The 144,179-nt window shown below is 35.9% G+C and overlaps 7 protein-coding genes across 20 annotated transcripts; 5 read left to right on the top strand and 2 right to left on the bottom strand.

Moving 5' to 3' along the window:
- Window positions 1-21,568: 21,568 nt before the first annotated feature.
- Window positions 21,569-40,695, top strand: LOC131144478 (NAD-dependent protein deacetylase SRT1). 5 transcript variants are annotated; one of them, XM_058093164.1, is made up of 15 exons: window positions 21,579-21,932; window positions 23,175-23,204; window positions 23,311-23,403; window positions 24,508-24,627; window positions 25,558-25,658; window positions 25,892-26,000; window positions 26,805-26,884; window positions 35,214-35,292; window positions 36,155-36,208; window positions 37,061-37,157; window positions 37,226-37,270; window positions 37,912-37,994; window positions 38,682-38,749; window positions 39,692-39,794; window positions 40,038-40,695. In XM_058093164.1, the coding sequence occupies exons 1-15, from the start codon at window positions 21,834-21,836 to the stop codon at window positions 40,338-40,340; spliced, it is 1,464 nt and encodes a 487-aa protein (XP_057949147.1). In that variant the 5' UTR covers window positions 21,579-21,833; the 3' UTR covers window positions 40,341-40,695. The 5 variants fall into 5 exon arrangements, with proteins under 5 accessions (XP_057949154.1, XP_057949147.1, XP_057949163.1 ...); XM_058093197.1 differs by having other exon boundaries at window positions 21,860-21,932; window positions 23,336-23,403; XM_058093171.1 differs by lacking the exon at window positions 37,226-37,270 and having other exon boundaries at window positions 21,569-21,932.
- An 8,475-nt stretch (window positions 40,696-49,170) lies between these two features.
- On the top strand, window positions 49,171-52,622 carry LOC131147652 (nuclear transcription factor Y subunit B-1-like). 2 transcript variants are annotated; one of them, XM_058097168.1, is made up of 2 exons: window positions 49,171-49,550; window positions 51,838-52,622. In XM_058097168.1, the coding sequence occupies exons 1-2, from the start codon at window positions 49,499-49,501 to the stop codon at window positions 52,548-52,550; spliced, it is 765 nt and encodes a 254-aa protein (XP_057953151.1). In that variant the 5' UTR covers window positions 49,171-49,498; the 3' UTR covers window positions 52,551-52,622. The 2 variants fall into 2 exon arrangements, with proteins under 2 accessions (XP_057953151.1, XP_057953159.1); XM_058097176.1 differs by having other exon boundaries at window positions 49,380-49,550; window positions 51,934-52,622.
- Window positions 52,623-52,829: 207 nt separating this feature from the next.
- Window positions 52,830-81,017, bottom strand: LOC131147666 (nicotinamide/nicotinic acid mononucleotide adenylyltransferase). Of its 2 annotated transcripts, XM_058097184.1 has the most exons (10): window positions 80,674-81,017; window positions 73,481-73,562; window positions 72,993-73,066; window positions 65,407-65,492; window positions 58,169-58,252; window positions 57,417-57,501; window positions 54,581-54,660; window positions 54,166-54,267; window positions 53,664-53,722; window positions 52,830-53,266 (listed from the first exon to the last, which is right to left on the bottom strand). In XM_058097184.1, exons 2-10 carry the CDS (start codon window positions 73,555-73,557, stop codon window positions 53,164-53,166), a joined length of 750 nt encoding a protein of 249 aa, XP_057953167.1. In that variant the 5' UTR covers window positions 73,558-73,562; window positions 80,674-81,017; the 3' UTR covers window positions 52,830-53,163. The 2 variants fall into 2 exon arrangements, with proteins under 2 accessions (XP_057953167.1, XP_057953173.1); XM_058097190.1 differs by lacking the exon at window positions 73,481-73,562 and having other exon boundaries at window positions 80,674-80,980.
- An 11,925-nt stretch (window positions 81,018-92,942) lies between these two features.
- On the top strand, window positions 92,943-104,038 carry LOC131166030 (uncharacterized). Of its 5 annotated transcripts, XM_058124284.1 has the most exons (10): window positions 93,003-93,293; window positions 94,210-95,415; window positions 95,503-97,100; window positions 98,211-99,519; window positions 101,245-101,576; window positions 101,663-101,848; window positions 102,448-102,605; window positions 102,796-102,887; window positions 102,991-103,096; window positions 103,456-104,038. In XM_058124284.1, the coding sequence occupies exons 1-9, from the start codon at window positions 93,110-93,112 to the stop codon at window positions 103,017-103,019; spliced, it is 5,094 nt and encodes a 1,697-aa protein (XP_057980267.1). In that variant the 5' UTR covers window positions 93,003-93,109; the 3' UTR covers window positions 103,020-103,096; window positions 103,456-104,038. The 5 variants fall into 5 exon arrangements, with proteins under 5 accessions (XP_057980236.1, XP_057980267.1, XP_057980258.1 ...); XM_058124253.1 differs by having other exon boundaries at window positions 92,943-93,293; window positions 94,210-97,100; XM_058124275.1 differs by having other exon boundaries at window positions 93,015-93,293; window positions 94,210-97,100; window positions 103,566-104,038.
- Window positions 104,039-116,199: 12,161 nt separating this feature from the next.
- Window positions 116,200-121,087, top strand: LOC131162774 (probable L-type lectin-domain containing receptor kinase S.7). Of its 4 annotated transcripts, none has more exons than XM_058119383.1 (2): window positions 116,200-118,418; window positions 118,689-118,907. In XM_058119383.1, exon 1 carries the CDS (start codon window positions 116,369-116,371, stop codon window positions 118,415-118,417), a length of 2,049 nt encoding a protein of 682 aa, XP_057975366.1. In that variant the 5' UTR covers window positions 116,200-116,368; the 3' UTR covers window position 118,418; window positions 118,689-118,907. The 4 variants fall into 4 exon arrangements, with proteins under 4 accessions (XP_057975366.1, XP_057975370.1, XP_057975361.1 ...); XM_058119387.1 differs by lacking the exon at window positions 118,689-118,907 and adding an exon at window positions 120,767-121,087 and having other exon boundaries at window positions 116,206-118,418; XM_058119378.1 differs by having other exon boundaries at window positions 116,206-118,418; window positions 118,699-118,907.
- Window positions 121,088-122,811: 1,724 nt separating this feature from the next.
- On the top strand, window positions 122,812-123,774 carry LOC131162801 (early nodulin-like protein 6). The gene is made up of 2 exons (XM_058119402.1): window positions 122,812-123,117; window positions 123,213-123,774. The coding sequence occupies exons 1-2, from the start codon at window positions 122,895-122,897 to the stop codon at window positions 123,617-123,619; spliced, it is 630 nt and encodes a 209-aa protein (XP_057975385.1). The 5' UTR covers window positions 122,812-122,894; the 3' UTR covers window positions 123,620-123,774.
- Window positions 123,775-123,922: 148 nt separating this feature from the next.
- LOC131162766 (poly(A)-specific ribonuclease PARN) lies at window positions 123,923-135,593 on the bottom strand. The gene is made up of 7 exons (XM_058119369.1): window positions 135,139-135,593; window positions 133,610-133,740; window positions 133,157-133,485; window positions 132,113-132,226; window positions 131,732-131,858; window positions 131,382-131,652; window positions 123,923-124,923 (listed from the first exon to the last, which is right to left on the bottom strand). Exons 1-7 carry the CDS (start codon window positions 135,501-135,503, stop codon window positions 124,104-124,106), a joined length of 2,157 nt encoding a protein of 718 aa, XP_057975352.1. The 5' UTR covers window positions 135,504-135,593; the 3' UTR covers window positions 123,923-124,103.
- Window positions 135,594-144,179: the final 8,586 nt, after the last annotated feature.

The following is a 144,179-nucleotide window of genomic DNA, read 5'->3' as shown; positions in this document are numbered from 1 at the left end:
CAACCCTACACAATGGCATAGTCGATTGTCACGCCACATGCTCCAAGAGTCCGTGTCGTTGCACTAACATCACTAGCAACGGTACCGTGCTCAATATCATAACCATCCAACTGGGTTTACCACCACATACCCGCAATCATTATGCGATATTGACATTTTATCATTCATATTTCACGTATTTCCACATTTCTCATTTTCATATTATAGAATTAACATTACAATATTTTCATTTCACATATTCACATTTCAATATCAGCATTCTCAACACATTTTATCATTTAAATGATATTTTCTCAGTTCATAATTCATCTCATCTCATACTATCATATACATATCTTATTTCACAATTACTCAGTATTTCTTAAAATACATTTCCATATTTCACCTTTCTTCATTTTCTCAGAGAATACATTTTTTGCACATTTCACTTTCATCATTTTCTTACATTTCAATTCTCATATTAAAACACATTTCAGTATCACATATTTCACAGGGTAAATCATCTAACTCAATTTAAACATTTCTCAATATAAATCATATGCCACGCAAATTTCATATGATATTTATATCATAATAAATTTCAGGTAAAATAACATACACCATTTTCACATATTTTTCAACCCTTAATTTTCATAAAAAAGACTGTTATAATTTATTCCCCTTACCTGGCTTACTAAGAGTTTCGCTAGGATCCCAAATCCTACGCCCTTGGCGCCTGAAATTTTACTCCTACAATTTGCATTTTTTCAAGATTAATTAATCTATTTCTCCAAAATAATACTCATTTAGCCTTCTCTTGACTCCATATACCTCAAATTAATATTTAAACTATTATTTAACACCCCCACTTAATTTTTTTGAATTTTGCCTGCGGGTCCCAAAATTACACCTACGGCGCTCACTCGGACCCTAAATTTCAGAAATCCTACTTTAGCCCCAGATGCTCAATATTTTAACTTTTCTAAATTAATGCTAATTAATTAAAAATAATCCCCTTAATAACTCCCATACCCCAAATTTGGGGTTTTGGCCCGACACCCCCACGAGAATTCCGTCCCGCTAGACTTGTAGAGAATTATCCCTAGATTCTCGTGGTGGTGTTCGTTCGTCACTTGAGCTTATATTTTACAAGAAATTAAAGAAAAATGGGAAAATGACTTACCCCAGGAGATACATCTATGCCGCTCCTACCACCGATCCGCTCCAGTAGAAATGACGGCAGCGGAGAATGGAGCCCAACAGTATCTTTGGATTTTCGATCGGGCGAAAATCAGTCACAAAATCGAGGAGAGAGGGAGAGAGAATGAGGGGAGAGAAAGAGAGAGAGAGTTCAGAGGTTGGCACAGAAAGCAGAAAAGAAAAGAAAAGAAAGAAGAAAAAGAAGAAGATAAAGGTGGGGGGCAGCCTGTCTACGCTGGAGTTCTCCTAAAGGCACCTGAAGCTTCTTTGCTTCAGGTGCTTCAACATATAATAATAATAATAATAATAATAATAATAATAATAAATTTAATTAATATTAATAATAATATATTTTATTAATAAAAATAAAAATAAATTTTAATTATTATTTTTATTAAATTCGATTAATTAATTAATTAATTAATTTTTTTTTGGGAATCACTCTACTAATCTTCTATAACCCTTTTTGGGGTTATTACAATATTTCTCTTACCTGGTTTCTAAAAAGCCCATATAAAATCTAGCCTTGCACCCGCAGGATTTTACGTTCAATATCCTGAAAACAACATGTCCCTGAACAAAACTTCAGTATTTCTTTAACTACTACATTTTCTACAACTATGGGAAAGGCATAAACTAAATAAAAAGCCTTACCCTGAATTTGGGATAGAGTTTAAGTCAGCCCCACCAACGATCCACTCCAGAAGACTTGAAGAGAACTTTCCCAGGAGTGTCGTGGTGGCCTCAGATCGTCAAACTGACGAGAAACGAAGCTGAAATCGAAGAGAGAAGGGGAGAGAGAGTTGGTTTTTAGAGAGAGAGAGTGTGTGTGTGTGTGTTCCTGCGAAAATTTTTTGTGAAAAATTCGATTTTTGGCTTACTTATAGACCCGAATTCGTCGACGAGACACATCATCTCGTCGACGAGTTCATGAAGGAAGTTCGTTGCCGAACATGAACCCCTCTTCAACAAATTCAAACTACCAAAACCGCCCTCTCGGTATTTTCTCGTCGACGAGACACGTGTCTATGTCGATGATCCTCAGTAGAATACTCGTTGACGAAGTCCTGCATTCATTGACGAGACCCCTTTTAGCCCTTTTGAAATTTTCCTTTCCTCCTTCTTTTATTATTTAATTCCAATAATTTTCTGGGTTATTACACATCTAGAACCACAGAAGGTGTAAAATGAGATAGCTTTAGAAATTTAGCAGCATACTGCAGAACAGCAAGGCGCCTTTGAGTCAAGTTGAAAAATTCCTCCACCTTTGCGTTCCTAGTGGTGGCGGGAAAATATCGGTTGTAGAAGACTTGTTTGAACCGACCCCAGGTCATCTCTATAGGTACCGCTCGCTGTTCCTCCAATAGCTTCATTGCGTGCCACCATCGTTAAGCTTCTCCAGCTAGTTTGAAAGTGGCGAAAGAACCTTCTGCTCCTCGGTGCAGTTCAATACCGCCAGTATCTTTTCCATTTCTTACATCCATATCTCAGCCTTAATCGGATTGGTGCCACCCTCAAAAGATGAAGGTTTCAGGCGAGTAAATTGGTCAATGGTGCAACCCTGGTGCATTGGTGGATAGCTTGTTCTCCCGAAATCCCGTCTCATTTCTTCCCTAACCTGATGAGCTATTCCTTGTAACAGTCGAGAGGTGTCAATATCATCTCCGCTGGAAGCTCCCATTTCGCTTCCTCCTCCTTCATCCACGCCTTTGCCCCTTGGATCCATCCCTGAATATAAATGTACAATAGAGGCAATTTATAATCTCCACATCTTTATATATTTGACGTAATCACAAAACATGAAACCAATTTAATATCCAAATCCACAATTAAATATTCAACATCCATTTATCCACAATCATCTTAACTTTCAAATTCAAATTCCAAATCTCAGTTTCACAACTCGGAAACATCACCGTCTATGGATTTACCGTGGTTTTCTGAAATCGTCGACTGATTTAGAAAATCACAGAAGTCCGTCAAGGGATTTCTGCCTCCAAGCTATGAAATAAACTCAACTCCTATCAACACCCTAATTTACCCATTCTTACCCTCATTCAACTCAAACCTATACTCTGATATTAATCCTCCTAAATTTCGTAAGACCGTTATGCTCTGATACCAACTATAATGCCCCGGACCCGCCATGTGGGGCCCAGAGTTTTAGGAGACTGACACGCGTCTCTGATACCATTCACACAGCGGAAAATAAAAATATGACCTCAACAAATTATACCAAAGTTCTATATATACACATGCAAATCCATAATAATTGCAACCATTTAATTATCAAAGATGGTTTCAACCACACGATTTTTCCCAATATAATATATCTATCTAAAAGCAACATTTTCAATACCAACATGGTTTAGAAAAATTATACCTGAATATGTAGAAATTATACCCAAAATTAGTCGTTTAAAATTATTAAAAAGCTATCATAAAAATTTCCCCTTACCTGCTCCTTGGGATTCCTGCTCAAAATCCAAACAAAACGAGACCCTGTATTCCAAAAATTCCAACTTCCTCGAATCTAAAAAAAAAATACTCGTATAATACTTCCTACGCTCCAAATACCTCAAAATAATAATAAAACCTTAAGTTATTTCACTTACCCTAGTTTTGGGATATTTCCCAAACTTCTCAAATTGAAGATCCGCTCTGCCTATACTGCAGAAAATCTTCCCAGGAGTCTCATGGTAGCTTCTGATCGTCAAACCGAGGTAAATCCGGCCCAGAATTGAAAAGAGAATGTAGTAGGGCCAAAATTCTAGAGAGAGAGAGAGGATACTTGTAGAAAAATTCAAGCTGAAATGAAAGAACTTGCTATTTATAGGCAGGGGTTCGTCGACGAGACATGTGGACTTGTCAACGAGTCCTGGTACACAGTTTAGTGACGAACCAACAAACTTGTTGACGAATTTCAGTCATGTGAAAACCTTTTTTGGTAATTCCTCATCGATGAGACATGTGCCCTCGTTGACGAGCCAAGACAGAATACTTATCGATGAGACTAGTTGGGTCGTCAACGATTGCTCACTGTCACCTTTTAAAAATTTCTTTTTTCTTCCCTTCTATCCTTCTTATTATTTTAAATAGTTAAAATTTTCTAGGTCGTTACAACCAAGGTCTTTCATCTCAAACAGCTGACACAAAAATTGCTTAAACTTATGAATACCACAAGTATCATCACCAGTAATGATCATATCATCAACATAAAGTAGTAGAATAGTGATGCCAATAGCAGTGTGACGAGTAAAAAGGGCTAAATCATAGGGGCTAGAAGCAAACCCTAGTTGTGCAATAATGGAGCTGAACTTGGCAAACCAAGCACGGGGAGTTGCTTAAGCCCATATAAAGCACAATGGAGACGACAGACCTTACTAGGAGGATGAGGATACCCTAGAGGGGGCTGCATATATACCTCTTCAGCCAAATCACCATGTAAGAAGGCATTCTTGACATCCATATAAAATAAAGGTCATTGTCAGGCAGAGGCAATAGCCAAAAGGGAGCGAACGGAAGTAATACGAGCAATAAGGGCAAATGTCTCCTCATAATCAATGTCATATTCCTAAGTAAAGCCCTTTGCCACTAAACGAGCTTTATATCTTACTTCAGAACCGTCGGAGTTCATTTTCTGTTCATACACCCATTTGTTTCTAACCACAATCTTTCCAAAAGGTAGGTCAACCAGGTCCCAAGTATGAGTTTTGTGAAGTGCATCAAGTTCTTCAGACATAGCTTGCTACCAAATAGGAATAGAACAAGTTTCGCGATAATTGTGAGGCTCATAAAGAGAGTCAATAGTAGAAAAACAGTGATAATCACTAAGATAGGTAGGAGGTGCCCTTACCTGATTCGAATGATGGACATCCAAATCAGAGGATTCAGGCGGAGTGGATGCAATGGCATAATCATTAGATGGTCCAGGTTCAGGAGAGGCAGACACAGAGTGATCACCTGATGAGCTGTCATGACCTGCATTAGAGAAAAAATCGGGAGAGGGATCTATGGCAGGGTTAGTGAAAATGGGAGAGTATGAGGGACAATCAGAAGAAAATGGAGAGATACTAGTGAACATTTTGTCTTCCCAAAACTGAACATGTCGAGAGACTTGAAGACGCTTGGCTATGGGGTCATAGCACCGATAACCCTTGTGTTTAATGCCACAACCAAGAAAGCAACAGAGGCGAGAGTGAGGTTCAAGTTTTGTATTTTCATTAGGTGGGTGTAAAATAAAGCAGGCACAACCAAATACATTGAGAAGAGAATATTCAGGTACCTTTCCATAGAGAGCCTCATATGGAGATTTATTGGAAACAGTAGGAGTTGGAACCCGATTAATAGTGTAAACAGTGGTAAGAGTAGCTTCACCCCAAAAGTATTCTGGGAGGGATGCAGAGAAGAGTTGAGAGGGAACCGTGTCAAGAACGTGACGATGCTTACGTTCTGCACGGCCATTCTATTGGGAGGTGGATGGAAAGGATCGATGGGATAAGGTGTCGGCCTTTTGAAGTTCTTCAATGAAAGGGGTAGAAGTTTATTATAGGGCATTATTGGACCAAAATGGTGAGATCAAATTGAGTTTAATCATCTGCTAAAGTCATGAAAAACATTAAGTAACCCAATGCGATCATGTAAAAGATAAATCCATGTATACCGAGAGTAATCATTGATAAAAATGACAAAGTAACGAGACCTACCCTTAGTAAGGACAGGAGTAGGTCCCCAAATATCATAATGAATCGAATCAAAAGGTGCAGAAGACAAAGAATTACTTTCATTAAAAGGTAAAGCTTTCTGTTTCCCAAGTTGACAAGGCATACAATCAAAAGGTTCAAACTTAACATTTCCTAAGAAACCACTAGAAGCTAAAGACTGAACACAAAGAGGTATAACCGAGACAAGAATGCCAAACACTGGAAGACACTACAACAGAAAGAGATAAAGGAGCACACAAACGAGGCAAATGCATAGATGTGAGCTCAAAAAGGCGATCAACTTTATGCCTGGTCCCAACAAGCTGGGCCCGTCTTCGAATCCTACACATAACAACCTTTGTGAGAAAATGTTAAGATCAAACCACTTTCAATAAGTTGACCAACAGAAAGGAGATTGAGAGACAAGTTAGGCACAACATATATGTCAGGTACAGAAAAAGTAGGAGTAGAAACATGACCAAGATGACTAACATGCATATGTAAACTATCGGCAGTATAAATTAAGAAAACAGGATTTAAAGACTGCTCCTGTGTCACTAAAGAGGAATCAGAGGTCATATGATTGCAACAGGCATAATCAATAAACCAAGGTGTAGAGGTACTTGTGGAGACTGATAAGGCTGTAGAAGTGCGAGATAGAAACTGGGTGATAATTGCCTCAAGGTCAGCTACAGAAAGAGATGACAAAGGAGGTGCAGAAGATTGAGCAAAAACTGAGGAGCTGGTGGAGGCAGCAGCAACAATCTTGGAAGAGTAAGATGCCTTAGCCTTGAGAGCATCCCTAGCATCCTTGTCCTTCTTCTTAGGATAATCAGAAATACGGTGACCGTCTTCCTTACAATAGTGGAACTAGCCATTGAAATGGCGCAGTTTATAAGAAGCAACAATTGCAGCAAGAGTAACCGAAGTAAAGGAGCTAGACGAAGCAGTAGCCAAGACCATATCGATAGAATGAACCCGACCAGTCTGTTGTCGTGTCTCCTCATAAATGAGCTTCGCAAGAGCAACCTCAAGTGTAAGAAGAGGAGATCAATGTAACAAAGAAGCTCGAGTATTCTCAAATTCATCCCGAATATGCATCATAAAGTATATAAACTGACGATGATCCTGATATGCAACAAAAAGCTTAATCGACTGCTCATAAGAAAAAAGCAGGGTTAGCTTGAGAAAGCTGATCCCAAATGCCACTAACCTGAACATGAAACTCGACAATAGACAGTCCAGGTTCCTAGTGCATCTGGGAAAGCCTAGTTTCCAACTGAAACTCAAGAGCAATATCACTACCACAGTTGTATCATTTTACCAAAAAATCCCAAGCAAGTTTGGCATTACGAAACTTAGGAAGTAAACTCTAAATAGTAGGAACTGAGTATCTCTTATCCAATGGTACCTTACATCAATGTGTTTCGATCTCGAATGAAATGAAGATTTTTTAGTAAGGTGAATAGTGCTCTCATTATCACAAAACAACACATATTGTTGTAGCGTGAAACCAAGCTCCTGTAAAAACTTTTTCATCCATAGTAACTCTTTACAAGCTTCAGTTGTTACAATCAACTCTACTTCAATTGTAGAAAGTGCAATACATTTTTGTAACCTAGACTGCCAATGTAATGACCCAAAATATATACATACAAGGTTAGTGGAATGATACTAAAATAAATAAATAATTAAATAATATATTATATTATATTAATACATTAATGTAATATAATATTATAATATATATATATATATAAAGTAACATTGTAGAAGCATCCTGTAGAAGCATCCTAATTTCAGAATTGAACCCCCCTGCTCTGCTCTCTCTCGTCTCTTGTCTTTCGTCTCTCTCAATTTATCTTCCATTTTTTAGCTGAATTGAAAAATGAACATCATTTTCGGGTCCTAACTCCGCTCATCGACGTTTTAACCGGAGAGATTTCATCGTTTAGACGTCATAGGCACCACTCCAAGGTTAAGGTAAGGGGAATAGATTATGTTAGTTTATTTTTAAATTGAACCGATTAAAATTGAGTATTTGGATACAAAAATATTATATATATTAGATTTTTTGGATGAATCAAGCGTATGAAATTTATGATTTTGGGTTTATTATATACGTATTTGGGAAAAATAAAAGTGTGTAGGGTGATCATCTCCTTTTTCTTGTAAAATCTATATATTTCTGAGTCAAATTAAAACTGTAGAGGTGATCATACCCTTGTTTTTAGTAAAATATACTGAGTGTATTACGACATACTGTAGTAACCCGAACTCAAAAAATAAAAGAAAAATAAATAAAAGAAAAGAAAAAGAAAAATAAATAAAAGAAAAGGAAAATAAATAAAGGAAAGGGAAAATAAGAAAAAGTATGGAAATGGTTTACTTTAGCACCAAACCATCGACGGTTTAAACTACCGAGGGTTTTTAAAAAAGGGAAAATAGGGCAAATCGTCAACGGTTATAGGAAACTGTCGACGGTTTAGCGTGGGGACAGCCTGTTTATAAATAGATTTTAGGTCATTTTTATTAAAAAATCCACTTCTCTCTCTCTCTCTCTCTCTACGTTTCGAACTTCTCTCTCTCTCTCATCCCTCACGTGATTTTCTCTCACTTCTATGCTCACCCAAAGCCACTCTCACTCGTCGATCATCTTTCTCGGGGTTGCCAGATCAGTTTCGGCGGCAGTTCCGTAAAGTTAAGGTTTTTATCTCCTATTCATTTTAGGTAAAACTTTGGGAAACATGTAAGGGGAATAGATTAAGTCAGTTGTTTTATAAATTCTACTGGTTAAAATAGAAATTATATGTGTATGTATATGATTATCATACAAGTTTCGAAGGCCAACCGTTTAAACTGAGGGTTTTGAGCCTAAGGTTATGTTAATAGCTATTATTTTCGAAAATGAACCGATTAAAGTAAAGAAAAATGCTACACGATTTAAATAATGGATTCTCTGGATAATTTGACTAATTGAAATGATTGATTGGAATTATTTTACATTTTCTAAAATTGGTCAAGGTGGGTAGGGTTAATAATCTCCGTTTTTCTTACTAACGCTTATTTTGAGTATTAGATAAATTGTGGAGATAATTTAACCTATATTTTTTTTTTCAGTAAAGCAGATAATGAACATGGATTGGCTTATTATTTTAGTAGTTATATAGATATGTGTATTATTCAAATCGTGAAGCATGAAGAAAAATGAAAATATTGTGTTGAGTTATGAAATATGTATAATATGTTGAAATACTGAAATACGTTAGAATTATATTGTATCTAGAATTGTTTAATTAGAGTAGAATTTTAATGTTAAATTGCAATGTACGGTTTGCGAAATCCAATGGACCATAGTACGCATGGTACTGTTGCGAGAGTTATAGAGAGCTTAGTGCAACCACACGTCTTAGAAAGAGTGTTGGTATTGAATAGTCGATTGAGCTGTGAATGGTAGTGTTCCCCTTATAGTCTAGACTAACATGGGAAAGCCAATCGGACTAGCAGACTGAAGAGTTAGGAATTGATTTAACTCTGGTGGGTCGATTAGGGTTAAGTCTAGCCTACGGGCTGCACTGTGACAACTTGAATAAAAATGGTATTTAAAATAATAAAGAGGAAGAGAAATTATCAGAGGACTCATCGACGAGGAAATACCGAGAGAGGTTTTTGAGCTGACTGAATTTCGTCGACGAGGAGTGGGTTTCGTTGACGAAATTACTGAAGGACTCATCAAGGAGATGACATGGCTCATCAATGAATCCAGTCATATAAATACTAAAAATCCGGATTTTAACTTCACAATTAAGCAAACACTCACCCTCTCTCTCTCCCTTCAGCTCCCTCTCCATCTTTCTTTGATTTCAGGCCAAATTCACGCCGAATCGACAATCTGAAGTCACCAAGACGCTCCTGGGGAAGTTCTCTCCAATTCTGCCGGAGCGGATCGTTGGTGAAAGCAAGTTAGAAATCATCCCTGAGTTGAGGTAAGACTTATTAAGTCAAATTTGGTCTTGTGATAGTTATAAGAAATGATATACACATGAAAATACTGAACTTTAATACTGGGAGTTTTCAGTTTCAGGGTATTGATTAGGAAATCCTACGGGGATTAGACCAGAATATTTTAAGGGCTTTCTTAGTAGCCAAGTAAGGGAATAAATTAAAGCAGTTATATTTCACGCAAATTACTATTATTTATGAGCAAATTGATTTCCTAAAAATATGTATGATATTTGAATATTATGGAATAAATGCACGATTGGGAAAAACACTGCTATTATGTTGAAACGTGTATATATGTATGAGATGTCAGAAATCATGATTTTTAGAAAATAATGTATGGTTTTATACAGCAAATGTGTAGCATGAATATTATTTTACATGGAGAAATATTATGATATGAATGCTACGGTTTGAAAAATTATGAAAGTATACAGTACATTATGATTCTGACAAGTACATGATAAAATGATTATTTTCAGAATGACATATTTATGTATGATTTTGGCGCGAGGCTGTATTTATGTATGATTTCGACGCGAGACCATATTTATGTATGATTTTAGCGCAAGGCCGTATTTATGTATGATTTTGGCGCGAGACTGTATTTATGAAATTATGAAAGATGCTATGTTATCATGTACTATATGTTATCAGAACCCGGATGTTAGTTTAGTTCAGTTCAGGAGCACGGTACCGTTGCTATATATGTATAGATCAGATATCTATGTTCAGACTTGTGCTAACCACCCCACGAGGGGGTGGGAGATGGATAGTCGATGTGACTTTCAATGTAGAGTTGTAGACGTCCACTTGGAAGTCCGTACTAGGGTGTGGCGGGCCCATCGTACTTACAAATATTTTTGACTCAGCAGTGGTCAACCAGCCATTGTTGGGTCCCGCTTTTGGGTTACACAACCCGTCATGGGGGGTAATACATGACATCAGCTAACTATTCATCCTGGGTATGTTTTTAGTATTATGAGTTATAACAAATGTTTTATGAACTATATGAATTATTAGTAAATATGAAAGCGTATGATGATTCAGTATATTATGATGAATGTTTACAGATATATGAAAAGTATTATATATCTATATTATCATTAAATATTCATGTTGCCACACAGATATTTTTAGTTTATTTTCCCTTACTCAGAAGTGTCTTACCCCCGAATATTAAATGATTTTTCAGGAAACCCTGAGAGACTGGCTGGTTGTGGCCGCCGTTGAACTTAGTGAGATACCCCACTAGGAAGGTAAGATTTTGATCTAGGATCAGGAGATTTTTTTTGGAGCTTTCCCATAAGAACTCCATGGTTAAGTGTGCTTGGCTTGGAGCAATATTGGGATGGGTGACCTCTTGGGAAGTTTTCTCAGGAAGTGCGAGAGTAAGGAAAAAACACACTGAAAAGGACACGTGTTGATCTGTGGGGCCAGTCATTAGTCCGATAAGGCCCACCCCCTATTGTCTGGTCTAGGTGGAGGAGGAGAGATGCAGTGCTCCCTGACAGACCCAGGTTGAGGTGTTACAATTTGAAAGTCAGGTAAGGGGGAAACTTATATATTAAATCAGGTTTTTCATGAATTAAAATGAATTATGCGTTATTTTTGTATATATGTTTATATGTGGGTTTAAAATGTCAGCCATGAAATTTATGTTTTCAGAGCCTAGGAATGTTTATATAGTTATGTATATGTGAAAATGAATGAATGGAAGTGGAAAGGAATTTTTCTAAGAAATTAATTAAGAAATGAAATGTATTTTCAATATATCAATGTTAACTATGGGTTGGCTTATTTTGTGGGAAATGCATATGAATTTTACTGCTAAAACTGTGTGGCATCAAATTCTGTGCAAATATATGTTAGATATATGTGATGCAAGATAAGTAAGTAAAACTTATGAATAAAATATGATATGGACAATGTTGTTTGTGTATGTTAAATGCAACCATGTAAATGTAAGACAGCTGAAAGATAGCCATGTTAGCAGATCTAGCACACTTTTGTGTAGACTAACTGATGACAGCTAAAAGGAGCTGTGTTAGCAGATCTAACACGTTTCTACGTAGACTAACTGATGATGGCTAAAGACCAGCTATAGTACGAAGGAAGGAAATGAAAATGTTATGCAACGAAATGACAAATGAATGACAATGCAATGAAATGAAATGTGAAACATGAACGATACGAATGGAAAAGAGTCACTTAAAGTGAAACGAAATGCGAAGTTAAGTTATGAACAGGAATGAATGTGCATGAATGTATAATGAAAGAAAAGAATGATGTATTACGATATTAGAAGTATGTATGTACGTAGAACATGTTATGATTGGGCAAGGCGAACTCTTCGCCTGAGGGCTTGCTGAGAAAGGCGAGTGCACTATTAACTTTAGATGTGGCAATAGTTGCATAACGTACTAAGGCAGAGGGAACCTATTTGTATGGACGGGTAGATTTCCTTATCCTTAGGGCCTTTGCCGGTAAACTATTGTTGAATGTGTGAGTACGATATTAATCTAATGCTTGAGGGCTTATTGAGTAAGGTAAGTGCCTTGGTATGCTTTAATTGTGACCATAGGGCTACCTATGTATCAGAGCAGAAGGGTGCTACTTGTATGGGCGGGTAATCAACCCTATCCTTAAGTAATTTCGTTGGTTAAAAATTTGCATGTGCTTGTTTAGGTTCAGAAAACGATTTCAAAGTTATGTTAATGATTTGCAAAAGTTATTAAAATGATATCTATATACCTCATGTTAGCCACACGCTGTTTTAATATGTATATTTCTTCCCTTACTGAGATGTGTCTCACCTGAATATAAATGTTTCTTTTTCAGAACATCCTCGAAATCGGGCTTAAGGAGCTCAAGGGTATTATTGCGTTTTTTAGGACTATAGAAATAAGGTATATGTTGATAATATTTTGGGAATGGAAATGTTTATGTTTTATGTTATTACGTTTTTAGGTTTATTGAGAACGGAATGGTTGTGAACATACTGAATGTTTTGGAGATGTATGAATATATAGAGATTATGATGGTTGGTTTTTATGGATTTTTAGTTAGGATATAGTAAACTCTGGTATATTACGGTATTATGGAATGTTGGTATTATGGTCTATGTTGCATGGAGATTTTGTTTATGATTTTAGCTGCGTATTGTCACGAACCGACTATTTTCACACCGTTGTGAAGGGTCGTGCAGCGCTAGCTAAAGCACTTTTGCTTAACTAGCCAACCTATCATTTACCAACATTCATCCACGAAGCATTTTCATTAACATTCATTCAGATAGCAGCGGAAACAATAATCAATTCATGAAAGCCGTGGCAAGCAAGTAGTAAACATTGAAGCAAACGTAATTCATTAACAAATCCTCCATTGACATGTTGTACTTAGCGAGGGAGGCAAGTAGGCTAAGCACGTTGACAATTGCTAGTGACTTTTACAATGACTGATGAATACTCACCCTCCCCTAAAGAGGTTTTTATGTAATTACTAGCCTAGCACTAGGAAACATCAAAGTGACTGAGGTGTCATATTGCCTTATTTGGCTTACAAAGACTTTACTAGCAGAACATAACCCTACACTAGTATTTACATGATGGAAACCCATTCCAAGCACATAAGATAAGCGGTCATAGGCAAGCATAATGCCTTAAACAAGCTTAGCTCGTGACATTCTCCCCCACTTATGCGGTTGACGTCCTCATAGACTTTTGGCAGTAGGTACACTTCAACTTTGTCCACGAATAGCTTCAAAACTTCCGCAGAAATCCATCTGATTTCTTTGTCATCAAGACACTTCCACTTCACTAGGAACTTCTGCTGCTTCTTTCTTGAGGATATGAACTTTCTATCTACAAGGATTTCTTCAACTTCATGTCTGTCAAGTTGTACTGTCTTCAACTCTGCGCTATTTGACTGACTTCTACTCAGGTCGTTGGTGTTGGTGTTGAATGGCTTGAGGCAGCTGACATGAAACTACGGTCTTCTCCCCTTATCTGCCCACTTCTTCATCTGCTTAGAAGCTTTCTCCAGATAGGCTTGGGCAAACTCTGCATTCTGTCTCCCTTCACTGGTGAAGATGTACGCCTTGGGACTCGCCCACTGTGTGAGGTAACAGCGGCAGCTGGCCTGTAACAAGCTTAAAAGGGCTCTTGTTGGTTGTTGAGCACCTTTAAGTGTTGCCACAGAACGAAGCCACATCAAGTAGTTGCACGCCATTCTTCTGGTTGTCATTAACAAAATGGCACAAGTACTCATCTAGCAGCTCTCTGAATCTTTTCATCTATCCGTCTGTCTGTCAGTGATAACTCAAAGAGATGTCAAGATGTAACCTGAATATCCTGAAAAACTCTGTCAAGAAGTTGTCAGTGAACATTAAATCTTAGTCACAAATAATAACTTGGGGAACACCCCAATGTTTCACAATAGTCACAAGGAACAATTGTGTCGTCTCCTCTATCGAACAGTGGTATGGCCATGAAAGTATCATACTTCTTCCGCTCCCCCTTGTCTTGTTGGCAAGTGAGACAATTTTTGGTATAATCAACCACATCATCCCGCGTGTGCGGCCAATAATACCTCCCCAGTAGTTCTGTCATTGGAGTCATTCTCCGCAAATACCCCTCAACAAACTTTCTGCAGTATCTAGTAAGGCCAAGAAAGGAATGCAACTCCTTCACTGTCGTGGGGATCTTCCATTCTTGAATCATCCTTACCTCCTCCATACCCCTCCGGATACAACCTTGTTCAACCACTTGTCCAAGGAATTTGTTGCTCCGCCGAGCGAAAGAGAAATTCTCCTTCTTCACTTTCAGACTGTTTCCCCTTAGCCTGTCGAACACCTTCCATAGATGCCCTTCATGTTTCCTCTGAAACAACACCGATGCTCCCAACGGTGTTTTGGAAGGGCGAACACATCCCGCTTCCACTTCATTATGTTGTTTCCCCAACTCTACTATCTCTCGAGGCGCAATCCGACATGGCCTTTTAGAAGGTGGTTTCACTCCTGATAACAACTCGATTTCATTCTCCACAGTCCGTTGTGAAGGCAAATTGTGAGGTAGCTTATCCGGCAACACCTCCTTATACTCATCCAACACTGCTTAGATGGTCGTAGGCTCCAGCTCTGGGCCTACTTTTTTGTCTACCACCACCATGGCTAGACGTGTCTACTCACCCTGACCCAATCCCTTATTGAGTTGTATGGCTGAAAGGGACTTTCCGTCGTCTCCTTTCGTTGCAACGACATGCACCATGCATGAGTGATCTCCCATCAGACACATGGAACCAGCTGAAGGCATCAGCACTGCCCTCATCCCCCTTAAGAACTCCATTCCTAGAATGACTGGAAAGTCATCCAATGGCACCATTATGAAATTTGCATGACCTTCCCACTGTCCAAGCTTTACAGCCACTTGCTTGGCTACTTCCAGAGTAGGTTGGGCTATAGAGTTAACTGCTTTCATGCGTCTTGTATCCTTCTCTAAGGATAAGTTGAGTCTCCATGCTTCCAACTTGGAAACAAAATTATGAGTAGCCCCCGTATCCACCATAGTGCAAGTACTCTTCCCATTTATCCTCAAGTCCACAAACATTAACCCTTTTGCTCGTGTAACTTTCAGTGTTTTTGCCTACTTTTCCAGTGCGTTCACCCGCCGCACTGAACCCACCCTCAGGGCATCATCCTCTTCCCCATCGTCTTCCACTACCTGCTCTACAATGGAAGCCTGTAAGGCATTTAGTGATGCTTTGTGAGGGCACTCAAAAACTCTATGAGGCCCACTACACAAGTGGCACGAAATTTTACTCTTCCCCTTTCCATTGGGTGTGTTGAACCCTTGAGATGATGAAGCTTCCTTTGAGGTTGATGATTTAGAGTCGACTCCCCCACTATTGGGTTTTCCATTCTTGAAAGACTTTCCACCATTTCCCTCTTCACCAAACCGTTTGGACGAAGCGTTATCATCACCAATGTAGTCAGTCAAGCGTTCTGTAGCTGCTTGTGCAGTTGACAAGTCTTGAACCCTTTGCCTATGAAGTTCAGTTCTTGCCCACAGTTTCATCCCCTCAAGAAAATAGAACAACTTGTCCTTCTCCGACATATCCCGAATATCCAACATTAAAGCAGAAAATTGTTTCACATATTCGCTGATCGACCTCGTATGCTCGAGATTTCTCAGTTTTCTCCTTGCATTATACTCAACATTCTCAGGAGAGAATTGGGCCTTGAGTCTCTCTTCAAGTCTACCCAACTATCAATTACACAACTTCCATTTTCAATTTCTTTGTACTTGGTTCGCCACCACAGTTTGGCATCACCAACCAAGTACATGGCCGCAGTATCCACCTTTGCCTGTTTTGAGGCCATCCTCACAATGCGAAAGTACTGCTCCATATCAAACAAGAAGTTTTCTAACTCCTTGGCATCTTGGGCACCCCCATACGTCCTGGGTTCTGGCACCCTAGTCTTGCTAACTCTCAAAGTGTTGGAGTTCCCCATAGCAAGAACCATTACATTCATCTTTGCATCCAGATCTGCCATCGGGGCCTACAAAGTTTCAACTGTATGGCGAAAGTCCTCTGACAAGTCACCTATCAAACCTGTTTGATGTTTTTGTGATCCCATCACCTCATCAACAAATTCTCTCATCTGGGCCACCTCTGCAGCCATAGTGTTGGTTGTTGTCTCAACCTGTGCTTCCAGCACGCTGATCCTCTCAGCAGTGTTTGGTGCCATGGTCACTTATTAAAGCTTCCCAATTCCAACAACGAAGGCAATCAAATTCACGTAGCAACTCAACCTTGGGCTCTCACCAAGTGTCACCGACTTGGCTCTGATACCAAATGTCACGGACCGACTATTTTCACACCGTTGTGAAGGGTCGTATGGCGCTAGCTAAAGCACTCTTGCATAACTAGCCAGCATATCGTTTACTAACATTCATCCATGAAGCACTTTCATTAACATTCATTTAGATAGCAGCGGAAACAATAATCAATTCATGAAAGTCGTGGCAAACAAGTAGTAAACATTGAAGCAAACGTAATTCATTAAAAAATCCTCCGTTAACATGTTGTACTTAGCGAGGGAGGCAAGTAGGCTAAGCACGTTGACAATTGCTAGTGAGTTTTACAATGACTGATGAACACTCACCCTCCCCTAAAGAGGTTTTTATGTAATTATCATCCTAGCACTAGGAAACATCAAAGTGACCAAGGAGTCATACTGCCTTATTTGGCTTACAAAGACTTTACTAGCCGAAAATAACTCTACATTAGTATTTACATGATGGAAACCCATCCTAAGCACACGAGATAAGCGGTCATAGGCAAGCATAATGCCCTGAACAAGCTTAGCTCGTGACATGTATGTATGTTAATGATTTATGATTTAATAGGATAATATCAAGTATAATGCACTGGACCCAGGTTGCGGGGTTCGGGGTGTTACATATTTAACCAGAGTATAATAGAACAATGTATGTGAATACAGAATATATGAAGACAGAGGATATGAAATGTGATAACAAAGTATGTGATAGGAGAACAGAGCATGTGAAAATAGAGATTATGAAGAGTTGAGTTTTATAGAGATAACAACATACAAAGTAAAGTAACATAGTATTAATTGTGTGTATAGTATAATTATATGTATTTGGGGCGACGTAAACTATAGAGACCTAGATAATATTCATAATTTAAAATAACAGGAGAGAAGAGAAGAAGAAAAATTAAATAGGGTCTCGTCGACGAGCACACATGAGGGCCTCATCGACCGGGCGTGTTTTGTCGATGAGAAGATACTAAGAGGTTGTTTTCCCAAGTTTTGAATTTCGTCGACGAGGAATAGGCATTTGTCGATGAACTTCCTTCTCGACCTCATTGACGAAGTGACGTGGCTCGTCGACAAAGGCCAGTGTATAAATAGCTTAAACTCGAATTTTTAAGCAGAAAATTACACACGAAACCCTCTCTCTCTCTCTCTCTCTCTTTCTTCCCCTTCTCTCTAAGTTTTTGGCCGGGATTCTCGCCGGTTCGACGATCAGAGGCCACCACGACGCTCCTGGGAAAGTTCTCTTCAAGTCTTCTGAAGCGGATCGTTGGTGGGACTAGTTTGAATTTCATCCCAATTTTAGGGTAAAACATTTTATTTAGTATTTGTCTTTCCCACAGTTATAAGAAATATAATATACAAAGAAATATTGATGTTTTGTTTTAGGAGATGTTGTTTTTAGGGTATTGAGCGAGGAACCCTGCGGGTGTACGACCATATATAGAAGAGGTTTTTCAAAAATTAGGTAAGGAAAATATGCTATGCTAGGACATTTTTAGAATGTTTAACAGCAGATTATGTATGTACATTTACAAGCATGATGATTAGTTTATTTTTCCAGAATATCATGAGTATTATTATTTCAGTGAAACTACAAAAATGAAGCATGAGATTTCTATTATACAGTTGTGTGGCTTGAGTTTATTATAGTTTAATATGTTGATTATGAAATTTTACAAATACCCAGTGATACTATTTACTAGCAGAAAGTAATATTTATAGTATTTTTCAGAGTAACATGATTTCTAAACCATAACACTCAGACATATATTATAGATATCCCAGACAGATATTACAGATATTTCATACAGATATTACAGATATCCCAGACAGATACTATAGATATTATAGACATATATTACAGATATTTCAGACAAATATTATATATACATTTCAGTCAGATATTTCAGATAGTACAACTTAGATTATAATGTTATGGTTATTTTGAAGTCATGTTAAAAGCAGCAAGATATATATATGTATATAGTATTACACAGTATCAGATCTTTATGGAAATTACAGACAAATATATATAGCAGAGCATGGTACCGTTGCTATTACAGATAAAGTGCAACCACATAACTCAGATAGTATGTGGATTTCATGATAGGAGAGATTGCAGTCTCCCTAGCGAGCTGGGTTGAGGTGATCGGTTAGACGATGATAAATATGGAGATTGCCCGGAGAGATTGCGGTGGGCTAGATTGGCGGATGATAGAGATAGATTGACTTACCTGGTAGGCCAATTAGAGTAAGTTCAGCCTACGGGCTGCACAACCCTATCATGAGGGGTTAAATCATGACATACAGATCCCAAGGTATAGCAGAAGTTCCTATGTACAGATATATCACACAGCAGCAGTTTATATTATCATATTAGCAGTATATACAGATAGCAAGCTCAAGTATATAGTTGTATTTTAAACTACATTACATGTGTTTTATACAGTATATTATTTTACTCATTTTACAGTATCAAAATTATTTCAGTATATTAAATGTGTAACTCAGCTGCCACACACTAGTGATAGCATATTTTCTCTTATTGAACGTTGTCTCATCCCAGTGACTTACTATTTTTTAGGAGTTCCAATTAGGCGAGCATATCAAGCTCGCGGGTAGAGATTATCTTGCACTGCCCATACTGGAAGGGTATGTGTTTTTACGATACCAGTAGTCTGGGGTAGATTCCAAGTTTTGGTGATGTCACTAAATATTTTGTAATATTTATATACATTATGAGATTTATAGTTTTTTGGTATTGTGTATAACAGATCACAGTTTCGTGTATACCGCTGCTTAGATATGTATGATGTACAGAGTTTCCTCAATGCTCCTTTGAGCCTGGAATGTTATCAGTAGTATCTCAGACAGATGGTAATTATGTTATATATGTATAGATGGAAAAAAAAAGTTATATAAGTAGTAGGTCGTTACATAAACTCTCCGCCCGAGGGCTTGCTAAGAAAGGCGAGTACCCTGATAGGTATTAGTTGTAGTCATACCAGGTCGCATAACGTATTAGAGTAGAGGGAAGCTATATGTATGGGCATGTAATCTCCCCTATCCTCGAGAACTTTTGCTTATAAATAATTATGTGTGAGTGGGTATGGTCTGAGAATGGTTTTATAACTGTGGTTAATTAACAATTGATGATATTTTGTATACACTAAACTCATGATAGCCGCACACTGACATTAATCTATTCAGTTTTACTGAAATGTGTCTCACCCGTTATACAATTCATCTTTTTCAGGACCTCTGCATGATCGAACTTAGCGAACTCGGGGCTGGGGTTGTTAACATAGCATTTTTATGAGAGGATATAGATCTTGGATATATTTTTGAATTTATGTTTTTAATTTTTTGAGATGTATTTATGGATACTGGATGTTGGGAAATTTTTGAGATGTTTATATAGAAACTCTGGTATATTATGAATTTTTTGTTAGGTCCTACAAACTCTAGGATGGATTAATACTAGAGTATAAAATCGAGTTAGGAATTGGTAGATTAAGATACTATTAGGAATTTTGAATTGTTTTTCGTAGCTTGGAAGCAGAAATCCCTTGACGGACTTCTGTGATTTTTTGATACTTGGAAGCAGAAATCCCTTGACGGACTTCTGTGATTTTTTGATTCATTCGTGAGTTTTAGAAAACCACGGTAAATCCATCGATGGTGATGTTTCTAAGCACTGACTCCAGTTTTCGATTTTTATTAATTTTTCAGTTTAATATTTGTATCGAGTAGGCTATGACGATGGGATTCTAAAAGTCTTTTCTATCTTATCTTTAGGATGGATCCCAAAGATAAGGGTGTTGATGATAGGGGAAGCAGCAACTTGGGGGCTTCCAGCGAGGATGATCTTGATACCTCTACCGTGTTGCGAGGTATAGCTTGTCAGGTCAGGAGAGAGATGAGGCAGGAGTCTAGAGAGCATAACTGTCCACCTGCAGACCAGGGCTACAGTATTAAGGAATTTACTCGTCTGAACTCTCCTACTTTTGCGGGAGGACCTGACTGGATAGCTATTGAGAATTAGGTTCAGGAGATCGAGGAGATGATGACAGTACTCTACTACACTGACGAGTATAAGGTTCTTTACGCCTCATTTAAAATGACGGGTGAGGCGAAACACTGGTGGCTTTTTGTGAAGCTGCTTAAGGGATAGAGACTGGTATTAGTGCCACTGACATGGGTTAAATTTAAGGAGCTATTCTTTGACCGGTACTTTCAAACACAAGTTGTTCAGACAAAATAGATTTTTAGTAAGGTGAAAATAAAAAACTCATAAATCCAGTATCTCCCAAGTAAAAAAAATTTGAATAACTTTTTATGTAAATTTTCGAAAGACTCTCCAACAATTTATCTTATCAACATCATTAGTGAGCGAACACTAAACTCGTCATTTCAATGAGTATTTTTGAGCATGTAATGATATTTTAGCTTTAAAACTAAATAAATTCAAGAGTGTTTCTAAAAATAAAAATCAAGGTAGAGGTAAGAAATTTACTTTTTAATAACATAAAAACTTAATGACGATGAATTATTACTATCCATTATCAAACCAAGAATGATATAACATTGTATGATTTGTTGATATTGATTAATTTTTTTTTTCGTATTCGATATTTTATCTTGATAATTGTATGGTGATCAATAAAATTTTCCTTATGTAGAAGAGAGGAATTATGATAATAAAATAATTAGAAGTCATTTTACAAAATTGGGCATGGCTCAAGCCCGAAGAAAAGCAGGGGAAGGTGAGGGCAGAATGGGGATATGTAATGCAGCTAGCGGCATCCATGACCCATGTAGGGAGGGAGGAATGGGCATTAAAGAAAACTAAGGACCCATGAAAAATTCTTTCCTGTTCTGCGGGGGAAAGAACCCATTTTGGCTATTTGGTTTTTGTGTCCTCCACTGTGAAGAACCAAAAGCTCTCATCCTCAGAGCACAGCAACAGAGAGAGAAAGAGGGAGAGAGGGAGACAGAGAGGGTGGAAGAGAGAGGGCACCCTGTGAACATCTTTTTGATTAGCTTTTAGGGGGAGGGAGAGAGAGAGAGAGAGATTGATTGATTGATTATCCAGAAGAATCAGAATGTCTCTGGGTTATGCGGAGAAGCTCTCGTACATTGAGGATGTGGGTAAAGTTGGAATGACTGAGATTTTCGACCCACCTCTCATCTTGCAACAGAAGGTGGGTTTCTTTCTCGTTCGTATCCTCTTCTTTACGCGCATTATGTTTTTCGCGCATTCTCTTGCTCTTCTTCTTATTGATTACTTGTCCTATTGGTCCATGTTTGTGATGATCATCTGAAAGTGCAATGGCATCGAAGGTTTTTTTTAGGTTTTCTGCTTAAATTTTGAGAAAGTGTGGTTCAATAGCTTGCTGTGCTAATTTGTTTGATGTGTTGAACCATCTTGTGTTGATGGGATCTGAGTTTTGGGTTTTTGCAATAGAATCAATTCTATTTTGTGCTAAAATAATGTAATGTTCGAATGCAGTTGGGTTTTAAGTCGAAAGTTGGGATCCATTAGCGAGTTTATGGTATAACTGAGCTGTTTCGGAGGCAATTGTGATGAGATTGTGCATTTAACTAAGGTTTGATCAACATGGTAAACATACCAAGGGAAAAAATTGAAGGACTCTGAGGAAGTACACAAAACTTTGGACATTCAAATGCCAAACTAAAATGCTTAGTGTTTACACGTGACATTGTTATACAGTGCAGATTAGGTGTAATTTCCAAATCCAACATGGAAAATATCTAGACAGTTGATGAACTCCACATTGATATGGTTTAAAACAATAGGGTAATTAAAGTTTTTTATCATAGAAAAACAGATATTTTATTATTTTTTTGTTATTAGTGTGTAATTAATATTAAATCCTAATAGGGAAATTATAGCTGTCAATTTATTCCTAAAAGCTAGTTTTAGTACTGATTTCCCACAAAAGCAATCGAACCTAAATTTGTCCTATGTTCTTGAATGAGTCCCTTTTGCTCCCAAATTTATAAATATATTAATACTTCCCCAAAAATTGAAAATAGTTATGGAGTTAATCTGTATCATTCTTGAATTTTATCCTATGCAATCCTTAAAATTTATGGACAGTGGACGAGCACCCAATTGAATTGCTTTGATGCTGAGATAATACTCTTGCGTCTCTTATTTCTTGTAATGGAAAAAGTATTAGGGGACAGTTGAGCTTTTTGTTAATATTTGGAAGCATTTTTTTTTTTTTTTTAAGAAAATAAGTAATCGGGGGTCAAAATCATTTGCTTGCGTGTATGCACTTGTATTAGTATTCTTCATATCGGTAGGAGCATTCAGTGGTTTTTTACTTTTTTTTCATCTGATATACTTTTGGCATAAGTGGTTTCTATGTGTGCAATGCAATGCTAACCCTGTATTGGTTTTTATTTTGCAATGGCAGATTGAACGACTTGCCTTAATGATAAGAAAGGTCTTTACTTAACTACTTATTATATATCACCCATTGGCTATTGATAGATTTTGTCTTTGATTCCATGTTAATCATTCTTTTGAAGCTTATTTGTTTGTACCTGCAGAGTAAGCATCTAGTTGCATTTACAGGTGCAGGAATATCAACTTCTTCTGGTATACCTGATTTTCGAGGTCCTAATGGTATATGGACACTTCAGGTGAAAATTTGAATTTTGCTTGCTTGAAGTTTGAGCTCTATATGCATTCTTGTGGAAACTTCCAAATACAATCTGAAGTAATTCATGTAGTATTTAGGAGTAAGTCCTTTTGATGTTGCTTACAAATAAGTGATGGGGACGCAAATTTGATGCTCAATATGTTGAGCTGGACATAATTGTTGGTTTTCCACACCATATGAGATATTTTGGCTACTCAAATTAAATAACACAAGGGATCATTATAGTGATGATTGAAAGTCAGCACTTGAAAACTTGTTAATATTTGTTGGTATTTCATATGAATAAAGGGACATAAAAATTGCTGTGCTCTGTGTTTTGAACTTGTTTATTGCATTAGCAAGCTTGTTAAAAACTCATAGAATCACCTGTTTTGGTTGCAAAATCTTACATTTTAATATTTTAAATGATTTTTGTCAAATTTTGAATCAAATTATGCACAAGATATGCTAAACAAGTTGAATGTTAATCCATAGCATAATCTCATAATGCACAAATAGTTAATCAAAAGGATAAGCAACATGGATTAACAAGTGGAGTGTACTTGCCTTCAAAATTAAAAGTTAAGTTTTAAAAGCTTGATGTTTTTAAAGAAGTACAAAAATAGTGTAGAGAAACAGTTCTAAAAACAATTCACAGCAAGTCTGGCTGCATAATGGTCTGTAGCTGACTGTAATGGCCTTTAACAGATTGCAACAACCATTATGTTACCATAGTGGGCAATATGGATGTGAATTGGGACACTTTGGGATATTGTTTTGCGCTGATATTGTTATGTAACACTGTAATGGCTGATTTTTAGAACCATAGATTCCAGCTCTAGAAAATCTGTAATATGATATTAATATGAAAATGGGTCATTTTAGACGGCTTGTCCACCCTTTTCAGTTCAACTACATGCAATTGATGAAATGTAGTTTTATGAATTTCTCTTATTTTATAATTGTTCAATTTAAAAGCCCATTGTGTGGAATCAGTTATTTTGGTAGTACATATCCTAACAGTATGCAGATTAATTATACTTTTACAAACATATGGAGATTGTTCTTTTGGTAACTGTGTGTATACTTTTGCATTGAGTTGCAGCGGGAAGGAAAAGCCACACCTGAAGCATCACTGCCATTCCATCGTGCTATGCCAAGCATTACCCATATGGCTTTGGTTGAACTAGAGAAGGCAGGTATCCTGAAGTTTGTTATTAGTCAGGTAAGCTGCATTTTTCAATGCTTTATGGGTTATTGTAGCTGGATAACCAATATGTGGGAATCTGCTTTGAGTATGATGAGAATCAGTTGGGCAGTGGCAGGCTCTATTTTGGGGTAGTTGTGGGCTTGGAGGGGCATCTACATAGGGAGAGGAAAAAATTATTGAATTAATTGCCATTATTATTTTTTGGTTAGTATGGACTGTGGAGGGAGAGAAACTGCAAGGTTTTTGAAGGTGTTGATACTTCTCCAAATACTGTAAAGGCTTAAAACACTTTTTTCCCCTCCCCTTTCTTTCTTGGTTTAGTGGGCAGCATGCATTTTGTAAATTGTCAAGCTGCCATTGATTTTGTAGATGTAGTATCTTTGGAGGTTCTTCTTGTGTCTTTGGGTTGCATGGGCTTGCATGCCCTTGTAACCTCTATTATGGATTTCTTTTGCTTATCAAAAAAAGAAAAAAAAAAAAAAAAGGTTTAGTGAGTTCTTTTACTAGTTTTCACCTTTGTTTATAATTGAGGAGTTCTATTTTTGATTTAGCATGACTGATCATCTTGAGATGAAGTATTACTCTTGTGCTATTGCTCCATGTGCGTGGAGGAAGAGATTATCAGTTCATATCATTCTTTGAAGCCCCATCGTCTCTGTTAGGTCATTCTTTACTTTAGGACAGTTGTGAAATTTCAGAAATGCTGCTGACCCTAATTTTTAATTGATCTTACTTTATCTCAGGTTTTTAATTCATTGGGGTGCCATCTGTATTTTCTTACTTTGCTCATGCTCTGTGTGAGACAATTCCAGAGAATGGCATGGGCATTTGTGTAGCTTTCTGCTATTCAGCCTTGAATTTCCTCCAAATGGGTTATTATATGTAACCATATCTGTTTGATTTTTTGATTCTTTTTCTTATTACCCTTTATTTTTTAAATGCTAGAATATTGATGGGCTTCATCTACGGTCTGGTATACCAAGGGAGAAACTGGCTGAATTACATGGAAACTCCTTCATGGAAATTTGTCGTTCTTGTGGAGTCGAGTAAGACTTAATCTTTATTTGCAGCATGCATTGTATCATAGCATGTGAATCATATTTAGATTTTCTCGACCTCCTTCTTTTGGGTGGTGGGGGAGGGGGAGGGGGAGGGGGAGGGGGTGAATCATATTTGTCAAATTAAGGTGTGTTTATTTGTTCATTACTTAATATTTTTTCTGGAGGAATGCTAATTTTTTTTCTATTGTGAAATTAATATATGTATAAAACTTGCCAAGGTATTTGCGTGATTTTGAGGTGGAAACTATTGGATTGAAGGAGACATCACGGCGTTGCTCTAATGCTGATTGTGGAGCAAAACTTAGAGACACAGTTCTTGACTGGGAGGTACTAATTTCTTCCTTTGCTTGGCTTCATATGTTTGAGCATCATGAAATGGAAATTTTTCTTTGTGGTTAGATGATGATATAACTCCATTGATATTGACATAGCATTTCAAATCAGTTTGTTTTGTTCTAAATAACATTTGAAACAGATCTATTCAGTTTTACGTATAAAGATTGGGGGCCCCCCCCCCCCCCCTATTTTGGACATGCATTGTGTCTTATAATGCTTTCTCCATTTGAATTGGAATTCCATAATTTTCAAGTTTGTGAACTTTTGATTCATTTTTAAATTATGAAAGTAATTTATGAAACCAACATTTGATGTTATTTATCTGGTAAAGGCATCACATACCCCACAATTGCTTCCATTATTGCTAGTGCTAGTCACTGACGCCAGCACTATCGCTCTATGTTGAACTTGTTAGAAAAGGATGTCCATTGTACAACATTAGGTGCAATAAAAATGGTACAGCACTAAGCTCTTCAACGATACTCTCATTGGGGGCTGGGGCACCAGAAGTTGTCCACATCTAGAAGACTTCCATGCTTCCTCCCTCCCCCAAAAAAGTTGACCATTAAAATAATAGTTGATCTTTTGCTAGGAAAATTGAGGAGGGAATCCACCGTCTGGTGGATTAGTCAAGCCCCAAAAGCGACCTGGATACCATTGACTATGGGAAAAAAGGGGAGGGGCGAGGTTGGAAGAACACTTATATGAATAAGTGAAACAAAAATAGTTGACCATATCATTCAATTTGTAAATTTTGGTTGTTGATGCACTCTGTGTGTGTGTGTGCACGTGCAGGATGCATTGCCCCCAAAGGAGATGAATCCAGCGGAGAAGCACTGCAGAATGGCAGATGTTGTGTTATGTTTAGGGACCAGGTAGTTTCAGGGTTTTAGACTTGATTGCAGTCTGTTTTGTTTTGCTTAAAATAAGTTAATGGATGTTAATCTAGCCTAAAATCAGGGGGTATCAAGAAGATATTTCATCAATTTACCCAACCGTTATGATAATATTTACACAATCTTTATTCAACATCATGAATCATGCTGCTCCTTGTGTTCATTTTCATATGAAAAAACAAAAGCTTGAGCATATAATTCAGAATTTTAGCAAAAAGCCTTGCATGCGCCAAAATTAGGAAAAGTTCATTTGTTAGACATATTTCTTTAATCCATATCCTTTTAGATTGATCACCTGAACTACTGTTTTGATGCTATAAATGACATTATTGATCTGGCCTGCTGTTTGTGTCTTTGATTGGTTCCCCTTTGCCTCCATAGCTCCAGAACACATGCAAAGCTTAAGCGCAACAATGAGACTTGAGAAATTGCGTCAAGGCATTGTTTTACAGGGCCAAATCCAAAAGCTATTGCCTTGGTGTGTAAGCCATATGTGAGGCTAGTAAAGGTGCAATGGAGTGGGTCGGACTGAAAAAGATACATCTTTTCAAAAGTTTAAGCTAAATAAAAGTTCAGCCCAAAAAATTTGAGGAAATCACACTTCTTTATTTAAGTACTAAAAAGACTTGGGCTGATGATGGGACTTTGAGATGGCGGCAAGTGGGAAAGATGTGGTTGTTATCTCTTGGTTACAAACATTCCTATCTCCTGATTCAAGACCATTTGTCCATTTACTAATATTGTTTTGTGTCTACTAGTGATTTAAGAATAATTATTGTCATGCATCCATTGAATTAGACATTGCATGGTGTGAACAGTATACTTGGTTAGCATATCCAGTCGGTGGGATCTAGCAACGTTCTAGTGGGTTTCACCAAGTTCACAAGTTCCCAGTCTGATTATATTTACTAGCTAGTTTATTGCATTATTAAAAATTGTGTTAGCCCACTACTTTATTTAAAAGCTTAAGCTATTAGGTTGTGAGCCAACAGTGCATATCGAGCATCAACACCCCACGTGCAACCCGATTGCAAGTGGTGATAGGAGAATGTTGAATAGCACCATTGCAGGAAATAAGATAATTTTTAACTGCACAATAAACATAGGCAACAAGAATAGAACTCTAAAGCTTTGCTTTGATAACATGTTAGATCATAATTTGACCTAAAGCTCAATCTGTTAGGTTGCGGGCTGACAATGCATATCAAGCCTTAACAAATTGTAATTAATGTGCAAAATATGGTCAGGCTCTTCTGCTTATACATTTTGAGTGAAAAATCAAAATTTGAATGTCTACAAGGATTCACATGGGATGTATTTTTATGGACTGACATTAAAAATATGGTAAGGCTTGATCTTAAAAGCGATGCTACCACAATATTGCTTGACTCATGCTCTAAAATATCTGGGGCATTTGTCTTGGTGGTTGATTCCTTATGTAGAACGAATGATAGGGCTACAGACGGGCTTTGTGCAAAATCTTTCAGCGGGTAGGGTTGATGTGATTGTCTCTCATTTTCTGTTTGTTGATGATACTATTTGATAATGCATTGGCTTTTGAAACTTCTACAGATTTTTTAAAGTATTTCAGAGTTAAGGATTAATACGTGTGAGAGTGATTTAAGCACCATTAATTTTGAGATTTGTTTTTGAGATCTTGTGGTTGTGAGGGTTTTTAAGCACCTCTCAATAGTTGGAAGGGAGTTTTTTTCTTTTTGGGTGGCTAGACAACTTTGGTCTAGACATTTGTGTCCTCAATCTTCCTTTACTTTCTATCTCTTTTGAAGATTCTAGTTGGGGTAGCTACTAGCTTTTAGTATGTGACGAGCAACAACAACTGCAAACCAAGTGTTAAGTTTCACTAGGTGGGGTCGGTTACATGAATCCCTTTTCTACCAATTTATGCAATCATGGGCAATTTCTTTCGATAAATTAAGGGCTATTAAATCTTTACTCACTATCTCATTCCAAGTTATTTTAGTTCTATCCCTATACCTTCTATTGCCCCTTATAGTAATTAATTCACTTTTCGTCACTAACACACTATTTGGCCTACGTTATAGGTGCCCAAACCACCTGAGCCATCTCTTCCTTATCTTATCTTCTATAATAGTTACGCCTAACTTACTGTAACTTACAGTGAATATATTCATTCCTTAATTTATCTTTTAATGTTATACTACTGATCCATCTTAGCATTCTCATCTCGACAAATTTTACCTTTTGGATATATTGTTTCTTAGCTGCCCAACATTTTGATTAATATAGCATAGTTGGTCTTACAACTGTCCTATAGAACTTCTCTTTTAATTTTAAGGGAATTCTACGACCACACAGCATACTCGAGGCACTTCTCCATTTTATCCAGCCTACTTTAATTCTATGCATTGCATCTTCTTCAATTTCTCTTTCAACTTGCATAATAGATCCAATGTATCAAAATCTACTTGTGCTATTGATTTATTCATCATCAAGTTTAACCTTGTCTCCAATATTCCTCCTACTATGACTGAAATTACATTTCACATATTGATTTTTATTTCTCTTTATCCTAAAACTTCTAGATTCTAAAGTTTCTCTTCATTATTCTAACTTAGATTCTACTCCGCGGTTTTCACCTCTAGTTTCATCAATCAAGACAATATCATTTGCAAACAACATATGCCATGGTACCTTATTTTGGATACTCCTAGTAAGTTCATCCATCACTAAAGTAAAAAAGATAAGAGCTTAAAGTAGATCCTTGATACACCTATTATGATTGGAAATTCCCTAGTCTCTCCACCTGTAATCCAAATGCTAGTCGTTACTCTATTGTATATGCCCTTATGACATCAATATAGCTACTGCGTACACCATTTTTTTCTTTCTAAAACGATCATATAGAATTTCCTTGGGTACCCTATCATATGCTTTTTCTGAGTCAATAAAAACTAGATGCAAATTTCTCTTCTTTTTTGCTAAACTTTTCCATTAATCTTCTTAAAAGATATAGCTTTTGTAGTAGATCTCCCAAGCATAAAACCAAATTTGATTTTCTAAGACCTTCGTTTATGACCTTAATCTTTGTTCAACTACTGTTTCTCGTAGTTTTCTTTATATAAATCATAAGTTTGATTCCATGATAGTTATGACAATTTTAAATATATATATATTTTTGTATATAGATATTGTAGTGCTTTTCCTTCATTCCTTTGGCATTTTCTTAGTTTTCATAATTGCGTTTAATAAATTATGTAACCATGTAATTCCATTGTCACTTGGGCATTTTCAAACTTCAATTGGCATGTATTTCAGTCCTATAGCTTTTCCTTTTTTTTATACTTTTTCATGCAAATTTAACTTCATTAACTCTAATTTTGCAAATAAATTTCATATTTTTAGCCTTTTATTCATTTTTCAATTTTAAGCTTAAGTCTTTTACTTAAAATTCATTAAATAACTTACTAAGATAACTTTGCCATCTTCCTTTTATATCCTTTTCCTTAACCTAGACAATGTCATCACTTTTTATACATTTTACAGTACCTAAGTCCTTACTCTTTCTTTCTCTAGCTCTAGCAAGTTTAAATATATATCTCTTTTCCCTTCTTTTGTTTCTAATCTAGCATATAAATTATTAAATGATCTATGTTTAGGATCACTAACAGCCTTCTTTGCATCTTTTATAGCCTCTTTATACTTTTCAAAGTTTTCCCTGTTTCTTCGTTTTTGCAATGTTTTATACCAAATTCTTTTTCTCTTTACAATTTTTTGGACATCTTGATTCCTCCACCAACTTTCTTTGCTATCTGAGAATCTTCCTCTTGATTCACTTAAAATCTCTTTTGCTATTTTTTAATAGAGCTAGCTACCCTACTCCAAAGGGTGTCCATGTGAACACCTTCCTCTATTGTCCAATCACCATCTTTGATCATTTTATCTTTAAATTTTATTATATTTATTTCCTTGAGGTTTCACCACCTAGTTTTCTTACACTATTTATTTTATCTTTTCTTTTCTATTTTTTAATACATATATTTGACACTAAAACTCTATGTTGTGTAGTTAAGCTTTTATTTGGGATAACTTTACAATTCTTACATGATAAATGATCTACCCTCGTAATTTAGGAAAAAATTATTTGACTTTTATTTTTATCCACTTTTGAAGGTTATTGAGCATTCTTTTCTCTTATCAAAGCAAATATTCATTGTTATACAATTATATGACACAGTGAAGTGTAAGATCATATCCCTAGACTCATTTTTATCTCCATATCCATATCCTCCATGTATCCTCTCATAACTTTTATTATCCCTTCCATTGTGTTTATTGTCCATTCAAATTTGCTGCCATGAATATTTTCTCAGTCCTTGATATCCCTTGTATATTACTATCAATATCTTCTCAAAATTGTCTCTTAAGGTTTCTGCTAAACCTATTTAAGGAGCATAAGCACTAACGACATTTATTGCTCTTGGCCTAAGACCATCTTGATTTTTATAATTTTATCCCTTACTCATTTGACATCGACAACACTCTCTTTTAAGTCTTTGTTTACACAAATTCCTACCCCATTCTTATGTGTTTTTTTTCCCTAGTTTACCAAAGTTTGAATTCTGATTTTTCAATTTCTCTAGCTTTTTCCCCTACCTACATAAAAAGTGAAAGAATGCAAAAAGGGGACTCAAAAACCTATATTTGTCACTTGCGGCTATTTTGATAATAGTGGCGTTTAAAGGTCTGCAGTGGCCTTTTTGATGCCATAATGGACCATGTTGACTGCTATGGTTGTGAATATGGGGTCCTCTGAGATATCACCTTGTAACAGCCTTGATAGCCACCAGAAATGTTATGTGATGGCTGATGTGATTGGTACACTGTTTTTTAAAACTACGGTGACTAGAGATTTCCTTTAGTTGGGGGTTGGTGGGAGGAGGGATCATTTATTGAGTTGAGAAGTGGTGTGTAGGTCTGAGGCTGAAGTGGTTGTAGTTGTTGGTAACTTGATGTTTTAGAACATTGGTCTGATGGGAAAGTGACTATGACATTTCCTCATAGAAGTTAACTAGTGGGCTAGGGTGAGTAAAAGTAAATGCAGTTTGAGAGAGAATGGCTGGGATGCTAATATTAGTGTTAAAGCTATCAGCGGAAGCCCTTGGTAATTCATTTCATGGATTTCACCCTTTTGCTTTTCATTTGTCAAATACAAAATGGGGGATGGTTCTTGATTCATTCTTCGAAGGATATTTGGGTAAAGGAGCAACAGTTTTTTGTTGGTTTCTCGTCCCTTTTCTCCTTAATGTTAATGATGCTTTTGTTTCCTCTTTTTTGTTCTTGATGGGGATTGTGTCTTTTGAAACTTTTATTTTCGGAGAAACCTTAATGATAGGCTAAGGAACTTAGAAGTAGTGCATTGTTCAAGGATTTGAATCGAGGATGCTACTGGTTCCTCTGCCGTGAAACCTTTTTTCTCTCAGTTGTTGTAAACCTCCAACTCTTTTTCTTCCCCTTGAATAATTGTATCCTGAGGGCTAAGGTTCCTTTTAAGATGAGTAGAGGGTGGTTTTTATTGTAACAGTTTCTGTTTATTTTTATGAGGAACTTTACTTTAGTTTCTTTTCAGCTTTCTTGCAGAAGGGGCTACAAGATCTGGGCTGTTGATGGTTCTGTAATGTTTTGTCGTAAATTCTTTATTCAAATTTGATTTGTTCCTGACTTTGTTTTCCTCTTGTTAATTGTGTTTGGAAAGGTCGAATTACCTTCAAAGGTCAAGTTGTGTGTTTGGTTGGTCACACTTAATAGAGTTAACACCGACGCTAAGAGGAGGAGGCTGTATAAGGCTTTATCTCCCAATGCGCGTACGATGTGTTATAGTAGCAATGAAATCTCATTCTCATCTGTTCTTGCATTGTTAGGCAGCTTGGAGTTTATGGCAACTTATTAGGATTGTTTGGTGAGTGGTGGGTGTGTTTGAGTTCTTTGGAGGCCTTCTTATTGATTTCTTTCAGAGGCTTTGGAATGCATAAGAAACAATGGATGCTAGCAGATTGTTCTGGAGTATTTGGTTTCAGAGGAATGCGTGTGTTTTCAGTGATCTATCTATGCCTCCTCCATTTTCTTTGGAACAAAACTGTCTTCTTTACTTCTATGTGGGCTTTTCTTGTTTTCCTCATTTTGGTGGGATTTCTCAAATTTCCTTCCGCAGACCCCACATACGCGGGCTCTTTGTGCACCAGACTGCCTTTTTTATTTATTTATTTTTATTGGCTGGATTTTGAGTTCTATACTTTTTTGCTTCTCTTTTTTTTTTTTTTCCCTTTATTTATATTTTTTGTATTCTTGAGGAATGTCATATCCTTGATGTACTCTTATTTTGTCTATCTTAATACACTTTCTTTTCTATTCAAAAAAGAAAAAATGAAAGAAGGGTGGGCTTTTGATCTGTAATAGCATCTGAAGCCATTCCTTTTTTGGAAAAGAAGTTTCATTAAAGGGCATTAAGGGGATGCCACCGGAGTATGAACAACATGGGATAACCTGCCCTGCAGGTTGTAAAAAAAAGCTGAAGAACTATGAGTCAACTAAAAACAAACCACTATGCCATCTAATAGTAGTGGACCCATAGCCTTCAATAACTTGTAAGGGTGTGATCAATCCTTCAAGCTCTCTTATGTTTTCCCTCTTCACAGGCCTTGAAGATGGCAAGGGGGATGAGGAACAATGCTTTCTTCCTCTCCTTGCTAGGGTGTATACCTTGCCAAGCCCATATCTCCTTCAACTGTTCTGGCAGAAACCTCCTGCTGCCTGACCAAAGTAGTGGTCCTTGGTCTCAATTATGGAAGACAGCCACCCTAAATAAGGTTGCTTTTTTACCTGGGAAGCAGCTTATGTCAAGACTTTGACTCTGGACAACTTGCAGAGAAGGGAGTTTTCCATTGCCAACAGATGTGCCCTTTGCATGGCTGAGGCTGAATCAGTAGACCATACCCTTCTCCATTGCCCTTGGACTAGAAATCTTTGGAATGTGGCTTTGACCCTTATCAGACAAAGGTGGGTTATGGCTAGATCTGTGGAAGGGGGGCTCTGGCCTGGAGAGGGATTCGGGCAACAAAGAAAAAGAGGAAGACTCTGTCTCTCATTCCTCTCGCAATTTTTTGGTGTGCATGGAGAGAGAGGAACAGAAGGGTTTTCAAAAATTCAATCTCAACACTTCAGTTCAGAGCAGTGGTTTACTGCGCCTACTAGTTCACATAGTGGGCTTGTAGCAAATGAGTTTAATGTAATTTTTTATTTTTGTAACACCCTACAGGGTGCTTGATTTCTTGTACTACAGTTTGGCATCCCCTTGATGCCCTTTTAATATATACTTTTTGTACTGATAAAAAAAGGATTTTGTATGAATAATCATAAAAATCAGTAAGGTGGTAAAGTTCCTGATCCAAAGCATTTCTAATCAAGGGAATGCTTTAGAAAACCCCTTCGTTAGAAATTTGAAGATGATTACTGAAAAGGGCATCCTTGTCATGGGCCAAATTGAAGATGGAAGGAATTTTGTGCTAAAGGGAGACTGATTGCACCTGTAATGCTAGAAGAAAATATTATCCCATTCCTCACTCTGATAAAGGAGAAAAAATCATCCCAACCTTTTGTAATGAATTTCCAAATCCTGACTCCATACGCTCCTCATGCTCCTCTTCCTACTTTAGTGGTCCATCTTATGCTTCTCGGGCTCCTCTCCCAACTTTAGTGGTCCATCCATTATGCGGGAGACCATATTTTGAAGCAATGACTCCTCTCAGATTATCCTTCTCCTTCATGAACCAAAGCCATTTGTCCAAGGAGGGTTTTGTTGGATGTAGAGAGGGATTCAAACCCTGAATCTCCATATCTTGGTTTTTTTAACAACCTCTACCCCAAAATGGAGACTTTTTGAGCCTTTATCATCATGATCATGACCATCGTATTAGGATAGAATGGGGATTAAGCAGTAGAACTAAAAATTTGAATCAAATTTCATGCTCGAGGTTTTGAAATTAATGTTAGAAAAACTAATCACACTTGCTATGTCATGTTATGACTAGTATTAATTCCCATAGAAAAGCAAAAATCATTTGGCTGTGAAGTACCTCCCCATTGGCAAAAATGGGTTGATCAACCTGCCTCTTGTATATATACTATAAAACTTGAACCCTTGAGCTGTTCTTTTCTTGTCTTGATAATTTTTTTGCCAATTGGATAAGAGATTCCTTAGTTGTGTTAATATGAGCCGCCTTCTTTCTTGCATGTTTCATTTGTTGATTTTGAGCATCACTACTCTATGCAGTTTGCAGATTACTCCTGCATGCAACCTGCCTCTGAAATCTCTCCGTGGTGGGGGAAAGATTGTAATTGTGAATCTTCAGGTATTATTTTTTATTTTTTATTTTTCTAGCCTGTTTTTGTAGCTTGCTAGCCAGTAGAGGGGAAAAGATGGGGCAAAAAAGGATGTACACTTCGATCTATGCAATGCAATGTTTGATTGTATTAAACTTTTTGTTTTTTGGTGTTTGTGATCACCATCCTGTTTCTAATTCCAGCTTTTTCTTGAAAAATTTTCAATTATTGAAATGTTGTTGGTGCTGAATATCTCATTTCCTATAACATCCAGATAATAGTTGTTGTCGAGAATTATCTCATTCTAGCTTGATAGTTTGACTGCTAGGTCGCTTTAACAGCCAACTTGAGATAACAATCAGGACTGATGAAAGAGATTCAGCTTGTCGGCTCATCCTTGCTGACAAAAGTTGTCTAATATAAGAATCCCTCAAAGCTGCACAGCGCAGTTTGCGGCTAGGTATATATAAAAATATTAACCTTGACATTGGAAATTGGCCAATTTATATAGATATCCCAAACCATAAAATGCTTGCTTATAACAAGCAATGGACATCTTTGGTCTAACATGTAACACAAAGAATCTAAGAAGGATATAAGAGTAAAGCCAGACAGAATGGAATACCAGTCTAACGAATGGATTTCTTGGTTATCTTATGGTAGATTTTGTGGCAAAATTCTCTAAATTGTTTGTTTATGCATGATTGTACATAAAATGCTGCAATGATTTTCTGAGGATTTAATATGGCATTGAATGTGTTCTCTAATCATCTTGCCTTCAAAATTTCCGTTACACTCTTTTCTGTTGGCGAACTGTTGTTATATAGAAAATTTATACTGTTGATTGCCCAGCTATTTGATTTAATCAAAAACCTTTGCTCAATTTTGCAGAAAACTCCAAAGGACAAGAAAGCAAGTTTGGTGATTCATGGGCTTGTGGACAGGGTATTGTATTCTTAGAGCTCACTAAGAACTTTCTCTTCCTGGATGTTTTTGTGATACTGTTAAAAACATATGACGAGCCAGAATAATTTGACCTACAATGAGTTCCCCCCCCCCCCCCCCAACTTTGTGTGGTATTATTGGTAATAATTTTTATATCCAGGCCAAGATAATCAATAATAACAATTGTTCTCTATGGAAGAGGCCATTGTTTGATGCAATGTGTAACGGTCCTGGACCCAACTCCAGTGAAGTATTGTCTGCTTTGATCCACTGGTCTCACGGATTTGTCCTATAAAAGGCGTCTCACATAGTTGGAGTCCAAACCATCCTTATAACCCCAAGATCTCACTAGTACACATTCGATGTGGGACTGTAACTGGCTCTCTTGTCCGATCTCTTACCTTTGTGTAAGATCCACTCACATGACAGTACCCCTTGGGTAGCTCTGATACCAAATGTAACAGTCCTAGACCCAAGTCCAGTGAGGTATTGCCCACTTTGGCCCACTGGTCTCACAGATTTGTCCTATAAAAGGCGCCTCACATAGTTGGAGTTTAAACCATCCTTATAAGCCCAAGATCTCCCTAGTACACATCCGATGTTAAGTGCAAATCTACATTGTGGGAGTTGTTTCACTGTGCTAAAATGGCAAAGGCTGAGAGTTGAATTGACTATTTTCAGCTCATCCCTCTAGGCCTCATTAGCAAGACCTACAATAACTAAATTTATTTTTATCTGGATTTCATTTTCATACTTTGTACATGATTCGAACTTGGATATTAGTTGCGAATAGCATGCTAAATTGACTTGGCCCAATTGCTAGATATTATTTGTTGATATGAACAAAAACAGGTAATTGCAGGTGCCATGGAATTACTTAATCTGCAGATTTCTCCATTTGTTAGAATTGATCTTCTCCAAGTCTCTCTGGCTCAAGCCCTGAGTGCAGGTAAACTTCTTTGTATTTTTAGCATTATTATTTTCAATTATTTATGCCTTTTCTATTATTCTTGTCAGAATACTCAATATGGAAATACATGAATATGCATGTACAAATTTCAAGTAAGTGCCATTATTATACTAATTGGCCCATCTTTTCGGCTACCGAGTTGTTGTTGCAAGTATGATTATTTCATTGGTTCCCATATTCTTCCCTATATTTATATTCATTTTTCCAGAGATTGTGGCAAAATCTGTATTTGGATTCCCTTTTGCTTATCACACTTATTCTATTGGATTTCTTGTTCAACGGTCATGTTCTGTAAACAACATATTCCCCCTCCAAAAAGAAAATGCAATTAGCGATACAAATAACTGCATGCTGAAATTTATTGCAGAAAACTTTCACTCTGTTTTTTGTTTGGGCAGGAGTGATTGATAATTTATTAATGAACATTCATTTAATTTCCCAAAATGAATAAAATGACTTAATTAACTATTTTTGGGAATTTGTGTCCAGAATGGTGTCTAGCCATTACCAACTCATCCCAATAGTAATAGAATACCATATCTTTCATCATAGCTATGCCTGCCTTCTTTGAATGTCTAGTAAGTAATAACTGTGTGATGTTTTGGGTTGGCCGCCCCCCTTTGTGCCCTTTAATTCCATGCTTATTCATTTCTTGTTAGAAAATTTAAAAAATAAAACCATGTGATGCTTTCATACATGGATGCCTGACAAAACCTGTTCACTTTCTTTACAGATAAAAGATATGTGAACTGGACACTTAGGGTTGCAAGTGTACATGGACAGAAAGATCCTTTGCCATTCATCCAATCCATTGAGGTGAACTCACTATTGGAGTTATATTCTGCCAATTTCTTTTAAACAACCATGTCCAAAATCACATTTCTTGTCATTGATGCACTATCTTCTTCCAAAGTGACTCTAAGGTCACATAGGCAACAAGTTTTTGCAGTTTATTTGGATCCCTACAGGTGTCAAAAAAGCTTGTGCATTTTTAGCAATTTGCCTTTTTAACAAATTTACACCACGATACTGTCTTGTGGTGCACATGAACTGTGAATTGGATATTTGGGTGAACTGTACAAGTTGAAGGTGGAGGTTAACTCTTCTCCCCTTTGTAACAGAGTACAGTGCAAAACATTTCTGTTTGTAACTTGTGTATTAAGAGTGGACCGTCACATGACATTCTTCCTGCATTGTTTGCCCTTTAAAGACATTATACTTAAAAAATAAAGATTATATTCAACTGCACAAACAATCTTTTAAGCTCTAGTTTCAACAAAGTGAGACATGTCATATGACCAAATATCTGTCTTTTAGGGAGGGAGCCACCTTCAGGGTGTTGTGTGGCCCTATGCCTGCCTCCCATTGGCAAGGGAGAGTGGGAATTTGATCTGATTTGTGGAGTACTGGTTTAGTTTTACATGTACCATCCTTTTTCTATTTTTGATGTCCTTGGCTCCTTAAGTTGACTTGGCTATCTGTCTTCTGCCTTTTGCATTTCAGGTGTCCTTTTCAGACATGCAAAATCTAAAAACAGCTCTTCTGCATAAGCAACCATTTTTCCTGAAAAGGTAGCTCATTCTATGCAATGCTACAATTGATTTTAATTATCGTGCTCAAATGGCCTAGTAAAATCATACTATTATGGCTATGCTAGCTTGGGTGGTAGTACTCAATTTTCAGTCGTACGACAACTGCATAATGTGTTCCACCTTTTGTTTGCTTACTTTGGGAGCCTAAATGTTTAATAATACGGATAATGAGCCAGACTTGAAGCCATTATAGGCTTTGTATGTATCAAATGAAAACTGTAAGTGACAAAAAATATATGATTTTCAGTTTATGGTCACAACCTTCTGTTCTCCATATAAAGAAATATGGATCCCCTGAGATTCTGCTTGTTGTCTTGTCCCAATTTCACAGAAAAGGGAAAGATGAGTTGATGTCTTTGTTGGTTCCTCCTTGAGCAAGCAGTGCTCTTACTATATATATAGACTGTCAGCAATCTTTTGGAATGCGAGGCCAGGTCATATGACCAATGAAGTAAATATTGAAACACAGAATAAAACCATTTAGTACATTTAGTGCACATAAGTTTATCAAGCTTATCCATGCTTATGATTTTATCCATTTCATTTAGTTCAAATTTTATAGAAATTGTTGGCGTCTCGACTTTTATTGACCAGGCCTTGTTCCTGTTGACCTGTGGTCCAAGAACTAGAATTTTATGGGGGGATGAGAGATACCCTTGCATGGAATCTTGATAAAGCATTTACTTGAGTGATCAATGGCCAAGAACTAGATGTGTATCTTCGAAGATAGAGGATGAGATATACCCTTGACATAGCACATCTTGAGAGGGTGAACTTCAAATTTTAGACAGGAAAATGAGGAATTATTGCAAAAAAAAAAAAATTTATTTATTTATTTCTTGGCAATCTATGCAATTTTTTAATTCATGACTCCCACTTGGGCTATGTATCTTTTTCTATTTCAATTCTGTTAATTTACAGGAGAACAGTGAAGACAAAACCACTGGAAATGGTGTTGAGACTCAATTTTAGCGATGGATGTGCGTGCAAATGCACCCAAATTAGGATACCAGTTAATTTTAAGGTGAGGAATCAAAATATTAATTTTTTTCCTTTTGCATTTTCTTGTTAAGCAGTTTATTTGTTTTAACATCTTCACATTTCGCTGCTATATGGATTGTTTTGCTTAGCAACATGTAGCGTTGAATGGAAATTTTATTGATTACATGATAAATTTTTATTCGAAAGGATATGTACATACTCGAAAAATGTCACCAACAATAATGGTATAGATATTCCTAGGAAACCCTGACAGAACAATGTGCAGGTTTTTACAAGTTCTTTAAACCATGATAAAGATGCCATCTTCCAAGAATTAAGAGATGCAGCAATCCAAGATCCATGCTGTGGACAGAATGCAGTTGTCGAGAGAAAGGCTATTTTAGCCCCAAGAAGCGAAGTTACTGTGTATGCCACTGTAACCAACATTGTGTGGTACAGCAAACCGCCCAAAGCTTTTGAAGCTGTGTCCTTAACTAATGGCGACGTGCTAAAAAGGCGACAAGATGTTCTGAGTGGTATCGAAAAATCTCTGAAGCGACAAAAACGGTCTAAGCGTAGAACCCGGTAATAGATAATGAAGCTATGTGATTTGGGTTGGTGTATATAGCTGTTATTATTAATCAGAATTTATGGGTAGTTTTAAATATGTAGGGACTGAGTGGATTTTGTTAGATGCTACACTCAGATATCCCCGACCATGGGTAGGAAAAGTAGGGGAAGTTGGTTGACAGGAGCCAATTTTGTAAGTTCAACAGGTAGATAACCATTTGTTTTCTATAGTGGGCATTTTTCAAGAGCTTACTTCGACATTTTCTTTTCATTTTTCTTTCAAACAATATGTGCCCCATGTGGGAGTATCTGGATAATCTGTGCATACATATCAGTTTTTACCCCAGAAATCCAGGAATCCTATTTGAATCTGCTTAGTTTTTATCTCAACCCCCAAAATGCACCATAAGAAGGAAACGATCAATCATGGATTGAGATAATATCGTCGTGTCATGTGGTCAAATAACTTATATTAGTTTGTCTAGATCGAAACTCCTAGTTTGTTTGCTTGACAATATCTAGTTGTAATGAAAACATCACACACTGACTGAATAAAAAATGACAATGAGATTGATGATGAAGGGCTTCGGTACCTGTTCAGCAATCTGGTGTTCTTGGAAAAGGATGTAATTCATTATTCAAGCCTTGATTAGGAATTCTTGATTTTGCAAAGGCTGTCAGCTGCTGAAGGTTGCAAGGAGTGATCAAAGTTTTCTGAATGGGGATTAACAAGGCGGGGCTGAGTCACTACATTTGCCTTTGGGAGAGTTGTTGAGTCTAACGCATTTATGTGAAAGCACAAGGTTCTTATTTCTTACTTCCATGCAATTTCTGTTCTACTGTGAATTAACTTGAGATGAAATGCTTTTGAACTGTTCCAGTTCAGGCAAACAAACTTGGCCTTGGCGAATAAATATTAATCACAGCTAGTAAGCAATGCAGATTCTTCATTGAACTCTTCACTTTCTCTTCTGAGCCATGGCTGTCTGCTCTCGATGAAAGGTGTATATTGGTAAACACAACATAAATGATTCTCGGTAGCAAACCCTATCCACAGCCTGCCAACACAGGAACCAAAACCAACCCAAGCTCATAGCACCAAACCCTTAGGTTATGTTTGGTTTGCGAAATGCCTATTCCCTGGAATAAATTACTTTTAGTAGGTTAATCACAATTAGATGTTATTGTAAAGAAAATAATAATGTGAAACATTTTATGAGTTCAAAAAAAGTAATAGATATGGAATAACTATTCTTAAATTTCACTATGAGGATGTCTATTTCTTTCTTATTACATGTTAAATGAAATAATTAAGAATGCATGAGGAATAACTATACCTTTGATTCTCGAAATTTAATTTATACTTCATCTTATTCCAATGAATAACTATTCTGCCAAATCAAATGCGCCCTTAGAGATCAAATTGCAAAGTGCACTCATACAATACTAAAGAAATCCAGACATAAAGAAAATAATGTAAAATTTCTTTTTAACATTGGGATGTTAAATAAAAGGATAAATGTAAAATCAATGACAGTTTCTTTTCCACGTACCATTAACCTTTGAGTTTGATTAGTTTAGTCATGTTAAACAAAAAATTGTCAATTATATTTGAGGTAAACAAAATATTATGAAAATATTATTTTTAATTATTTTTTCTTCCTCTTATTCTTACATAAATTCCTCAATCCAAATAGAGAATTATTTAGTTAAAGTAAAACACATTTTATTTCAGAATTCCCAAGTAGTCTCCTAAGATCGTAGTGCTTAAAACTCTAGATTTTTATGTTAGAGGTTTACAATTCAAATTATGAGAGGTGTGGAAAGAGGTACAAGATGGGAGATAGGTTGTTTTCTATTGTGTAGCTAAATCCTATTTTTACCCTCCAATTAACAATAAGAGAGAGAGAGAGAGAGAGAGAGAGAGAGAGAGAGAGAGAGAGAGAGAGAGAGAGAGAGAGTCCTAAATAAATAAATAAAAAATTTGCTAAATAAAGATGCTTGCCAAATCGATACATAGCCTAAGTCGCATCATCCAAGAACATAGGACAGTTTGATTCTTCCAATCATCACTACTCGTTACAATTCCCACTAGTCATCATTTACAATTGATGTTGACAAATTAATGAAAAATTAGTAAAGTAACTTATAATTGTCGTATTGATAAATATAAATTTATTTATATATCGATTGGACCTAGTTAATTCACTGTGACAACACCATAAAATACATAACACACTTTTAAAAAGGGTGATATGATACTTTGTGATTGTTTGAACATGCTAATATTTAGTAAACTCCAATTAATCAAGCCCTGAAAACTAAATTGCGTTACACTCGTCTAAATTATTTCCACCAACATTCAAACACATATATTGCTTGTGTAATATATTTCCATTTAATTTTTTCATAAAATATATTAAATTTTATTTTATTTTTATCCTTTTTATAATTGATAGAAATATTTTTATCCCTTTTCAATAATTTTTTTAATATGCTACAAAATAATCACCAAAAAAGGTTATAAAATATTTAAAATCTCAGTGTACTGACCATTTGGTTGGCCATGGGTTTTGAAATCATCATTGCTCCTTGCAATTCTCACTAGTCATCATTTACTATTAATATTGATAAAGTTATGAAAACTTAGTAAAGTGACTTATAATTATCGTTTCAATAAATATAAGCTTAATTATGCACCTGTTTGACCTAGTTAATTTACTGTGAGAAGCAATGATCAATCGTAATAATTTTGGCATGACTTATTTGTTACCAAAAACATATTGCACTATTTTCTAAAAGGACGATACGACATTTTGTGATTGATTGAAGATGCCAATATTTAGTAAACTCTAATTAATCTACCAATACAACATCATCGATTGAGAAAACTGAATTGCACTATATTCCTCTAAGTTATTGCTTGCATAATATATTTAATTTGTTCATAAAATATATTAAATTTTATTTCATTTTTATCCTTTTTATAATTGATAGAAATATTTTTTTCTTTTTCAATAAAAAAATTTTAATATGCTGCGAAATAATGTCTTGACGGGCCATTTGGTGGGCCATGGGTTTTGAAATCATCATTGCAACCTGCATTTCTCGCTAGTCATCGCTTACTATTTTTGTCGATAAATTAATGAAAACTTAGTAAAGTGACTTATAATTGTCGTGTCGATAAACATAAACTTAATTATGCACCTATTTGACCTAGTTAATTCACTGTGATAAATAATTATCAATCGTAATCATTTTGGCATGTTCGTCACAAGAAACATATTGCACTTTTTTAAAAACGGTAACATGGCATTTTGTGATTGGTTGAAAATTTTGATATTTAGTCAACTCCGATTAATCAAGTGGTGTAACATCACCCCTTGGGAGCACTAGATTGCACTCGTCTAAGGTAAATACACCTACAGTCAAACACAGATATTGCTTGTATAATATATTTCCATTTAATTTGTTCAAAAAATATTAAATTTTATTTTAGTTTTTATCCTCTTTATGATTGATAAAACATATTCTTTTTCAGTAAAAAAATTTACTATGCTATAAAATAAACATCAAAAAAGGTTTATTGGTAGTTATTTATATATTAGACATAAGTAATAGACTTGACAAAGCAGATCAGGTCGAATAATTTGTGGCAGATTATTGGGTGAGAATATTGTAATCCATATCCTACTCGTTTAAGTTGTGGTCTTACGGCAGTTCGAATTAGATAATCTGTGGCAGATAGTGGATAATCCGTCATTCTCATCCTTAATATAATTTTTTTTACCATCCAATGAACAATTTATTTTATAACACAATAATTAAAGCTATTTTTAAAATTATAATTTGGTAATATATTAAAATGCATATATTATTTTCCCGTGTTGTCATTTTTTTTTTTCTATTTCACTAGTAGCCTTATAATAATTATTTTAAAAAAAAAAAATGAGCACTACTATAAGGAAATACCCTTTTATAAATACATAAACAATTTAATAAAAATATGAGAAAAATTAATTTCCTCCAAAATCTCTAAATTTGGGTGGTGTAATTAATAAATATGACAAGGCACATTTTGCAATACTAAAAGGTACATACCCAATGTAGATTTGGTCAACTTCATAATCAATATAAGCACTCTTTATCCAATTAACGAGAACAATTTTAGATTTATAGATTCGGAAATTGGAATTAAGAAAGTTCAAAGAAGTCAAAATGAAGTCTCCTCGTGCTGAATTAATTAGTTTCTAATTATGGTAAACCCTTTGGAAATCATGTCTAACAAGGGTCTCTTAATTAACGAGCTTGAATTAATTAAAAGTCCTCTTTGTCAAACAAGCACCTAATTATTATTATTTTTAAAGTAATTAATTATATCACTTTAGACACAAATTTTACAAAATTAAGTTCGTCGTGTGGTTTACCATTATTTTCAAAATACGATCACATTTCCAAGCTCATTCATTTTTTTTTTCCCTTCAATTAGAAAATGAATAGACAAATAATAACAAATGAAAAAGTAGACAGAGAGCACGCAAGAACTTCCAAATTCAATTATTAACTTATTTTTCAAAATATAGGATATATATGTCTTCGTATTTTTTTACGAAGGTAAAAATAGGGACAAAAGACATTCACCTCTGGGAATATTTCAAAAATTTTAGAGATTTTTTCGAGATTTCAAAAAATGTTATAAACCTCCCATGAAATTTGTCAAAAAGATATAAACCTCTATTCAAAAGACTTGTTTTTTTGTAAAATATAAGAAGAGATTTGTGTCTTTTTCGAAAATCTTAGAAGAGGTATATGACATTATTAAAATTTCACAAGAAGTCAACAAAATATTTGAAATCTTAGGAAAAGTCAGTGTCTTTTTATCAAAACTTATATTTTTAAAATTGAAGAATAAAGTAATGAAGTGATAGAGAATGGAAAAATATGAATAGGGTGCATACATATTGGATCCTCATGTTTTTTCGAAGGGAAAAAGTTAAGAGAGAGAGAGAGAGAGAGAGAGAGAGAGAGAGAGAGAGAGAGAGAGAGAGAGAGAGAGAGATCCTTTATGAGAGAAAATCTTAATGGATCAACTTAAAATGAATCAATATAAAAATGGTAAGGAAAAAGTAGGTGATAGTGATAGATGAGTTTAGATAGTTTGTCAAAATCATCGGATGCTCTTGCCAGGTTCACCATTAGTTACATGCCATGTTAGATGAAAATATCTCAATTTGCGATCCAACATCATATATATATATATGTTGTTCAATTCTCTTTTTGTTGGGAAAGAAAAAAAAAAAAAGGCTGATAGAAGAAATTAAAGAGAAAGCAAATGATCAGTTTCTTCTCATTGATCTTTACCCTTCACACGTAATGGAGAGGAGGATTTTTTTTTTTTTTTAAAGAAGGTAGAAAGGAAATGACTAAAACACCCTTTAAAAAAATTTTAAAGTTAGACTTTTTATTAAGGTAGTGTTTGGAAGCGTGGATCTTGAGGTTTGGATTTGGCTTTTTATTTATTTGAAAAAAACAACTCAATACAATTTTATATTGCATTTTGTTCAAAGTTGTGTGAATTTAAATCCAATTCTTAAAATTCATGCTCTCAAATGTAAGGTAATCTTGCGTTTGAGAGTTTGGATTTCAAGTTTTGATTTTAAAGTTACGTGAGTTTGGACAAAATTTAGTAGAAAATAGCAATGAATTTTATTTATGCTGCGCCTAGAAGTATATATTACGGACCTTGAATTTGGATTTGGGTGGATTTGGATAAATTTCACTACAATTTTATATTACATCTTTTCCAAATCCAATGTTAAATTCACACATATTAAAAAATTCAAAACCTAAAATCCAAACTTCAAATCTATGCTACTATTGATCTTTACCCTTCACACAAAATGGAGAAGAGAGAAAAATAAAAATCGCAAAAAAAAAAAAGAGGTAGAAGGGAAATGACTAAAAGTTGCACGCTTTTTATTAAGGTTGTAACGACCTACTTATTTTACATTTTTTTTTCTCTTTTTTCATACTATATAATAATCCTGACAAATCATAATCCACCTAAACCCAAGGGTACTAGGGGTATACCTGAAATACAATATTGATACCTAAGTAGCTGGAAACGTAATAACATATACGTATCAAATTACCATTCAACACAATACCAGAGTTTACTACATCTCTCATATGATTACACACAACTCAAAATATCCAAAAACAAGTCCTAGGGTCGTTACCCAAAAATCTATCTGACCCTAACAAAAGACTTACCCCTCAAATAGGGTAGAACAACTAAATCCTAATGCTGCAGAGCTCTATCCGCTCTTCTATCTAGGGCTCCCAAAATGTTTATCTAATTTGAGGTGAGACACCTCTCAGTAAGGGAAATAAACTAATATTAGTGTGTGACAACATGAATATTTTTGTGTTATACATATAACAGTACAAAAATTATACTTGAGAAAACTATCTATATCATATCTGGAAAAACATATTTTATTATAACATGATATAACACACTGAATTTCTTTACATGTAAATCATCTCATATAACTATACGATAGCTAGCTGGTGTCATGTCTTACCCTCATATGACTAGGTTGTGCAGCCCAAAGGCAGGACCTGCAATGGCTGGCCGATCACACTAGATCAACATAAGTCTGTAAGTACAATAGGTCTGCCCCTCCTGGTCCGGACACTAGAGGGACACCTGTGCTATAATAAACCACATCGACTATCGATCTCCCACCGCCCCGTACGGAAAGCGATAGTACTAACATAAATATGATCGTGATCTTATAGTTACGATACTGTGCTTCGTGTGAGCTTAAACCAATCCAATCAGGTTCTGATAATATATAACATATTTCCAAATAATGATACATAACTATTTCATAATCATATATGTCATGTTAATATTTTCATACATCTCTGCATAATATATCATATAGAATTTACGGCCCTTACGCCGGTATTTTGTATTTTGTAAATCACGGCTCGTACTCCGGTATTGCATATCATAAAATCTTCACCCCTTATGCCGGTATTTCACATAAAACCTTGACCCTTATGTTGGTATTTCACATAAAACCTCGGCCCTTACGCCGGTATATCATATAAAATCCTCAGCCCTTACGCCAACATATCATATAAATTTCTTAGTTTGAAGATCCTTGTATCATTTTAACATTTTCATGAAAGCAGTAATAACAACATACTTATTTTATAAACATAATATTTCGTCATCATAATTTTCATGGTAAATATTACTCATGGCACACAAAAGAGATAACAATCTTATTTCTGATATTATACATAAAATCCATATTTTTGATCAACAACATCATTTCCAACATAATTCTGCAATATAAGTATTTTTCTGAAATTAAATGTTGTAAAATAATAAATACATTTTCATAACATTATGATTTAGTTTATCCCCTTACCTGATTTCTGAAAAGTTCTTACAATGTCTAGTCTTACACCCGCAGAGTTCCTCGTTCAATATCCTGAAAACAACATCTCCCTGAACAAAACTTCAGTATTTCTTCGAGTATTACATTTTCTACAATTGTAGGAAAACCAAAAATTAAATAAAAAGTCTTACCTTGAATTTGGGATGAAATCCAAGTTAACCCCACCAACGATTCACTCCAACAGACTTGAAGAGAAACTTCTCAAGGAGTGTCGTGACGGCCTCGAATCGTCGATCCGGTGAAAAATGGACCTAAAATCTTAGAGAGAAGGGAGATTGAACAAACGGGAGAGAGAGAGGGTTCTTCGCGTGGTTTCTGAGTAAAAAATCGGGTTTAGGTTATTTATACACCTGCACTTGTCGACAAACCACGTCAATTTGTCGACGAAGTTAAGAAGGTAGTTCATCGACGAATGCTTATTTCTCGTCGACGAAATTCAGAGTTGAAAATAGTCGCTCGGTAACTTCTCATCGATGAGACACGTGTCCTTGTCGATGATCCCAATGAGCCATTTTGTCGACGAACGCGAAGCGTTCGTCGGTGAGGACCTACTGTGACCCTCTTTACAAATTCTTTTTTCCCCTCTTTATTATTTAAATACTATAATTCTTCGGATTTCTACAAAGGTATCGTTTGGAAGCACGAATTTTAAGGTTTAAATTTGACTTCATGTAGATTTGGGTGAAACTCAACACAATTTTATATTACATTTTGTTTAAAAAATATGCATAAATCTAAATCCAATCCTTGAAACTAATAGTCTCGAATGTAAAGTAATCTTACATTTGAGAGCTTGGATTTCAAGCTTTGGTTCTAAATTTGTGTGAATTTAGACAAAACGTGTATGAAATTATATTGAATTTCGTTTAACTTTGCACAAATCCAAATTCAAAACTTTAAATCCATGCTACCAAACATTGCTTAACTCTATGTTTGGGAAACATCTTAAATTTGGATTTCTATGGATTAGAAAAACATGTTATACAAAATTGTATTAAATTTTATTCAAATCTGTAGAAAATCAAATTAGCTCTCACACACCGCGTAAAAGTAATCTTATCAATAAAAATTGACTTTTTATGTTTTCTTCTTGCATTCTCTCTTATCGAAATATTAGTATATTTCGTGTATTTTTTTTTCAATTATTATTATAATTAATCTCTTCATTGTTTTCAACCAAAATTTTTATTTAGGGGGTAAAAACATGAAATCTCATCACATATAAACCCTAAAAATAAAATTAAAAATAAATAAACGACCAATAGGCTGCATTAAAGACCCTGTACGTCATCACTGCCCTAAGAATCCAGACAATAAATTAATCCAAGTTATTTGAAATGGCAAATTAGGAACCAACTTAAGTGTCCGGGGGAAGGGGGAGAGAATATTGAGATGGAGATGGTGGAGATGGAGGGATAATACACGCATACCACATGGCCACCGACTACAGCCGGTGAAGGCAACGCCGGGGGCCAATGGGAGGAGCTGGTGGCACCGGCAGTTCTGGGTTCCTCGATGACAACGCCGGTTGCCGCGTGGACTGTCCCGTTGGGCCACTATAAATGTGGGGCTTAGCACTGCTTTAATTTCGCAGCACCCCTTCTCTCCTCCCTCTAAGAACAGACAGAGTAGCTTTAGAGAGCGAAAGCTCGTCTGCAGCAAATTAAGAAAAAGAAAGAGAGAGAAAGAGAGAAGAGAGATGGAACGTGGAGGCTCCCATGGCTATCACAAGCTCCAGAAATCCACCTCTGGTAATCCACTACCTGTCCATACTTATATAATGCACCTTCTAAATATATTTTTACATCCATCCATCCACATCTCCACACAGACACACACGCACACACACACACACACATATATATATATATGATATGGCAAATTTGTGGCTTGGGCATTGCGATTCATGATCTTACTCTTGCATGCATGGGTTGATGGGAGATATTTTTGAGTTTTTGATCGGGCTCTTTCGGACCCTTGCCTAGCTCCTTTTCTAAATTCGGGATAGACTAATCATTCTCGTCATAAACTAGAAGCGACTCAGTGAGAAATCAAACTTAAAGACCTCTTTCAGTCTCTTGTGTGTTCTAATCACGGGAGCCACACCCGAGGGACGCTGCTAACTGTGTCTCTCTTGCTTTGTTTTGGGTGGATTTGGTGATGAATTTTCTGTGGATGGTTTGATCAGTTGCATGCAAACGTAGGTTCTGATTGTGTTGAGGTCTCTTCTATATATACCTATTTGCCTAATTAATTTGCAGAGAACATTCAGAATGTTTGGATGAAACAGTACATATATATATATATATATATATATTTATATATATAGGATGGATTTGAACTTTCAACATCTTTTGGGTTAACTTCTCCTTTATGATCATAAATATCAACATTGACAGGATCGGTCGGGTTCTTCCCCATATCAATTTTTTTTTTTAAATAAACCTCTGTAGACCACTTTTTTTTATCTCTCTTCCTCATCTCCTTGGACCCTTCTGCAATAAAGTATCTCTCTCTCTCTCTCTCTCTCTCTCTCTCCATCTGTGATCTGTGAATGGGTACCTCATACATTTTCAGATAGAGCAATGACGTGTCCTGCATGCATGAAGTTCCAAATCCTTTCCTTCAAAGGAAAATAACCCATAAATTTTCCACCCTTGGATGATCATCCAGCCTTCATCTGGGCCGTTCGATTATTCGGCAAGCATTGTTAATGAGCTCTCGAATCTGTCCATCTGGGGTTGAAGCCCTCAAGGCCAATGAACGGCCATGGAAAAGATAAAAGAGAAGAAACTAAAGTTTTGACCTGTGATGATTAATTAAAAGCTTAGCTAGTTTCCAAGAAGGCATGCAGAGTGTTGCGTGCACCTGTTAGCTAGAATCTCGCCGGCAGCCGTCGGCGCGTGGCTGTGCGAGCGCGTGGGCATTGTGACGTATATGTTTCTTTCTCTTAGGTGGTTGGGCGTGCGTGGGATTTTTTTTAGTGGAAGTAGGAAAAGGACAAAATGGAAATTAGAAAATAAGAAAAAAGAGGTTTCCCCTCCTCAAAAGACTTGACCGTTTTTGGACACTTTTACTTCTGCCAGAGCACTTACTGGGCCCACTTGTGGCCAGTGGCGCGTGGACCCTTCCCTCCATAATCTTCTACTCTTTGAAATTCATACTCTCAAACATAAATTTTATGTTTAGAAATCTTCTTTCTCTTTTCTTTTCCAACGTGTTTAGAAATTTTATATAAACATTAATTTTTAAAGTAGAATCTATAATTATGTACCAATTTACCTAAAATGTGAATTCTACTTGCACTAAAAAATGAACCCTTGCAAATTTATCAGAACAAAAAAAAAAAATACAAACAAGAAAATGAGATTATCATGTTATATATATATACACGTCTTCATATATGCAATTTTTTCTCTATAGAAAAAAAATTGAAGGAATTCATACATTTGATTCCACTAGTGAAACTTAAATCGGTTTATTGTTGTTTGTTGTTGAATAAAATATATTACCAATGCATAACTTTTTTAAAAGATAAAATAATTTTATTGTAATTTACAATTAAGGGTTAATTATAATAAGGTTAAACTTTATTTACCTTGCATATTTTGTTATATTTAAAATGCATTATATATATATATATATTGCCCTACTTTCATTGAGATTGCCCTACTTTCATGTTTAGTCATTAAATGCAATTAAACTGCCCCTTCCTTTCCTCCCACTTGCTCAAACTGCCCACTGATTTTCTTCTTTCCCTGTTGGATTTTCTCAGAGGAATTTAATGAGTAGAAAACATGAGTTTTGGACTGAGCTGGTAGTGGGCCCAAGTTTGTTCCAGCTCAACTATTTGTCTGGGCCCTGAACCAAGCCCTTTTCTAAGTTTTGCCATCTTATGGGTCCATCAAAGTTCTAATAACCACAACTTTTTATAGTTTGAAAAAAAAATTGGTAGCATGGGATTGATGCTTATGTATATATAAATGAGCTTATATACGGTACATTAATTTTTTATTTTATTTTTTATTTTTATTTCAGCCCTAAAGTTACTACAGGCTACCTATTCTATAACCAATCGCTCAAATAGTAGCAGCAGTAGCAATAACAGCAACGGCAATATCAATATCGATGCAGGTGCCGGGGAGCAGCCCCTGCAGCCATGCCCTGTGCGGGAGCAAGACCAGTACATGCCAATTGCAAACGTGATTAGGATCATGCGACGCATCCTCCCGCCGCATGCGAAGATCTCTGATGATGCCAAGGAGACGATCCAGGAGTGTGTGTCGGAGTACATCAGCTTCATCACGGGTGAGGCCAACGACAGGTGCCAGCGGGAGCAGCGCAAGACCATCACGGCCGAGGACGTGCTTTGGGCCATGGGGAAGCTAGGGTTTGACGACTACATTGAGCCCCTCACCGCCTACCTCAATAGGTACCGAGAGGTGGAGACTGACCGCACCTCGCTTCGTGGCGAACCGTATTTGAAGCGCAGCGGTGCGGAGTACGGTGGTGGGATGGTGGGGGTGGCGCCAAACCCCTACGGGCTGGGCGGTGGTGTTGGCGCCGGTCTTGGGGTTGGAGGTGGTGGCTATCCAATGGGGTATCACCACCATAATAATCACCATGGGGGGTTTTATGATGGGGGGGCGATGGGTGGTGGAGGGTACTACAGGGATGCTAGTGGAGGAGCTGGACCCTCTTCTTCTCCCGCAGCTCTGCCCAACTTCGATCCTTATGCTCAATACAAATGACAATGATGCATGCATTATTATAATTATGGTGATGATTATTATTAATAATATAGCAATATTATTGATAATAAATAATGGTTAGTAGCAGTAATTAACTAATTCTACAAGTGGCAATGGTTCACACAGACAGGCGGTATAATGCCACAAGAAATGGGGCTAATTGGGTGGCATGTTTGAAGAGTACATAAAGGAAAGAAAATCAAGGCGAGGGATTGTTATGCCCTGGTCTCCAAGAGGGAGTTCATAATACCAAAAAAGAGTCCATTGAAACTAACAATGTGTTTTAACTGTGAAACAATTTTCATTTACAAGATTACAAAAATGTCTCGTAGTTATTTGTTTTCTGAAGGAAACTTGAAAAACACGAAAAGATTATTGATACACTTAAAGAAGGGTTTTGAATCAAAAGAATTCTGATCTCGTTAGCTACAACCAGTACAAGTTTGTCCTTGAAACCCTCTTGCCATTGAAATGGTCGATTTTTATTGCCCGCAAATTGAACCATTTCAGGTCGCTTGCAGAATAAGAATTGCTTTGGATTTTGAGCAACCATCATTAGATGAGTTAATGAAAACGATGTACACAGACAGCATTTGTACATGAATCGAGTTCGTCAGTGGTCTGCTGATTTAGAGTACAAATTTTGTTCTGTTATATAATCTATCACTTCATCTGGGGTAAGGTACTTCACAGACAGCCCTCTTGAAATGCATTCCCTGTACAAATAAATTACGAAGGTAATCATGTCTTCCTAAATCTTCCAGTTAGTTTGATGAAAAAATGAGTAGAGAGGAGAGGAGAAACTAGTTTCCCAACATATTATTTAGCTCAATAAGAGTGAAGATAAAAGTCTACAATTATCAGTGGTTAATTGTTTTCATTTTTTTTTTCTCAATCTCTCTTATTAGGGGGAGAAAGAAAAGTCTGTTTTCACCTCTTTTTTTTTTTTTCCTATCCACTTCTTTTCTCATCTCTATTTTGTGTAAACCAAAAAAATGAAATTGAGAGAAACTCATTTCTTTTCTCTTCTCTTGTCTCCAACCAAACGGTTTAAAGTAAAATCATCATATCAATACTTCTATTTTATCACTGAAAAAGTAGAGAACCATTTACCTTACTCTTGAAGAACTAATTTGATTCGGTACAAGTTCATCTACTATTTTGATGTTACTCTGCAAAAACACAAATGCACAAAATAAATTCTCATCGAAAGGTAATGACATCCAGAATAAAGGCACTTGGAAAAACTCTTTTCCTTTGGGTCAACTGTTTATATTTGAATGCTTGCATATGCTTCCAAAGCTATTACGAAGAGGTCACTCTGGAGCTTTTTCAAGAAATTCCAATGCAATTTAAGATTTTTTTAGAACAATTTCAGTTTCCGAACATAATAAAGTATCACCAAAGGTGAAGTTGGATATTTGAAATTTATCAACATTTTTTGTGTTTGGGGGGGGGGGGGGGGGGGGAGAGGGGAGAGAGAGAGAGACCAGGGGAGCACTTGTATGTAGTTCAAACTACAGAGTATATTTAAATGACTTGCGTAAAACTGGGGCAAATTTTCAAACTCAAAATATGGAAAAACCAAAGATGTATTTAAAAGAACTGTAGTAACCTTGCATTCATTTAAAATGTCGTCATCAGCGATGATTTTCTCTACATCTTGCCCTTCTCTGCGAATGCAAACCACACCGTAGTCTCTGCATATAGTCCTGACCTGGAAAAAAATGACAAGCAGCTGGGTCAAATATATATCTCAACTGCAAACAAATCTATAACAGAAAAGTGTTTGAAAACTTCATCATGGATATTAACAGAAAATAGAAAGAAAAAAATTGTAAAAATTCCTGTTTTCTATTGTTGGGAATGCTGTTTATAGGCTCACCATTTTCCATTCTCATTTATCACACAATTGAAAATTATTCAAAAATTATGATTTTGTGATGAATATTATGTCACTGCAAACTGAAATTTTTTGTCTTTTGAGAGCCTATCATAATAAATTGATAAAAAAGTTACAAAGTATTTACCTGGTCACGAAACCAAGCCCCAGGAACACCAAAAGATTTGAGAAGATCAGAGCCACACAGAAGCATGACTTTAAGAGATTCTACAGGGGGCAAGAGAAACACACATTTTGATATTGCCTCAGAATTAAAGTAATTCATGGTTTCAGAAAGGGATGACTCTCAGTAAACAGTTATGTGACATTATCAGGGCCCCGACCTCTCAAGGCCATGTTAGAGATGTACTGATTCAAAAACATAACACACTTACGGGCCATCATGATCTATTATGCTCTCAGAATAGCAGTGAATTGCACAAAAGTGTCCAAGTCTATTTTTTGCATTCTTTCTTGAAAATTTCAATGCATTTCTAATACAAGTGATATTTTCTGCCAAAATTTTCATCAATCTTCAATCAACTTTAATTTGGGGTTGAATAATCTCTTCATTACCCCTCTTCATCACTTCACAAAATTTTTACATGTTAATGTAATAATAATACAAACTGATTCCTGTTCATGTTTCTTTAAGTGCATGATCTCAGAGTCTGTATTACATCTATGCTCAATAAAATAGATAAAAATAATAAAAAGTACATTTTTATTGCCAATAAAAACACCAATATAACATTCAATTATTGTATGCTTTACATCAATTTTTTTTTTCTATGAATATTGCCATAGAAAGTGCTTAAAAAGGGCAGCCCAGTGCCAAAGCCCCTGTGCAAGAGAGGTCTGGGGAAGAGGCGGACCATGATGAGTCTGTAATATGCAGCCCTACCTTGCATTTTTGTAAGAGACTGTTTCCACACCTCAAATCCATGATCTCCAGGTCACACAGCCACAACTCTACCACTGCACCAAGGATCCCCTTCCTAGAAAGTGCTTAATGGTAGAAAATGATTCATACAGCCAACACATTTTGAGTGATTTAAGGCTTATTATTGCAGCATATGTCATATGTAGATTGATTAGAATTTTGGAAATAAATTTAAACATTAGCATGTGAAATTTTGAGATCAAACCATGTGAATCTAATGTTTTTTTCCCGCCTTTTTACAACTTGGCTACCACAAAAGACAAATTGATGAATATGGAGATCAAAATCTCCTTTTCAACTGGGATTGGTGGAGGGTCCATTAAATCAAAATTGTGAAATTGAAAGATTTTACAATGACAAATAACTATTATTTATAGTCTTAAATGAGGTTTATATTGATGTTGACAACAAAATTCAAACAATACCATCTTGAAAAGTAGCATTACCGTCAGTAACATAAGTAATGGGGAAAAAAAGAACTTTACAAGAGTTAAATAAATAACACACTAAAGGCCAATAATTTGATTTGTTCTAAAATTTCCTATTTTAAAGTTCAGAAACGCCAACCCAAACAAAACTAACACACCAAGCTAGCAGCATGATCAACACATGAAAAAACACAAATGCAAAGTAAAGGTTTCCATGTCTAGAAGTCTCCACTAATTGAAACAGATCATCCCATATCAGATAGTGTAATTGGATTCATTCACTGAACAAAAGAGCATAGGATGTTGCTAAAATTTTTATCAAAAACATGAAATGACATTAAACTAAAATATATGAGACAGCTCATAAATGCAAGCCGATCTGGGGGGAAAACAGAGAGGTGTGAATTGATCAGAAAAAGAATGGAAAATAAAACACCAGGGATAATCAGAATTACAGCATTACAATGCATTAAAAAGAGAGCTAAACAATGAAATTAAAGAGCTAAAAAAATGTAAAAAAAACTATAAATCAAGTGGGGAGAGAGAGAGAGAGAGAGAGAGAGGAGTATAAACTCAGTAATGCCAACCCAAACTTGCAATTTCACCTAGTACAGAGTAAACTTGTGATCCCATCCTCTAGTGATTCCATCTCAATTCCGCATGCACTGTGTTTTGAAGCAAGTTGACAGATTTCAAGTGTTTGGAGCTGTACAATCCAACTCATTTTTGACAACCATGGATACTGTTTCCACTATACTTAATGTCAATGAAATGTGTCTGTTACATCACAGACATTGCTGCAATGTGCACTGTGGCAACCACCAATGTTTTTAAAGCCATGTAACAAATCTAAACAAGCAATCCAAGTGAAATAAACATTTTACGATAAAACTATACAAATGCAAAATTCTTATATAAAAAGACTATATTATAAGATGTTGTTATGCAAACTATACGTGAGAAGCTTGCTCTTAACTGTGTTTAGACTTCCATATGCCCTCAATAATATATTATATAAGGTGACAATATCTGACCCTGCACCTCGAAGCTCAAAATTTAGACCCAAGATTTGGCTTTGTGTGGATTCAGACGAACAATGAAATTCAATACAATATTGTGTTGGGTTTCATCCAAATCTATGCAAATCCAAATCCCAAGCTTGAAATCCATGCCTCAAATGCAGTGTGAAGGGTAAGGCAAACAATGACAAAGAAAAAGTCATGGAGATAAGGAAATGCTTATCATTACGGACCCCCGTTGTGAGAGGAGAGAAGAGGATCTAGCAAGAGCCACACCTGTACCCTCCTATCTCCTCTTGCCATGTGGGCCCACAGTGTTCACAGGCCTGTGACGTATAGCATCACTCTACAGACATGACAAGCAATAACAGGGAGGCAAATTCTCACATGGACAATTTTTTTGAGACAGGATATTAAAAAACCAAACTGCTTGATTGAAATCCAAAATTCCATGAGGAAAACAATAAACCATTCATCTTAATAACAGTTTCCAAAATAATCGACAAAATTTAAAAGATGATGTAGTTCTAGTAAGAAGCTTAACTGCTTCAATGCCCAACAAAAAAGAAAGAATAGTTATTCAGCAAATCATACCTCTGGAAATCAGCCCACTCTCACACAAAGAACTCTCGATTCTGGTGAGAACAGTCAGTGTGCGTTGGTACGCGCTCTGATTTGCCTGAAACCTCCAAATACAATTTCAATGAATGCTAAGATGATGAGATTATAATCAAAGGATACTTGAAAATCAATGAGTTTAGATAACAGGTAACAAACATAACATGGAAGTACCGTCATCCTCTTTCCTTATGCATTTGGAATAATTTATTTGCTATTTTTGGGTAATAATGAGTGCCACCTTATTCTTTGGGGACCTGTTTCCTCTTCAGAAACCTATTTTTCGAGGGAAAAAAGGGGGTACAGTACTGTGGTACTGCACTATTTTGAATTGTTTTGCATATATGGTTGGAACAAAGGTGCTAAAAAGAGGAGAGGTTATGTCTTCAAATTTATTCTGGTGCTGATAGTTTTCTTAGCATCAGTACAGAACCTGGAGTTTTAGAAAATCCATATGTGAAGAGACTGAATAAAAATAGATTTATAAGAGGAAAAAAAAAAATGTAATGCTGATATCAAGCTCCATAGGAAAAGAGATTGAATTAGCATGGACCATATTTTGCAGGAACTTGATATCTTTATACTTGGTGGATATTTATAATTTAGATTTAGAATAAGAATAAATAAACAAGAAAAAAGTGCATAACAAAATGCTAGAAACTACATAACTTTTGCAAAATTGCAAAGACAAAACCATCATTAACCAAGGGCCAAATATAGTAAATTACCTCCCAAGGGTCCACCATTATGAATCCAGAACTTCTGCAAGCAAGACGGCACAATTGAATACGATGTTCAGCACATATAAGGCCCTACAAATAACGTTGATATGTGGTCAAAGGAAGGAAAATAAGCTTGTGAACTACTTTATTTAAACAAAGTGATGGTTAAGTGCAGGTTTACCCAACTAAGAGGAAATATGATTTTTAAAGCTTGATCATTGGCCCAGAACCTGGCAGCTCAAGCTTTTAAGTGAAGTGGTACTCTAACATGGTATTAGAGAATTGTCCCAAGACCTAAACCTAAGTGCCACATAGCCACCGTCAAACTGAGCCCTAGAACCTAAATCCTCCGAACATCTACCACCATAAGAAAACTGCTAGCACCACCATGGGCCTGAAAACAGCCAGTATCTTCCGGGAGACACAGTAACAACAAGAAGCCTTAGGCCCCACTAGCTAGGGTCGGCTAAATGAATTCTTTTCTGCCAATTTACCCAATCGAGAGCATCCTCCTCTACTTGATTAAGAGCTATTAAATCCTTCTTCACTAGCTATCAAATCCTTCTTTACTATCTCATTCCAAGTCATTTTAGGCCTACCTATATGCCTTTTCAGGCTAGAAATAATAATTAACTCACTCCTCCTCATAGGTGCGCTGCTACGTATATGCTTCAAATACCCAAACCATCTAAGATGGCCTCCCTTATCTTGTCTTTGACTGGTGCTATGTGTAGCTTATTGCGTATATGCTCATTTCCTAATCTATCTTTACACCAGTCATTCACCTTAACATTTGCTTTTGAAAACTTTTACTTTTTGTACATGTTATTTCTTAGTTGCCTAGCATTCTAAACAACAAAGCACAGCTGGCCTTATAGCCGTCTAATAAAACTTTCCTTCTAATTTTAAGGGTACTCTGTGATCACATAACACGCCTAATGCACTCCTACATTTCACCCAACCTGCTTTAATTCAATGTGTTACACCCTCTTTAATTTCCCCTTCCGCTTGGATAATAGATCCAAGTTATCGAAATCTATAAGTGCTATTAATTTCATATCAAGTTTAAATTACATTTCATATATTTTGTCTTATTCCTATTTATTCTAAAACCTTCAGACTTTAAAGCGGTTCTCCAAAGTTCTAACTTAGATTCCACTCCACTCCTACTTTAATCAATCAAGATAATATCATCTATAAACAACATACACCAAGGGATCTCATTTTGGATATTCAAAGTGACTTCATCAATCATTATAGTAAAAAGATAAGAACTTAAAAGTAAAACACTGAGGTATACCTAGTGTGATTGGAAAATCTCTAAATTCCCTTCCTATAGCCTTAAGTCATTACTCTATCATACATATCCCTAATGATCTCAATATATATACTACATACCTCCTTTTCTAAGACCCACCAAAGAATTCCCTAGGTACTCAATCATATGTTTTCTCTAGGTCAATAAAAATCATATGTAGTTCCTCTTCTTTTCCCTAAATTTTTCGATTATTCTTCTTAAAAGATAAATAACTTCTACTGTAGATCCCACGCGTAAAACCAAAATGATTCTCTGAAACCCTCGTTTTTAGTCTTATTCTTTGTTCAATTACCCTTTCCCTTAGTCTCATCACAAGACTCATAATCTTAATTCCACGACAGCTATTACAATTTTAAATATCACTTTTGTTTTTGTGTAAAGGTATTAACGTGTTTCTCCTCCATTCCTCCAACATTTTCTTGATGTTCAGAATAATGTTTAATAGATTACTTAACTATATACTTCCTTTACCCCCTGAACATTTCCAAACTTTAATTGGTATGTTTTGTGGTTCTATAGATTTCCCACTTTTAATCTTTTTTAAAATCCAACTTAAATTCAAGGATTCTAATTTTGCGAATAAATCTCCTAATTTTAGTCTTCTCCTCATTCATCGCTTCCATGTTCAATCTTTCATTTTATTTTCACTAAACTTCTTATCAAAGCATTCTGCCACCTCTCTTTTCTTCTCTAGTTAAGACATTATCATTCTCGTCCTTTATACATTTTACATTACCTAAATCTTTGCAATTTTTTCTCTAACTCTAGCAAGCTTATAAATATCTCTTTCTCCTTCTTTTGTATCTAGTCTATTATATAAGTATCATAAGTTTTATGTTTAGCTTCACTAATAATATTTTTTGCTTTTTTTTTTTTTTTTTTTGCCTTTTTTATACTTTTCAAAGTTTTCTATATTCTACAACTTTGCTATATTTATACAAACTTCTTTTTGTCTTAACGACTTTTTGGACTTCGTGATTCCACCACCAACTTTATTTACTATGGGAGTATCTTCCTTTGAGCTCAACTAAAATCTCTTTTGCTATCTTTATGATAGAATTAGCCATCTTATTTCAAATAGTATTCGCATCTACCTTTTGCAGTGCAAGCCACAACTCTATGCTCAAACTCAGCACTTAATCTAGCCATCAGAGTTTGTTTCTTACTCTTTCAAGAAACCAAATTACCACCAATCAAGATATGGTACCCCGTTGTGGAACTTCAATCGGAAGGCGACCCGGCCCAATCTACATCTATATATCCTTGAATATAAGTGTGACCTTAACCTCAATATAAAACACCTCTCATAGGCGCAACCTTGAGGTATCTGAAGAAGTGAATTACTGCATCCCAATGACTTATCCTTGGAGAATCCAAAAATTGAATCACAATACTTGTTGCAAAAGATTTGTCCGACCAAGTGACTATGAGATAATTTAACTTTCCAACAAGTCTCCGGTATCGTCCAAGATTTAGGCAAATCACCCAAATATTACACTAACTTGCCATTAGGATCCATGGGTGTATCAACTAGTTTGGATCCTAACAACCCTGTATCATCCAACAAATCAAGAACATACTACTTACTTCCTCTATGTCAAAACAAATCCCATAAGAGATCTGGATACTTCTATATCCAAGAAATATTTCAACAGCTCCAAATCTTTGCTTTGAAAGTTAGTCTATAGAAAATGTTTAAGGCTTTGAATACCTTGATCAACATCACCTGTAATTACAATAACATCCACATTCACAATAAGAAGGATCCTACCCGACAAAGTACGATGATAAAACATAGTGTGATCCATTACACATCGTCAAAAGTCAAACTCAAATACTAAAGCACTAAATCAACCAAACCATGCTCTAGGAGACTGTTTTAAACCATATAGTGCCTTCTTGAGCCAACCACTAAGTCTGACTCCCCCTGAGCAACAAGCCCAAGTGGTTGCTCCATATAGAACTCCTCCTCAAGATCACCATGCAAGAAGGCATTTCTCACATCTAACTGAAGGAGATGCCGGTGAAAAATGGTAGCCAAGAAGATGAACAAACATACGAATGTCAGTTTAGCAACTTGGGAAAAAAATGTCGAAATAATGCAAACCATACTCCTAGGTATACCCCTTAGCAACAAGACGTGCCTTCAAACGAGCCATAGAACCATCAGGGTCGACTTTCATAGTGTATACCCAGCAAAAACCAATCATAGATTTGTCAGGAGGAAGAGATACCAAGCCTCAGGTACCATTTGCCTATAAAACATTCGTCTCTTCAACCATGGCATTCCTCCAGCCAGAGTGGGCTAAGGCTGTAAGAATTACGATGTAGTAAAAATAATAACTTCAATTAATTTAGTGAGACAATTAGAGGAAGAAAAAAAGAAGCTAAGGCATGGTAGGATCATTGTCCTTAAAATCAATTTTACGCCTACAGATAAAATCTCTTGGTGCAAATAGTCACATCGCGCACAGTCTCCAGGATTACTCAGCTAGGCTCGAGTTTGTATGCACTCACAAATTCCAGAGCTTTAGGAGCTATAGTATACAATTACCCAATGTAGAGGAAGGAAAAGAAACAAGAATAAGATGATAATAATAACAAGATATCTACTAGAGACTACTACTAAATAATGGAGAGAAAAAAGTACGTAAGAAAGAAAAGAGATATGTTTCTTTGGTTGTGTTTTGGAAAGGAATGGAGATAGCCTTTTTATAGGCTGCATAGTAACTTCCAGTCGGTTATTGCAGCAGATTATTGGTATTTAACTGTACAAATACCACCATTAATGTCTAGCTATTGGAAGACATTAAACAAAAAAAAAGTTAAAAATTAACACCAAGAAAAAAAGCTGCTATCATTAATCCACAAAATAAAGAACCAAAAACTGCTGGAATTTTGAAACATCTCCAATAATCCCCCACATGTTTCAAGTTATAGTTATAAAACAAAACAAAACAGAAAAGAAAAAAAAAAAAAAAAGGGGGGGGGGGGGTGGTGGGGGTTGAGTAACCATGAAAAGTCATGCAAATGGTGACAATACCTTTGAGTTTGAATTGCACTTCGAGAATGTGTGCTATGAGCTATAAGAACATGGTGAATTTTATAATCTTGAATCAACCTCTCTTAGTGCAACTTTATAACACACAACTTACATGACATTTCTAAATACAAGGCTCTTGCGGGTTGGTACAAATAAGCAATGCACCATACCTGGTTTTTAATGAATGCTCTAGAAAAGTTTTAGCCCACTAAACTTTCATAGGAAGCGACCCCACTTCCACACTCATATAGGTGAATCCATCAAGTGTGTAACTACTACTAAACACACCACCTAACAAAGGCTATGGATTCATTAAGAGATAAACTCATCCCCACAAACGTTGTAGTTGCACTATTCCAACACCATAGGGATGAGCAAAACAAAAAAATAGTGCTCAGTAAACTACTCAATGACTTGTTATTACCCATTGAACCTAATTCATGGGATCTCCAATCACATCATTAGTAGCTTATGTTAGGGGCTTAAGATCCACCCCCCTCGATGTTTCTTCTACTAGCTTTCTAGCTAGCCCCTTTGTCAAAGGATCTACTAAATTTCTCTCTGATCTCACATAACTAAAAGTGATCACTCCAAGTGAGATTGATTCTCTTACCATCTTATATCTTAGGCGTATATGCATTCTTTTGCCATTATAGGCCTTATTATTTGCTTGAGCTATTGCTGCTAACCAATCACAATGTATGGACAAAGGTGGTACCGGTTTAACCCACAAAGGAATATCTGCCAACATATTCCTTAACCAATAAGCCTCATTAGTTGTTTTCTCCAAAGCTACAAACTCTGTCTCCATAGTGGACTTTGCTATGCATGTCTGTTTCTAGGATTTCCAAGAAATAGTAGCACCGGCTAAAGTAAAAACATAGCCACTTGTAGACTTGATATCAATTGTATCTAATATCCAATTAGCATCAGAAAATGCTTCTACAACTGTAAGGAATCCATAATAAAATAATCCATAATTTATAGTACCCTTACAATATTTTAACACCCTTGTTAGTGCTATCTAGTGGTCATGCCTAGGATTATGATTGTATCTACTAAGTCTACATACTACAAAATGCAAAATCTGGGCGTGTATAATTCATTAAATGCATTAAAAAATCCACTATTTGAGGATACTCAACCATAGCAACAAGATCGCCTTTATTGTTCTTTAATTGCAAACTAGCATCATATGGAGTTTTAGCATGTGTGCAATCAATATGATAAAAAAATTTCAAAATTTTTTCCACATCATGTGACTGGGATAAACAAATACCATTGTGCTCACGTATAACTCTTATACCTAAAATTACGTCTGCTTGTCCCAAGTCTTTCATTTCAAATTTTGTGGCAAGAAACAATTTGGTTGAGTTGACAATTTCTATATTGGTGCCAAATATTAACATATCATCAACATATAAACATATTATTACACCACTATTACCATCAAATTTGTTGTCCAAACATTTATCTGACTTATTAATTTTATGTTCATCACTTATAAAAATGTTATCGAACTTATCATGCCATTGTAAAGGTACTTGTTTAAGTCCATACAAAGATCTAACTAATTTACAAATTTTATGCTTAGCACCATCTACTTTATAACCTTCAAGTTGTTCCATATAAATTTCTTCTTCTAGATCACCATTCAAAAATGCAATTTTTACATCCATCTGGTGTATATATAGAAGCAAAAGCTATTAAAACTCCAATAGTTGTGACCTTTGTAATTGGCGAATAAGTATCAAAAACATCTTCTCCTTTTTTTGGTTATACCCTTTGGCTACTAATCTAGCTTTAAACTTATCGATACTACCATCTGGTTTAAACTTCTTTTCAAATACCCATTTACACCCTATCATTTTATGTTCAGGTGGTAAATCTACAAGATCCCGTGTGTTGTTTATTTTTAATGATTCTAATTCATCTTCAATTGCTTCTTTCAAAAACATAGCATCTAGTGAAGTTATAGCTTGTTGATATGTAAGTTGATCATCTTCAACTAGAAAATTTGTCACCAATTTAGAATCAAAAGTTGATTCCTTTCTACACATTTTACTTTTCCTAGGTTCAAGATTTTTTACATTGTTGTCAACAATTTCTTTTCCACAAGATGTTATATCTATTATTTCTTCTTTATGTTTAAAGGAAAAATGTTTTCAAAAAATTCTGAATCTCATGCTTCTATTATTGTATTCGTTTGTAACACATTATTATCAGATCTAACAATTAAGTATCTATATGTGGCACTATTTTGAGCAACATCATAATAATCAAACTTCAACTCCCTATCCCATGATAAATTCCCCCTTTCCCACCAACAAAAGAAAATAAATGTAAATATATATATATTTTAAAAATATTTTTTTTAGATGACATATGCGTTGAGACCCCAACGTCTAATATTTTTCTTAGACAAGGCTTATCATTTATCCACAAACAGTGATTCTTTTGCAAACACCAGGCATTCTCAAGAGAATCACAGCCTTTAATCTATAACTTAGCAATATATTCAATCCCTACATTACAAATGCTTGGAAGGTGATCTTATAGTTCTTTTAAAAACACACGCCATCCTACTTGATGATAAAACCAAAATTTCCTTCATTCTTATAACTAAAGAAGTTCATTGCAAAGAGAAATCTGAGAGTACAAAAATCCATCACAACAAGTGTTTGAGGTAGATGAGGATTGCAAACGACATCTCATATTCTCTGCTTTTTTCCTTTTTTAAGAACAATAAATTAATTAATAACACTGTAATGGGAAAACTAGCTGATGAAGCCTCTTGATGAACTGATAGAAGACCAGTTAATTAGAATGTGCATCATTATCCTCATGCTAAAATTTTCTGCTAGTGTTTTCATAGTAACATACCTTTTTCTTGTATGCATCATTCACAGGTGACATGTAACCCCCAATGACAGAATAGCCTTCTGAGTTCAATGCATCTCTTGCCAGCTCTAAACATAAAAGTGCAAATTGATCACTTACTCAAAATGTACATGTTCAAAGGAAAGTTAAATAAATCTTAATGTCATAACCAGTAATTTAAAAAAATGATCAGATCATTGACTCAAGAATTTAGGCCTAAATACATAATATTTCATGCCAACAAACAATGGGGGTGAAGAAATTAGCACATAAGTTCACAGGAAATTAGAACAATATGTATAGGCTTATATTTTACTCTTAAGGTAACCTAAATAAATGAATCCTAACCCTTAAATCAAATTAACCCCAATCACAGACTAAAATCTAAATAAACCTTGTTAGAATAGTATCACACCACCGTAACATGAACAGAAAATTGATATAATAGCACCCAATGCAAATAATACCCAAACAAAGTCTGCATTTCCTTTCTTGTCAACAAGAAGAAAGGAAGAGTCACTAGTAAGGGTGTATACCCAAACCTGAAGGTTACAGATTCATGTCACAAAAACAATCTCTCCAAATGTCGAGGTATGGCTGCATACATCATGTCCTCCCTACACCTTATATGATGCGGCAGCCTAGAGCATTGTTGTTACAAGTTTCATGTTGGAAGACTCACTGGGGACAGCTGAGACACTTTATCAAAAATGATAAATCCAAGGGCAAAACACTCTAACCTCCCTGTTTGCCAAAAAGATAAGACCTCACTTGATGTTTCAAAATTTTCACATTTTATTTTATGGACACATATAACCTCTCCATCATTTCCCTGCCAAGTATCCAAGCAGGAAAAGAAACACTAAGAGCCAGTTTAACTGTGGAAAACAGTTCTTGTTTTCCATTTCTAGTTTTCCAAAGAAAGACAAATTCCAGCTTATTTTCCAGTTTTCAAAGATTCACATTAAAAACATAGATAATAAAGACTTTGTTTAGTCGTGCAAAACAATTTTCATTTTTTCATTTCTAGATTCCAAGACAATACAAAAAAGACACATTGGTTTTCAATTTTCCAAAAAGTATATAAGAAAATAAGAATCTAAAAACAATAAAAAGATGTTTCCAACTTTCCTATACAAATTTGGAAAATTGTAAAATAAGGTAGCATTTTTGTAATTATTTGAAAATTTGAAAATGAAAAATAAATTTATTTTTTTTTACAAGTGAATAATGTCAAAGCTTTTTTACTATTTTCCATTTTTATCATACAAATGTTGCAAATTTGAAAAATAAGCTAATTGATTTTTGTAATTCTTGGAAAACTAAAAAAGGAAACTGAAAACTTTTTTTCACAAATAAATGGGCCCGGACCTTTCCTGAGATTCACCCAAGTAACACAAATGAGATTTTGTTTTAGGGATGCTTACTCCATTCACTCATAATCAAGTAGCCGAACAAAGTTTGAATTATGCATCAGGAAAAAAAACACTGGTTTGCACTGTTGTACTCTTTACACAGTTATGTCTAAGAAGAATGCACCTAATCAGATTTTCTTGAAGGTTCTTCCTCCCTCCCTCTATATCAGTGTCTTTTCACCCTAAATTCAACACAGGCAACCTCAACTGTAGGCATGTCGTCAAGTATAACTCTAGCAGCTTTGTTTCCAAGGATTGTTGATCTTCAGGGATTCTTCCTTCGGCTTTTTCTCAAACTCACCTTGTTGCCACACTCACTCAACATCTCCTTTAGCTTTTCTTCTTTTTATCTTAACATCATCAATAATTTTTTTTCTTCTAAGCCCTTCAGATTGTGTTGGTAATGCTAAAAAAGGAATCTCTTACCTTTCTTGTTTTTCAGCAGGTTTTAGCACAATGTGTGAACCAGTGTCTCTAAATTTGTAATGAATTTCTTTCCCAACACCCAGTTCTATCCAAGGGTAATTTTTAGATCTTAATAGAAAGAAGGTTACACCAATTATATGGCAAATTTCTAACCTTATCTATAAACCATATCTCCACACCTTAAATATGTACAAAAGCTAACAATTTGCTCTCAAGCATCACACTTTCTTGGGTTGGAGTTAAAACGCTGCACAATGTCGAGGTGATTACACTTTCAGAAGTACCCAATCGCTGCTAACCCACATTCAATTAAGCATAGTAGTCAAAAGGGGCCTCTAGGCACGAGGCACACATGGACGATGAGGCTAGCACCTCATTCCTGTTAGGCGAGGCAGCCTTTAAGAGGCGCAGGCAGGCGCACTGAGGTGCACTGATGCGTTAGGCGCAGTGAGCCGCGCCTTGAAATTTTTGAAGCTGTTGATAAAGAAATGTAGCCAGAACGAGCCCTAGCCCTCTTCAATCAATCCAGCCTTCGACTCGAACCAGCCCTACTTCCCTAGCCCTTCGACTTCGAGCCTTCGACTCGAACCAGCAGGATTCATCTTCAACCCTTCGAACCAGCATGAAACCAGCTGGAACCCTTCTTCTTCAAACCTTCAAAGCAGGAGCCCTTCATCAGTTCGTATTTGAGCCTTCGAACCAGCAGGAGCTTTGTGAGTTCATCTTCGAGCCTTTGAACCAGCAGGAATCCTTTGTCTTTGAGGTTCAAGCCTTCGTGAGTCATCAGTTCATCTGCTTCGAAGTTCAAACTAGTAAGTCTTCTTCTTCTTCTTCTTCAGTTCATCTTCTCCTTCGGTTCTTCTGCTTCTTATTTTTCAATTCTTCTTCTTCTTCAGTTCTGCTTCTTTTTCATTTCTTCTTCTTCTTCAGTTCTTCTTCTGCTTCTTCTTCTTTTTCAGTTCTTCTGCTGCCTGCTGCCTACTGCTTCTTATAATATTATATGTAATTAATTATGTAGTTTAATGCAAGTTTACAACTAATATATAATATTTTTTTACTGAATTTAGCTGCTGTTTTGTAATTTGTTTGAAATCTTTTATTGTACTCTTTCTTTTGATGTTGAACTATGTTGATGCTTTTGGGCCTGCGGCCTGGCAATTTCATTAAATTTTCAATTTTGGTACTGAATATTTTGGCATTTTATATTCTAATATTACTATTGATGTGTTCATATATCAATCACCCACCAAATAGGCATTGTACACAATTTTAATAATTGTCCGCCTCATAAATAAAAGAAGTGGAGAAAACCAAATCCTCTAAAAGCTCCAGCAGCAGAAGCCTACAAAAAAAAAACTATTTTATCTAAACGCAAAGTCAAGGGAAAGTATTGACCATTGAATATATGAGCCTTTTGTCCAACCAAAGACACCAAATAGAAGCAAATACAGTACAGCTCCACGAAATTCTGGTCCTGTTATCCAAACGCAAAGTCAAGGGAAAGTATTGACCCTTGAATATATGAGTCTTTTGTCCAACCAAAGACACCAAATAGAAGCAAATACTGTACAGCTCTACAAAATTCTCCCAAACCTGTCAAAGAAGTAAAAAACCATCTAAAGAATCTGGGAACACGCACTGCTCTCCAAACAAACCAAAAAGTCTATTCCACATCATCTAAAGTTACGAAAGAGGTACAGATGATATACAGAGGTTTGCTGCTGATGAGGGGAACAATTCTTCTGGTAAAGGAAGGAAATTCAAGAAAATTTATATTCAGGTGAAAGTTGCCAATCCCCCTTCCCCCAACCTCCAAGATTTTTTAACATTATTATATTTTTATTTTTAAAAAATTAAATATAATACCACTGTCTCCTTGTTACTGTCTTTGGGTCCATTTACATGCCTGTTGAAATTGAGCAGAGCAATAGGAGAAGCTGATCCTCTTTACAAATTCAATTTTGAATCTAAAGCCTCTTACAATTAATCTATGTGGTGTTTTCTAAGCCCAAAGGAGCCAAATTATCTTGTAATAAGTTCTAAGATAAATATATATATATATATATATATAAGAATATAACTAAAATATCTTTAAAAATATGTTTAAAATATTCTTCTGCTAATGCAACACAATGACATTGTGAAAAATTACAATGAAATAGATGAAAAATCCACACTAAATAAAAATAATTTTAACAACATATTTACCTTTCTTTTCCCCCCACAGTAATTGGGTTTTACAAATTGACTCTAATATTAATAAAGGTATATTCTAGCAATATGTTTGTTACACAGGTCTATAAAATTTCTTCTTTAACGAATCTACTTTTTATTTTTTGTGTGCATGTGCAACTATATAGTACATATGTTCATTTCTTTATTGAGATACAATGGCTTAAGAATAAATATTTGCATTATGAATATATTTAAGACCACTCATTATCCATAATCAAATTTATATTTTTAATAAATAAAATTTAAGACTAGTAATTTTTAATGCAATCAGTAACCTATCTCATCAAATTGCAAATAAAATGTCAGAAATGTATAACTCATGGATGTCACAAATTTTTTGCTAAGTCTGATCTCCTTTAATGAATCTAATTTTTATTTTGTGTGTGTGTGTATGCATTTTTGTGTATATACTAGAGTATGTACAGTCATTTCTTTTTGAGATACAATGGATTAAATATAAAAATCAAGAAAAAGAAAACAAAACAAAACGTGAATGAAATTCACAACTATTCAGACACGTCACAAACAACTATAGGGGATAATGGCCTGTAAGGCCTTCTAACTCACAACAAATTGATGGCATTAGCTCTATTGAGGACTCCCAACTAAAGAAAGAGCCCCCAGCTTAGAAGGAACCTGAGCTTCCCAAATATGATTCACCAAGGGACAAAAGGTAGGAGACTAAATAATATGAGAATAGAAAGAAGAAACCTTAGTGGTCGTTTGGTATCACTGTCAAAAATTAGAAAAACGAAAACCAAAAACTAAAAACAGAAACTAAAAACTAGAAACCAACCTGTTTGGTTAACATTTATAAATTAATACAAATCAAAAACTTCATTAAAAAAAATGCTCACTTTCATCTTTAAATCAAATAATATTATAAAAATATGATTAAAATAATAAAATTAAAAATAATGCACATTGAAAAATTACTATAACAAAAATAAAATTTATTATAATCATTTTATTTAATTTTTCCATTTTCAAAATTTTACTTTACGTAAAAATTTTATTGGACATGACAATTTAAAAATAGTAAAAAATTATTTTGCAATCGGCTTTATTATTATTTTTAAAAATTTATATATATTTTAATTTTAATTATACTTAAATTCATATCATTTAATTTTGACTTTAATTTAAAAGTTTATAAAATGAATAATTTAGTTCCAAAAAACTATTTTTGGATTTTAAAAGTTCTGGCAATAAGTTGTCAAAAAACCTGAAAGCCATAAAATCTGGTTTTTAGTTTTTTGGCAAACAACTGAAAACTGGAAACAGAAACAGAAAACTGACAACATAAACAAACACGTTTTTATAATCTATTTCTTCATTGTGAGTGATAGAAGCAGAAAACAGAAAACAGCAATAATACCAAACAGGCCTGTCAGGCCCTTAGAGTTTCCAGCTAGGTTCAATGCTGTTAAGAACTTGCAATTGTTGATCCCATGGTATGAACGCTTTCTTGGTTTTTCTTCTTCATCTTAAGTAACAAAATTCCATAAAATTATAGAAGCTGCTAATTTAGAGCCTAATAAAAATACTAATAAAATTTAATTATAAATTAATATTCTAGAATTGAGCCAATAATAACAAATGCTAATCTTGCTCATGCAGAACCTCTTTACATTGCCATGACACCTATTTATCAAATGATGATAAGATTTAAGCAGGTAACACAATAACACTTAAGATAGCACTCTGTTAGGCCTCCAACAATAGGTTGCACTATTATTAATTGCTTTCTAATTATTGAATACAACAAAAATATAAGGAACTGACTTTGATGTTGTGTCAAGGATACACAACTCCTATCTGTACCACATACATTGTTTCATTTTGTAATTTGAAGCGTTGCACACATTTAACTACTAAAGATTTAAAAGCAAATAAACCCCAGCTGATATGATAAATATTTTCATGCAACATTTGGCAGTTGATAGCTAAAGTTTTTCATGTCCTCAAAACAAAGAATTGAAAAATAAATAAATAGATCAGACTTCACGAGCAACCTAAGGCAATATTTAGATGAAAAAAGAAACTCGGAGCTTCCCAAGGACCAACTATAGCTTCATCAACATATTGACACTAGCGTAAACAAATTTATATTGAATCCAATTTCAAGTTATATGGCTAACTAGAAATGGATGAGAGAGAAATTCCGGATCAATTTAAAAAATGCAAATTCTATCACAATTATGAAGCCAAGCTTTAGCAATCCAGCACTCATTTTATGGGCAAAGTTGGTTCTTCAAGAATAGATATGAAATTTACAAAAGATTAATTACAAGATGAAATTAAAAAACATAAAACTAAAGAAGGGAAATAAGAAACTTCTTGAGTGGATAGTTTAGCATGTGACTTGGGAGATATCACTGCCAAACCAAGATGGTAATTCATTGAAAGACGTGAGATATTGTAAGAAAATTGAGCATACAAAATACAATGGAAAATAAAAAATTTATCATGCACACAAACCCTAGATTTAACCACATTTAAATACAAAATTCAAAGGAGATACTTAAAGGATGCAGAGCACAGAAGCAAATTATTATTTTGTAATTTTTATTGCACTTTCGTTTTTCCTTTCAAGGGTATCTTTGTCAGGAAACTAATGTTTTAGTTTGTTTAGTTTACTTAAATTGTTTTCCTTATATGTTCATTTCATAATACAGTAAATTTTGACATTTCACATTGATTTAATCCATAATTAGCAACACTAATCCATTTCATCACCCTGTTCCTCCCAGGCTTATCCTGCAAGCATAGAGATCACACCAACTTTTGGTAGGATGAAACTTGGGCTCTCCATGCCCATATCCACACCAACATCCTCCTCTCAGAGTATCCATACAAAGCTAGCATCAGTTCCTTGCACTAGTAGCACGCAACTACGTAGGAGGGTGAGTATGAAGGGAGAGGGATGGCTAGGACATGCGAGTATCCTAGGCCACCCTCCATCCTCTTTGTAGAGGGGGGCGAGAGAGAGAGAGAGAGACCAAATGGCAGACCCTTAAGGTGACCATCCCTATCATGGTACAATTAGATTTTGCAATTATATTCATGACATTTGCAATTAGACCAATCTATTATACATCTCATGCATCAAGCTTTTCTTTCTTCATTCCCTCCCCCTTTGTTCATTGGATACAGGCCAATGCTATAGCATCATAAGCAACTTAAAGAAGTGCATAAATCAGAAGAGTCATAACCTTTCACTTCTTTTTCATCAAGGTATTAATAAAATCCATTTTCTAGTAAAAGACGAGAACAAACTATTTTAAGGTTTAGACCTCAATTCATCAAACACTTTGCAACCCTGGCTTCAAATTTGGGATCTTGATTTCTTACCAACTTTCAAAAAACAATAGTATAACGACATTGATAAAGCATTTAACATTAAATAATAATAACAGAAAAGAAAAGAAGTCTCTTCTTGTGAGGTTTTAAGAATTTCAGGAGGCCTTGACAACAATTCTAATGAAAAGAAACAGCCACAAGACAACTTACCAAACATACGCAAGTGCATATAAGTTGGAGGATTGAAACTTCCTGTTGCTACAAGAACTACATAAATCTCCTCCCTGTTGTGTGTTAGGGAAAGAGAGAGTCAGGCATGTTTTCATGAAATAGGCAAATATCAATAGAAAGAACAGAACCATACAGTAAATAAAAGCAAGATTCATTTCCTAAAGTGCATCAAATCCAATGCATGTGCATTTCAATATATCTAAAATACTAATGAGTCAAGACTCCATGTTATTGATGTCCACTAAAATATCATGCATTTCTTCAATTAAAAACCACACACTACTTCTCCAAATGCAAAACAATCAAAACAAAATGCTGCCATAGCAGGAGCTATGCCAATATTTTGTTAGGAGTCATGCCAAGGTGCAAGTTATTAGAACAAATTGTAAACCAAGCAAACCAATTTGAGGCGACAATGACTTACACTTCAAAAATTAACAAGGAAAAAAAAGTGCAAGAAAACTAACCTGATTATGGTCTTAGATAAGCAACCAGAGTCGCTTGATCCTAAACATAATTTATCACGTGGCAATAATATATCCATTGTACCTTAAGAGAGAAATTTAGCATTAATAACAGCAACATAACTACTACTAATAATAATAATTCTGCCACTAACAGCTGTGCAGCTAATTATTATAGTTCATAAATGAAACATTACAACCCTCTCTAATGGGTTGATAAAGTGTAGTTGAAAATTTATCTAATGCAGTCAATAGTTTAAATTGTCAAAGGATCATTGTAATTTATATCATTACTATCTTGCCCTGAAATGCAAAATCACTTGCGAAAGCAGTCAATTGCATATGGTCCTATTTTTTATAATTAAAAGAGAAAAAAATAGATAAATGTGACCCCTACTTAAATATATAATATTTGAAATACTAAAAATTTAGTCATCTCTGGATCTATTAAAAAATCAAATAACAACATATAAATAGTAATTACACAACAGCAATGTTACTCATGCAAGACCTGCTTTTTGTCCACTTCTTTTTGTTTTGCAAAATAACTAACTGTAAAGATAGCATTTATTATGAATTTGTTAACCATCATGAATTACAAAATAGTAAATTTAAAGAGAGAGAGAGAAAGAGGAAATTTGTTCAACATTTCAAAGCACCAGTCCCACTTGAAAACATTTTAAACTAGTTTTTGCAGTTGTTAATTCAAAGTGATGGGTGAACAATCTGCATGCCACTATGGACAAGCAAATCTCTACATTTTGTGTTGGAAACTTTCATGCTGAAATGCAAATTTTGTTACATAGCTTTTGCATGATCTTCCTTTCTTACAAAGAGACTGGAAGTTGGTAACTAAATGGTAAGTATCCACATTGTGGAGATCTAACAAAGTTTTATCCCATCAGTTACCAAAGTTAACTAACACAAGCACAAATAGTGGGAGATCCAGAAGAGAAGAGCTTCCCCAAAGCAATTATGGTCACTCTCTCTCTCACTATTGTACTCTGCTTCCACTCCTCCCCTCCCCCCCCCCCCCAAACAATGATTTGGGAATTATTTTGTGAATGGTAAAATCTGCTCCCCATAGAGGTAACGGCTCCCAATGAATCTACTCATTTGAGGTGTTGGCCAACTCAACAATAAAACCTAAATGAATGAAGAAAAATTAGAATATATACAACTTAAAAAGAAGCCTTCAATGTTGTATAGTCACTTTTTGAATTTACAATAAAATGTTTCAATTTTGAAATACTGTTGGGAGTCAGGAATTCAAACCTTAAATTTAGGTTCATGTGAATTTGGAATTAGCATTTAGGTGAAATTGGACAAAAATGCAATATAAAATTGTATTGGGTTCTACCAATCAATGTAAATCCAGATTGAAGGTTTGAAATTCATGCTCCCAACTAGAACTTCACTTCTCTTTGTTTATTTATTTATTTTAGATAACAAAAGTAGATTCATTGAGAAAAGAATAAAGAATAATAACTAGTGTAAGGAGGGCAAGGCATCGTAAAAAAAGTTTAAAAAATTTACATCCAAGCTGCCTTCAAATCCCTATGAATATCAGACAACAAAAGACCCCAAAAACCTCAAAAGAATAAGCCCAAAAGAAGCAAGAAAATTAACCTTCTCCAAAGCCAATTTAGATAAGTCCTCTAGTCTTTCAGGCTTCTAGCACTCCCCTCAAGCCAAAGTATCCATGACACAGTAAATACTGCACAATCCCAAAAAACCATCCTTCTTCTATTCTTTCCGAAACCCCAAAAATTCACCACTAAAAATGCTGGATCTTAAAAGGGAACTTTCGCTTTCCATTCAGCCTTACGCAAATGAGAAGGGGTAGGATTGGGGATTTTGTGAGATGAGCGAAAAAGAACTTTGAAGAGGAGGACCCCAAAAAGTCCCCAATCCAACCAAACTTCACCAAAGCAAGAAAACAAATTGTTCAACAAACACCTCACCACCCAACAATGAGGAAAAAGATGACCATTAGACATTAGTCTCATTTCCTCACAACACATAACACACACATCTGGTCTAAGAGCCTTATGAGGTCTCCTTGTCTGAAACAAGTCATTCATATTTGTTAAGAATACCACTTTACCTAAAAGTTTAAGCTATTTGGTTTTGGGCCAACAATGTATTAAGCTTTTAAGACTCCCTCACAAGTACAGCCTAACAGCACGTGGAGAGATACACACACAATAGAGTATAATAATTTTTTACACACCGCACAATAAACATAGGCAATGAGACTAGAACCTAGGACCTCTTGGTAACCAGCTCTGATACCATGTCAAAATACCAATTTATCTAAAAGCTTAAACTATTAAGTCGTGAGCCAAGTTTTAACAATAATCACAACCAGTCCAAATGAAGCCCAATTCTTAAAAAGGAACTCTTGCTATCCACAAAGCTTGGTGCAAATGGAAAGGGTTATGATTTGGGGATTTTGTGAGGTGAGTGAGGGACTTTGAAGAGTCCCAATCCAAAGCCTAGCATAGAGGTCTCCACCCAACACCGATGAAGTATGGTCAGCTTTGGCCCACCAAAGACCTCATAGTTTTATCCAAAAAAAGGCACCTCACAAAGTTGAAGTCTAAACCACCTTAAATGGCCAAGATTGCCCTACTACAAGTCCAATGTGGGATCATTGCTAGTTATCCCTCTTTGCCCTCATTAGAGTGGGGCCCACACCCTTGCATGGGTACTACCTCTATGTAAGATCCACCCAAAAAACAATATCGCATGATAGCTAATACAAAATGTAACAATCTTGGCCCAACTTCGGCAAGGTATTATCCGCTTTGTATTATCCGCTTTGGCCCACTAGGCCTCACACAATTGTTCCATACAAGGCACCTCACTTTGTTGAAGTATGAACCATCCTTAAATGGCCAAGAACTCCCTAGTACACGCCCAATGTCGGATCATAACACCCAGAATCCCTCTTGTAATAGGAATGTAAGAATTCAAAACATCCGGTAAGAAAGTGAGCTCGTCAACCTCTTTTAACTTAGACTCCTAAAGAGTTGGAAATCTTAAGAATCAAAGCCCCCTTCTAAAAAAAGAAAAAAACTGAAATAGTCACATTATGAACAGAGAAAAAATCTTAACAAACGCAGCACTAATATTTCCAATGAAATCTCACCCACCCAAATATTCTCCTAGAATCAACCTTTAGCATCGGTACCCACTTTAAGACAAATGAGAGGCGAGAATAGACAAGCAACCTAGAAACAAACTTCCAATGAATCCATACTTGCTCTTAATAACCTAATGCCATAAGAAGTGGCAAGGGGAACCTCCATAATGATTTACCTATTTAAAAGATGACCTTAGAAACCACATCTCCAAGCCCCAATTCGCCCATTAGATTTAGGTCCCCTAACCACCTCCCAACTAATAAGGTGATCCCTCTTATCCTCCTCAAACCTAGACACAAAAAATCTCTCATTAATTTCTCAAAATTCCTTGCTCTTAGGGTTTTAAAAAAAGAAAAAACTAAATAGGAATATTAGAGAGGGTTGCACTAATGAGAGTGATCCTACCCCACAATGAAAGGTAAGCCTTTTTCCACCCCTCTTATCTTTTCCCAACCCTCTCTAACACTAGCTTCTAGAAAGCATTTGATAAAAGGATTACTCCCAAGAGGAGGATCAAGATACGAAATACGCCAAGCCAGAGTCTCGAGCCCATTAGAAATTCAAAATCCTACAACTCCCCACCACTCAAATTAATACCACTAAACCACTCTTGGACAGATTTAACTTCAGCCCCAAAATCTTCTGAAAATGCTTAACAAAGTAAGGACCTAGTGAAATCTCTCAATACTATTCTCCGAGGAAAAAGTGCCATCCACAATCTACAGATGAGACACCTACACCCCCTCTCTCCCAACCAAAAAATCACCCTACATCCTAGGTGTGAAGAATGCTCAAATCAACCACCACCAATGTAAACAAGAAAGGGGTAACAGATTCTGCAATCTTAACCCCCTAGAAACTCTTAACCGATCCCTAGCTTCACCATTAACAATCACCAACATGTTAGTTGAGTTAAGGCAACCGCTAATCCAACCACGCCAAAAAGACCCGAAACCCTTTTTAATTATCACCTTATCAAGGAAACCCCAATTAACCATGTCAAGTTTTGTCAAAATCTAATTTAAAAACCATGCTCTTTTTACCCCTCCTCTCAGCTACCTCATTGGCTACCAAAACATCTAAGATTTGTCAATCTTTGGCAAAAGCAAACTAGGCCATATATCATATCCCCCAACGTGTCCTTGAGCCTCCTCAACAAAACCTTAGTGAGTATCTTATAAACATTGGTCACAAGACCAATTGGCCTAAAATCCATCACCGAACCCCTTGCTTTTTTGGAATGAGGGCCATGAAAGTAGAGTTAGTACTCTTATGCACTACCCCATTCCTATGGAATTTGCCAAAAAATCTCATGATATCATCTTCCAACATTTCCCAACTATCCTAAAGCCAATGGTGAAACAAGTCTCGGGGCTTTATCCCTATCCATGTCAAGTCAAAGACAACCCTTCTAATTTCCTCTATATCAAAAGGCCTCTCTAACCAATTGCAGCCTCCTCATCAATGAGTTTCCAATCAAGCTCCTCACCATCACCCTGTTCTTGCACTCATCAATATAAAGCACTATAGAGAAATTAGTGATCTCCTCCCCAATCTGCAAATAGTCCCTACCACCCTTCCTATTCCTGAATCTAACTCCAACTCTTTGACAAGATTCTTCCTCCTCTTACCATTAACCACCCTATGAAGCAATCTACAATTACAACCCCCCGCATTTAACCCAAATAACCCTCAATTTCTCATGCCAACTCCTCTTTTCTCTCAACAACAACAACTCCAAAGCATTACAAATGTGAACTGTCCTAGTTCTATCTTCCTGCCCAACAAACTGCACTCCTTTAATCTATCCAAATAAGTCATATCATTCAAAATATAGTTTTTCTTCTTAATATTCCCAAACTCCTCTTCCTTCTAATCCTTAGCCTTACTTTTGACAAATTTCAATTTTCTCGTCACCTTAAAACATTCCCATCCCTGAGCATGACATTTCTTCCACCGATCTCAAATTTTATCGCAATAAGGGTGCAAAAGTAACATGTTCTCAAGCTTAATAGGGGTAGGACCCCACTGAATGGGGTTGGAATCCAAGAAAAATGGGCAATGATTGAAAATGGGCCTACCAACACCTCTTGCACAATATTGGGGAATAAATCTTCCCAAGCATTTGTATAAAGAAATTTGTGAGGCCCCTAAAGAAAAGTGAACCACCAAACCCAACATCCCTAACCTCTAGCCAGATTAATAAAGAAAAATAATCTAAGATACAATTCTAACAAGCCTAGTATCATAAGCCACTAACTACCCTCCCCAAGGCCCCTAAAGAAGGGAATGACGCCCATTCTTAGAACCTAGGGTCCCAAATACTCCTAAAGAAATAAGCATCAATCTCTCCTAACTTGGTCTCCTACAGAAGCAAAATATCTAGGCCCACTCTATTGACCATTAGGTCAACTCAATCACAATCTTTCTCTTTCCACTAACACCCCCCCCCCCTCGGGGGCCTGGGCTCTAATAATATTCCATGATAAAAGCTTCATTTAGATTCACCAATGACCCTCAAAAAGCTGCCTCCTTTTCTCATAATCAACTGAAGAAGCCAATCTAACCAATTCACTAATCAACTTGTTAGTTTTTCTTCTCTCCCCAACACCCTCTTTTTGTATTCTAACCTTATCCCCATAAGGAAATGCCATATTAAGTCCCAAAACATTCAGGAGTTCCTGGGCTAGCTGCTGGTTTTCTCTCTCACCCCCAGGAAGGTCAACAGTTAAGAATCCTCTCAAGTTATAACTCCTTATGGCACTTTGGTAATTCAAAGGTAGCATACTAGCATGAAAAGACACGAGGATGGGAGAGGTACCTTCAAGATTTGCAATGTTCCCCTTTTTGGCTTTCAAATATCATTTCGAGGGTCTCTAGTCACTGTGGAAGGGCTAAAAAAAGACTTGGCCAAGAAAGGAGAAGAATTAGTTGTTGTGGGAAGACCATTTCCCATTGAAATCATGGCATCATCTGGGATATCAGTTGAGATAGGGGTCATCTGATCCTAGCCAAGAGAATCTCCGAATATTACCTCTGTCAGCCCCCTCAACTTCCTTCACCAGTTCACCTTCAGGCCTTCTTCATCGCCATTTCCTCCCTCTCCTTCCCTCAAAATTTCCAATAAACAACTCTTCAACCTCAAGATCATAGGAAGATAATGACTCTTCCACATTGTCTTCATAATCCAAAAGCACTTCATCTTGTCTTCCCAATTGTATATTTGCCTCACTTCCTTCCTTTTTCTCTTGCCATGAGTTTGTTTTTTAAATTCTAATGAAACAAAATGCTAGGAAATTCAAGAAACACGGATGAGCAGAAGTCAAGAACAAAACTGTAAATTTTGTTAATGCTTACATGCTTGGAAAAAACACATGCATCATATCTGGCTAATGACCAGTAAAAAATAGAGATCTCAAGCATCAATCACAATCAAACCCTTCGACCCACTTCAGAATCCAATTAGAGTAACAAAACCAGCAAAACTTTTTCAAATTAAACGATTCATTCTAATCTAACCTCACCATTTTAGGGTTTCCCGCTCGAAATAGATGTCGCCAGAAATTGGGGGTTGACCTCAGAGCAGTGGCAAGAAACTTGAAAGCTATAGTCAGAGTACGCTTTCCCATGTTTTCAACAGTACCCATCTTTTTCTTATATAAAAATCGTTTTTCCTTCACCCCCGATTTTCCTCCACCATTCAAACCCCCTTCTCTCTCCCTTTCTCTGAAAACTCGATTCCCCTCAACTTTCCCTCACTGTCTCGGCATTTCATCTGCCATCAATACGCCTACATTATGAATTAATTTGTGTATTTTTCTTTTTTTCTTTTTTAAATAAATACCGATAACAAACAGTATATAAGAAGACAATTACAAACAAGAGTTAAATTTTAAAAAAAATTAAAATTTTTATTCAGCAATAATAATAACAACAACAACAACAACACCTCTCGAAAAAATAACAGAATGAATAAATAATTAAATTTAATAAAATGAAATTGCAGGGGATCTTGCCCCCATTTCTGTTATGAGAGAGAGATAGTACCAGGGAAGGGAGAATGACGGTGATCAGTGACGCCGGCGGGAGGAAGTGCTCCGACGTAAGATGAGTGACGTCGACGATGAGACAGAGATCACTCGCGCAATTTCCTTCCTTTTCTTCTTCTACTTCTACTTCTTCTTCTTCTTCTTCTTCTTCTTCTTCTTCCTCTGCGCAGACGGAAGAGTTGTTCGTGTGAGAAGGTGAGCAGGGCGGGCGGACGCTGTGGCCGCAGAGCGAAGAAGAATCTGAATGGCGAGTGCCCGGGAAGCCATCGCCAAACAGGGTCAAGGTCAAAATAGACCACACAGAAATTTTGACTGTCTTCCCTATTATTCACCTTCCTTTTCACGCTTTTAATGCATAGAAAAAATATAAATAAATAAATATTATATATATATATATATATACTGAGGAAGGTAGCACTTGTTGTCTGCCCTATTATAGAAAGTGCCTGTTAATTTAGATATGGTATCATTCTTGAATCAAAGATTGGTGAATTGATAATATTTTTTAATCAAGGACGGTAAATTTATAATATTTTATCATTTTAGTTCAAACTAATTAAACCACTCTTTAAATCAATTTTATTTTGTTTTTAGATTCCTTAAAATTTGTGTTCATATAAAATTTAAATAATTTTTAACTAAATAGTGTGTGATTTAATATCATGTCTTACTAAGTTAAGTTAGAGGTCAATTCCTGTTTATTATTTATTATTTTATGTGAGCATGTTTTTCACTTTTTGCATTCATATGTATTTTTGTAAGGTTATATTTACAAATCCATATCTCCTTTATTTTTTTATAATAAAAGAAAATTTAATAGAATAAGAATGTACAGTTGGGAGAATAAGACATGTCCTTAACAAATTTTAGAAAAATAAATATAAAAAAACACGAAGGAGCAATCTAAAAACTAAAGAGTAGTAGAGAAAAAACTAGCACAATCTCCAATACAACTTGAAGTCACATGTAAAAAGCTAAAGTTGTCGAGAGAGAGAGAGAGAATCATTTCGGCCAACAATGACATTCACGAATCATGAAGAAGAAGAATAAGAAAAAGAAGAAACATTAATGACATATTTACCTTTTTTCACTTTGTACTTGCCTTTGGTGATGGTGTCGTGGCAACAAAAAGTAGTCATTTGGTTTGCCAAAGACAACATCGTGGGCTAAGCTAGCTACTAATTGTTGCCAATTCTCGCTAAATGTGTACATTAGATTCAACCTTCAACTTGAATCTAAAAAGAATCTAGTTCATGATCGTATTAGTTGAATCGTCCAATGCAATCTAATTTTCAAAACATGTTGTAGCTGGAGACAGAAGATACAGCTGAAGTCAGGCATGAAGAATTGGCGTTGCAAGTTGGACATTTATCCACCATTTATGTGTTGCAAGCTGGACATTTATTCACTATTTATCTCCATGATTATAACCTCCAAAATTTATAATTTATTGTATTAAATTGTGATTAAACATCAGCCCTATAAATAGAGAGCTGAGAAAGTTGTAATATGTACAAGAGGAGGAAGAGAAGCTTAGAGAGCAGAGAGAAGAGAGAGAGGAGGAAGAGAGTGAGAGAGTTGTATTTTTTTTGGCAAATAGTGAATTTGTGGTGTGCTCCGTGGACATAGGTCGATCTTGACCGAACCACATTAAATTTCTGGTGTCATATCTTTTTGATTGCTCATAGGGCCCTAACAAGTGGTATCAGAGACCGGTTGGAGCAGAAAAGTCAGATCGAAAGAGATCCCGAAATCAAAGCTCTGTCTAATGGCTCGAAACTAAGTTTTGAGGCCACCATCACCTTCAGCTCACCGAGACGAAGAGAACCATGTAAACTGGAGCTCGAAAGGAGCTCATACGAAGCCTCATGCGCCACCACGCGCCTCGTTGGAGCAGGTGCCTCGCCACTTGCCGATCACGCCTGCTACTCACACACCCCACGCGTCGCCACGCTTCTTCCTCCCCCGGTTCGCCTCAACCCGACCCAGAAACCCGACTCCGACCCGAAGATCCAAACCGGCGACTCACTCATACCGGATCAACCCGAGACCCGGTCCCCAACCCAAATCCGATCCACTCGGCCACATCAGCGGTGCTAAGTTAGCCGCCACGTCAGCAGGTGGGCCCACCCCACAGTGACACGTTAGCAGGTGGACCTCCATTACCACGTCAACAGGTGGACCCCACTGCCACATCAGTAGGTGGGCCACATTGCCACGTCAACATAGTTGACTAGTTTGACCAAGTTTGACCTTAACTTTGACCGAGATTTTCGAAGTCGTTTTAGGTTCGTTTTTCAAATGACTTGAACCATTTCTAAAGTTTTCGACCATTCCAGATCAAACCATGATATCCATTTGAGCTAATTCCATCTCTAGATCAGCGAATCAAGATGTCGAACAAAAAGAGCTCAAAAATCGAAATGTTCAATGACAACAATTTCTGTTTTTAGAAGATGCAAATAGAAGATTATTTATTTGGGAAGGAATTGCACTTACCATTGAAGGGTAAGTTAGCATCTATGAATGAGGACGAGTGGGAGTTGCTTGATCGAAAATCTCTCAAAGCCATCAGAATAACGTTGTCAAAGTTTATGGCATTCAATATTAAGCATATATCATCCACAAAGTCTCTGATGGATGCGCTCTCTAATATGTACGAGCAGCCTTCAGCCGCAAACAAGGTACATCTCATGAAAAAATTATTTACTATGAGCATGTTTACAGGTGAAAGTTTCAGCAAGCATTTTAATAATTTCAATAAGTTGTCGGATCAACTTGCCTCAGTCGGGATAACGTTTGGTAATGAGATTCATGCCCTATTGAGTCTCAGTCAGTTGCACACAAGTTGAAATGGTGTTGTTACTGTAATCAATAGCTCCGCAGGAAAATCGAAGCTTGTATACGATGAGGTCATTAGCATGATTTTGACGGAGGAAATCATAATGCAGTCGAATCATAGCTCCACTTCAAGTTCAGCCTTGAACATGGAAAGTCAAGGCAGAGGAAACAAGCATGGACGATCAAACAACCGCAGTAGATCTAGGCCCAGGCGGTCTAAATCTAGAAATCCCAGAGGTTCTCAGGACACAAGTTCCTAGAGCACAAAAGTTATCGAGTGCTGGAACTGTGAAAAAACTGGTCATTACAAGAACTAGTGTAGAAGTTAAAAGAAAGAATACGAGACGAGGGCAAAAACAGAAGCCAATGTTGCTTCAGAAAAATGATGATTTGTTGATCTACTCTTTGGAGAGCAAAAGGGAGTCTTGGGTGTTAGACTCTGGAGCTTCATTCCATGCCACTTGCAGCATAGATTGCCTAAAGAAGTATACATCAGGTAATTTTGGTAAAGTATATCTGGGCAATGATCAACTTTGCGACATTGTCGGTAAGGGGACAATGAAGATCAAAATGAATGGGTCAGCATGGAAACTGAGAGATGTTAGGTATATTCCAAATCTGAGAAAGGATTTTGATCTCAGTCAATCAATTGGTAGATGAAGGATATAACACATCTTTCATTGGTGATGAATGGAAGATTTCGAAGGGTGCATTGACAATTGCTCGAAGTAAGAAAAGTGGTACTCTTCATATAACTCTTGATGCATGCATGTCTATTATAATTGCTACAGGAAATGATGATAGCAACTTATGGCATCAACGACTCGGACACCTAAATAAGAAGGGACTCAGGGTAATGCACTCAAAGGGTAGGTTGAGTGATTTACAGTCGATGAAGATTGACACATTTGAGGATTGCATATTTAGGAAACAAAAGAGAGTCAGTTTCCATACAAACATCAGTACCTTGAAGAAGGAGAAACTTAAGCTAGTCCATTTGGATGTATGGGGACCAACAATCGTTTCGTCCACAGGTGGAAAGCATTACTTCGTTATGTTTATCGATGATCATTCACAGAAGGTATGAGTTTACTTCCTGAATTATAAATCTGATGTTTTTATGCTTTTAAAATTTGGAAAGCGATGGTAGAAAACGAAACTGGTTTGAAAATCAAGAAGCTGAGAACAGATAACGATGGTGAGTATGTTGACACCAAGTTCAAGAAATTCTGCTATGAGCATGGTATCATAATGGAAAAAACTATGCCAGGTACGCCTCAACACAATGACGTAGTCGAGCGGATGAACAGAACGTTGATAGAAAAATCCAGAAGCATGCATATGCAGTTAGGCTTGCCAAAGATGTTTTGGGCAGATGCAGTCAATACAACAGCTTATTTGATTAACAGAAGTCCATCAGTACCATTGGATTATAGTCTACTAGAAAAAGTTTGGAGTAACAAAGGTAAAACTTTCACATTTGAAAGTTTTTGGTTGTATTGCATATGTACATATCAATGATCATGTCAGGAATAAGTTGGATCTGAAATCCCGGAAATGCACTTTCATAGGTTATGGTGGAGATGAATATGGATACCGCATTTGGGATGATGAAAAAAAAAAGGTGATCAGAAGAAGAGATGTGATTTTTGATGAAAATGTGATGTACAAAGATAAACACATAATAGAATCTACAAAGCCTGAAACAACCTTTGTAGATGTGGATGATATTTTAGAAGGTATAAGGACACATCAGCAGAACACTGAGATTCCTCAGCAGAATACCGAGATTCCTCAGGCAGAGGAACATGTGGAGCAGATCGTTGCGCCACCACCTCCTACTCCAGCACCAAGAGATCTTCTCGGCAGCACGTACCAAACAGGAGGTATGTGAACCATTTACTTCTTACAAATGGAGGAGAACCTGAATGCTATGTTAAAGCATGTCAGGCAGGAGATGCGAGCAAGTGGGAGCTTACAATGAAAGACGAAATGAAGTCTCTTAACTCCAACAAAACATGGGAACTAGCTAAGTTGCCCAATGGTAAAAAGGCTTTTCACAACAAGCGGGTGTATAGAATCAAAGAGGAGCATGACGGCTCTAGGAGGTATAGGGTTCGGTTGGTAGTTAAAGGCTTCAAGCAGAAGGAAGGAATTGACTACACCGACATCTTTACACTAGCTGCGAAGCTGACAACCATCAGATCTGTTATGAGCATTGTTGCCTCAGAGGGTTTACATCTTGAATAGTTGGACGTGAAGACGACATTTCTTCATGGTGATCTTGATGAGGAAATCTATATGCAACAGCAAGAAGGTTTTTCAAAAAAAGGTAAAGAGAATCTTGTATGCAAATCGAAAAAGAGTTTGTATGGTCTCAAACAAACTCCTAGACAGTGGTACAAGAAATTCGATAGCTGTATGCAGAGGAACAATTTTCAGAAGTGCAATGCCGACCACTGCTGCTACTTCAAAAGGTATTGTGCTAGCTATATTATTCTACTGTTATGTGTTGATGATATGCTAGTTGCAGGAACAAATATAGAAGAGATCAGAAAATTGAAGCAGCAACTGCCAGAGGAATTTGATATGAAAGACTTGGGTCCTGCAAAACACATTATTGGGATGCGGATCTCTAAAGATAAGCAACAAGGCACGTTGCAGTTATCTCAGTCAGAGTACATCGGTCGTGTTTTACAGAGGTTCAACATGAGCAGCGCCAAAGCTGTAAATACACCATTGGTAGGTCATTTCCATCTCTCAAAGGATCAGTCTCCTCAAACAGATGAAGAAAAAACTTCATGGCTAAGATACCGCACGCCTCAGCCGTTGGAAGTCTAAAGTATGTTATAGTTGGTTCCAGGTCGGATATTGGCCAAGCAGTGGGAGCTGTTAGCAGGTATATGTCAAATCCAGGGAAGAAACACTAGGAAACAGTGAAGTGGATTTTGAGATTTCTTCGTGGCACTATTGATAAGTGCTTATGTTTTGGCAAACGTGATCTGAAAATCTGAGGATTTGTAGATGCTAATTTTACAGGTGAAATTGATCATCGCAGAAGTACCACCGGGTACATATTCACTGTTGGAACAATAGCTGTTAGTTGGATGCCACAGATACAGAATATTGTTGCTTTAACCACTACTGAAGCTGAATATGTAGCAGTGACAGAAGCTAGTAAAGAGATGATTTGGCTTCAAGGTTTGTTAACGGAGCTTGGATTAAAGCAGAAGAGGAATGTTTTGTACAGTGACAGTCAGAGTGCGATACATATGGCAAAGAACTCCACATTTCATTCCAGAACTAAGCATATTGGATTGCGTTACCATTTTGTCAGATCTTTGATAGAGGATAACGTGTTGATACTTGAAAAAATCCAAGGTAGCATAAATCCGGAAGATATGTTAACTAAGGTGGTGACTACAGAGAAGCTGAAATTGTGTTCGACTTCAGTTGGTCTTTATGCTTGAAGACATATTTTTGAGCACATCATTTATTCATGAGGAGGCATCTCCGTCTCCAAGTGGGATATTGTTGTAGCTGGAGACAAGAGATACAGCTGGAGCCAGATGTGAAGAATTGGCGTTGCAAGCTGGACATTTATCCACCATTTATCTCCATGATTATAACCTCCCAAATTTATAATTTATTGTATTAAATTGTGATTAAATATCAGCCCTATAAATAGAGAGTTGAGGAAGTTGTAATATGTACAAGAGGAGGAAGAGAAGCTCAGAAGCAGAGAGAAGAGAGAGAGGAGGGAGAGAGTGACAGAGTTGTATTTTTTTTTGGCAAATAGTGAATTTGTGGTGTGCTCCGTGGACATAGGTCGATCTTGATCAAACCATGTTAAATTTCTGGTGTTGTATCTTTCTAGTTGCTCATAGGGTCCTAGCAAAACATTGATTTTTGGTGCAATACATATGTGGGATAAGCTTGCCCTAGCTAAAGGAAAATTATTAATCATTTGATTCGTTACAAGTTCAACTCTTCTCCTCTCATCAATAGTGTTTAATCACTATCTTAATATGAAAAAAAATGGTTTATCTTTTATTGCTTTATATGTTTTTTTCATTAACAATTGTTTAGGTTTTTCAATAATTAACATCTCTTACAAATGACAATCCAAACATCGGGCAAGGTAAAATAGAAAAAAAAAATATATATATATATATTACTCAAATTCAAAACAAGTTAAGAAATTTTTTTTATTGTTTTATGCATCGAAGTGTATTACAGTAATATAAATGTACAACCTTGATGCGACTAGTATTTATAGCAATAATGTTTGTATTGAGAGTTATAATTGGTCACCACCTTTGAAAGATTATTTTGTTGGATTGTACACCAAAGGATATGTCTCACATGAATAACACATGAAAGATAAGTGCACCATATGATAAGGGAAATAAACTGACTTATGATAAGAGAAATGAAAGGTCTTATCTAAAATGAAAAGTCTTATCTATGGATTAACTAATGTGAGATATAATGGCTGGAAGTTGAAGAGTTTCCTATGAATCTATATATATTGCTATTGTTATGGGGAGTAGCATGATGGTTAAGATATTCTGCAAAGTAATAGAATAGATTAAAAGTAAAGCATATAGGAATTATCCTCTCTCTGCCTTAACTTTCTGTTCATTAGCCATTTTCCCATAAATCTAGTGGAGTACGGAAAGAGATCGAGGTGAAGCGAGAGAAACGATTTTTACGGTTTTTACAAGCGTTCTTATCAGTTTGTATTCGCCATGAACGATCCTGATATGTATATTTTATGTTTACCGCATTATAGATTATACATGTACGTGAAGATCATGATGATGAAGATCTTATATTTTTCTAATAGCAGCATTTAGATTTCTTACATATTTATGTTTTAATTTTTAACATGTTCATTGTTAGTCATACCCAAAGATATTGATTCATAGCAATATTGTGTGTACTAGGAGCTATAATTGGCTATAACCTTTGAAAGACTATGTTTTAATTTTTAATGTATTCATTGTTAGTCATAGTTGTAGATATATTGATTTATATTAGTTGGTGTTCATTCATCTCCTCATAAGCTTTCTTTTTTGGTTGTTCATTTCTTCTCCTCCTATTATTCCTCAATTCCCTCCCCTAAATATAAATATTCATATTGGCCAAGTCGCGGGTGGCATGATCTTATAGTCAACCCTTGTGATGATTGGAATTTGTTTTTAAAGAATTTATACGACCATAATCAAAATAATATAATTAATAAATAGCATAAAATCTTATGCAGGCTACCTTATGGCAACATAAAGACCGTTAAAAATTTAACTCACACATCCTCTCATGGTATCTCAAAATAAAGAAATTAATTCGGCAACATCCAATTAGAGATTGCCTTTATAAAATCTTTAAAATTTAAAATATAATCTCAATGTTTGTGAATTCTACCATGTTATAGTTTAAAAACTCATTGAGAGTCTCAAAGTTGACATTTTGCCTACAAATACCACAATTCTTGTTTCCTTTTTGTATTAAACCACTAGAGTGCACATTTTCTGTGCATAGTTCTAATGACACAATAGCATAAGCATTGCATCTTAAATGCATTTCCTTATTTGCGTGTTTTTAATCTAATACCACAAAACATTCCTCTTCAATAATCTATCTATCATCGTCTTCCATCTAAAGGGGACTAATTGATTTTATATATCAAATGTAGAGTACAACTAAAAATAATTAACAAAGGCCGTAATGAAAGATGATGATATTAGAAAACCAACTCAACCATCAATTATTTCTTTAGCTAATTGTTTGTAAACGAATCACAAGACAACCTACTACTCTATGGCCCAACAAAATTATGCAATACTTTAAATCATGTATTTTTTGTTTGCCTTGATGAAATAATGATTACATATTAGTGAGTTAAAGGAACATGATAATGGGCTCTAATGTATGTAAATATAGGAAAAAATAATATTTTTAATGAGTTAAGTATGAAAAGGTGACAAGTAAGGAGGTAAGGATGGTTGATCTCAACCCTTTTAAAGTTGTTCTAGTATAGTAAGACTCCCTCCTTAAAAAGCTAAAAATGGCACCGCTCATCCTTATGTTACCAAGTATAAAGTTTCATTAATTACTTTATGATTTTTTTTTGTTATTCAAGTGAAGGTCTACAATAAGGTGGGGCTATGTGCAAAGGGAATTCACCTCCCATTCAATCTCCTTCAATTCTATTAGTTTATGACTCAAGTAAATTAGAGATTAACTAAACATTGACATCTTTTAAGTTGACTTCTACAATGGTTTATATGGTACTCAATAATGAAATGAAATGTAATGACTTTACCATATTTGGTCTTTGTAATTTTATATATTCGTCGTGTAAGTTTTCATTCCACTCCACTCCTAATTCATTCCATTTCAATGTTTGAACATTCTATAAGCACTATTCTTGCTATTGAAAGAAACAAACAATATTGTTTTTTTTTTTTTGAAAGAAGTTCTACTAAATTTCAAACTAAACAAGTTTATACACATAATGCATGGATAAAATGCACCTGTTCTCGTTGAATTTTTAGCTAAAGATCTTAACACCACTAAACTTTAATTTAGTATAAGGTTACTCAACTACAATTTTGTTGCAAAATCCCTCTTTTGATCCAATTTAAACAACCATCCATCACATATGAAAGGTGGAAGTCATTTTTGGTCTATGTGATGGTTTGGATCTTACCCGACCACACACCTATTATATTTAAATAGTTTTAATTTGAAAACATTTTTTTGTTTAGTATATTATATATTTATTTTCATTTATTTATTTTTATTAAGATGAAAAAAAAAAAAAAACAAACAACTAAACCTAATTTGTTCCATTGTGTGTGTGCCTCCATTGCCATTGTTAGTCTCCACATCTGGTCGTGGTGTATTCTCTTTTAGTCGCCACTAGCTACTAGTTGAGCCATCTTTTATTCTCTCTCTCTCGCCAACTCCAGGCTTCCAACTTCCAAACTCAAATCCTTAACCCATTCCCTACAATTATTAATAATTTTCCCGCTCTTTCCTTCCAATTCATTTCTTTCCTTGCTCCGTTCCTCGGCCCTAGTTTCTCTCTTTCTTTTTCGTGCTCTCACATCATCCCCATTCCCACTTCCAACTTCTTTAGACACCCAAAGCTAGACCAAACATGTATGAAGATAGAAATTAATCAATAGATTACACAAAACAAACATCATCATTATTATCACCCCGAAGCAAAAGATCTCTCCCTAGATTACGAATAAAACAACAACAACAAAACCAAACCTTAGTCCCACTAAGTGGGGTAGGCTATATGAATCCTTTTCCGCCAATTTATGCGATCATGGACCATTTCTTTTAATAGATTTAAAGATATTAAATCCTTACTCACTATCTCCTCCCAAGTTATTTTAGGTCTGCCCCTACCCCTTCTACTGCCCCTCACAGTAACTAAGTCACTCTTCCTCACAGGTGCACTATAAGGCCTACGTTGCAAGTGTCCATACCATCTAAGTCGTCCCTCCCTTATCTTATCTTCTATTGGAGCTACACCTAACTTACCACGAATATGTTCATTCCTTAATTTATCTTTTAATGTTATACCACTCATCCATCTAAGCATCCTCATCTCGGCAACTTTTACTTTTTGGATATTATGTTTCTTCGTCGCCGAACATTCTGATCCATATAGCATAGTTGGTCTTATAGCTGTTCTATAAAACTTCCCTTTCAATTTTAAGGGTATTCTATGATTACATAGAACACTTGAAACACTTCTCCATTTTACCCAACCTGCTTTAACTCTATGCATTACATCATCTTCAATTTTTTCTTTAGCTTGCATAATAGATCCAAGGTATCGAAATCTACAAGTGTTATTTAATTCTTCATCATCAAGTTTAATTTTGTCTCCAATATTCCTCCTATCATTACTAAAATTACATTTCATATATTCTGTTCTATTTCTACTTATCTTAAAGCTTCTAGATTCCAAAGCTTCTCTCCATAATTCTAACTCAGCCTTTACTCCATCCATAGTTTCGTCAATCAATACAATATCATCTGCAAACAACATACACCATGGAACCTCCTTTTGAATACTCTTAGTCAATTGGTCCATCACTAAAGCAAAAAGATAAGGACTTAAAGCAGATCCTTGATGTACACCTATGGTAATTAGTGTCATAATGATTACGAATAAAACAAAATAAAATAAAAATGTCTTCACCTTCATAATCATCCCACAATCTTTTTTTTGCCTCTAAGAGAAGCCCCGCAAGTTGCTCACCTCCTCTTCCTTCTCCTCCTTTGCTTCCACGACGATAACATTGGCAATATTGGAAGCATGTCATGGTGTAACTTAGATCTAGCTACTTTTTTTTTTTCATCTAATTTAGAAATAAATAAATGATGTAAATATATAATACAACATAATATAATAAACAAAATATATGTTTTCAAATAAAAAATGTGTTCAAATATGATTAACTTAAACATATGTATGTCAAGGTGGCACCCATGCTGCCACGCAAGCCAAAAAATGATTTCTACCTATGTACATGTGACACAGGTTCATTCAAATAGGATGAAACAAGGATTTAAAAAATAAAATAAAATCGTAGTTAGTGACTTTAGTGCACAAATTAAAATTTAGTAGTATCAAAATTTTTAGTTAAGAACTCAATGATCACAGGTGCATTTTACCCCCATAATATACCATCACTGAAATTTGTTGCACAATTTTTTTTAATGGGTAGCAAAAATATATAGATCTTAAGATAAAAGATATTTCACTTAACTATATCTAATGACCTTGACACCACAACTATATAGTATTCTTTTTTGTATGAAATTAAATTAGGAAGATGTGCTCTCCCATCTTGGAATGCCTATTTTTTTGTAATGATGTGGCTACTCTAAATACAATAAAAAAATAGGAGTAGATATTTTTAAATTTGAGCTTATTTGATTTTCAACAAATACATCATTTTCAAAAAAATATTAAAAAATATTTCACTATTTTTTTAACGCACAAACTTATACAATGATTAAAAAATATATTTGCTATGCATGTGAAGTCTGTGTCTATATTTTACAATTGTAATTTTTTTTTAATTTCTAAAATAATTTTGACACTATTTGTATAAAAAAAATTATAAACTTTAATGATTAAAATGAAAAATACCTTATTAAAGTTAGTATGAAATTATTATACATATTTTTTAAGATCTAGTAGAGGAGCCCATTGATTTAAACTTTAACTTTGTAAAGCCTTTGAGACAAAGTTATAAGATTTTTAATGAGCAAAATAGACAATATTTCACTCAAATTAACCCTAAACCCTTAAATAATAATGGCAAATGATAAATGCAAAGCAAAAACCTCCTGAAAAGGGGAAGGATAAAGTACCGGGACGGTGACCCGATCCTCATCTCACAGCAGTTTTGTACTTCAACCCGAAATTTGAAATCCAAGGAAGCGGCTTTCTTGTTCGTTCTTCTTTTTCTTTTTTTCTCTCTCGGCCGGTTCGATCCGTTCCTCTTTCTTCAGAACTTTCGGGCGATTCATTCTTTCATGTTCCTGTTCGAAAAATGTCCACGATCGAGAAGCTCTTCGTTCAGATATTCGAGAGAAAGCAGTGGATAATCGACCAAGTCAAGCACCAAACGGAGTTGCACGAGCAACACCTCGCCTCCAAACTTCTCATCGAAGGATTCCGCCCTCCTCCATGGCTCCTCAGCGCTGCGTTTCCCTCTCAAACTTCAGATCCCAAAGGTACTGTCTCACATTGTATATCTTCATGTTTGTGTTTAGGGTTCTGGTTCATTTCTTGGTTCATTTCTTCTAATTAAAAGTAATGGGAGATGCGTTGCCACTACGTGGTTCAGTTAGGGTTTAATTTGGGCGTTTGTTGGTGGAAAACATAACTATTTTGTTTGTTTGTTTGTTTTTTTCGTTTTTGGGGGGCGACGAGCTTCGGAGGATTTACCATTTTTTTAAAAAATTAGATTATACACTTCTCTTGTTTGATGAGATAAAAGAAGAATGACATCTAAAATTCTCGGTTTTATGCTCTTTGCTTTTGGCGTTAAGTCATCCTACAAAGTGGTTTTTTTACGCTTTTGTTCAGTTTGATGTCGAAAATCTGTTCAAAATGCGATTTCTTTCTTTGAATTCCCAGAAAAGCTCTAGTTTATGTTTTAAAAACTCCAACTGTATAAAGCATGCGCTGGGTCGTGTTTCCTAAGCCACAATTTGCTTAAATCTACTGTATCTACTGCAAATGGACGGCATGCAAACTCTTGGTTGCTTTGAGTGGAACCTGTTTAAACCAGCTTTTTCTGAGTCTTGGAAGCGCTGGCCTACAAGGGGAGGGGGCTAGTCATTCTTCACTGGAGTTATGCTGTTGAAGTATTAACTGGAAATAGAGACTGCAACAAGGCTAACATATAAAAGATAGTTGGTTTCGGGTATAAAGTTTTCAACAGTATGACAAAAAAATTTACTTTTCCCAAAAAAATATTAAAACAGAAATGACTAAATTGATGGTTAAGAACTTAATGTACAGGGCATATCTCAAAGGCATTTCAAGTCCAAAAGGCTTCCACAAAGTGTACGATATGCTGTAACTTATCCTCTGCCACTTGTATAACATATTAGCAATATCTATTTTTTGTCAATGTCTTTGCAGATTTGAAGAAAGAAGAGCTGATCTCGGGAATTCTGCTCACACATCCACGACCTGCAGCCTCGTATTCAGATGTTCAGTGTTCTATATACAACAACCCAGTTGTTGCAGTTGCTACTGAGGAGTTTTCAGGTGGTTTAATTGTGGGAAAATGTGCCGCTAACAATGATCTCGAAGCAGAAGATATATCAACAGTTGTGCCCCAAAGCCCTGTTGATGATATTGGAGGTGCCTTTAATGGCGTTCCAAATCCAGAGACTAGTGCTAACTCTCCGCAACATAGAACAGATGCAAGCATCTCTGAAATCTGCCCTGAGCTTCATCAATCACTGGCAAGGATGCAAAGGTCAAGGTCAAGACAAAGAGCTCTGGAGCTTCGCAGCAGTGCAAAAGCAGGAGTTAAGAGCCGTTCAAGTGATTTAAAGAGCCCTAGTATTGATTCTAGAGGAATCTCAGGGTCTAGAATGTCCTTCCAGCAGCCTAACTATGCTATTGAGTCAGTGGGATATGCCAAACCTTCTGACATCTCTAATGAGAGCTGTGGAGCGAGGGAAGGAAAGATAGTAGATTGCCAGAGCAAGGAAGAAGATGGCACACATTCTGGTAGAATTGCAAAATCTGAAAGTTCTTGCAAGCAGCCCAAAAATGAGAAGAAGAGCGTGAGAATGGATTGCTCTTCTGATATTGCCAGGGAAAGTGGTATGCTAGAACAGTCTTTTGTTAAATCAACGCAACAAGCAAACCGTACTGATGAAATGGCCAATATTTTTTATAACAATAATGAAAGCTGTGGAGTGAGAGGGAAAAAAAAAAGAGATTTCCAGAGCAAGGAAAAAGGAAACAGCATCTATGGTGGTGCAACTGCAAGATCTAGGCATTCTTACCTGAATCCCAACTGTTTGGATGAACATTTGAGGCTGGATAAATCTGCTATGGTTGAGGAAGGTGGCAATGTCACTGAAAGTTCTGGAGTGAGAGAAGTGCAAATTAAAGACTTCCAAGGCAAGGAAAAGAGCAATATTTATTGTGGTCGAGTTACAAGATCAAGAAGTTCTCACCAACAATCTACTAGAGAGTTTCTGAAACTGCATGATTCTTTTAATTGTGTCAATGATTTATCTGAGTTATCTTCCTCCAATCCAACTTTGAATCTGGACACCTCTCCTTTCACTGCCAAGGGAGAGGGTGTTACACTTGTACAGCCTGAAGGTGAATCAGTGCAACTGTCTCAAACTTCAAATTGTATCGGGAAAGATGTCCATCCTCAGAACGCACTGACCACTCAAATTTCTGCAGGAAGGTTTTCATCAACTCCGAAGGGTTTAGACTTACATTCAGTGCGTGAAGAAGAGCACCCGCCTGAGGGAAATGTTTTGGATGATCATGCTGGTGCAGATAAAAGATTACAAACTACTCATAGTACAAAGAGCGTATTAAATCTAGACAACTTCAATATTTCAGATTGTAGAGTTACTGAGTCTATATCTGCTGCACCTAGAAAATCTCCCTTAGTAGAACCACAGATCAGCTCTGAAGGAAATGTCATGGAAAAAGTGTCAGGTACGCAAGTAAATGTCATGCCTGGTCCAGACTCTCCAAATGTTGTTCGGGAAAGATTTACTGCAACTTCAGACTGTGACATAATTATGCCCAAGCAACTTAATTTTGATGATGCGGAAGACTGTAGTTTGAATTATTCTGATACTGCATTGGAAAAGAACAGACAGGACAGAACACTGGAGATGAGACGACTTACCTTGTTGAAGCCTGCAGAATCTCTGAATGAACTAACACCTGGAAGCTGCCATAAAAAAGGCCATTTGTTGTCAGAGAAGTTATCGCTCGAGGGGCAGGAAGTTTTGAGCGAACGAGAGGAGGCTTTGAGGGGATTTGCTGAAGCCCATGCACAGACGACAGATGAAGCTGGGATAAGTAATTTAGGACGTGATCTTTGCATTGATTCATTTGCAAGAACTTCAAATTTATTTGCTGTGTCATCAGTGAAAGAAGCATCTGATGTGCAAGAAGACGTGACACTTCATATGTCACTAGAATTTGACAAAAGCTCAGAACGGACTTCTTTGATAGATCATTCACCTAATTTACATGTTGCTAGAAACAATTCGTTGGGAAGCCTGCCAGAAAAAGTAATGGATTCCATTTTATCTAATGTAGATGAAGATAGAAGGATTGATTTTTCTTCTGAACAGAATTCTGGGGAGCTTGATGGAACTTGTACTGCACAAAGTGTTTCAGAAGTCATTGAACTTGAGAACCGTGGTGGTCCTAAAAAACCAGCTGACTCTGATTTTGACAAGGTTATTGAATCTGACATTATTATTGTTCCACCTGTATCTTCGGGAGATCTTGCAGCAAAGATTCCTATTGCATTTGTGGATGAGATGAGGGGTAATGTTGCTGAGCAGAAAATGACATTGGGCATTGCACCATATGAAAAAGAAAATGAAGTAACAACTGACTTCTTTGGGACCTATATTTGCAATGGTAAGGATGTTGCATGTTCTGAACCAAGTGATTCTCATATTGCAGAGAAATCCATACGAGTAGGAAGAATGTTGAGCACTGAAATGGATGGTTCATGGCCTCAGTATAAGCGGAGAAGGATTGAAGGTCAACTAACTAATTTCTTTTCCGCTTCCCAGAGCTCGAGGGTAAAACGGCATCAGAGTATTCTCGGGGATGTGGCAAATAGATACTTGAACAGTGTAGTAGGCAATTCAGAGGCTTTTCCGAATTCGCAGAACTATCCTCTTTCTAATGAGGTGGATGTTTCACAATTAAATGTCAATCAGAGAACCAGTTTAGGAATTCATCAGAACATAACATGCCACATGAATGAAGGTTTTGAATATTTTCCTGAGCTGCCAGAAGAGGTAATTTTTTTGTTTTTCCTTTAGTGAATTAGGCTGTTGTTTGTTGGAAAAAAAGTTTAATGAGGACTCCTGTGATATATTTTGCTCCTTAACTAGTTGCCAACTAATGGGGTTAGTTAAGTTGGTTTGACTTCCATTTGAGGAAAGCCCTATGTTTGGGAGGGGTATTGGATTTGGATTTGTGTGGATTTGGACAAAATTTTATATAAAATTGTTCAGAATTTTGTCCGGATCTGCCCAAATCCAAATCCAAGGCCTGAAATCCATCCTCACAAATGCAGGGTCAGTAAATTGTGATCTTTGGGCTGTATGTTGGATGTACATTGATTAACTGACCCTTCTAGGAGGTTGCTGAGAAAAAAAGGGTCTCAGCACATGATCATAATTCTGTGTTTATTATTTATTAGCCACACTTGAATTTTTTTAGTAAATATCAGATACCTCATCATGTGATTTACAATCACAGTTGCCCATATCTTTGACAATATCACTGATGATATTACTTCAAATATGTGGTCTTGATTGTGAACATAATGACATTAACAAAAATCAACAGTCAGTGCAGAAAACCTCCCCGCCAATCAAGGGGCCTTGGGAAGGTGTGGTATATGCAGTCTTACCTCAACATTTAGCGAGGTTGTTTTTGTGACTTGATAAATAATGTATAAATCATCTTGAATCCAATCAGAATGTTATTTAGCTGATAATCTTGAAATTGCTTTCAGTAGTATTCCTGAAACACCAGTAGAGCTTGTTTCTTTTAATATTGAATTTCATTTAACTGATTCACAGGGCATGTGGATCTTGTCAATGGTAGATGACAAATTCTCTCTCTCTCTCTCTCTCTCTCTCTCTCTCTACATAGACAAACATGTTATATTCATATCCAACTGATCCATTATATAAAGATGCTGTCAAACATAATGTGCTTTTGCATGAACTTATTGAGGATATCTGAGAGGTTGTGTAAATTGCTTTTAGATTATTGATTTGCATACATGATTCTTTGTTTACTCATAAGCATTTAAATGTTTTGGGTTGATTATTTTATATTGCTTACATTGCATTTCTGTTATATGCATGACTGTAGTTTATCATTCTGTTTAGCAGGATGGATTTGGTGTGGAAGGGATACATAAAAGTGTAAATTTGACCAATCAGGCAGCTGGAGATTCTCAGGTTTGCTTGGAGCAAGTGAGACAGGAAGATCCAACTAGCACTATTCGTGGTGTAAGAAGACAGTTTGCTGCAGGTGGTATCCAAGATTTGTTGCATTCTGAAGATCAACTTAATCTTGGAAGTGAAGAGTTGTCTTCTGCTGAAATAATTTCCCACATGAGAGAAGATGACTTATTTTCGAACTGTTCGGTTGGGTCTCCTAATAACTCACACGTGGACTTGACCAGTGTTGATCAAAGCATGCCTGTATTTGAGGGTTTTGTTATGCACATGGAGAATGGACAGCCATGTATTGTAAGAGACGAGATCAGCTTTGATGAATTGAACCTTCCAAATTCTGCAATAGAACGTGCTACTGTTCTGGAGCAGCTTTGCAGATCAGCTAGCATGCAGACCCCATTATCCCATTTTTCCAATACATACGGGTTTCATAGAATGCCAGATGTATGCCAGTCTGTTCCAAATGGGCTTCTAGAGCACAAGGACATGGGAAAAACCCTTCATTTAAATGGTGATTCTGATAAGCAAATTGAGGAATGTCATGGTTGCCTGAATGGGGAGGTTTGTTCTTTTCATGGGAGGTCAAAATCTTGCAAACCATTTTCTAGTGCCCGATTTGTTTGGGATACCAGCAAACCTTATTCATCTCCTGCTGGAAAGCTATGGGAAGGAATCACATTTAAATCTGGCAGTTCAGGGAAGCGAGGAAGCTTAAATCCAGAGCTTGCCTGCTTCACAATCAGGGAAGAAGAAACTGGGAATACAGATGAGGTTGTTGATACATTCCAACAAGAGAACGGTGGACTGGATATGGAAAACACTACCAAAATAAAATCACTTACTGACATTAAACAAGAATGCGCAAACCCTCCTGCATTGATTTCTGCAGCCGAGATATTCCCTGATAGAGTTAGTCTCGATTCTGTCAGTACTGAAATCAGTTTCACTGGAACTCATAATGGGGTCAAGCAGAAGCTTCGAAACCACTACAGAGGCAAGAAAAGATGTACAAATGAGGGCAAAGAAAACCTGAATTTTTCTGCCAGTACAAATGGTGTTAAGAAGGTGACTGCATCTCTTCGTGCGAGGGTTAGTAAGAAAAAATTATCGCAAAAAACTAGTTTGAGAAACAAAGGCCCAAGTTTGTTAGAAAGGGACTCTAAATGTAACAACATAGTGTCCAATATCGCTTCCTTTATTCCGCTTGTTCAGCAAAAACAGGCTGCTGCTGTTGTTACAGGTATCTTCTTTCTTCTTGATAATGACTTTTCTTTCTATGACAATTGAATATTTACTATAAATGTTAATCTTCCACTCACGATTAGCTTTAACATTGAATGACAGGCACATATTTCAAGGATTAGTCCAAGGTTCACATTTCACTTTTGGTTTTGCCTGGATTTATGCTGTTGACTCTTGTTGTGCTGGTCATGTGGCTGGACATTAACAAATTTGTTCATTCAAGCCCTATTTCATTTTTTTTTTTTTAAAGAATTTAACTGAAATTGCTTTATGGTTCAGAATGTTTGGCAACTAAGAAACAACATGTAGAAAAAGTGAAAGTTGCCGAAATGTGAATGTTAAGGTGAATGAATGGTATAACATTAAAATATAAACTCAGGAATGAGGATATACACAATAATTTAGGCATAACACCGGTTGAAGACAAGATAAGGGAGCTACAACTTAGATAGTTTGGGCATTTGAAACGCAGACCTAGTAGAGTACATGTGAGGAGGAGTGGATTAGTTATTGTTTCTGGAATGAAAAGGATAGGGGTAGACCTAAAATAATTTAGAATGAGATAGTAAGGATTTAATAGCCCCTAATCTAGTAGAGGAAAATGCTCTTGATCGGGTGAATTGGAGAAAATGAATTTATTTAGCTGACCCTACCCAATGGGACTTAATGCTTCTTCTTGTTGTAGTAGGTCTAGCACTAATTCAGACACCTTTATGTTTTCCTACTTTAAAATCCTCCACACTCTCCTTCCTTCTCTAGCTTCACTTGTTCTAAATTTTATTTATTTATATATTGCAATCTAGAGTAAGGCTAAAAGAGAAAGTGTTCTACGAAATGGCAATACTGTTCACAGTGTCTTACGAAGCAACCCCAAATGGTGTTATTCTGAGGAATGCTCATGTGAAGTGGCTTGAACATTTATGAGGTGAAAATGTACTCAGTTGGAATTGATACAAAATTGCAATGACAGGATCAGTTCATGATGCTACCCCAAGACTTGAATGAGGCATGATGAAGCTGTACATATTTGCTTAATCATGGCCAGCTTTTTATTTTGAATAATTTTTGTGCAACCAATTATGCAGCTCAAAGGAGGCCAAGCCAAAAATGTGGGAGCACCTTTATTTTTTTTAATGTTATCCCACTTCTAATATTTATAGATATATTATATTTTGAGGATATATGAGATGTCTATAGACATGCATATATCATGAAGCAATAAAGAATGTTTCTAATTTATTCAAAATATCAAAAAAATTTCATATTTACATGCGCAAAAATATATTCTAAGTTCTGCCATGGCGCAACTGTTTAGTATAAATGTCTTGGCCTAACTCCAATGATTAATTCTGCTTTGGTCCATTGAGCCTCATGGTTTAGCTCCATAAAAGTCACCTCATGACGTTGAAGGCTAAACCGTCATTATATGGCTAAGATCTCCCTACTGTACACCTGCAGGATTGTGATGGGTGTTGATCTTATATTAGCCATGGTCTCCCTAGTACATGCCTGTTGAGATATCGTGACATATGCAAAGCTGTAATTTCAAATATGTATGGTTGCAAGCATGCCATGCTAAATGAATATGCATCTGACTATCAGAATTGGGTCCCTGCAACATTTTGTTTCTTTGTTGGTTGTACAGGGTATATCTTCTGAACATGGATTAGTTATGTCTTTAAGATTTCTAGTTTATTTCAGCACTGGTTGTGTTGTCTTGTAGGGAAGAGGGACATCAAAGTGAAGGCTCTGGAGGCTGCTGAGGCTGCAAAACGCCTTGAAGAAAAAAGAGAGAATGAACGTAAGATGAAGAAGGAAGCATTGAAGCTTGAGCGATCAAGATTGGAGCAAGAAAAGCAATTGGAACAAATCAAGAAAAAGAAAGAAGTGGAACGAAAGAAAAAAGAAGCTGATATGGCAGCGAAGAAAAGACTGAGGGAAGATGAAGAAAGGAAAGAGAAGGGAAGAAAAAGAAAATGCATCGAAGAAGCACGGAGACGCCAGAGAGAAGATACGGAGAAACTGCCTGCTGACAAAGGGGAGAGCCAAACCATGGTAACAATCCTCCTGCATTAATTCACTTCTTTGATTTTTCTGCTTACTGTATGGTTGTAGGACCACTTATGAGCTATGTGTTATAGGATGAGGTACAACACGAAAGGAAGGAATCAGACAATGAAATAGGCAAGCAAGAGAATGCTGAAAAAGAAAGGTTTGAAGACACTGTTGGGAGAATGCCAGATTCTGACCTGAACCTAAGACAGTTGTCTATAAGTGATGCTGCAAGAGGAAGTTTTGTGATTGAACATTGTGGTGATATTGAAAAGGTAAATTTTCTATCCTTCCCCCCTTCTATCTATTTAACTTTTTAATGTTTTTGAACCTTAAAATCCTTCAGCTTCATGTTACTAGGACTTGGTAATGGATACAGAAATTGTGATAGTTTTGTGCATGAAGCTTGAAATCTGACTACCTTCAATGGTCTGGCCTTTAATGTAAGAGAATTGCTGTGAACTTTTCAGTGTCAACAACAGAGGGGGTCATATGATTTTGTCTGAACGGCAGTTGTGAAGTTGTTTTTAGTTAGGGTTTGGAACACAGCGAGGGTATGGAAGGTTGGCCTGATCGAATCTAATTATGGTTACTGTTGGTTTGAGTTATTTCGTTACCATTATAAAAAAATATATAGGAAATAGTTACTACTCTTAGTGGAGTCCATCTATGCAAGGATAGATTATGGATAAAGAAGAGGTGGATTTTGTTGGCTTTTCAAAGGCAATTGGTGCAATTATTGATGGGTTAGAGTGATTTGTAGAGATTTCCTATTTAATTATTTCTCCTACCAAGTAATAAGCTTGAATTTATATTAGGCTTTTCTTAAGCAGCATGAACTAACTTGTGCTGAGGATTTCTTGCATTTCCTCAGGTAATGAGCAACTTGGAGAAAACAATTCCAAATGATACCACCATTGTTAATACAATTCGAGAACAATCATATGAGATTTCCCCTTATCAAAGCTCAGAGGATGAAGAGGAAGAAGAGGATGATGTGCCAAATGAAAAATTTATCCCTTCATGGTCCAGGTCTGTGCTTCGATCTTATTCTTACAAATGAAATAGGGTCGTGTTAAGGGTTGACATGTAGTTATGCCAGTCAATATGGATGTGCCTTGCATAGCCAAATATCACACTCTGGATTATGATATAAGATTTTGCATGTTTCAACTGAGCATGTCATGATAGTACATTCGTGAGTTTTCTGTGCTTCATGCAGTGAAAGTAGCCTGGCTCAGGCTGTATACTGCCAGCAAAGAGTAGACCCTGATGTGATATTCCCTATAGAAAGCTTTTGCCCTATTTCTGAAGGTAATTCACATAGTTATTCTAAACCGTGGAACTTTGTTAGCTATGCTGAACTGAAGAATTATTATTGGCTTGGATCTAAAGAATGTATCTATTTCAAATGCAGTTTTGTCTCAAAAACAACGGCTAGCATGACTGGAATTAGTTGGATGTGTTGCCTGCATTCCATGAAATCAAGAATATTTCGTCGGGCATGACACTGTTAAGTCAGGGTAATCTCTCTCTCTCTCTCTCTCTCTCACACACACACACACACACACAATAATGGATATCCCCTGCTGGCTCAGTTAACTTGATAGCATTATGTGTTAGGGATGCATCAACGTTTAGTCCAAATAAGTTTTAGGAAAACAAAATGAAATATACCATGTCTGATCGAAAATTTGTTATAAGTACCATCATGATAATCGGGTTGTTACTTGACTGTAAAATTTGCCAAAATGACTTATGGAGGAGTGATAGTTGATTACCTCAGATACCTAATTTTTAGTATGTGCATGTGAGCATAAAATGCATGTTGGTTTTCTTTGCTGAAGTAACGGATTTTTTCTTTTGTTGCAATTTCCTGAAGAACATTTTTGGATGAATTCATTAGAATGAAACTTCTTGGTGATAGAAGTTCCTTCCCGGCTCCTGTATATACCTGTTGTACCATTAGATTTCTTTTCTCAAATGGAGCAGAGTTCACAAGACTGACGGCCACTGGTTAGATATTCTTTTTCAAATCAAGTAAAGGTTGAAAGTTCGACCGCCAACAGGGAGTGCCTTTCTGCTGCCGTGCTGTTTATTGTTGTTTCCATTGGATTAGAGGGAGTAGAAATGACAAACTAACTGCAGCTCAAAATTTTGAGACAAGAATTCAAGAACAAATTGGTGATAAAACAGCCCTTTGAAGATGCATCTTTGTTTTTTTATCAACCGTTAGCTGCTTTGTTGTGCAGCATGTTGTAAAATTGATTCGATTACAAATTCGAAAGTTGTATGATATTCTTGAAATGGTTTAAGCTCGTCTAAAAGCACAAATTCTAGGGTGTGCCTCGAATAATGGTATGAATTTATGCCTATTAACCTCTATTGAATCCATCTGTATCGCAGAAGTCTGAACAGTTTAGGTGAAGTTCGAACACCCTTGAACTTGATTCAGTCTTGCAATATTATTGGGTGTGGTAGGTCGTTATATGTTGACCGATTGAGATTCTTTGTAACGTGTTTTCATTATTTGTAACTTCATAATTTATTTTTCTCACAGCTGCAGAGATCCAAGGTAAATGAGTTGATTACATGACAAGGTAAAAAAGGGTAAGACGATTGGGTCATATGGAATGAGGACACTCAGGACAGGAAGAACTATACAATTATGTCTCCTGTCCGTTCTTTGTAGGTTGTACCTGTACATGTGAAATGTGGGCCAAGGTCTACATATTTTTCAGCACACCTAAGTTTGTGAAAAGTAGTTTTCATTTTTTTATTTTGGTATTTTAAAGAATTACAGAAAAAATCAACTATTTTTTTTTGTAGTTTTGCAATATTTGTATAAAAATAATAAAAAGTTGACACTAATTGCTTGTTGAAATAATTTTATTTTTATTTTCTGGGTTTTCAAATAATTATTGATTCGCGACCTTGTTTTTTAATTTATAAAATTTACATAGGAAAGTTGAAAACTATATATTTTTTTATTTTTTATTTCTAACGATAGAATTTGGATCTTAAAATTGCATTGAATTTCTTTTAAATGCTCTTCACAAAATTGATGTTTACACAAAATTTTGAACAAATGTAACAACTTGATCTTTATAATTGTTTTAAATATAAAAGTAAAAAATAAAAATTATTTTGCACAACTAACAAAGCTATTTTTTTTATCATATTTTTAATATAAATTTTGAAAAACTAAATATCTAAAAAATGAAAATAAGATAATCAAAATTATTATTTACAATTAACAGATTACAAGTCTCAAATTTAAATTTTGAATGAGGTGAGAAGAGAGATATGGGCTATCAGAACAGGTTACGCTTACATAATAATAATAATAATAATAATAATAATAAAAAATAATAGCCTCTTAGGCATAAGCTCGGATGGTAAGGACAAGTTTGAGGCTGGCCGCTTGACAGGATAAACTCAAGTTTGAACTTTGTCGGTTGAATGTATATCTGTGATTTACATCCTACACAGGTGAAGAGCATCGTTGGCTTAGGCATAGGACTAGTTCGAGGGTGGCACCCAATGATTCCGCGACACCTGTAATCAAAAATTAAATATAAAAATAATAAAAATATAAATAAATAAATAAATAAAGGTATTTCTTTCCTGCCGGTCTTTGGTCAGCATGTTGCAACGGCTGTGTTGAAAAAAGGGCCTGGGAATTTGGGGCCCATAATCACATCCACTTGGCACTCCTCTAATGAGAAGCCCCAAGTTTTCTGCAATAAAATGATGCCACGTAGATTTTATTTTAACACATGCTCACGTGGAATTTATTTGAATCATTTATTATATTTTGTTCAAAATAGAAGTTTAACATGATAGTTAACTAAATTTTCTGTCTTTAATATAATTGGTTTTTGCTCATTTTCCCGAAGTTGCCAACTGCCCAAAGAAAAGGTAGTATGCAATAAAGTGATCTTTTTATTATATATTTAATAAAATGATAAAAAGATTTTAGGTATTGTGACCACACCAATCATTTTGACAAGAAAAAAAATCTCCATTGTCAAAAACTATCACCCAACCCTTATAATTAAGGTTTCTTCGACGAGTTTGACTCTATATGTCTTTGCAATTTTGAATTTTAAAACACTCTTAAAGAGTTTAAATTTAGTGTGAAAGGAGATGAATGTTTGAACTCGGGCGATGAATTTTGTGTAAAGGAGATGAACTTTTAAAGCACTCTTAATTGTAATGAGAGCTATAGGGGCAATTTAGGTATTTCAGGAGGTGGAATAATTATTTGAGACTGTCATGATACGGTGATAGCGATTTTTTTAAAATATTTTGGTAATGGTACGAATAATAGTACGAAATAAAAAGCAATTCTAGAAGGAATTTGTTTATACAAACGATTTCAATATTTTAATATGATTATTGAAAGTGACTAACAAATTATTGTTGATTGGGTTCGAAAAGATAGATCTACCTTGTGGTATCTTTGAGATTTTTGGGAAAATCTCATGGTGGAGTTAGAAGAAGTGAATTTCATGGTGATCCATCAATATAGGGAAGCCAATAGTGTGATTGATTTTATCATTAGAAAAGGAGAAATGAGAAGCAATGTCATTTATGAAGAACAATATCTTTTACCACGTTTTCTGAAAGGAATTTTTTAGGTGGATATATTGGGTCTCACTTCATTTCGTCATTAGTTCATCCTCTCGATTTTTGTTTGGTGGGTTTAGATTTGTTTAAAGTTTTTTTGTTTTTATCTAGGCCTAATTAGATTTGTTTCTTATTTAGTATTGTTTGGATTTGTAGTCCTGATTTGCCTGATTGTTAGTATTGTTTTTATGAGAGCTTTTATTTTTTTATTTGTAATCTCCCAATACTTGTCTTGTAACCATGGTATTCCTCCACCAAAAGTGAGGACATATTAATAAAGATTGTATTTTTTTTTTTCTAAAAAGATGAATGTTTGAACTCGATTAAAAATGAAAATTATTACTTGACATTTTTGTGTCTTAAAAATAAAAAAAATACTCACAAGATTAACATTAATGTATTATTTTAATTATTTATATGGTTTAAATAATCACACACATAAAAATAGGCCGTTAAAGCAAAAGTTTCATAAAGTCAATGAAAAGTTGCAACTTGCAAAATAGTTGGATTATTATTATATATAGTATGCATTAAATATTCTTTAGATAGATATTATATGTTACTATTGAGTTGTTTTTTAATTCACTTATCATGGTATGTCAAAGTAGAATGGAATGTAAATTTATATGACAAATATGTATAATTATAAAAACCAATTCCGTTTTATTTGATTTCATTCTTGTTTACAAACAAATCATTATTAAATATTACTTAGATTATTGTATCTTGCGTCTTTAAGAAATATATATATATACATATGGGTTTATTTAGTCTTCTCTTACGTAAAGATTGAATTTTTTAATTTAATTAAAATTTTTGTATCAAATAAATAATATTTAAAACTTTGTTGCCCATAGAATTGTTAGCACCAAAGGAGTCCATAAGTAATCTTGATACACATATGTGAGCACCAATTTGATCCAAAAGTTTAAGCTTATTGGGTCTTGGGTCCAACAATATATATAAGCACCCATCATCCACTCAATTTTTTCAAAGTGTGACAAACTCACAAGTGTAATCCTCAACAATCTTCCCCTCACTTGTGATGTAAAGACCCAAACCCTAAAAATAAATAAGGAAAGGAAAGAGGGGAGTTTAGCAGGTTTCGTCGACAAAGTACATGTTCTCATCAACGAAGGCCCTTTTGAGGTTCGTTGCCGAAATTTAGAGCATCGTCAACGAAGAGATCCAGAGCGAGCGAAAATATCAGACTTAGGGTTAATTGATGAGGCCCTTTTTTCGTCGATGAACGTCCTTATGTGGTTTGTCGACGAAGGCGTCATTTCGTTGATGAATTTTACTAGGTCGAAGGGTCTATAAATAGATTTTCAATTGCTTCATTGTTAAGAAATCAAAATCTCTCTCTCTCTCTCTAGAACCTGCACCCACACTCTCTCTCTCTCTTTGATCTTTCGCCGTTCATTGTCCGTTTCAACGATCGGAAGTTACCACGAGGATCAAAGGACGAATCTCTACGAGTCTAGCGGAGTAGATTCTTGAATTCGGGAAAAAGTTAGGGTTTGGTTTTCGAATGTCTTGGGTGTTTTTCAGGAAATAGGTAAGGGGGTTAAGTTAATGCAGTATTTTAATGATTTTGAACCGTACAAAATGTTTTTGGAGTAAGTATATTTAGGTTTTCAGTTATTCTTTTGAAAACCAACCATTCAAAATGACCTTTTTTCAAACCTAGGATATATGATATGATATATTGACTATAAATGAATGGTGGAAAATTTGGTTTGATCTTACAAACCATTTATACAGTGTTCTTGTTGCCTATGGGTTATGTTTTAAATATGGAAAATTGTGTGGCAGATGCTATTTTGTGAGTTATGAAAATACCAGAAATGAGCATGTTTGTGAAATATCGAACTGTTTGCGAAACATACTGGAACTGTTTATGAAAAATGTAGGGATTTATATGATGGTTGCGAGGGCTGAGTTTTACCAGACGGCCAAGGGCCGGAGTTTAATTCAGTGGCTGAGAGTCGAGTTGTAACAGAGGGTTGAGGGCCAAGTTTATAAACGGTGCAAGGCCGGGGTTTATAAAATGGCAGACTTTATGTGAAATGAATTTAAAGTACAGTTTTAATTACTTAAATTGCATGATATGCTCTAGAAACCCTGAGGACCCAGTTGTTATGAGCACAGTACCATTGCTAGAGAGAGTTTCACTAGTTGACCGTGTGCGCCCACGCTTTACTCAAGAGTGGTGTTGGGTGGTCCAACCAATTGACCCAGGTAGAGGTGTTACCTTCCCTGGAAGTACGTATCAGGAAGTGGTAAGACAATTAGACCTGCAAGCGAGTTGCGGAAGCCTGCAGACGTAGATAGCAGAGAGTGACTTGATCTGGGTTGATCCCCCAGTTTTTAGTCCAACCTTCAGGTAGCACAACCTTGACCACGGGGATTTATACATGGCGTTTAGTTCCAGGGAGAGTCTTTTATTCATATTTGTATATTTATGTAAATGATGTAATTGTTTTCAGTACCAATTTATATTGTGAGAAATGAGCAACGAGTATACATATCATTTTCAGTTAAAAGAGAGATGTACGATTCTCTATACACTGAAACACATGTTAACCATACATTGTTATTAACTTAATCTTCCTTACTGAGAGGTGTCTCACCCCGTTATACAACATATCTTTTCAGGGAATCCTAGAGATCGAGTTTAGCAGATCTAGGGGGTGGAGACTAGTATAGTTTCTTTTTGAGAGTGTCTTCAAGAACTCAGATGCAAGTAGTTTATGTTGTAAGCCTATGAGTTTGTATTGTGGTCGTATGGACCGACTTAGTTGATTTATTAGTTTGAGATGTAATATGAGAATGGAAAGACCTTTATGTATGAAAGAAACTTAGAACTCTAGTATTGTATGTTTGGAGAATGTTTCATTATTTACGTTGCATTTATTTATGATGAATATGGTATCAGGTACATAGACGTTACTAAAGTAGCACCCCGGGCCCATGAGGGTTTTGGGGCGTTATAGGTGGTATCAGAGCCTAGGTTTGCTAGGTTCTGCAGACTTTGATGGTTAAGGAGTACCAGGGTATAGGTTGACATGAGATGAGGATAAAAGTTAGTAAGTTAGGTAGGTTTTAGTCTGGAGGCTTGGAGGTGGATTTCTTTCGACGGTCTTTTGTGCTTTTCCTGGAATGACAATTTCAAGAAAACCATGGTAAATCCATCGATGTTTTTGTTTCGGGGTTGAGAGGGTGAAACTTGGAAGCTAAGTTGAAACGTTAGGTTAAGTGAGTATGTATTTGTCCCGGAGTAGGGATTAGAGGCCTTTATCCTTATACGACTAAGTGTGTACACGTATCAAAGAGAAGGATGGTTTGCGGATGGCAAACCATCGACGATTTTGTGTTAGGGTTTCTTGACTTATTCTTTTAAATTGAAAGTTTACAGGTCACGATATTTCTTCATCTAATAATTGTGTTCCACATGATAAGAATGGAATATTGAGTTGGTTTCTATTCTATTTACAGGATGGACTCTAGGGGAAAAGACATGGATGTCAAGGGTGATAACCATGTGGACACATCCAGTGAGGACGATGTCGATGCTTTAGCGGTGCTGCGTAGTATAACACGACAGGCTAGGAAGGAAACTCGAAGGGATTCCAGAGAGCAAGATTAGCTAGCGGCTGACAGGGGCTAAACATTCCAGCAGTTCTCCCAAACAAATCCATCGACATTTTCAGGAGGGCCAAACCCGATTGTAACGGAGGATTGGGTTGAGGAGATGGAGGAGCTACTGGGTATGCTGGAATGCATTAAGGAGCAAAAGGTTCGATTTGCCACCTTCAAACTGGTGGGGGAGGCAAAGAGGTGGTGGAGATCGGCTAGATTGGTGGAGGAACATCATCTAGGGTATGTATCTATTACCTGGAGCTGTTTCAGGGAGATCTTCTTCGGTAGATACTTCCCCATTGCCACCTAGGAGGCGAAGGCTGAGGAGTTCTTACATCTGACCTAGAGGCCCATGTCGGTACAACAGTATGCGACTCGATTTGTGGAGCTATCTCGATTCGCTCCACATATGGTCCCAGATGAGCTGAAGAAGGCTCAGATGTTTGAGAGGTGGCTGAGGCAGGCAATACACGCGCAAGTGGAGGCGTTATTGGTTCAGAGCTTTATTGAGCTAGTGAACAGAGCCATGGAGGTGGAGGCCAATATTCAGGAGGGGGAGAGAGAGGAAAATCAGAAGAAGAGGCCCTTGCCTCAGAGTTTTCAATCCAACAGTGGCTAGAGCTCATGGAAGCGGTCTGGTAGTTCATCGGGCCAGCGAAAGGTGATGGGACCTCAAGCCCCTCAGGGGAATTCTCAGCGCTTTACCTATCCCAAATGCCATAGGAAGCATGCGGGCGAGTGTAGGGTTGGTTTTACGGGCTGCTACCAGTGCGATAGTGTGGGACTTCAGGTGTGGGATTGTCGCACGGTATTGAACTACTTGTCTCCATAGCAGCAATATGGAGTAGGTAGTCAGGCACCCAGAAGTGGTCACCAGGGGGCACCACACAAGCACGAGTGTACTCATTGACACCGGGTGATGCAGAGAACACCGACAATGTGGTGACAAGTACGATTTTAGTTATGTCACATAATGCTGTTGTGTTATTTGACTCAGGTGTGACCCACTCGTTTGTATCTTGGGGCTTTTCTAGAGTATGTGGAGTTGAGACTCAGTTGTTAGGGGTGGTCGAGTTAGGTTTGGTCATGCTGACAGGGTTGGTTATTGTATGTAGTAATGTGGTTAGAGACCACCCAGTGGAGATTCAGGGGAAGAGGTTTCCTGCTAGTTTAATTGTTCTTGAGATGCAAGGAATTGATATTATTTTGGGGATGGATTTGTTAGCATTCAGCTATGCGAGCATAGATTGCCAAAAGAAGGAGGTAGTGTTTAGACCTCATGGGGAGCAGGAGTTTAAATTTTTTGGGTCGTGTGTGCGCTCAGCACCACAGATCCTCTCAGCGATGCAGGCGAGAAGGTTACTCCTGGATGGTTGCCCGGGATACCTGGCGTGTGTGAAAGCGATACCAAAGAAGGCACTAAAGCTGGAGGACATTCCAGTGATACAGGAGTTCTCAGACGTGTTTCCCAAGGACTTATTGGGATTGCCTCCAGATCGTGAGATGGAGTTCGCTATTGAGTTAGCACCAGGGATGACACCAATCTCCAAGGCGCCTTATAGAATGACTCCAGTAGAACTAAAGAAGCTAAAGGAGTATGTAACGTCCCTCAATTTCTTGACATAAAATATCACATAATAAATAAAATGGTCAACCCGAACCCGTGGGTAGCGGGGACACTTGTCAAACACAGCGGAAAACCTAGCAGCAGTAAACATAAATTCTCAAACATCCAATCATAAAACATAATACCAGAGCTTTCTATAACATCAAAACACTGTTATGATATACAACCTCCAAAAGTCAAAATAACACTAGGATTGAATAACAAAAACTCCCAATCCTAGTTCAATACTTACTCTTCCAGTAAGGAAGCTCCAATCACTCAATGGCGGCTCTAGCCCGCCGATCTCATTGGATTTCCTGAAAATTATTTAATGTTCGGGGGTGAGACACTTCTCAGTAAGGGAAAACAAATTAAATACAGTTGTGTGGTAACATGAATATTTAATGCATTTATACGTATACAGTACATTTCATAATTCTATAAATATCATCATATCGTACTGGGTAAACATATATTTTCACATCTGTTAATAAATCATAACATACATAAAATCATCTGTTATAACTGTAGTACTGAAAACAAACCCAGGATGAATAGCTAGCTGGTGTCATGTATTACCCCTCATGACGGGTTGTGCAGCCCGAAGGCGGGACTCGACAATGGTTGGCCGACCACTACCGAATCAAATATGTCTGTAAGTACGATGAGCCCGCCACACCCTGGTCCAGACTGCCAGGTGGACGTCCACACTCCACTGAAAGCCACATCGACTATCCATCTCCCATCCCCTCGTGGGATGGTTAGCACTAATCTGACGTAGATATCTGATCTACACATATAGCTACGGTATCGAGCCCCTGAACTGAACTAAACTAACATCCTGGTGGTGATAACATATAATACATGATCATACATATAACATCATTACGGTCTCGTGTCGAAAATATAGTAATTACGGCCTCGTGTTTTATGTGGCCTCGCGCCAATAACATAAATACGGCCTTGTGCCGATAACATAAATACAGCCTCATGCCGATAACATAAATACATGGCCTCGCGCCAATTACATAAATACGGCCTCGTGCCAATAACATAAATATATGGCCTCGCACCAAAATTGTTTCAGGTATATATATTCTGAAAATACATCATTTATTATATAATCGTCAAAACCATCACAACATAACTCATATTTTCATAATACCTGAAATCATGCTTTGTTCATAAAATCTTTCACATCATAATACATTTTACATAAAATAATATTCATGCCACACATATGCTGTTAAAAGTCATACTTCATATTCTAAAATCGTGAATTTCTTACATCTCATACATACATATATATTTTAATCATCATAGTTGTATTTTCCCAATCGTACATTTCATTTGTAATACACAATATAACATATGCTTTTCTAAAAATCAATTTACTCATAACCAATAATAATTTGTATGGAAAATTACTACTTTATTTTATTCCCTTACCTAGCTACTGAGAAATTCGTTAGGACGCAAACACACCCTTGGCGCTCGAAATTCAACTCCTGAAATTTACATTTTTTTTAAATTAATTAATTAATTTCTTTAAAATAATATTCATCTAGCCTTCCCTAGGCTCCATATACCTCAAATTAATATTTAAACCATTATTTTATATCCCTATTTAATTTTCTAAATTTTGCCTGTGGATCCCAAAATTACACCCGCGGCGCTCACTCGGGCCCTAAATTTCAGAAATCTTACTTCAGTTCCAAATGCTTAATATTTTAGCATTTCTAAATTAATGCTAACTAATTAAAAAATAAGCCCCTTAATAATCGCCGCACCCCAAATTTGGGGTTTTGGTCTAACACCCTCACGAGAATTCCGTCCTACTAGACTTGTAGAGATTCATTCCTAGATTCTCGTGGTGGTGTTCGTTCGTCAATTGGGCTTATATTTTGCAAGAAATTAAAGAAAAAGGAAAAAATGGCTTACCCTAGGGAATACGCTTACGCCGCTCCTACCACCGATCCGCTTCTGTAGAAATGATGGCAGCAGCGAATGGAGTCCAGTGGTATCTTCGGATTTTCGATCGGGCGAAAATCCGTCATGAAATCGAGGAGAGAGGGAGAGAGAACATGAGGAGAGAGAGAGAGATTTTAGTAAGTTGCAGAGAAGGAAAGAAAAGAAGAGAAAAGAATAATAATAATAATAATAATATATATATATATATATATATATATACATAACTTTGAATCTCCTGAAGCTTCAACAAGCTTCAGGAGGGTAAATATAATAATAATATTTAATTAATATTAATAATAATTATTTTTTTAATAAAATAAAAATTATATTTAATTAATTTTTTTTCTCTTTTTTTTAAAATTCATTTAATTAATTAATTATTTATTTTTTTTAAATTTTTGGAAATCATTCCACTAATCTTTTATATCTTTTTTTGGGGTTTTTACAGAGTAGCTGCAGAAACTTCTTGATAAGGGGTTCATTAGACCGAGCGTATCACCTTAAGGAGCACTGGATTTGTTCTTAAAGAAAAAAGACGGGTCAATGAGGATGTGCATTGACTATAGGGAGATTAACAAGGTGATGGTGAAGAATAAATATTCGTTACCTCGTATTGACGATTTGTTTAACCAACTGCAGGGCACATAGGTTTTCTCTAAGATCGATCTGCGATCTGGGTATCACCAGCTGAAGGTGAAATCAGATGATGTACCGAAGATAACTTTTCTAACCTGGTATGGCCATTACGAATTCTTGGTTATGCCGTTCGGATTGACGAACGCACCTGCAGCATTCATGGATCTGATGAACATGGTGTTCCACGAGTACTTAGATAAGTTTGTGGTGGTGTTTATTGATGACATCCTGATTTATTCAAGGAATTTTGCAGAGCATGAGACACATTTGAGGCTGGTACTTCAAGTACTCAAAGAGAAGAGATTGTTTGCTAAATTCAAGAAATGCAAATTTTGACTAGATCAGGTTGCATTTCTAGGACATATAGTGTCCAAGGAGGGAATAGCAATGGACCCGAGCAAGGTAGAGGTAGTAGTTAGTTGGGTGAGACCGAAAAACATACATGAAATTAGAAGTTTCTTGGGTTTGACCCATGGGAGTAAGCCCAATTCTCCAAGAAGTGCATGTGTAATCTTGATACACATAGGTGAACACCAATTTGACCCAAAAGCTTAAGCCTATTGAGTCTTGGACCTAACCATATATATAAGCACCCATACCATTCACTCAAATTTTTCAATGTGGGACAAACTCACAAGTAGAATTCTTAACAATCTCTCCCTCACTTGTGAGTTCCAATTGTTCCCCCTTGAACGGAATCCATCTTCCTTATAAGAGTAAGCCTAATTCTTTAACAGTTGCTTAAGTGGAATTTACCACCGCGCCCTACATGCCTCAGATTGCATTCCATGTGCCTCCGAACCAATCTTGTCTTCCACGTATTGACCCTAGTCGTATCTATCTTCGAAGCCTAAATGATCCTTATTGGTGTCACACACTTGGTCCTCAAACTGTAGGCTTTAATACCACTTATTAACATCGAAGGAGCCCATGGGTAGGTTTGATACACATGGGTGAGTACCAACTTGACCCAAAAGGTTAAAACTATTGGGTCTTGAGCCCAACCATATATATAAGCACCTCATCAACTACTCATTTTTTCTAATGTGCGATAAACTTACAAGTGAAATTCTCGACAAGAATGTAATTTTTCAATTGTATTTATTAAATAATCAAAGTGAAATTCAAATGATCTATATATATTTTTGGTATTTTATGGTTGGAGTTGCCAAAATTTTTATTTTTCTTTCTTTTTTATCTATTGATATGTTAGTTGATTAATGGTTCTCAAATCAATTTTTTCCAAACAAGTTTCTTCATTAATTTTATCCATGCCATTCAAGTTTGAATTGCAAGTAAAATTATTTATCTCATGCATATTTGTGACTTAAATTAATTTATTTCTTGAATACTATTAAAATGTGATTTTAAATATTTTTGGACTATTATTAAAAGTTGCATATGAAATCAAGAATTTTAAATTTAAGATTTAAATTTATGTTATTTGAAGGAAACTTCATACAATTTTATCTTATACTTTTATCCAAATTCACATAAAAATCAAAAGTATAAATTTCAAACTCACAAACATGGAATAAATATATTTATATAAATTGTTAGCAATTTTTATTGATGACAAGTATATCTCTATTTTAAAATTTACTTCATATTTGTCAGTTTGAAGTTAAAAAATTCAAATAAAATTTAATATATCGTAAGAAATAATATATAAATATAATAAATATTAAATACATGTCATCATTTATATACTTTATATTAAATATTAACATGTTCATTACTTGACCAAGTGGTCAACATGTTCATTCATTCTTATACAATTAAAACTAAATAATAAATTTAAAAATAAAAAATAAAAATCAAATATCTGCAGTTTACTACTAACTAAATGTTCGGTGAGACCATTAATTGTTTTATATTTTATATAGTTATAGCATAATAATTTTAAATTAAAATTAAAGTCCGCAAAAACAGTAGGACCCACAGATTATATGATGGTATTCAAAATGGACGGCTCTGATTGTCCCCATCATGACCAATCATATGAACTCACTTCACTTTATCACTGTCATTTAATATTTAAGCCTCCGACGTGGGGGAAAAAATAATAGAGGTGGGAAGTGGGAACACGGTTCATGCTTCATAACCGTTATAAACCCTAGCTTCCTCTCATTCTCATCCACTCACCCACCCACTCTTTTACAAAACCCAACCCCACGCGCCCATTTCCTAACCGTTTAAACTCCACTTCCCAATCCAAGAACTGTTTGTCCCCATCTTCTCAAACCCCACCATCGTTTTTCTTGAACCCTTCTTGTTCATCATCTCCCTGTCGAAAGCCACTTTGGCGATGTTGATCCATTTTTATGAAATCCACACGAACAGGAATCCAAGAAAACTACTTGTTTTCCTGTTTTTCTGCTTCCTGTTTGTGTTCTTCGACCCTCCTCTGGTTTTAGCCGGCAATGTGAGTTTCAATTTCCCTTCTTTCACCCTCCGGAACCTCACTCTGCTCGGAGACTCGTATCTCCGAGACGGCGTCATTGGGCTCACCCGAGAACTCGGGGTTCCGGCCTCGAGCGCCGGCACCGTCATCTACAACCGCCCAATTCCCTTTTCCGATCCGGAATCGAACGCCACAGCTTCTTTCTACACTAGTTTCTCTTTCTCCATGACCAATATTAATCCGAACTCGTTTGGGGATGGTTTGACTTTCTTTATATCGCCGAACAATGAGACTCTTGGAAGCACGGGAGGTTATTTGGGTCTTGTCAATTCTTCCCAGTTGACGGAGTACAAGTTCGTAGCTGTAGAATTCGATACTCGACTCGATTCTCACTTCAGCGATCCCAACGAGAACCATGTGGGTTTGGACATTAACAGCCTTAATTCGATCAGAACTGCGGACCCTATCTCTCAGGGAATCGATCTAAAGAGCGGGAATTTGATTACGGCTTGGATTGAGTACAAGAACGAGGAGGATAATTTGAAAGTTTTCTTGAGTTACTCGAGTTTGAAGCCCCAAAAGCCGAGCTTGAGTGTGGATATCGATCTCTATGAGCATCTAAACGGGCCTATGTATGTGGGTTTCTCTGCGTCTACGGAGGGAAGCACCGAGCTTCATGTGATTGAGAATTGGACCTTTCGGACTTTTGGGTTGAGGTCGCGCCTGCATTCCCACAACGTGTCTGATAGCTCGGTGACTGTGAATTCGCCAATTACTGTCTCAGATTCAGCAAAGAAACATCGAAAGAGGCTCGGTTTGGGGCTCGGCATTGCTGGTCCGGCCTTCTTCTGTGTTGCGCTTGTGGCGTTTGGTTATGCGTCTGTGAGGAAGTGGAAGGGTATTAAAACAGAGAAGAGCTTCAAGGCAGAGCTTATGGCAGGCCCAAGGGAGTTTACTTACAAGGAGCTGAAGTCGGCCACGAGAGGGTTTCATTCCAGCAGGATAATAGGCCACGGGGCATTTGGGACAGTTTATAAGGCCTTTTTTCTTTCATCGGGAACGATTTCTGCTGTTAAAAGATCGAAGCATACTCATGAAGGTAAAACCGAGTTCCTTGCTGAATTGTCCATAATAGCTTGTTTGAGGCACAAGAATTTGGTGCAGCTCCAAGGTTGGTGTGCCGAGAAGGGCGAATTGCTGCTTGTTTATGAATTTATGGCCAATGCAAGCCTCGATAAGCTGTTGTACCAAGAATCGGGACAACGTACACCGTTAAAATGGTCTCATAGGTACAATATTGCAATTGGGCTGGCCTCTGTTCTTACCTACCTACATCAAGAATGTGAGCAACAGGTTATTCACAGGGACATAAAGACCAGTAATATAATGCTGGATGGAAACTTCAACGCAAGGCTTGGGGATTTTGGATTGGCGAGGCTCATGGATCATGACAAGAGCCCTGTTTCGACTCTAACTGCGGGAACAATGGGGTACCTTGCCCCAGAATATCTTCAGTATGGGAAAGCAACTGAGAAGACTGATGTTTTCAGCTACGGTGTGGTCATACTTGAAGTGACTTGTGGGAAGAGGCCAATTGAGAAAGAAATAGGTACTCAGAAAATGATCAATTTGGTGGATTGGGTCTGGAAATTGCATTCTGAGGGAAAGATTATTGAAGCAGCAGATAAAAGGTTGAGTGGGGAGTTCAAGGAGGAAGAAATGAGGAAGCTGTTGCTTGTGGGTTTGAGCTGTGCAAATCCAGATTGCATGGAGAGGCCTTCCATGAGGAGAGTCTTTCAGATCCTTAATGACGAGGCAGAGTCTGTGCTTGTGCCAAAGATGAAGCCAAGTCTCTCCTTCTCTTCCAGGTTGCCTTTGAGTCTGGAAGACATCATGTCGGATGGCGAAGAGTGCAAGACGCCTGGTCCAATGTATGAAATCAAAGTAGAATGAAGTAAGATCTCAAATTACTGTATGTAAATTGATGCTTGAAATTCTTTAATATTCTTTTATTTGTATTTTAGTGTTGCTATTCCATGATTCTGCTATCAATGCCTATCTCATTCATTAGCCTGAGTTCAGAGCGGTTCCATTTGAACTCTCTTGTTGTGTGCTGTATTTTTTTTTTACATAAGATGCGTTCTCAACCTTCAAAATTTGTCTTCTTTTATGCACAAAAGCAGAATGTTTTCTTTTCTGACGGCACCATTACTTACAATGGAAGATCACAACAGGTTTACAGGCTTGAAACTTGTTTCCACACAAAAACAAAGCAGAACCCGAGAATGACAGTTTAAATTTATGCTTTTCCCCCTGATGATATGCATTGAGAAATTCAGAGAGAGAGGAAGAGGAAGAAGAAGAAGAAGAATAACTGTTTGAAACAACTAAATGAAGATTACTTAGTTGCAAATCTAAAATATTACAGCTCTTTGGGTTGGCTTTGTTGCTTGTAGAACCCCTTTGGTATCAGAAACAGCTGAATTCATGATATCTCATCCGTCTTCGAATGACCATTAGATGAAGAAAATTACCTTCGACATGTGATCACCAGGCACTTGAGTTCAATATCTAGGTCAGGTATTAAATTAGATATTACCTTCTTTATGCATACCTTTTAAAGTTAGAGGCCAACCCTACCAGGAGTCTGTGTGCTCTGCAACATCCATCCTCAAAAAATAGAACAGTAACTTTGATGGAATATTGACAAAAAAAATAAAGTTACTTGCCACAACATACAGGATAACTCATTTCAAAGGTTTGCTTACAGTCCAAAAGGAAACATGAAAATGGTAAGACCATTTATTGCAGTCAAATAGTGTCCTTTTTGAAAATGAAAGAAAGCAAATGTTGTCATGCATGGTGAAGTGCCCCTTTCCAGTGAGCATGAAAACGATATTGTTTTGGGATTATCTCAAAACGTTGTCAAATTTTTTGATGCAGTGCTAAAGATGATGCCATTTAATGGGAATAGTGAAAATAACTTTATAAAGGCTTCATTTTTAGGAGACCCAAAATGTACGCGGAAACAATTAAAGTTCAATATAGGATTGTTTAGGGTTTAGGGCAGAGAATCGGCGTAACCAAGGATAAATGGAAAACAATGTCATCTATGAAAAACATGTTCTTTGAAAGGTATCCTTTGAATAGATAGGTTGGGTCTCACTTCCTTTTGTCATTAGTTCAACCTCTCGATTTTTGTTTGATAGGTTTAGATTTTTTGATTTTATTTTATTTTATTATTTTTGTTTTTTATAGGCTTGTTTAGATTTGTTTCTTATTTAACTTTGTTTGAATTTGTAGTCCTATTTTGGTTGGCTGTTGGTGTTGTTTTTGGGAGGCCTTTAATTTTTTTATATGTAATCTCCCAATACTTGTCTTGTAACCATGGTATTCTTCCGCCAAAAGTAAGGGCATATCAATAAATAAATGGAGGCGTCACCCTCTTTTAGTAAAAAAAAATAAAAAATCGGCATAACCAAGGATAGATTTAACGCTTTATATTGACAAACTTCATTGACACAGTAATTCAATCGCAATTATTTGAACGGACAGTGCAAGACTTAACCTTTTTCACATTAACAAATACTCTTTTTCTTCATGTTTGGTTCGTTAAACGAAATGAGGTAAGCGTGAAATTAATGGAATGAAAGATTAAATAAATCATACCCAAAAATTAATTGATAAATTTGAATCCATTCCATTTGATTCCATTATATTCCTATGTATGAAACATGTAGCCTTCCCTTTCTGTGGTTTATCACAACTTCTCTTGAAAATCCTAAAATTACATGCTGAAACAATTGCTTAGAAGAATACAAGTAGACTCATTTAAATGCTTGGTAGAATAAGAGTAAATACATATCAACTGCTACATAAATCAATTAGATCGATGGAGACTAGTTAAATTCTCGAGCATCTGCCAAACACCTACGTTAGATCGATCATTGTAGGAGCATAGAACCCACCACATGAATGGCAGAAATGTGCCAATAGACGAGACCCTAATAGTCTTTACATTGTAGCTTCTCAAGCGAAAGCATCCCAAGTACCATAAACAAGTATGTTTTGAATATTTGAAATCCTTTTATATATTTTACTATTACTTTCTCCTGCCTAGCCAATTGGTTGCTTTGCCTTTTTTAATATTTTTAAATTTGACAAAATTGATGTCCAAACACGACACACCTACGGCTTTCATGTAGAGTTAATGTCTGTCTTCTCCTTCAAAATATTCAATTTCTTCTGTTTTGAAAAAAGGAGTATCATACGTGACTAATATTGGGTTTGTACATATTTCAGCCTTTGCAGGGTTAATGCTGACTAGAAACCATTTGATTAGAAAGTGGGTGCTGATAAAAGAAGGGATCAGCAGAAATTAAGCGAAGTTGAATTGAGAAATCTTACGTGGATCATGACCATTCATTTAGTCATGTTTAGGAGAAGAGAGATGATTTACAGGGGTGAGGAAGGGATGATGACAGACGAAGAGAGAGCACACTCTCAACAAAGGCAAAGACTCTTTTGCTGATGCTGGTTTGTGCTCACTCTCTTCTGTCAACATTAATTTCTCTCTTCATCAACAGTTGATCTTCATTCTATCCCTGCCTTCATCAATTTACACTGCAAAAAAATAAAAAATAAATAAATAAAATAAAAATATCGATGAAAATGCATATATATATATATATATATATATAATATAATATGCATGAAAGTTGATCTTTGTTAGATAACTAATCACTGCAGCAATGAAAAAAATTAACCAAGAGAATAGATATTGCTTTAGAATTAATTAATTATGATTAACATTTACCTGCATACATGCCTGATGCCTTCATGGATTCTGCAAATTCCAAAACCCTCTTTGATCAGCATACGTTTACCCCTACTGGGTTATAGAGAGAGAGAGAGAGAGAGAGAGAGAGAGAGAGGTAAGAACTCGATCAGGGTGTGGGCTTCTTATAGAGAGACCCTGTGGAAAACCACCGACTAATTAGTAAGTATATGAAGCTAAGGCATGAAGCAGCAGCTGCTGGGACTCAGGCTGGAAATTACAGCTGTGGTGTTAATATTTATTAATTAATATATATATATATATATATATGTATCAAATTAAATGTGTGTCCATCTATGTATGTGTTTGGCATTTCCATGAACAGAGAGATTCTCCTCCTCATATGTTCCCCTTCCATCGCTATCACCATATTAATTCACACACCAAATTTGTTTATATCAAAAGAAATTTGCAGTAAGTAAAATATAGATTACAATAGCTCATGTCAATGTCTAAGACATATATATACACATAATACATATATATAAAGGCAATCCAAATTAAAGGCAATGTCGACCTAAAAGCAGCCATGGATGGAGACACCGGCAACCTGTTTTGCTTGCAGAGCCATACGGCCACAAGGGGGGAGGGTCTCCCTCCCTCTCCCCCCCTCCGATAATTGACCTATATGTATATATATATATATATATATATGTGAAGTCATCATCATTCATCACTCATCAGTCGCTACAGAGGGTCCATGCTAACTAGAAATTTTACTTTATGAAGGGATTTTAATAGAATGATACGGAAAACATATTGAAAACTGCATGATAGTAGTACTAATGTTGTAAATTGTTTGCAAAATAAATATATGCAAGCCCAGGGACACGCCGGAAGACTTGCCACGTGTCGAGCTCTCCTCAACCTGCCTTGGAAATTATGTAGGTTATTTCTTAGTTATAAGTAGTACTAGTGTGATCATGGACCCTGCTTCAACAACAATAATTACGATATTAGTTTTAGACCCCCTCGGACCCCCACCATCTAGCAAACGTATAGGACCTAATTTCTTTTCCCTATCAGGCCGGGTAAGCTCTTGGGAATGTGACAGAAAGGATCATCTGAATTTCACTTTGATTGTTTTATAAAGAGCATATAAAAATCACATTTGGCAGGCATCCAATTATGTTATATATATATATATTCAAATATTTAATACAAAAGATTTAATTGACTTAAATGAAACTCAAAATTGCTCATATAGATTCTATACGTGAAACTTCCGTTCCATTCACTATTTTAGTTCACTTAAATTCATATGTTTTTAAGTTATATATAATTTTACATTCTGTACTCCCAAGACAAAGAAGTTTATTGGCAGTTTTGCAGGGCGCGCTTAATGTGAATTAGAAACTGCCCACAATCACCCAATCAGGAGCCTCCATCAGCCATCATGGTCCGGCGGCTTGGAATTAAGATCACAGCCGTTCAATCAGTTGATCATACGCAATGTGCATGCTTTGGACTGGCTTTAACTGCCCCACCCCACTACCACCCCCTCACACGATAACCAACTTAACTGTCATCAAACCTCCTCTTCCCATCTTCCTATCCTATATATATAATTATAAGAACAACCCCAGATGTACTATGCAAATACTCAGTGATCAGATTCGCCAAACAATGGCTTCTGCTCTTCCTTTCTTCTTTTTCCCTCTTCTCTTCATGATCATTTCCGTGGCTAGTCTCTCCGTGTCTTCTTATCAGTTTCAAGTCGGTGGCCATAGAGGCTGGATCGAGCCCACCATAAACGAGAGCGACATTTACAATGAATGGGCTACTAAAAACCGATTCCATGTCGGGGATTCCATTTGTAAGCTCTTCATTGGTGCGAAAGCTTTTAGTTGAATGGTTTTGTTCTATGATCAATTTACTATAATTTCTTTTTTGGGTATTGATTTGTTTCAGATTTCAAGTACCAGGAGGACTCGGTGCTTGAAGTGAGCAAGGGAGACTATGAGAGCTGCATCACGACAAACCCAATCTCCAAGTTTGAAGATGGGAACACGACTTTTCGATTCGACAGGTACGGGTTTTTCTACTTCATCAGTGGGGAGCCTGGCCACTGCCAATCCGGGCAGAAACTGATTGTACGAGTAATGGTGCAATCTGAAGTCCACGCCCCGGAATCAGCAGCTTCACCAGATGCAGAGGGGGCAAGCAGCAGTACAGGATCAGAAGGTGGCCATGGATGGATGTCTGACAACTGGGGGCCGCCCTCCATGAACCTGAATTCTACCACCAAGCTTTCGCTTGCATCCTATTTCATGACTGCTCTTGGAGGGGTTCTGGTCATTCTTTATCTGTTCATGTAGGAAGTAGAATGAGAGTTGTGGTACTTCTTTCTTTCATTTTGTTAGGTGGATGGTATGGGTGTTTAATTTGTGGTCTATTTAGTCGTATTGCAATTGATTGATATTGTATGGCTGTTGTTATTATTATTATTATTATTCATTTTGGTTGCTTCTAATGATCATCCAAATAATAGTTTTTAAGTTTCATTCACTGTTTTTTGCTCTGAAATACTTGAGAATCAACAGTTGATTAGCTCGAGCTTGGACAGAAATGACCTGTAGAGTACAGAAATATAATTTTGAAACCAAAATAGGAGTGGTGAATGTCTAGAAATCTATCATAATTTGAATTTTATCTGCTGTCATTGGTACAATTCCCAAGTTCATTTACAAAACTTCAATATAATACTACAAGGAAATTTTCTTGTTTAAAAAAATACATCAACTTAATCCAAAATTGGTTGGGCTGGAATAATACAAATCAGGTTTCTAATGGTTCAACAGGTCATGTTTTGACAGCACACAGATAATCTATAATTCTATCACCCGAGACATGGCCACAAGTTGGATTGTACATTACATCGTCTGTCCCCTGTGTCCTGCTTTTGTGAGCAGAATCTGGAATGGCATTTGCAACATTTTTGCTAGGGCTATTTTGTTCCTGGGTCTCAATCTTGGATGATTCAACGAGTAGGGTTTTCCATTTAATACCAACAGCCTCTGCCTGATCTGCAAACAAGACTTTTGAGATGGGCGAACTGCAAATCTCTCTATAAATTTCATAACTAGCAGCACGAGTGTTTCCACCTTCCAATAATCCAGAGAGGGGATGCAAAACAGATACCGGGTCATTATTTCTCTCTAAGGTTTCCTTCAAACTCAAAAAATGGGAGACCAGTTCTGCATTGCTGAACTGAACAAATACAGCAGTTTCATCCAAGTGGTATAAGGAAACAACAGAGCCAAGGCCAAGAACCTTAGAGATGCATTCTCGAATCTCCTTTGCCTTGAATTTGGATGGGAATCCCCATATCAGAATGATATTTGAAAACATTATCTTTGGGTAACGCCTTTTGGGGTTATAAGAACCTGGAGATTCTGCAGACTGGTTACCAGTGCATAGATCAATTATGTCTCCATTATTCCAGCTGAGATAAAGAAGATTGATGTGCTTCTGGAGTTTCTCATTCTGGGCCAAGTCAGGAGGCCCTGAATGTAATTTAAAATCAACTCCTAGATGACTGCATGCCTGAGCAAATACACAACCTGTCATAAAGGCATCATAGCCAGCTTCATGCTTGGCTCCAGAGTTCCAGTTGCATGACCTGCAGGAAGATTGTAAATCTTAGGCTCCGTTTGAAACTCGAAAAACACTAAGGAAAAGAAAGGAAAATATGAAGAAATTCACATTTTCATGTTTAGTTATCAAGGAAAGTGCGAAAGAAAATAATAAATATATCAAATTTATAAACAAAAGTTTAATTTTACACCATTAATATTTAGTCTATCTTTATTTTTAGTTACATTAAAATAAATTTTCACTTTGAATAGAATTCAACATAGAAGGAAAATATAATGAAAAATGAGTTTCCTCATTTTCCTTTCCTTTCCTTTTATTATCTTTATTTTGGTTTTTATCTCCCATTTTTAGATTCCTATTTTTTTTGCGTTCTTTTTTCCCCCCTGCATTGGACAGGGATTGAAGATGGGAAGAAAAACACGGGTTTGCACTTTTGTCTTTTGTGTTTTTTCTTTTCACTTTTTTTAGGGCAGTGTGGGGTATCTGAGGACAGGGAGGAACTCGGAAAACACTGAGGAAAATAAAGGAAAATATGAAGAAATTCACATTTTCATGTTTAGTTATCAAGGAAAGTGCGAAAGAAAATAATAAATATATCAAATTTATAAAAAAAAGTTTAATTTTACACCATTAATATTTATTTTTTCTTTATTTTTAGTCACATTAAAATAAATTTTCATTTTGAATAGAATTCAACATAGAAGGAAAATATAATGAAAAATGAGTTTCCTCCTCATTTTCCTTTCCTTTCCTTTTATTATTTTTATTTTGGTTTTTATCTCCCAATTTTAGATTCCTATTTTTTTTGCGTTCTTTTTTCCCCCCTGCATTGGATGGGGATTGAAGATGGGAAGAAAAGCACTGGTTTGCACTTTTGTATTTTGTGTTTTTTCCTTTTTCACTTTTTTTAGGGCAGTGTGGGGTACCTGAGGACAGGGAAAGCTAAAATCACATAAAGAATGTTTTGCACTTTCATGTCAAACAGGACATCACCAAGTTTCACGCATTTGCAATTATCTCCAGGACTGCACTGATAATCTGATTCACAACTTGAAAATGACAGTCTAGGAGGTCGGCAGACAACTCTGCAGTAAAATTTGTGATTTTAATCAAATTGGTGTACCAGCTCTTGCACGCCTAGATTTCACCTAAGTTTTCCAGTGGGAAATGCCCTGACAAAACATGTTTGCTTCAATTTCACAGTGGAGAGGTGCATGCCAGGCATATGATGGGGAACCCTTACAGTAGTTTGATGCTTGCTTACAAGTCAATTCACTTGAAAAAAGTGCAGATGCATGAATGCAATCCAATATAAACTTGTAAATTTCTTTGTTATTTTATCTCATGTAGGGCTGAATCAAAGTAATCCAAAATATAATACTTAAACAGCCACTAGTTTTATATTTGGCCACACATATTCTTTTCGAGGCCATGCAATGATGCATGCAGCATGCCCCAGCTCGTGTGCACATGCAACAACACATCAGCATTGAAGTACACAAATGACTGTACACATCTGTGCCCCCATATAATTGTGTCCACTGTCCAAGCCCAACAAGCAATATTCATTTTTTGAGTGCAGGATTAAAGCTAATTACAGCATCCATAGTTCATATACTAGATTTGCAGTTATTGCTGCAAACTAATGTATGAGTTCATTGAATATACATAGCAATTTCAAAAAGTAGAAGTAAATTTTGAAGAGAGTGATTGGGGAGTTATGTTATCCAACAAAATGAGTGGGATGCCAAATGAATTATATACATGAATCCTAGGAATTTCATTTCTTGGATTTCTCACATTTTCTTTCCACTTAGGGGGCATCTAGTTTGTGGCATCTTTCAACACACATGTGAATGTGATGCCCATGGAATCTCATTTCCATGTTTGTTTGGGCACCAGAACCCTATATGGTGGGCATTTTAACATTCTTGGGAATGAAAGGTGCCCACAAAACATGAACATCCCATTCAAATCCTCCCTATGGCATTCCCAAGGGAATCCTACTTTTGGGACCAAATTGCCCTCACTAATTTGGCTAGTTGGACATCAATGCCCCTGTCACAATATTATTACACACTATTACTATATTTTTAAAATTATTATAAATAAAATAAAAATAATATTATTATGTTCTAATAATATCAATTCAAAAAGAAAAGTTCCCAAAAAACGAATGCTAAGGCAGATGAGTGGTAAAATATTAAAGGATAAATTAAGGAATGTACATATTTGCAAAAAATTAGTAATAACATTGGTAGAAGATAAGATAAGGGAGGGTTGGCTTACATGTTTTGTGCATTTGAACGAATGCCAAGGAGTGCAACAGTGAGGAGCAAGCTAATTAATGTTAATAGTACTGGAAGAGGTAGGGAGGTAGACCTAAAATAACTTGGAGTGAGGTAGTGAGGAAAGATTTAATAGCTCTTTAGTAAGTTAAAGAAAATGCTCTCAATTGCGTGAATTGGTAGAAAAGGATGCATATAGCCAACTACACATTCATATACCCAACTGCACTTACTGAGACTTAAGGCTTGTTGTTGTTGTTGTTGTTGTTATAATAATATCACATGATTGATAACATTTAGAGACTATATTGCCTTTTATTATTTCAATTAATTGGATTATTTAAGAGTTGAATTTTTTTAATTTATGATTGTTGAAAATTTTAGGAGATAGATTTAACTAAGTAGATGTTCTTAGTAGGTTTTGTGTCAAAAATATAATAATTATTCTCATAATGTTTATACACGTGTCAAGGGTATAGTGATTATCTTCTTGAAATGCTTGTCAAGATTTCCATGTTGAATGGTAATGTAGTGTCCATTTATAAAAATCATACAATACAAACCAAACAAAAATATTCTCACAAGGCGGAGATCTTGAGGAATGATATTCTTGAGAATGCTAGTCCATGGGAATATTTCCTATGCCACAAGCCAAATAAAAATAAGAGGATACATGGAGCTAATTTGAATGGACACACTGGAAATGACAATAAAGGATATGAGAAGATATATGGAAAACATGGATATGGAGATGAAAATGAGTCCGGTGATACGATCTCAGGCTTCACTATGCTATATCATCATATTACAATGAATATAAGATTTAAAGAGAGAATACTTAATAACCTTTAAGAGTGCACAAAATAAAAGTCACATAAATTTTTTTCTTAACAAGGAGGGTAGTAAAGTTATCACCAGGGAAAGTTTAACAGCACAAAGAGTTCTAGTGTTAAATATATGTATAAAAAAATGTAACATAAATCAATGCAAGAGAGCAAGGTGGCATAATCAAAAAGGAGAAAATATAATAAAATTTAAAGATAAATAGTTAGACCCACGATGGACAATAGGATATAGTGTAAACGCAAACACTCTTTGGAGCAAGATAACTAGCTCTTATATATTTGGAAAGATAAAATTTGAAATTCAAGGTGAATTTAGAGGAAGATTCTAAGTTAGTAGAGAAAGTTGGTGGTGGGATCAAGATTTTAAAAAAGTCATAAAAGCAAAAAGGACTTGGTCTAAAACAAGAAACGATGTAAAAAGGTCATTACTAAAACTAAACACTAAGCATACAATAATTTATATGCTACATAAGACAAAAAAATAAAAAAAAAGAAGGGTAACGGGACATATTTAAACTTTCTAGAGCTAGAAAAAGAAAGAGCAAGGACTTAAGTCATGTAAAATATTAAAAAAAAAATATGGCTGATAATGACTTAGGTAATGTAAAATGTATAAAAAATGAGGATGATAATGTCTTAATTAAACAATAAGACATAAAATAAAGATGACGAAGTTACTCTAATAAGCTATTTAATGAAAACCAACTAGAAGGCTTAACCGTTGACTTGACAAATGTGAAAAATCTAAAAATCTTAGTTTTATTTGCAAAATTAGAATTAATGAATTTAAGTTCACATTAAGAAAGTTGAAAAAAATGGAAAAGGGACTAGATGATATTCCAATTGAAGTTTGGAAATGCCTTGGTGATAACAGTATTATATAGTTAACTAATTTATTTAGCGCAATTATAAAAACTAAAGAAAATGCTAGATAAGTGGAGGAAAAACACTTTAATACCTATACACAAAAATAAAGGAAATATTCAAGATTCTAATAACAATTGTAGAACTAAACTTATGAATCATACAATGAAATTGGGGAAAAGGGTATTTGAACAAATACTAAGGTTAGAAACAAGGGTCGTAGAAAATCGATTTGGTTTTTTTGCCCAGGAGATTGATTACGAAAGCTACATATCTTTTAAAATTATTAATGGAAAATTTTAGAAAAAAGAAGAGAGACCTGCATATGGTTTTAATTGACTTAGAGAAAGCCTATGATTGGGTACCTAGGAGGTTAGTGAGTTTTGGAAAAAAAAAAAAAAATGAAATTTGTAGTAGGTATACTAATGTCATTAAGGATATGTATGATAGAGTAATGACTAGTGTTTGGACTATAAGTAGAGAATTTAGGGAATTTCCAATCACAATATGTGTACATCAAGGATATTTGCTTTGAGCCCTTATCTTTTAGCACTAGCGCTGGGTGAACTTATTAGTAGTATTCAAAATGAGGTTCCATGACGTATGTTGCTTATAGATGATATTATCTTGATTAAATGAAACTAGAGATGGAGTAGAACTTAAGTTAAAATTATGGATAGAAGCTTTAGAACCTAGAAGTTTTAGGATAAGTAGAAATAAGGCAAGATACATGAAGTGTAATTCTGTTCATGATAGGAGGAGTATTGGAGAAAAGATTCAACTTGATGGTCAAGAAATTAATGGCATTACTAGATTTCAATACTTTGGATCTATTTTGCAAGTTGAAAAAGAAATTGAAAGAAATGTTGAATGATCTTAAAATACACTTGAAACTAAAAGGAAAGTTTTATAAGATAACTATAAAACCAACTATGCTATACAGATCCAAATATCAGACAACTAAGGAACAACATATCCAAATGAGACTGCTAATGTTAATAAGTGGTATAATGTTAAAAGATAAATATCATAAATTAAGGGATGAAAGTATTGGTGGTAAGTTAGGCATAACACCTATAGAAGATAAGATAAGGGAGAGGCATCTCAGATGGTTTGGGCAGTTGCAACATAGGCCGAACAATGCAAAGGTGAAGGAGTAGACCAAAGTTAACTTGAAATGAGATAGTAAGGATTTAATAGTCCTTAAATTGTCGGAGGAGATTGTCTACAATTGTGAAAATTGATGAAAAAGGATTCATGTAGTTGATGCCACCTAATGGGACTTAAGGCTTGGTTGTTGTTGTTGTTATGTTCTTCAGTTTAACTTCAAGAAAATAAGGAATGCTACCTTCTCTAGTTCTTATCCTTGGCTTGACCAACTTTATATTCAGAGTGCTCCCATTTCCTCTTCTTCTTGTTTGGAGTAAGGAACTATTTCAAGGATTTCCACTCCATTAGAAATCTCAGTAAGATGACCATTGACGAGCTTGCTTGCTTGGTGGAGGCTCTTGCATTTTTATTCCTCCTAATACCAGAATTTGGAAAGAAGAAAATTATGATGTTTCTTCTTGCAAATCTTTCTTGCCTGATTGATAAATGTTTCCCCCTTTCTTTCCTTTCATACACTGAGTTATTAGGAAGGCAAAAGTTCCTTCAAAAGTCAAGGACTTCTCTTGGATTCTGGCTCTTCATAGAGAATTCATACTAATAACTTGTTGCAGGTGGTTTTTTGTGTGTGACTTTTTTATGTGTGGGGGAGGGCAGGGGGCTTCGTAACATCCTTAGTCCAGACATTTGTTGGTGTAATTCTTCTAAGTGAACTAATGGCCACCACTTTCTTCATTGTCAAACGGTGACATTGCCCCAGACTCTGGATTACACTTCATGAAATGTTTGGTGAATCATGGGTTTCTTCAGCTACCACAGAAGATTTTATGAAGATAAGTTTCTAGAGCTTTGGTAGGAGTGAGAAAATAAATGTTTTGAGGCAATGTGTTTTGTTTCTGTTCTTGGGCGGAAGGAGTGAGAGTAATTTTTTTCCCGCAATGATTGTACCTCTCCACTTCTGCACAGGGATAAGTTTTTTTTTTTCCTTTGTTTCACTGGCTTCACTTTGAGTTTTATATTCAGGAGATTTTCTTGGTATTTCATTGAGCACAATGTGACTGAAAAGCTGCTGTACAGTAGTTCTTCAATTCTTTCAAGAGGATTGTCCTTTTCTGTATTTTGTTTTTCATAAATCTTATTTTTCATTAAAAGGGAGAAAGAACGTTAAAGGAACTGCTCCCCAACCCCACTTTGGACAAATAGTGTATACTACATACACTTTACATCAACTTTAAAAGCAAATGACAAGTATGACAACTAGTTCAGAGCAGGAAAGCAGGGAACTTCAAGCAAAGACATCAAGCAATACAGACTATTGTGTCAGATTTATGGCAAACTACTGCAAAATTTCAAGCACCAAAAGAAACTAGCAACCAAACCTCATGTCATCCACTTGAACCTCCACTTTAATGCATGGCTTGAAAGCCAAGCCAGAGCTTTCAGAACTGGAAGCAATCTGAGGACACAATAGAGCAAATGCTTTGGATAATGATGTACCACTCTTCTTCATCAGATGCTGTAGTACACTGTTTGCATTCAAAAGAATTTTTGTATCAATGATGGATGGAAAGTACTTGTGAACGGAGGAGACAAATTCTTCAGCAGTCAAAGGAAGAGGACCTAAGAATTTGCTGTATATGTGGGCAATATCTGTATCACGTAAAAAAGTAACTGAGGATCTATGCAATTCAAATTTAAAACCGAAAAAAAAAATGAAGGATACGTGTACCCAGAAAGCAATTGTGTCCAACAATCAACTTCTGTTCTGATGAAAGGAGATCAATAACATGTCGAAACCCAGCTGCAGCCTTGATTTTTTTCTCTGCTTCTTTCCGAAGCTCATCCTTCACATCTTTCTGCAGCAGATTAAGACATGAATATGCCTTCAAAAGGTACAGGTAATCTCACACAAAATAACTTCCATTTTCATCTCCCATCCACATCCAATTTAGTAACATTAAATCAGAAAACCAGAACATATTAAGATCAGAATTTTTTTACTTTAATTCTCTGTACTTATAAAACTTATAATGTCCGATCAAAAACTTCACAGTTTACAGGAAATAAATCAACAATATATCATTGAAGAGCGCTTCTATTCACATCTTACCATTAATGCCCTTCTGTCATCCTCAGAGTCAGTATGCACAATTAAATGTTCTAAACAGGAATTTTCACCACTCACACGAACATAAGCAAGATCCCCAAAGTGCTTCTTTATGACCTGAGTATTTCATGTTCCATATATATTACAAAATTAATGAAGAAATTTCAGCAATATATGATAATGAAAAATGAAGGCATGATACACACAAAGCACACATGAAAATTATTTACATTGCAGAGAGCTAAAAATATATATATAAAAAAAAAGGTGAAAAAAATAGAGTTTACCAGTAGTCTCTACATGTTCAAAAGCTAAGGATAAAGTTGAATCATTGTTGGAGCAACTGGACAACACCAGGGATGGCATACAGCCTTCATTAAAACTAATGATTATATTAACGCCTAAAATTTCAGAATTTTCATCATTAGGCAAGTTTAGAGAATTGCTTCGTTGATTTTCTGAATGCTTTCTGCTTATATAGGCTGCTGTAAGATTTGAGTTCTACTGGCAGTGTACGCCTTCAACCCAAATCAGGCCTAGCACCTTTTATCCTTGGTCATATATGTCATCTAATAAACAAGTTCAAGGAAAAAAATAAGCTTCCAACTTGAGGTACAGAAGAAGACAGAGGAAGCTATTTTTGTTGCAATTCAAACTTTGCATGCAGCCAAAAAATAATTACATAAAGCACTGCCCACCAACCATTACTTTCTGAGAGGAATTCTTGTCTCCCCTCATAGTACTTTTTGGTTCATTGTTAATATATTTCTTTTCCATTACCAAAAGAGGAAGAAAATAAATTTTTGCAGCTCTAGAGTATCTACCTTGTTTTCATACCACTCAACAAATGAATGAGAGTGTCTGTATTATAAATTACCTTGTGCCTGCCAAAGACAAATGCAAATGAAAAATGGGGAAGGAAGTTCATACTTCTAAACAGGAACGACCATGCAAAATATTTATTCAAAATGATGCTCCTGACAATATATAAAGCAATTATCCAGTAAGCAGAACAGAGAATAGCCATGAAAACAAAAACAAGATTACCAACTGAATCAGTCTCAGCTGATGAGAAGTGAACCCATTCAGCATAAAAGCAGGGCGCATCTTGTAGAAAATGGTTTGAAATTGTTTTTTGGAATCATTAGAGCTGTCCTGAGATTGACACATGTGATTTCTATTCCGTAGTATTGCACAATGCCATTCATTAATTCTGTTCTTCATTCTCTCTACAAAGAAAACATCTGCCATTCTAATCAATGGGGTGTCTTGAACTCCTTTCAAATCACACCATGATTCTGATATCTCATCCCCATATGCCAAACTCATACGCCTCAATGCTTCGCCTTCTTGTCCTCTGGATAAATAAGATATTCCTGAGATTATCCAAGAGTGTAATCCAATATAATTTTTATTACGATAAGCATAACAGAGTAACAAGGTAACTATGCAATTCATATTCGTATTGATCCTTATAACCAAGAACTCCAAGTGTCGTACCCTCATGTATGCACAGATTGAAATCAAACTGGTATTTAGCCAAGAAATCAATTGAGGTTGTCTGGCAGAGAAACTCATATGATGACCCATCAACTGGACACTCTGGTCGAGGAAATATATAAAAATTGTGCCTGTCAGGAAACAGCATACTGAAATATTAATTGAAGGCGTAACAATTATAGAATGAATTTTCTTTAAATCAATCACAAGATCTCATGCCGGAGACAAAATGCTATAAGTTTTATTGAAAAGTTTCGATAAAGCATTCTGCACATCTGATTGTTTCATTACATTAACACAGTACTGAAATAAAATACCTGTGACTTAAAATGCAATACTAAAAATCACAAATATACCCTCAAAGTAACTATAAAAAAAATACTGAAATTTATAAAATACCCAGATTTCCAAAGTTGAAACAGAATGCAGAATTTCCAAAGCTAGAAGTAGGATATGCAAGCCTAACATTGTGCACAGGCATCACGAGTGGTCCTCCATCATACAACATACTTATGTGTCAAATTGAATTGAAAACAAGAACTTTTTTGTCAAAAAATTAGCCAGCATATGGTCGGCAGTTGGTACTTTGTAGTCTCACAGAGTTTGAGAATAGCTTCAATCACTTTAATCTGTCAAATGCCGCTAAATCACATCAAACATGATAAAAGTGTGCGAGGTGTACAAAAAGTCATCAAAACCTCTGCATAGAAGCAAAGACAATGTCAAAAAAAATAGCGAACTTAAATATATATATATATTATTAGCAAAGAAAGGTCGGAGAAACAATCAACCAGGACTATGAAGCCTTCACCGTCGAAGCCTTACTCATCCATTTGACCAGTGAAGAATTTAAAACTTTGATTCTTTTTTTTAGCTGGTACCATAGAAGCAAAATTTCTCCTCTTTTGTCATCTTCCTGTATTCCACTTTGTTTTAAAGTTAAACCCACATCAAGGCCTCAAGTTCTCAACAAAGCATTTGATTCGCATTAGACTCAATTAAGACAGACAAATGGCAACAATTTAACCCTTATTTCTAATTTCATTTTCTACGTATTATCAGCGCAGGTATAGAATGAAAATTTCAAAATTAGAACTTTGGGTTCCTAAACAAAGCCAGTAACTCCTCAACAAAGCACAACACTCACATCAGACTCAATTAATTTAGTCAAATGGCAACAATTCAAAACTCTTGATTCCAATTTCATTTTTCTAGATATTCTCAGGAAGCACGCATATCATAATCAACTCAACAATGACAATAAATAATACGCGTCAGTAATTAATGTACTTCTGTTCACAGAATTTTTCATTTTTTTTTTAAAAATCTATCTTGGTTACTGCAGATTAATGTACATTCTAAAATCATTACAATTTGAGTTCAACAATTGTACCAAGTACCGAACTGAAACAATTTAAAACGTACCGTCACCGGATTGGAAGGGGGGGAAATTACAAACACCAAGATATAAAAATTTACAGAGTTTAGTGACCAGAAGTGCATTTAACTAGCATTAGAAGTAAACTTACGGATGGGCAGTGAAAGATTGTTTTGAGTGATCCCAGCGGAAAGGACAGACCCCGAACTGGATGACCGCGAACTTCTCGGCGGAGTCCTTGACCTTAAGGTAGCGGACGTCGTAGCGGTCGAACTCGAAGGACTCGCGCCAAGGAGCACTGGTGACGCCGGTCATCTCGAGGTCGACAGAGACGAAGTCGGCGGCTCGAACGAGGCGGCGGAGATCAGCGAGTGCGGCGTCAAAGTTCGATCTGGTGACGTTCTTTAGGGAGAAGCTGGAGGCGAAGGAGCGAACGAAGAAGAGATTTGGGTTGGGGAATAGAATTAGGGTCGCGGCACCCTGGACCTGTCTCAGGCGCCATTGCAGAAGCTTCATTCTCTATGCCTCATTAGACCCTGGACGCCTTTGGGAGGAGAGAGATGCTGTTCAAAGGCAAGGAAGAGGTGGGCGATGAAGTTCGACTTTGTGCGTGCGTGCGTGCGTTTTTTTTTTTAAAAAAAAAAATGGGAACGCCGTCGTTCTGAAGGGAACAAAGGGTAATTGTAAAATTAGATTTTTAAATTCAATATTTAGAACTTAATAATTAATGTTGTGTTTAAGGGTATAAATTTTAGAACTTAAATTTGGATTTAAGTAGATTTAAAAAAATTTTAATATATTTTATATTACGTTATATCTAAATTTAATGCAAATTCAAATAAAAGACTCTCTTTAAACAAAGGGTTAAGGGTTAAAAATATTCACATGAAAGACATTTCCAAGAATCTTATTCTTGGGAATAAGATGTCAGACTCGTGAGAATATTTTTATTTAGCCTATATTATAAGATTTTTAAAATGTATATAGGATTCTCATGTCAATGTTTTAATATAGGTGTTGACGCGCAGCGATTTTAATCTTCCGATCAACAAAATAAATAGCACAAAGAACATTCACAAAAAAAAATATAGACAAGAGATTTTATGTGGTTCGGCAAGATTACTTACATCCACGAAGCGTGCACCTGAATAAAAATCGACTATGAAATGATGGTAGTACAAGATTTGATCAGACTCTCCCTAATCCCAGATCCTCCGTACACCCTTTCACCTCAAACCTGTGAAGAAAAATTCTTCCTAGAGAGAAAGCCCCCTCTAGCTCTTCTTGCACAAAATGACAAGTAATACTCTCTTTTTCCCATGGCTTACAAACATATATATGACACCACACAACCGTTGGATTTATAGACGATCCAACGGCTGTGATAAAAGCTACAATAAATAAATAAATAAAAACATATTTTTTTTAACAATCTCCACCTTGACTTTTAATCACAGCCAAGTACAACATTCCATCCCCACATTCTGGGATACTCTGTCAACAATCAATAAGAGAGTAGATTAACTAAGTCCAGACAGCGCTTGAACTTAGCTAATGTAACAGGCTTAATGAGCATATCTACAGCATTTCCATCTGTGTGGATCTTCAATAACTGAAAACTTACAACTTTCAACCCAACCTCTAATTGCATGGTACCGCACATCAATATGCTTCGTGCGAGAGTGGTAGACCCGATTCCTTGCCAAGTGGATCACACTCTAACTATCACAGAATACGTGTAACCTATCCTGCATAACACCAAGTTCCTAAATCAGTCCAGTTAACCACAAAACCTCCTTACCTGCCTCTGCCAAAGTTATGTATTCAACTTTTGTAGTAAACAAAGTTGTAGTAGGTTGCAACATAGCCTTCCAACTAATGAAACCACCAGCCATGGTAAAAATGAAGCCAAAAGTAGACCTCCTCTTATCCAAATCACTTGCATAATCGAAGTCCACATAACCCTGAACATTACAATCATCAGTACTTTCAAACAAGATACCATAATCATAAGTGCCACGCAAAGATCTGAAAATCCATTTCACCGCATTCCAATGCATTCTACTTAGATTAGCCATATATTTGCTTACCAAACTAACTGCATATGACAAGTCTGGTCTACTACATAACATAGCATACATCAAACTCCCTGCTGCACTGGCATAAGGCACACTAGCGATATCCAACTTAACCTCATCAGTAGAAGGACACAGTTTAGTAGACAGCTGAAAATGAGCAGCTAGAGGTGTACTTACCGGTTTAGTCTTATCCATATTAAACCTTTCCAACGCCTTCTCAATATACTTACCCTGTGACAACCACAACTTCTTTTGTTGTCTATCCCTCCTGATTTCCATGCCAAGGATCTTTTTAGCTGCACCAAGATCTTTCATCTCAAACTCATCTTGTAACTTGACTTTCAACACATTCAACTCATCAGTACTATTAGAGGCAATTAACATGTCATCCACATATAGCATAAGGATCACATATACACCACTGTTAAGCAATCTGAAGTAAACACAACTATCATAAATGCTTCTAACATACCCAATCCTCAACATATAAGAATCAAACCTCTTATACCATTGCCTAGGTAAAGAGACCTATTCAACTTACATTCCAGGTGTTCTTTGTAATGACCTCAAAATTCTTGCCATTTTTTTTTTCTTTTATATATATATCTGTGTATCTACATCCATACCTAAGCAGCGGAAACACATATTATATAACCATTCACATATATATACTATACAATACCAGATTCCATTATATACAGACTATAGTCATACAAAAATACCCCACCAACATCATTTATTCAAAAATATACACAATTCTGTCAAAAACTCACCCTATAACTAGGATAATCAAACTACTCTCTATCTACGAGCCTAATTTGCTCGCCTAGCTGACTTACCTGAAAAATGTTAAAGTAATGGGGTAAGTCGACGCTCAGTAAGTAGAAATATGCTATTACTAGTATGTGACAACTAAGTTAAGAATACTTTTTAAATAGCAACTGAACTGTAATGAAATAAACAATCTATAAAGCATATCTTTCTTTTCACAATTTAAAATATAACTGTATCATCTGTATTTTCTACTTTTCATACTGCTAATATCATACTATACTTATCATATAGTGTAAAACTGTATAAATATACATAACTGTGCTTTATCCTTGGGACTCTGTACGTCATGATTTGACCCCTCATGAGAGGGTTGTGCGGCCCGTAAACGGGACTTCATTTGATCGGCCCTCCAGATAAGTCAATATACTCTACACTACCTGAACCCGGCCAAACTGCATCCACTCCTAAGCTCGGGACTGGCTACTACCTCGTCAAACCGGGCCCCTCCACCCAGCAAACTGGGGAGCTGCATACTCTCTGAGCACGGTTGACGGTACCCACACACTATCTGAGATATGTGGTTGCACTCTATCTGTATCTAACAACGGTACCATGCTATGTATTTTATATCTGTACTGTATCTGTCTGTAATCTTTCTACAGGGATCTGATAGTATATACATATGTACTCTTTTACTATTTTCATCATGTTTCCAAAATTACCATAACTCTATCTTTCTGTACTGTAAATACTATAATCTCTGTATACTATATCTGTAGCATCTTTATGCTACCTCTGTATCTCTATTTATATACGCTGTCTATAAACTCTATATGTATACTCTGTATGTTATGGTAATAGGAAACATGGCATACTATAATTCTGTACATACTATTTTGTATAAAGCTGTAATATAAATACTGATCTGAGTAAAACTGTATGCATGTATATGTATATATATATATATATATATATATATATATATATCTGTTTCATGAAACTATTCATATAAAAGTTGTATATGCATGTACATTTCTCTGTATACTCTATGTGTATATAAATCTATATCTGTATATTCATTGTAATCTCATATACTGGAAAAACTATATAAATTGTATATGCTATCTATATCTGTGTAATCAGTATAGTATGATACATTATAAAAGCTATATAAATTCCTTCATCACATGAAAATCTACTTAGGACACACAAGCATTTCAACTCATATTCTGTAAATACTGTATAATAAACTGGTATAAGTATGTGTCTATGAAATCTCTGATAACATTATGAAAAATCCTAGCATAACATATTTCCCTTACCTTGACTTTGAAAAGCCCCTATAAAACTTTGGCTCTATACCTGCAGGGTTCCTAACTCAACATCCTGAAAATTTTCCAGAACAAAATATTAGCATTTTCTTACCTACAACATTTCTCATAACTGAGGAAAAGATAAATACTGAATAAAATGCCTTATCCTAAGATTGGGAAGAAATTCAAGCCAACTTTTCCAACGATCAGCTCCAGCAGACTTGCAAAGAACTTCGCCGGGAGGGGTTCTTACAACCTCCCCTCCTTACAAAAATTTAGTCCTCGAAATTTGTGATCTCTCATTCACGAACTCATACATACATGCACTCGACTCTAAAAAGGAAAAACCGGCGACTACCATGACGCAGCTCCATCACAATACATGCATATATACCCTCACTTATGGCAAAGGAATACCGTGGTTACATTCACATACCGTCATAGGAGTTCACAAATACACACACTCCCAAAGACTAACCACCTATTCCATACAAAGTGAGGTAATACACATACACTAGAATAACTGTGGATACTTCCGACATATCTCCTCTGTTTCCAATTCCCAAGAAGCTTCCTTGACCTCGTGGTTCTGCCACAATACCTTAACTAATGGTATTTCCTTGGTGCGAAGCTTCTGAACTTTACGGTCTAGAACCTGAATAGGTTTCTCTTCGTACGCTAAAGTATCCCCAATTTCCAAGTCCTCGTAACTAATGACATGCAAAGGATCCAACATGTATCTCCTTAACAAGGATACGTGAAACACATCGTGAACCCTCGAGAGTGTTGGGGGTAGCGCAATCCTATAGGCTACCGGACCCACTCGCTCAAGAATCTCGAATGGCCGATATATCTCGGGCTCAGCTTGCCCTTTTTCCCAAATCTCATTGCTCCTTTCATCGGATCGATTCGCAGAAATACCTAACCCCCCACCTCGAACTCCAACTCACGACGGCGAACATCTGCGTAACTCTTCTGCCGACTCTGAGCCGATTTAATCCTATCTCGAATCAAACCCACCTTCTCAGATGCCTGCTGCACGAGTTCAGGTCCTAACACCAGATGTTCACCAACCCCGTTCCAATACAGAGAAGATCGACACCTCCGACCATACAAAGCCTCGAACGGTGTCATCTCGATACTAGCTTGGAAGCTATTGTTATAGGCAAACTCTACAAGCGGCATAAATTGTAACCAACTACCACCAAAGTCTAACACGCAAGCCCATAACATATCTTCCAAGATCTGTATTGTTCTCTCTGACTGTCCATCTGTCTGGGGGTGGAACGTTGTACTAAAAGATTTATGTTTCCTGCTGCATAGGCTTCTGTGATGTGTTTCTGATGTATCCTTGGTACCCACGGGTCCAGGTGGATTATGATCTGCTGAGTTTTGTGATATTGATTTAATTATATTATGAAAAAAAATGTGAAAATTAAGCAGGTCGTCACAACTCAGCAACTGCGTGATTACCTTATTGAAATAATTGAGGTGGTCTCTGACTTCTGCGCCCTCAGTCATCCTTAACTGATACAACTGTTTCTTCAAATACAATCTATTAACTAAGGACTTGGACATATAAATATTCTTTAATTTTTTCCAAAACCTACCTGGTGATGTTTCATTCAACACACAGTATTTCATTTCTAGAGCTAAACTTAAGCGAATGGTACTTACCGCTTTCATTTCCAGCTCCTCCTACTGATCATCTGACACAGTCTCTGGCTTCTTGTCTTTCCCATAGAGTGCCTTAATCAGTCCCTATTGGACCAACATATCCTTCATAGTGCTCTGCCATAAACTGAAATTATTTTTTCCATTAAAGGGCTCCACCTCGAATTTGGCCGTCGAAATACTCGTCATTAAATTTTTTAAAAAAATTTTTTTCCATTAAAGGCTCCATCTCGAACTTAGTCGTCAAAATACTCATCATTAAAAAAAAAAAAAATTCTCCATTTTTTTTTCTCTCCTCTAACTTCAGCACTTGTCAAGATGACATCAGCGCTCCACGGGGAGGATCTGTGCCTCGACCTGGTTGTTAGGTCTGACCCGTTCCGCTCGACCCGGATCCCTGATCCACTGCACGTGTGACCCACACGTGTTCTACCCAACCCGAATGCTGACCCATGCCTTGACCTGGCACATTCCGCTTGGATCCGACCCACAACCCAGCCTCTTGACCCGTGTGTCAACCCGTTGCGTTCCGTACCCGACCCGATTCTGAATCCGGGTCTGTCACCTAATTCTGGCACTGTTCATCATGTTCTTCATCCACGAAAATTTTTTTTCCTTCCGAATTTTTTTTGCATACCTTCAATTGAAAAAATTTTGGAATAATTTTCCGGCACCTAATCTGAATCCGTGTACCTCAATCCGATTTTTCAATTGAAAAATTTCAGAATAATTTTTCGGCACCTAATCTGAATCTGTGTACCTCAATCTGATCTGAATGAATTGCTCTGATCTTGAGCACTCCCGCGAAAAAACTACAGATCCAAAAAATTTCTTTCGATCTGATTTGATCTATCATATTTGCACCCAATCAAAACCGTGCTCTGATACCACTTGTTGACGCGCAACGATTTTAATTTTCCGATCAACAAAATAAATAGCATAAAGAACATTCACAAAAAAAAATGAAGATGAGAGATTTTACATGGTTTGGAAAAATTGCCTACGTCCACGGAGCGTGCACCTGGAGAAAAATCTACTATGAAACGATGGCAGAACAAGATCTGATCAGACTCTCCCCGATCCCAGATCCCCTGTACACCCCTTCACCTCAAAGCTATGAAGAAAAATTCTTCCTGGAGAGAAAGCACCCTCTAGCTCTCCTTGCACAAAATGACAAGCAATACTCTCTTTTTCTCATGACTTACAAACATATATATGACACCACACAATCGTTGGATTTAGAGACGATCCAACGACTGTGATAAAAGCCCCAATAAATAAATAAATAAAAACATATTTTTTTTTAACAATGCTTTAATATAGGAATATTGGTAAATATTTTAAGAAGATGTTTGTTATGTTCTTGACATGTTTGTAACAAATATATAAAGAATAATTATATTTTTGAATACAAAAGCTTACTAGGAATATATACTTTATTAAATTATATAGCTTAAAATTTTTAACTATTATAAATTTAAAATGTTTAGCACTTAATATTCAATTAACTGATAATTGAGGGTAGTATAGTGTATAATAAATATTAACCATTAAATTAAGTTTTTATAAAATAAAAAAATTTATGTATTTATATTAGAATAAAAAGAATGAAGTATAAACATGCACTTTCAAAGATGTATAATCCAAGTGGTGCAAGTCTTCCTTGTCTTCTAGTTTTCTCATTTTTGCAGCTTTTTTACCTTATAAAGCATTAACCACCATTTTGGTTTGCGGAATAAAATTGAGGCAGAAAAGGAATCGAGGGAGGAATGGAATCAAGGTAGAAATGAAATTATTTTTGAAATGCAATTACTATATTTGGTTGGTAATATAGAATGACAGTAAGATTCAATTTCACTTTCTTTCCAACATTTGGTATTCTTTAATAGATTCTATAATGGAATGAAAAATAGAAATTTTTATTAAAAATCCCTAATGTATAATTATTTAATTTTATATTATTTTTATTTTATAATAGTAATTTTTATTAGTTTTAATATTATTATTTGTTGTTATTATTTTTCTTATTATTATTCTGATAGAAATAAATATTATTATTAGATTTTATGATTTTTATTAGTTATTATTATTTATATAATAATAAACAATTAGTATTATTATTTGTTGTTTATTTATTTATTTATTTATTTTATTTTCACAATAATGATTGTTATTAGTGCAATTATTATTTTTCATTATTTTTATTTTTATTTTTATAATAATTCTTATCTTAAAACAATTATTGTTACTATTTTTGCCTTTATTTATTGTTATTGCTCTTGCAGTTATTATTATTTTACAGTAATAAATATTATTTTCATTGTAGTTGTTATTAGTTGTTAGAATTTTTTATTATTTTATAATAATTATTATCCTTAAAATAACAATAATTATTTTTTTTTAATTTTTTATCATTAACGTTATTCTTGTTGTTTTTCATAACAACAACAACAATTATTATTATTATTATTATTATTATTAATTGTTTTTCTAATTGACTATTATTTTTTTATTATTTCACAATAATAAATATTATTTTATTGTAGTTATTATTTTTTATTATTTTTATAATACTTATTATCCTTAAAATAATAATTATTATTATTTTGGCCTTTTTTTATTATAATAAATAATAATTATCCTTAAAATAATAATATTATTATTATTGCAATTATTATTAGTTATTATTTTTATTTTAAGTAGTAACAATTAGTATTATTACTATTTGTTATTGTTTTTACATTTCAGGACTGATTCCGCAAACAGGGGCAAAGCTTTTCAAAAACAATATCAGAATTTAATTTGCCACAAAAAAGAGAGATTAATTTGCATTATACAAATCACTTTGATGAACCCAAAAGCAAAATCACATACTGCAACAACTACCAACATGACTAAATCTCTTTTTATGAAGGAAAATGCATGCAGAATCTATTTTTAAGCATTATTAATAAATTTGAATATTCATGTCGACGATTTTATATTAATACATATAATTCATTGCAGACACTCTATTTGGTTCGATTATTATATAGTCAAATTTGAGCATTTAATCTTTGTTTTTTATTTTTTAATTTTAAATTTTAAGCATATTTAAGTATCCATGATCTTTTCCTAGACACGGTCTCTCATCTCACTTATCCTCACCGCTTGATTTAAGCATGCATGCATTAGACATTGCACAAACAGAAGAAACAAAAATCCAGTTAGGGGGCAGCCCAAAAGGGAGCCCAAATGTTAGGCTTGGTTTTGCACTTGGGCCCACAATGGATCTGGTTTCCATTGAATGCCCAATTTGGGCCCATTTTGCATTTTGAGGCTTATTGTGAGTCTGTGCCAGCATTAAGCCCATG

This window comes from Malania oleifera, chromosome 1 (genome assembly GCF_029873635.1).
Source record: "Malania oleifera isolate guangnan ecotype guangnan chromosome 1, ASM2987363v1, whole genome shotgun sequence".
NCBI lineage: Eukaryota > Viridiplantae > Streptophyta > Magnoliopsida > Santalales > Ximeniaceae > Malania > Malania oleifera.
Note: the sequence above shows the minus strand (reverse complement) of the source record. Positions and strands in the feature narration are given on the sequence as shown.

Excerpts from the sequence above, each read along its gene's own strand:
- LOC131162801 (XM_058119402.1), top strand. The coding sequence starts at position 122,895 with ATGCAAATACTCAGTGATCAGATTCGCCAAACAATGGCTTCTGCTCTT. Across the intron at positions 123,118-123,212 it reads CCATGTCGGGGATTCCATTT|ATTTCAAGTACCAGGAGGAC; the intron begins GTAAGCTCTTCA and ends GATTTGTTTCAG.
- LOC131166030 (XM_058124253.1), top strand. The coding sequence starts at position 93,110 with ATGTCCACGATCGAGAAGCTCTTCGTTCAGATATTCGAGAGAAAGCAG. Across the intron at positions 102,606-102,795 it reads TTTATCCCTTCATGGTCCAG|TGAAAGTAGCCTGGCTCAGG; the intron begins GTCTGTGCTTCG and ends TGCTTCATGCAG. Across the intron at positions 102,888-102,990 it reads CTTTTGCCCTATTTCTGAAG|TTTTGTCTCAAAAACAACGG; the intron begins GTAATTCACATA and ends TTTCAAATGCAG.
- LOC131162766 (XM_058119369.1), bottom strand. The coding sequence starts at position 135,503 with ATGAAGCTTCTGCAATGGCGCCTGAGACAGGTCCAGGGTGCCGCGACC. Across the intron at positions 131,859-132,112 it reads ATGACAGAAGGGCATTAATG|AAAGATGTGAAGGATGAGCT; the intron begins GTAAGATGTGAA and ends AATCTGCTGCAG. Across the intron at positions 124,924-131,381 it reads GTTCAAGTGGATGACATGAG|GTCATGCAACTGGAACTCTG; the intron begins GTTTGGTTGCTA and ends ATCTTCCTGCAG.
- LOC131147652 (XM_058097168.1), top strand. The coding sequence starts at position 49,499 with ATGGAACGTGGAGGCTCCCATGGCTATCACAAGCTCCAGAAATCCACC. Across the intron at positions 49,551-51,837 it reads GCTCCAGAAATCCACCTCTG|CCCTAAAGTTACTACAGGCT; the intron begins GTAATCCACTAC and ends TTTTTATTTCAG.
- LOC131144478 (XM_058093164.1), top strand. The coding sequence starts at position 21,834 with ATGTCTCTGGGTTATGCGGAGAAGCTCTCGTACATTGAGGATGTGGGT. Across the intron at positions 23,205-23,310 it reads TTGCCTTAATGATAAGAAAG|AGTAAGCATCTAGTTGCATT; the intron begins GTCTTTACTTAA and ends TTGTACCTGCAG. Across the intron at positions 26,885-35,213 it reads GTGTTATGTTTAGGGACCAG|TTTGCAGATTACTCCTGCAT; the intron begins GTAGTTTCAGGG and ends TACTCTATGCAG.
- LOC131147666 (XM_058097184.1), bottom strand. The coding sequence starts at position 73,557 with ATGGATATATTATTGCCACGTGATAAATTATGTTTAGGATCAAGCGAC. Across the intron at positions 73,067-73,480 it reads TTATCTAAGACCATAATCAG|GGAGGAGATTTATGTAGTTC; the intron begins GTTAGTTTTCTT and ends AACACACAACAG. Across the intron at positions 54,268-54,580 it reads GGGCTTGGTTTCGTGACCAG|GTCAGGACTATATGCAGAGA; the intron begins GTAAATACTTTG and ends ATTTTTTTCCAG.
- LOC131162774 (XM_058119387.1), top strand. The coding sequence starts at position 116,369 with ATGTTGATCCATTTTTATGAAATCCACACGAACAGGAATCCAAGAAAA.